We start from the raw sequence: 129,368 nt of genomic DNA, 5'->3' as shown, positions 1-129,368 counted from the left end.
CGGGGTCAATCCTGAGTGGAGTAGCAACTAATATGGAGTAGTAAGGATTAACGCCGGCCCTCGGCCCTGCGGTTCCCGGGGTTAATCCTGAGTGGAGTAGCAACTAATATGGAGTAGTAAGGATTAACGCCGGCCCTGCGGTTCCCCGGGTTAACCCTGAGTGGAGTAGCAACTAATATGGAGTAGTAAGGATTAACGCCGGCCCTGGCGGGTTCTCGGGGTTAATCCTGAGTGGAGTAGCAACTAATATGGAGTAGTAAGGATTGACGCCGGCCCTGCGGTTCCCGGGGTTAATCCTGAGTGGAGTATCATCTGATATGGAGTAGTAGGGATTAACGCCGGCCCTGCGGTTCCCGGGTTAATCCTGAGTGAGTAGCAACTAATATGGAGTAGTAAGGCTTAACGCCGGCCCTGCGGTTCTCGGGGTTAATCCTGAGTGGAGTAGCAATTAATATGGAGTAGTAAGGCTTAACGCCGGCCCTGCGGTTTCCGGGGTTAATCCTGAGTGGAGTAGCAACTAATATGGAGTAGTAAGGATTAACGCCGGCCCTGCGGTTCCCGGGGTTAATCCTTTGTGGAGTAGCAACTAATATGGAGTAGTATGGATTAACGCCGGCCCTGCGGTTCCCGGGTTAATCCTGAGTGAGTAGCAACTAATATGGAGTAGTAAGGATTAACGCCGGCCCTGCGGTTCCCGGGGTTAATCCTGAGTGGAGTAGCAATTAATATGGAGTAGTAGGGATTAACGCCGGCCCTGCGAGTTCCCGGGGTTAATCCTGTGTGGAGTGTCAACTAATATAGAGTAGTATTCCTTAGAGTTACATCAACTAAGTCTGAGGAGTACTATGGTATTTGGGAGGAGGTTATTTTGGTGAGTTATATAATTTTACGGTTGAGGGAGGAGGCTATTTTAGTGAGTTATATAATTTTACGATTGAGGGAGGAGGCTATTTTGGTGAATTATATAATTTTATGATTGAGGGAGGAGGCTAATTTGGTGAGTTATATAATTTTATGATTGAGGGAGGAGGCTATTTTGGTGAGTTATATATTCTTTTACGATTGAGGGAGGAGACAAATTGGTGAACCAAATTATTTACAGTAGAGGAGACGAGTTTTACGTTATAGTAGAGGGAGGTGAGGATATTTTATATAGTAGAGGCATGTGACAAACTTTGATATACAAAATTTACCCCTTTATTTTCCTAAACTATATTTCAGGGCGGAGTTTATTTTTGTAAGTAAAGTGAAATGGGGTGATTTATTTTTTTTATATGTGTATATATTTTATTATGCTATGTGATGGTAGTGCACAGTCTGTTGGAATCATATTGTTTTATTATGTTGTAATTTTAAAATGGTGATGATACATAAAGATGCATACCGCAGGTGTGACATTTGAAATCCGGTCAGCACCTTTCGAGGGGAGCCATGCTGCCCAAATTTTCATTTGGCAAAAAGTAGTTGTGTTTTATATGATATTTGATAAATTTTATGATGATACCTTACCAATACATGCTTGCATGTCATTCGTAAGTGTCGTTACTATTAGCATGCGCTGAGCGGAGCCATGCTGCCCAAATTTTCATTTTGTGTTAAATAACTTGGGCCTTTTTCGTACGTCGGAAATGTGTAATCATATATTAACACTTTTTAACGTTCTTATACTTTCTTTCAACAATCTGATTCGAATTCACAGGTGAGGGAGGGTGCTAGCTGTGTAGTATTACAGAAACCATGCTAGGAGTGGGGGGTACCAGAGTATTGAATAGGGGTGTGACTGAATCCTGTATGTTGTAGTCTGGAAATAAGTAAATAAAGTAGGCCTACTGTTTAAGTTGAATTGGAACGACCTACTTGAAGAATTATTTAGATGCACTTCTGTTTGTAAAAGGTATCAAAGGTGGGGTTCTGCCCCCACGACTTGCCCACGTTTCAATACAAAACTTTCCGTGTTCCCATTTTGGGAACTGTGTCAACCCGGCCACCTGACATTCATTTACCAACTTACAGCTAACCAGGTAGGTATTCAAAAACACACTAGAGACCTTGCGGAATGAAGTTACTTTAACTTTAACTTTAACGTCTAGAGGATTATAGAGGATTATGTATTCAGAACCACTCTGCCATTAAAGCCGCTTGAAGTTAAAGTTAACGCGAGAATCTATAGTGTGCCGTAAATTATGATGAAATACGTCATACTTTAGAACAATAGTTTGCCTATTTCCTCATAGACTACATAATTACCACTTATGTATTATCTAGTTAATAGACCAATTATTGGAAATCTAATTTGGTTTGGGTAAAAAACATGCTACATGTTGCTGAAAATTACTGATTGAATTAAATCAAAATAAATTTTGTTCCAAACGTCACACTTGATACTTAATTTTGTGTGTGCTCATGACGTACACCAAAATCAGCTTGCGGAACCAAGTTTTTGGCTTGACTTCAACGCCAAGGGGATTAAGTTCCCGTAAAATGGTCTGGTTTTACTTGAGCCAGCAGTGTACGATACTTCTGGAAGAGTAAAGCAGGTGCATAACATTTTTATATATAACATGTCATAGGTTGTGCCTGGTAAGAGAGAGAGAGAGAGAGAGAGAGAGGGTAGGGAGGAGGAGAGAGAGGGCGTGGGAAGTGGACAGGGAGGCGCTTTGCTGGGAGCGAAGGGGGGGCTCCCCCGTGGGACATCTTCTCTTCCTTCTTGACCCTCCCTTTTGGATGCTGGCCGCCGTGATATTTTACGCTTTTAGGCCTTTTTCTGCCATTTTAAGCCCATTTTTGTAAAAACGTTTCCCTTTGAGAATCCGCCCACGCCCTCCTAACAGAAAAACCCTGACAAAATCACTGGGGAGGGGAAACAGGAGTGCAGTGGGTAATTATAGGAGGGTCAAGTTTGAGAGAGCGAGTACAGATAGAGGGGAGAAGGAGGGGAAAATAAGGAGAATGTAGGGAAGGAGAAACAGGAGGGGAAGGGGGAGAGAGATTCAGAAGGAGGGGAAAGAAATAAAGAATATGTATTTCATTAGGCTTTGCGAAGTAAATTGGAATATGGAATTGACAAAGCTGACGAGCCTTTATTAAATAATATTATATATATATAGGCCTATAACTATCGTAAGAATATTAATTGAAACGTATTCGCTACTTGCACGGTTCCGCCATTATGCACTATGTGCGGGGAGAGCCTCGAACTGGCAGCATACATGAAAGGAAGAATTATGTAACCTTACACAGAACGTTATGACTAGTTCAATTCCCATTCATGTATGCTGCCAGTTCGAGGCTCTCCCACATAGTGCATAATGGCGGAACCGTGCAAGTAGCGAATAGGGCCTAGCTAGTTTCAAAATAATATGATAAGGAGATTAACGCTGGGTCCCGACATAATCCATGTTGAGTGGTATCGCGAGTTCATTCATGTTTACTCAAACGAAGCTCTTAAGGTAGAGTCTTTTGTCTTGAAGTGGGGCTAATAACCATTTGACTAAACAAAAGAGAGACATTTGGATGTAGTTGGTAACAAGCTCTTACACATGCCCTTCTTTTGAACGCACATTGATACACATGTCCCGAGTTTAAGCAACAAGACGCTGTTGGTACAGAAACCAATCTGACGTTCGCGTTGAAGTGAATTTGAGCAAGAAATCCAATCAATATTTTTGAAGTTGCCGTTAAAGTTCCAGTAACTTCATTCCGCAAACTCTCTACTGATACACTCGTCACGGCCCTGCAAGGTGCTAACACTTCAAAGTGTTCATAGTTCTGGTCGCTAGGGTTCAAATCCCCGCACAGGCATGGAATCCTACGTAATATGTATCATAATCGCTTCCATCTAGCGATCAATAACCTGAATAACCATTGTGTAATTCATTTCAATTGACAAGCTCATACACATGTGGTTCTTTGATGTCAATCGCATACAATATAACCCGTGATCAATAATTAACGCTGGTCAAAAGACGAGCTTAAGGCTGGTTCAAAGTGAATATTCGAAGGCGAATATTCGGCTTCGAATACGTTTTGGGCGTCAAAATATATGCGGCTTCGAATATAAAACTATGAACCGGAGAAAGATATATTTCTACAATTCATAGCGTTGCCCGACTGTTAACAAGTATTGCCCATTTACCAAGGTAAGCAAAATTTAGAGAATTTCTTTAACGAAGTTAATAAAATCATAATAGGTAAACTCCATTGAACTATTGTCATGATTTAATGTCTGTATAAATGGGTCTAAATAGGAAGAAGAGTCAAAAATTGGGAAGGGGAAAAGAGAAAAGAGGGAAGAAAAAGAGGAAGAGAAAGGGAAAGAAGAGAAAAATGGGAAGGAGAAGAGAAAAAGGAAAAAAGAGGGAAGAGAAAGGGGAAAAATGAAAAGAAAAGAGAGGGAAGAAAAGGGGAAGAGAGAAGAGAAAAGGGAAGGGACTCAAGGAGAAGAGAAAAGGAAAGAAAGAGAGAAGAAGATCTATAGGCCTACTACTTTCATTGTGAAATTTGTACTCTGAAACACTGATGCCAAAAACCAGGAGCTTCATGGCGCTCATCCCCCTTGACCCCCGCCTGGGCTTTGCCCCTGGACCCCACCGACTCCACCCGTTTAACACTTCGTGGCAAGCGAGCGTTCTTTCGAATATAAATACTAAAACTTTTGATCAGAAATTGGGAAATTTTTCAATCTTGCCCCCCCCGGAAGGTCAGGTCTGGTTACGCCCCTGACCTGAATAGGAGTCAACTAACTAACTAACTAACTAAATAAATAAATAAATAAATAAATAAATATATAAATATCATAAGATACGATTGAAGCGACGACAAATATGACAGCCCTCACAAGTGTTATATATGAGACCACCCACGGTGACCCACGAAATATATATCTGTCGAGTTCAACAAAATTCAACTCCCACAAATATATTTCCGGTGAATACTTTTTTCATTGGCTGATATCCACTTGAGATCGGTATCATCAAAGTAGTATTGCTCTCATTTCATGATTCATTGAGCAATCAATTTTGGCATTTGACCGAAATACGCGTCAAAAGATAAAAAGTCTCGTTCCGAACTTGTGTAGGCCTACATTGCTAGGGCCTAAGGGGTGGTGCAATAATTATGTGTACCCCGGGGGGGTGAATTCTCAAAATGGTCTGCCAAAAATCGCTTGCCCCCCCCCTTTGGCCGTGCCAAAAATCTTTGCCCCCCTTTCGACGTGCCAAAAACCTTTGCCCCCCCCTTTAGACGTGCCAAAAAATCTTTGCCCCCCCCTTACACATGCAAGATTTTGGGAACCCGAATTTAAAACCTTACATTGTCTTAACATATAATGCGAGCGCAGCGAGCAGGAAATTTTGCATATTTGAACGTGTTCGTAACATTTTCCTACGCCTTTTAGGGCGTAATATAGAAACAGTGCCCAAAATATCTGTGCCAAAATTGCTTGCCCCCCCTTTCGACTTGCCAAAAATCGCTTGACCCCCCCTTTCGACCTGCCAAAAATGCTTGCCCCCTTTTGGCCTGCCAAAAATCTTTGCCCCCTATAATTCACCCCGGGGTACACATAATTATTGCACCACCCCTAAGTGTGTTTTAATGCCTGATTCACAAATTATAGAAACTAGCGGGACACCCGCGCTTCGCGCGGGTCCCCGCTAGATGAGTAAATGGGAGCGTTCACTATAACAGGTAGAATCATTGAAAAGGGACATTTTATTTATCTAAATAAAATCTGTCTCTTCTTACATTTTCTTTTTAGTTTCTTCTGCTTAGCTTGTGATTTTCCGTTTCCGTGTTATTTATTTAACCCGTTCTCATTATTTTATAAATCTGTTCTTTCTTACATTTCCATTTTTTCTTTATTTGCTGCTTGTGATTTCCCGTTTCCATGTTATTTATTTAATTCTATTCTCATTATTTTAGCTTCTTTTTTGTTACATTTCCTGATTAGTTTCTTTCCGTCTTTGTTTCGTTATCATAATCCCGTGACCCGTCCATGTACCTTTTTATCCTTTATTTTTCCTTCATTCCGTATTGTCATGTCCACTGGTCTCTGGCTCGCAAGTCGTGTGGCTCTGCGCCGTTTACGCGCGAATTGGCGTAGTGCGCATTACGTACGCGGCGCCGACGCGCTGCAGGCCAGCTGCAGTGACGCGTAGGCTGGCAACAGATTTTCATAACAAAAACCCCGTTTTACCCATATTTTGACTGTTTTTGCAGCCAATTCTTGACCGTTTCCAACCAAATTTTCGCATTACCGTCTCGGTATATTCCTCGAATTCCTGTATGAATTTGGCGACATTTGGATCGAAACTGACGGAGCCTTTGATGGACTCAGATACAACATTCCCCTATTTATAGTAAGACTAGCGGGATACCCGCGCTTCGCGCGGGTCCCCGCTAGATGGGAGCGTTCACCATAGCAGGAATAATTACTGAACATGTAGAATCATTGAAAAGGTACATTTTATGTTTCTAAACCTGTCTCTTCTTACACTTTCTTTTTTAGTTTCTTTTGCTTAGCTTGTGATTTTCCGTTTCCATGTTATTTATTTATTTTTCTTTATAGTACCGCTTCATGTTGTTTATACAACAAACATCTTTTTCCCGTATTTATTACGTCCTCTCATAGCGTGTCTGCGGACGTGTTTACCCGTTATCATAATCAACATCTTTTTCCCGTATTTATTACGTCCTCTCATACCCGTTATCATAATCCCGTGACCCGTCCATGTACCTTTTTGTCCTTTATTTTTCCTTCTTTCCGTATTATCATGTCCACTGGTCTCTGGCTCGCAGTCGCGTGGCTCTGCGCCGTTTACGCGCGCATTGGCGTAATGCGCATTACGCACGCAGCGCCGACGCGCTGCCGGCCAGCTGCAGTGACGCGTAGGCTGAGCGATTTTCATAACAAAAACCCCGTTTTTACCCATATTTTCACTGTTTTTGCAGCCAATTCTTGACCATTTTCAACCAAATAAAGTTTAAACACGTCCCCGTATATTCATCGATCTCCCGTATGAATTTGGCGACATTTGGATCGAAACTGACGGAGCCTTTATAGGCATACATAGATAGATACATAGATACATAGATACATACAACATTTCCCTATTTATAGTAAGATAAACAAGAATTTATTTTAAAAGAACACGCAATGATAGGGTACCAACGCTCGTGGTTTTGGTTGTTCTGCATAATTTATGAAAAGATTCATTGCAAAGCGCTATATATCCATTCCTACATATTACTTATTTTGCCCTCTTAATTATTAATTATAATTATGAATTTGACTGATAACAACGCATTACATCTTTATTCGGCCCAAAATAACAAAAATGGGTGAACTTCCATGGCAAACGCATTTTTACATCAATAACCAATGATTTACCACCCCGGACCCTCACACGTCCTCTGCCAGGGACAGATGCATATGGGGACCTAGAACTGGGGCCAAACATTATTTATGTAAAACCGGGGTGGAGGCATAAATCTGAATTTGGAGTTAGACTTTTTTTCTGCATCAGTCGAATAGAGCTACGTTAATATGGAAACATTCACTTGTACATTTAGGTTATGTTTGTACCCTAAATATCATATTATTTGCATAAAACATTACTAATCATATAAAAATGGGTACTGTTGTACCGCACTAATAAGGGGGCACACCACTAAATCAATGCGCCATTTGTGTAACCCTAATGAGTTCCGGTAAAATACAGAAACTATTTGAGGTATTTTTGGCTGGTCTTTAGACTTATTAATCAAAAAGAGTGGCGAATTATAGCTTAAATAAAAGTGGAAAGCCTATACATAAATTTGAGTCACCAAAAAAGTAGCATTTTTTTATAATTATTGAGAAAATAGGTCCGCGAATTAAAAAATGGCAGAATCGGGTTTGCAGTCTTGAGAGCATGTCAAAAACAGTGAGGGCGCTGTTCGCGGCCTTGTAGCGGGAAAACGAGGTGGAAGGACCTCTATACATTGAAACATATGTTAAACTTTCATCGATTTACAATCGACTGGTCATCAGAAAAAAATTTAAACGAGCCCAAAAGGCCTCAAAATGAGCAAAGAAAACCGGTGTTTTTACACGTATTTCAATGGGAAGATTATTTAGTGGTGTGCGCCCAAAGCATTTTCTTTCAGTTCGTTATCAGCCATGTTGGAACTATCCAAGCGTATTTGACAACTGAGCGGTTAAGGGATGGGGTATGAACGTTTGGACAGTAGGTCTATTTATTGTGGGACATTGGAGCACATCAGAAATATCGAATAGGATTCTGAATACGAAGAATGTCCTTCTGATATCAAATAATTTTGATTTTTTGAAATTCGCAATGAAATACACATTTTATGGCAAATGATTAAAAATTGATATTTTTGATATTTAACAGTACTCAAATGAAACTTAATAAATCTGATGATTTATACTTATAGTGTATGTAGGTGGGATGAAAAGCTGACAATCAATTGACAAGTTTGACCTTTCGTATTGAAGATACGGATTTTTTTCCCCAAAACACCAAAAAAAATTAGGTCTTTTTGGAAAAAAATCCATATCTTCAATATGAAAGGGCAAAATTTTCAATTGATCGCCGACTTTTCCTCCCAGCTACATACACTTTAAGAAAATATCATTAGATTTATAATATTTACTTCGAGGACTGTTATATATCAATATGTGAAAAATATCACATTCTAATAATTTGTCATAAAATTTGTATTATATCGTGAATTTCAAAAAATGTAAATTATTTGATATCAGAAAGACATTCTTCGTATTCATAATGTAATTCGATATGTCTGATGTGCTCTCATGTCCCACAAAAATACTGTCGAAACGCTCAAAACGCTCATTCCAGATCCTTTAATTTTCATTGGGGATTTTTGAAATCATCGTTCATCGAACGATATTCAGGTGACCTCGAGCCTTTCATATAAATCAATAGTATCTCGCTATCAGTTGCGCGATATTTAATCCGATTCAACTCATATTTTATTCGTTGCCGTATATATTTTGACGTCACAAAAAGTATTCGAAGCCGAATATTCGTCTTCGAATATGCACTATGAACCGACCCTTACTGAAGTGAAAAAGTATGTACATGCAAATTCATCATTTATGCATATTGCCTTGAAAATCATAAAAAAAACAACTGCTTGATCAACCCAAATGATTTTATTAGCGTTATTTCTAAACCAAATTTCAAAACCACAAAGTGTTTTACCTGACTTTTGACCCAGAAATGTATGAATTTGATGAGAAATTATGATGAAAAATAATATTTTACAAATCAGATTCAGAAAGAGAAAATCTCATTACACACGTTAAGGGGGTACTACACCCCTCAATAAATTTGTGTCTATTTTTGCATTTTTCTCAAAAACTAATAACACACTGGTAACAAAATTTATGTATATTATAGGGGCAAGGAATCCAATTACTACACTGGAATTACAGTTACCCAAGGCAAGCGGTTCGTTATTTATGATAACAAATAAGGTACCGCTAAGATGTACCTCATTTCCTATCATATATACTGAACCTCTTGTCTTGAGTCACTGAAATTTCAGTGTAGTAATTGGATTCCTTGCCCCAATAATATACATAACTTTTGTTACCAGTGTGTTATTATTTTTTTGAGAAAAATGCAAAAATAGTCACAAATTTACCACAGGGTGTAGTACCCCTTAATTACATCACAATCCAAACATAGATGGTTAAGTTCATGGAGAATGTTACAAACTGTTGTATGTTTTGCCATCTTGTTTTCTATAGGGAATAATGCTTACTCGTTAAAATCGGACATGAAAACCTATCAAAAACACAACAAAAACGTGCATCGCTATTTGTATGCATGAAACAAATTATAAGAATTGTACAGAAGTGACCTAACACTTATGAAGGCTGTATATTGAGAACGCGCATGGTCTGGTGCTAGAATCTTGGCAAGGACACTCTGGTGAAATAAAGACAAATATATGTGATTGATTTTGTGTGACTTTTGAGCGTTAAATGTTTCAAAATTTAAAAATGAACAAAATGCGAGTAACTATGATGTCATCAACATGACCATTATATTTATGATAAATAATTATTGCGTCCTAAAAAAGAAATGGTTAACAAATGGTTTGAATACATCGCACGACCTTATAGTAACTGTATCTAGAAATGTGTGCAAGTTACTTGTCAATTTTCGCCAGAAACGAGCTTTTTCCTACGGTTAGCCTACTGCCCAGCTCATTAGCGCGATATGGGATATTCTTTGTCTCGAGTTTACTGCCCTCTGTTGACGACAGGGCTTCGAACTCTTATCAAGGCGATCTAAGAAGTGCAGGGCCGTGTCGTGCCCTCTTCTCAATCGGCCATCCCGCCACAACACAGATCATCTCCATGTATTTTAATCTTAAATAACTTTGCATGATGTGTGATTTGATTGTATGAACAGTAGTTGATTATTAAAGAGCAGGGGGCTGGTAGTTATTGTTTTTGTACCAGAGATGTAAGTTTTCGGGAAACCTCATGGGTTTGTTTTGGGTTGGTTCTTTTTCGAGCATTTTCATGCTTTTCACGGGAGTGGTTTTTTTTGTGGCTTACATCTCTGTCATGTGTCTTTTTCCCCCACCAGTCCCAAGTACAGGGAATAAAAAAAATAAAAAAACAACAACAAAAACCAGTTAATTCATTCAGATCTGGCCAATAAAATGGATCGTCATGCGCGCTTGAGAAGAAAGGGCCGACGATTTGTCGCTAGCGATATATCAATTAACATTTTTTTGTCGCATGATGGGTAGGATGACAATGAAATGTAAACGTTCAAATATGTCAAATATGTTACAAATTTATTTTGAAGAAGAATATAACATTTGCACGATAAACACACACACACACACACACCCCCACACACACAAAAAAAAAACATTAAATCAAACACTTCAACGGTATGTCGGTCAGCCTCTGGCTGCACAAAATCAAAAGAGGGCGTTAATCACTTGAGGAAATATTTCAGGTCCACGAACACACATATTGCGGCCATTCGTGTCCTCCCCTTTCATTGCCTTTTTAGACAGATACTGAGTATCGGAATTACTCATTTCTAGCCAAGCATGGTGAGTATTTACTTTGAAAAATTATTGGTAGTAATCTAAGGAAACCTTTTTTCTCGCGGTCCGCATATTTTTGTTGAAAATTGTATGATATGCTTGCAATGAATGCTGGACGGTTCGCACCCTTTCAATTTCGGACCCGTGCACTTTCGCCCCCTTTCTATTTCGCACCCGTGCACTTTCGCCCCCTTTTTATACCGCGGGTAGGCTATTGTGCTGCTGTTGATTGATGCACGATCGATTGCTTGAACTCGGCGGTGCCGTGCTTGGCGTAGTATGTTTTATAGTGCTGGGGCCGTCGGGCATGCACAAAGTCATGATAAACCGGGAAGGAAGGAAAGAAAGGATATTTTATAACAAAATAGAGGAACGATTTTTTTTTCTCAGTAATATGATGATAATAATAATAATATGATAATAATATTAATAATAATAATAATAACAATGTTAATAATATAAACAAAGTTTACTTAATAATATAATATAATGATAATAATATGATAATAATAATAAGAAGAAGAAGAATAACAATGATATGCGGATGAATGCAGATTATTTTATCATATTCATTTATTATAAATTTTTGTCTCTTAGTGAAATATTGTATTAGTCTATGTACATTTTTGCATTATAATTATCTTTTAACAAACTTTTATATTTTATATTTTAATAATGTTTTAATATCCCCACGGACATGTGGAAGATCAATATTGTATTGAACCTGTTTTACCGTGTTAAATAAAGTTATTATTATTATTATTATTATTATTATTATTATTATTATTATTATTATTATTATTATCCCTCACTTTTCTCAAAAAATTGAGATTTTTATACCACTGGAAACCTCTGGCTACATAATGTTTATGTCCAAAAATAATTCTTGCAGATTTAATTAGTCTAGCAAAAATATCGTCAATTTTGAATTACGTTCTGGTGTACCAGAACGAAATTACAACAGTGGCCTATGGAGCAGTGTAATACACATAGTCATGCATAACACGCATATAATGCAAAATCGGTATCAACTGAAATTTTGGGAATAAGATTTTTTCAAGCATATCTACCATGTCTACTAAAAAATGTCATAAAAAGATGATACTAGGATCACGAAATACTCCTTTAAGATAGATGTCATTTATGCGTCAGACCCCTATAGCCTGATCATGCAAACAAAAAAGAAAGAAAGGAAATAAAGAAAGAAAGGGAAAGAAAAACGAAATCCAAAGAAATTAAGATGAACTGAACAAATCTAATTGATAGAAATAAATTGATTGTTTAAAACTGTTTATTATGTGCAGCAACGTGCAACAAAACAGGGTTCAAAAGACAAAGCAGCTTTCTTGATTAAAAAAAAAGAAGAAAAAAGGCACTATAAAAAACGCGAAAAAAAAGGAAAAAGAAAAGAAAAATAAAGAAAGAAATTCATCTCCTTTACACGATCTTTATTATCTAAGAAATAGATGCTATATTACATTATTGACATCTTGAGTTCAAACATCCCGCCTTAAAATTGTCGGCATATTTAGCAGATTAAGATATAAGATGTGCCGTGGTGTTAATAAAGCGTCGTCATAATGAGTCCGTGATTGACAGGCCAGTAAACAAAATGAATCATGAACACATAAATGTCAATCATTTACAATGCAGAATTGGATAGCATTTTTTCCACAAATTTGTTTATTTACTTTATGTTATTTATTAAAACCATATTTATACAGGGCTACCTTTCAGATAAATCTGCTATTACAGGGGCTCTGTGTCATAAAAACAATATACATAACAATTTGTAGAATTATACATAAGCCCTATATATGTAAGAATTTTTTAAAAACATAAAAATGCATAAACATCAAAAAATCATACATCAAATATATCAAAATTCATTAAAAGTATTTACATTTCTTTGTTTTATACAATTTACGTAACACTTGTAGAAATATATATTAAATTAATTAAGAACACAGACAAAATACATCATTCATTAAAAGACATAAAAGTTAAAACATTTGGTTCATTATTTACATTTCTCATTAAAACGAACAGAAAACTTTCCTGATTAATAATATTTTACGATCGTACGTCAAGAGGCATATGGCACTTTTGCGTGTCTGTTTACGGTACCCTACCATTGATTGGACCCACACCATACCCGGCGCTTTTCGTAAGTCATTCATTACATAATGGGTTGAAGGAGTCACACTTTATACAATCACGCGGCCAAGTGGCCGGAGACTTGTCAAGCAATCGATCCGGTGCGGGTGTGTTCTGGGACGAATATATGCGTGCTACTGCCTAGTCTCCGTAGGCTACCATTGCATTGATTGAACCCATGTCACGCCCGGCGCTTTCGCGTACCAGTGGCAGCTAATACTCGCGGTGAAGAAAGGTGGTGAAAGTCGGCACAGCATTATCGCAAAGCTGCTGCAGGCATTTATTTTGCTTGTGCGCATTTGTCTTTGAGAAATTTGCTAATTATTTTTTTTTCCATTAGTGTCATGTCAAAGAAGATCAATTTCGGCAACATAAAGATGGGATAAAATTATAAATTATAAGCCATCATATTTTTGTCCATATCAATATTAGGCCCTATAAATTTTATACTTTATAGGCCATAAATAATTGAATACTAAATTATATAGCCTATTATAAAGTACTAATAAGATAACATAATTCTAATAACAATAATATAATAATAATTAATATAAAAATAATAATAATAATAATAATAATAATAATAATAATAATAATAATAATAATAATAATAATAATAATAATATAATAAAAATAATTAATAGGCTTAAAATAAAATAAAATAGAAATGAAATAAAATAAAATAGGCCTAAGTAAAACAAAATAACAAATCAAAAACATAATGAATACCAATCTTTAGTCGAAGCACATTTAATATATGAATCGTAATAAATTAATAATATAGGCCTATTAAATTCAATCGAACCGGAGAGTCCATCAACATACTATTTGCTTTTGTACACGCTGGACCCAGTACCGGTACTGCAAACACAGACAATCAACACTCAAAAGTCAACCAATACTATACACATACAACACCCCACTGTACCGCCGGAGTTGAAGCGATCGATTGTGCATCATCGATCAACAGCAGCACATTACCAGCGGTTTAAAAGAAGGGGCGAAAGTGCACGGTGCGAAATTGAAAGGGGCGAAAGTGCACGGGTCCGAAATTGAAAGGGTGCGAACCGTCCTGTTTCCCTTGCAATCAACCCCATAAAATACGCATAAATCATAATATCGGTCACATGACTCGCAGTGCAGTCGCAACTCGTACATCATTACATGCATCTATCTATAGAAGAAATATTAAATTCGTATATCGTGGAACATTCAACTATAATTGAAGACCGAATTAAAAAGACTAGCTTGCGTATGCCGTCCTGTCAACCAGACCAAAAATGCCATACTGCGCAGGTCAGCAACCAATCACGGCGCGCCTTTGTCATGACGTCAGACGCAAACTAGTATTTTTAATTCGGTATTTAATTATACGCTTGTTACTCCACGACTAATCATGCTAATACACGAGTGTATAGCACTACTCTATGTATGTGTCCATATTGCGAGGTTATCTGCGTACAACAGCTTACTGATTGGCATTCAAGTCCTACTATGACAGGTGAGGTATCGGCCAGGCAAACCTTAGTTAACACATTTGCTAGTCAGCCAAATTACGCCGACAATGTCAATGCATATTTACATAGAAATTTAAAACAACTGGCCGAAGAAGGAAACCTACTTCTACGAAAATACTCGTTGACGCCTGTTCAGCAACTAAACCTACATAAATAAGTTTTCTATACTTCACTTGACCCAAATATATGATTTTTTATGGTGATAAGACAATCGCACATGGAATTTTAGAGGGATTTTGATAGCAGTTCCATTAAAACAAGCTGCTATCATAATGAGACTAAGATCTAGAAACACCCCCGAAATGCCGTTTTGGGGAATTTTGCTAGCTGAATCTTTTTGATGAAAGTCAATCTTTGACAAGATGTAACTTGCTACGGAAAGTGCAATAAAAAAAAGGTTTTCAGTTTTGGCTTTGTTTACTCAAGGGCTTTAATTTGATATATAAAATGATGCAGTTTGATGGCAAATTTGAATTCACCTACTAGCATACCTACTACATGCCTATGGATGCCCAGCGAGGTCACGTCACACTCGGTGTGACGTGCCCTGAACTCCCAATAACTTTCGTAAGCGACAGACAAATTGCAGGAAAGCGTGCCAATTTAAGCTTCCTGTAATATCTATTGCACATAACGTCGAAGTCACAAACTTACAAACTTCAATATGCACTTCAAATACAGCAGACCAGCTGTTAATTATTACCGATCCTGTAGAATAATCTTCAATTTCATGGAATCCCGTTGCTCAGAATTGCAAATGTCATTTTTATCTGTCAAATCCGCTGTGTATGTGTTCAGAGATTTTATGATATGCTCCATAAATCACAGGTGTGAAACTGACTTTATACCACTCGCTTCGCTTTTAAAGCTAGCAGAAAAAGCGAAGCCTCCGGCTACCTCGTGGCATGACGTCATCATGGGCGTGTACAAAATTTCCGATGGGCGCCTTTATTTATTTGTAACCCGTTTTGTGATTGGTTGCAAACACCATTCATCGCAATCGTAAGCCCATCAATGAAGGCGATGGCCTTTTATGGTATGAATTAATGTGACCCGCCAGTAAAGTAGGCCTACGTCTAACCTGATTGGTTTACAAAAATAATTGGATATTTGCTAAGCCAGTCGGCGTGCTCGATGCTTAATAACCTGGTCGTAGAGGGGTTTTTTTTTTAATAGGCGAATTCACATGGTGATCCAGCGATCAAGTATAAATTCAGCATGACTTCTGCTTTAACAGGTGCAATAACAATACGTGGACACAATCAGTGACATTTACACAATGCAATAATGAATTATTTATGACATGCATGGGCTGGATTTTACGATCGAGGTAAGGTTTTTCGGCCTGTCCCTGCGTGAATATTGTTACTTTTCAGCATCAAAGATACTTGCGATGACCAGTTTTTTGCGGACACTTTGATAACAGGTAACTTTTATAGGTCATAGGGTAGAAACGATAGTTGTACAATTGTACGAAAATATACATTAAATTGTTATAGGCCTAAAATGTTTACAAAAATATATTGGTCCATACGTTGTGCATGTATTCAGTTGTTCGACGTATATTCAAGTCCCTGCTTCAAAAGTGCTATTTAATTCTGCAACTGCATGCATGAGGGACAGCGGCGGCGGTTGGTGCAGTATAGACAAGACAAGACCAATGACTACACACAGTCACGCAAAGAGTGTTCCACGATGTACACAAATTAAGTAATTTTTATTTATCAATCATCAGACATACATCATGTACATGTCGTAGACATACTCGTCATCGTACGTTCTAAGTAACCATGGACGAAAAAGATAAAAGACTGTGTACATGTAGTACAAGCAGTCAAAGTCTCAGCATCGCCCAATAATGAGGGCTGATTGCATGATTGTTATGTTCCATGAAATGCGACAGGCAAAACTGGTACGGTACCGGTACGCATGTTTAATATGTACGTACCGGTACCCCAAGTCCAGCTCATAATCGCAAAGGGGAGGCACACAATTAGAGAATAAACGATAGGAATTTTTATTTTGCCTATCCTCTACCGTGTGATAGACGACAGGCAGGTCCAATATTTTTGAGTAGTGGATGCCGCGGGCGCAGCCAGCCCTCGAATTAACCCACGGCACCGACGGCATATTGCCGTGGGTGCCCACCCCATGCCGTAATGCCCTCAAAATATGTCCTTTACCGACGGCAGTCACTTGCCGTGCCCTAAATGAAGTTGCCGTGGGTGCCCTAGCCGGCCGGCCCTGCCCCTTCATTATAAAATCGAAAACAAGTACTGGTTAAATCCCCGCAAAATTGTGGAAAATTAAATCGAAAATCTTGAACACGATCGCTATTTTGAGCATCGTAACCCAGCTATCAATATACACACTTGGGTGGATCCAACTAAGTGACAGGTGGAAAAATCATATGCTTATTCTTACATTTAAATGTTTAAGAAATCTAAGTCCTACATATTTATCATCTCAGTTTGAATTTGTTCATAATACTCATTCTCATGTAACCAGAAATCATTCTTCTAACACATTGATTGTTCCAAAATACAACACTAATTCTGGTTTGCGTATATTTCTTGTCAGAGCTGCTCATATTTGGAACAATTTATCACCAATGATAAGAACTGATATGGAAAATATGTCTTTGAGACAATTCAAAACAAATGTTCTCATTTCATGTTAAAGTATATTTTATGAATTCCTTGTTGTTATTGCATTTTTATCTCATACTGTATCACTTTTGTGTACTATTATACTAGGTTATACTGTATTATACTATGAATGTTATGTTTTGTATTGACTGAGGGCCTGCTTGGAAAGCAGTGCTGGTCACTGAAGTTGTTACCCTCAATAAAGAAAGAATAAACTAAACTAATAGTTTGTTGTGAATTAATATTCATTACCCCTACGTAAGCTTACATATTCAGCCTATCACATCGGCTTTTATACATTATCTGGTTGCTATTCATTTACTCGATTGGTCAGAGAAATACCTTCAACGTACTATCGACCATTCAGAAACGCTGTTAGTAACTAAAGCTTCCTCGACCTCGTGTCATGAACCACACCACTCCACGCCATAAATAAATTCTGCCAGTCACATTTCCCCAATATGAAATTTATTAAAAAGTAAAATTTTAATTTTAATTTTACTTCATTAAAGTTTGGCGGAGGCGGGTTCGAACTCACGGCGGCGGACTGCTTTGGACACTATGAACCCAGCGCCTTAGACCACTCGGCTACTTGTCTTGTTGGAACTCATTTGAAACTTATTTGTAGATATAATCGCAACTTGAACATAGGCCTACCACGTGACAAGCAAAGGCAGAAAACGTACCATATTTTGGAATTTTATTTGCCTAAAAACATTTATGTGTATTATTAGCGCTCAATTGTTGTTAACTACGTGTTTTATACAAAAAAATCCAACAAAAACATGATAACTGGGCGTCTATATGGACAATACATTATATCGATTTTGACACGTGCTTGTGTCTCAGTACATTTCCATGGTCAGTAAAATACTATAGAGGAAAACCTACCATTTTCTTGTATACACGTTCGATGTTTTGATCAAGTATGTGAATATTCGACATTAGACCCAAAATGTTTTTTCAGGAAATTAAAAGATTAGATTACCATAAAAACGAAACAGTAATCTTTTGCCGGGTCTAATGTTATTTATACATAGAATTTTCAACGTTTTTTCTATCCTTATTCTTGCTCAATTAAAAAAATATTTTGGCGTATATAAAATTGAAATAAAATTCTCTGCCCCATAAACGACATCAAACGTGCCACAATTGGATATCACGAATCGTTATATGGTCATTTTCACAGTAAAGGGTGTAACTTTTGATTTTTAGGGTCAAAATTTCAAACCACTTAAATATGTTTCTGTTGACTGTAATCATGCATAGAAGCAACTTAAATTCCAGTAAAATAGTGTTTCAAGGCTTAAACCTTTTGATTTCTGATAAAAATTTGACATTTCCATAACATTTTGGTTAAAATCTAAGAAAAAATGTATTTTACATAAGCTCAGAAAATTATGACATGAAAGCTGGAATACATGTGAAATCCCATTCCAAAGTAAGTCAACAGATATAAGTTAAATTTTATACCATGTTTTGCTATGTTTGTAATTGCAATTTTGAAAATTTTTAACATCAAGGGTCATTTGCAATGGAAATTTCCCAACCTTAAACATATTTTTTAAGTTTTAATTGGGTTCCTAAAATAATTTAAATGTCTAACTTCATGTACAAATACTACTTGATGAAAGGAACCTCCCAGCCAAGTTTCACAGAAATTGGAGTTATTTTTAGAATTGGCAATTCAAGCGATTTGTGTTTCGGAGGCTTCAGTTAACAACACAGGTGATCATAAAAGTAAAATATTTGGCTAACTACTACAAGTTGACATGAAAAATAGGTAAAAAATATCACAATTACCAATTTTCATGCTTTGCTTCTAAGTATTGAATTTCAGTTGTGACAAAAATTAAATTATCACAGCAAGTCATTTTTTTTGTTTGAGGCTTCATGTTTACAATGGTTAAACATGGCAGAAGTAGTTTTTTGAAAACAACACTGTTGGGATCATCTAAGCTGTTATTTTCTTGTGTGTATTGAATCAATGATTCTATCGGCAGATATTGCAGATTTATAACATGATAATTTTTTCACCCATTTGTTAAGTATGGTGTTATTTGCATGTGAAGCCTCCGAAACGGGCTTTCTTGGATATCAGTATATTTTTCAAGCATTAACCATAATATCAATTTTTTTTAAAATTTATGACATTCTGCACATATCATGCAACAATTACAATGCAGATATCAATATGGAACATACCAATTTAGATATGCATAGATGATAATTAAGTTTACTGTTGTTTCGGAGGCTTCATTTGTTTCGGAGGCTTCAATTGTTAACGGAAAGGTTGTATTGGGTCCCATTTTCAAACGGTGATATATATCTCCATGATTTAAAAACAAGTGACTTGAGGATCTACTTTGCTACATTTTGATAAATAGATTGGATGAACTCTTTTATTTATATTTGCCCAAGCTTGCTGAACAGTTTGTTTCGGAGGCTTCAAAAAAGTTAACGGAAAATCGGCTCTTTGAAGTCAAGATTTTATAAAAATTTTAAAAGCTTGCAAATCAACTAATTTTTGTTACCCATTTCAAGTTAAGATATCAACTGTTATGAATCAAGAAGAAGTGAAGAAATAACCAAGAATTATGAACCAAAGCTATACCCACAAAGTTTGTTAACAATTGTTAACGGAAAATGAAGCCTCGAAGCGACAAATATCAAGTCCGGTTCTCAAAAATACAGGGCTGTTCACAATTAAATCTAATGTGGCAGTGTTTACTGAACATATGACCGTACTTTCAGGATAAGAAAAATTATCCATGAACTAACTGAAGAAAACACAGGGTTTTACAAAAATGTTACTGTTTTTTACAGTTTTTCAAAATGGCAATATTAGGTACATTTAAGCCTGCTAAAACTGAACGCAGTAACTCCCGAAGATGATTATGCTACCCAAGGTAGCTGCTAACTAGATGACTTATGTGGCCAAAAATCATGGAATTCTGTGGCTTTATTAGAAAACTACGGATCAAAATGTTAAAAATCCAAAGTTACACCCTTTACCGTGAAAATGACCATATATGATGTGCAGTTAATATTCATATTTTCTTTTATACAGAGGATCAGGGTTGGACTTTTGACCGGTCAAAACCTGTTTTGTCCACAAAGCGGTTAAAACCAGGTTTAAACCGGACAAAAGTGGTCAAATCTGGTCAAAACCTGATTTGTATTCTACATTGTCGAGTTAAAAGGAGTTGTCAATGTATCATACTTATGTATCATTTAAACATAATACATATTACTCGGATAATAATAGAATAATATGATTTATTTATCAATTACTTTTAAAATAAATCATTAATTAAGAAAATATATAAATTTACGCACCCACCTGGCTAGGGTACGGATTTTGCCGGCAAAAACTCATAGTCAGTCAAATATTAAAAAGTAATACAGAAAGCTCATAAACAGTAACACACATGACACAACTTTCAATGAATCATTCAGCATATTTTTTGTCTCATTTAGTCCTTAAAATAAAAAAGTTTTGAATTTGACAAGCCGCATTTCAGAAAAATGCACTAGTGAGCAATGAAAACCCATGCCTTTTATAATTTCTTATGTTACTTGTAAAATTTTACAAAATCTGGCCTCTTGAAAGAAAGTATTTTTTAACTTATAATTTGTTTTGAGATGAAAAAAGTGATCTATTTATCACTTTTTTAAGTTTTTGCCATTTTTGCAGGCAAAAAACTGTTTTTGCCAAGTGGTTAAAACCATGCTTAAAACCATGGTATTTTCCACCTGTGGCAAAAACCTGCGAACCCTGGTACTATTACCGTCTATATCATTCATGGTACTCAAATTATTCAAGTTACCTACAAAAAGTAATGTTACGGCCTACAGTGATATCAATTTGTTTGTTGCACTTACAAGTATGATGGCAACATTTTTGAGAGTTTGTATTAAATTAAATGTCAAGTGAGGTAAATTTTCAAACTTTTTCCTTCATTTTATTTGATTTTGTAGCATAAAAATGGTTTTGACCAGTTTTGACCACTTTTTAGTGGTCAAAACTAGGCGGTTTAAACCTGGTTTTAACCGGTTTTAACCACAGGGTTTAAACCGGGGCGGTTTTAACCGGCCAACCCTGCAGAGGATGCTTCAGTTTTGACAGGAAAAATGTTTTCTTGAAAACCCTCTCACTCGGTTATTTCAAAACGGTAACCACGCTTCCCTAGAATGTGCAATAATTTAGCATTAACATTTTTCTTATTCTAACAGCAAGCGTTTCTAGAATGAATTATGGCGAAATGTGGTGTAGTCATGAACAAAATCTGAGCGCTGGGCAAATCAATTGTTCTCTCGATTATCAAACATTGACTTCCCATTGCAAACCGATGGCGATACCCTTCCGGTATCGTCTTATCATGTACATGTGAGCCCATCTCTGGATATGTTTTGCACGAAATAGTTTTTATCCCGCGAATTTGATCAATATTATTACCAAAGTTACAGCTGTTTCATCGCTGTTTCGAGTCAGTTTTGCAGCTCAGAACTAGGGATCGCAAAATTAAACTGTTGATTTTTTATTGCTTTTTATTATAAAGCAGGTTTTTTAATCAATCAGGTTAGTTTTAGTGTAAAGTTGAGAGTCGAATTTTACTTTGGTGTCGAATTCAGCTGACGGTAATGCATCTATTCGCTTTTGAAAAATTGCCTTGGTGCCCTTCTCAAATTTTCAACAGTTGCCTTGATGCCCTTTTGAAATATTACAAATTGCCGTGCTGCCTTGCCTTTTCAGTAAAAATCCACGGCAATTATCAACTTGCCGTAAAAAAGTTGCCGTGCCCCTTCAGATCCTTAATTCGAGGGCTGGGCGCAGCGTGCAGCCGGCATCATCCACTACGTAGCCTAGGTATGCCAGGTGAATTCAAATTTGCCATCAAACTACATCATTTTAAATATCAAATTAAAGCCCTTTCAAGAGTAAAGAAAGCCAAAACTGAAAACCTTTTTGTCATAGCACTTTCCGTGTCGCAAAGTTACATCTTGTCAAAGATCGACTTTCATCAAAAAGATTCTGTAGCAAAATTCTCCAAAACAGCATATCGGGGGTGTTTCTAGATCTTAGTCACATGATGATAGCAGCTTTTTTTAATGGAACTGCCATCAAAATCCCTCTAAAATTCCATGTGCGAGTATCTTATCACCATAAAAAATCATATATTTGGGTCAAGTGAAGTACGGTATATAGACAACATATAGGTTTCCTTGAGCTAGCAGTTCTTTTATATTTGTATGTAAATATGTATTGCCGGTTTTGGCCATTTTGGCTGACTAGCAAATGTGTTAACTGAGCTTTCCCTCTCATACCTACACTACGATGAAAATATTGGACCTGCCTGTCGTCTATCATAGGTAGAGGCTAGGCAAAATAAAAATACCTGTCATTTATTCTCAGTCAGTTCAATATTATTTTAATAAAGTTATTTTAAAGCAAAAATTAAGTTACCGTCATAAAAAATCCCCTTTTTCTAAAATGAACGAAACTTGTTTACAACTTCACATCTTTTTGTACTGCTATGCGTGCGAGAATTCCGCACTGCGTCTATGCATACGACGCGATACATACGCGCACCTCTATTAGCGTGTTACGTGTTAACAACATTCATGATGACGTGGGGTTGTCTACAGCCTGATAGACGACAAGAGCAAAAATACCAGTTTCTAAACTATCGTACATTGTCAGCAAGTTTGCATTCACGTAATTTGTTACTGACAATAATATTTACAAAAATCTTTAAAATCTCATCAGGAATCTGAAAGGAAATAGTCAAATATTTGTATCAAACTGCGATGTAATCATGGTAATCAGGCCATGCCGTTTGAGGCGAGTGATCGCTCTCGCTCGCCACCGCTCGCCCAAACTCAATTTCTAGCGATCGATTTTAAACTCGCCAAGACACTAAATATCGCTCGCTGAGAATCGCCCAAAATTGAATCCAACATCAATTTACATGTAAGTTTCAGCACTTCAGTGTATCCTGTATCCGATCTACCGTAATAAGTTGGCCTTAAACCCTGGATACGAAAGAAAGGTTGTGAAGCTTTGTGAACAGTGTGTAATATTGTTTCATTAGTATATGAATAATTTTTCAGACCTAGCAAGTGATTCGAAAAATGTAGAGAGTGATTCGACCACTCACCTAGCATCATGCTAGCGAGTGATTAAACACTCGCCTTTAAAATCTAGACGACAAGGCCTGGCAATGCGATGCAATACCCATGATACCGGCAATCGGGGGCTTTGTAGAATTGTATTCCCTGTTGCCCAACACATTAAAAAAAAAAGCAAGGGAATGATTGGATACAGGATATGATCTGAAAAGTGTTACAATTAATATACCTCGACTGCTTTACATTAGACCCAGTTTTAACCACCGTTTATCAGTGGGAGCTGGTAGCCTAATGGATAAGGCGTCCGTCTAGAGATCGGAAGGTCACGGGTTCAATTCCCATGCCGGCACATTCCCTTGCTTTTTATTCAAGTTGGGTTGTGTGCCGGTTGGGATTTGTATTTATTTGTTGTCATGTTTAATTGTAACACTTTGGGTTGGTAAACAGTTCATTCTTTCCTATTATTGTTATTCTTGTTTACCATTGTAACTTCCATTGCCTTTTTTTTCTTTTTTGAAATTAGATTTTATCACTTTAGGATCATTTCCTGGGGATTAGTGGTATGATTTGGTAAAATAAATAATTACTCTAATTAAAATTAAATAATTCAGCAGTAAGATATGCTTTAAATAAAATCTAAAATACACAAATGAAATGGAATTTGGTATACTTATCAAATTGCTAAAGTGTGTGCAGAACAGCTAGTTTACTTTGAAATAAGTTACGAGATCTCCTGGTTTAACCTGGTTTTAACCGCTTTGTGGACAAAACAGGTTTTGACCGCCTTACTTAACAACCCTCTGGTTGATGAGCATTTTAAGCCTAATTTTATATTCTTTCAGTGTGAACAATGCAGTTTTCAATATAAAAACCACAATGTTCAAGTGAAAAATGTCGGGGGTGGAGGAGCAGGTGGATGCAGTAATGGTGCCTTTGGCAATGTTTTTAAGGATTTCGTCACAACTATTATGGTATTGGGCTGGTTTATAAGTATGATATCTATATACCGTACTGACGCGAGTATAGTCCCACCTTCGAGTAAAGTCCCACCCCCAAATTTTCGAAAAATTTCAGAAATTAAAAAAAAAAAAAAAAAATGTTTTTTTTTTTTAAAAAAAAAAAAAAAAAAAAAAAAAAAATAAAAAATTCCAAATAAAAAAAAAAAAAAAAAAAAAAAAAAAGTGAGAAAAAAAAAAAAAAAAAAAAAAAAAAAAATTCAAGATGTTTTGTATTTTTAATATGAAAATTGATACTTGGTATTCATGTCTTACTCTATTACTGATTTCAAAATGCATTCAAATTCAATGCATTTTGAAATCATTAATAGACTATGACATGAATACAAATTATCAATTTACATATTAAAAATACAAAATATCTTGAATTTTTTTTTTTTTTTTTTTTTTTTTTTAGGTCAACCATGAATGATCTAGCATTTAGGTCTAGGTCTAGGGAGACTACTAAAACCAAAAAAATAAAAACTTAAAATTGTTTGTTTTGTTTTTTTTTGTTGAAATTCGAGTATAGTCCCACCCCCAATTTTGAAAAATGTTCACCCAAAAGCGGGGTGGGACTATACTCGCCAGCATACTGTAATAATACGCATCGCCTGTGTGTGTGTCTGCCTGTCCGCCTATTTTCTCGGAGACTGGGGGTCGCCCATTCCTCAAACTTGGTGGGTGGGTGCAGCTTGGTATGAGGAAGAACAAGTTTATATTTTTAAGGTCAAAGGTCAAGGATGGGGTCAAGTTCAATTGAAGTAAATTTTAAACACTTTAAATGGCAAATCTAGCCATGCCATTGCGTTGACCTTGGACTATCAAACAAAAGTTTCCACAGTGACCTTTTTGTCAGACCAACGGTTAATAAGAGGTCAAAGGTCAAGAAAGGTAAAAATTTCAAATTGCTCCTATGGAGCTCAAACTTGGTTGGTGGGTGGACCTTATACCAAGAAACAAAAGTTTCCACGCTGATCTTTTCCTCAGACCTACAGTTAAGAGGTCATAGGTCAAGAAAGGTCAAAATTTCAAATTGCCCCTATGGATCCCAAACTTGGTGGGTGGATGGACCTTGGACTTACAAACAAAAGTTTCCACGGCGAACTTTTTGTCAGACCTATGGTTGAGAGGTCATAGGTAAAACAAATTGCTCATGGAGCTCAAACTTGGTGAGTGGGTGTATCTTTGGCCAAGGAAGCTCAGATTTGCGTTTGTTAGGGCGATCATCCATGGTCAAAGGTCAGGTAAAATTTCAAATTGAGAGCGAAAGTCAGGTCAAATTGCAAAAAGCTACAATTGAGCTCAGCTGTGAGGACAGTGATCCCAGCCAAAGGACACGCCATGATTTTGACATCTGCAAAAGCCAATAACCATGACAGCCGAGAACCGCGAAATACGGGTAACCGCCTAGTGGTCAATATTATACCTGGGTGTAATTTGGGAACAAAAAACAATTTCGAACATGGTTCGGTCATGTATTTTGGCACCGTTTGTCAAGGTATTCTAGGATTTGAAGGTTTGGGTGTGTTAATTCAAAAAGCTGGGTGTGTAAATTAAAATTTGTGTACATAGGCCATGTGGGCAAAAACTGGGTGTGTATTTACAAATTTAGGTGTGTAAAACACTCCCTATACAGTTGGCTGCATAAGCCCTTGCAAGTTGTACACTTTAATATGCATCTGATTGTATTTTGAGCCAAAGTTATACAAATGTATACCATTAAAACGTAAAATAATGACCCAACCACAAGCTAGAGAGTTTAGGGCCAGTCCATGCCAAATCACCTGATTTTAAGGAAATATCCCACCCTCTAGTCACAGAATTTGCTCATTTTTGGATATTAGGTGGAGATTTATGTCAACCCAACAGTCCCTACGGTTTTTCCGTGCGGCTCTTCAAAATTGACAAAATGGCCACCAAGTCCATTTTTCTTAAATTGTTATTTATTGTTTCCCATGTTGGCAAACTTTCACATTTTTTCTTTTTCAGTTTTTATTTTTTTCAAAGTTGGTCCCAACGTGGTATGTTGGACTGTTACGTAATTATGACGATAAAGAAAAATAAAAAATACATAAGAATTGTTATATTTTACATCAATCATATTTAATAAGGGCAAATACCCATCATGTATTGGAAAATGTACGGTCCACCTTATGACATGCGACTTTTTTTATTTTTTAGTCCAAATTTTTTCAGACCACGTACCGATGACAATTTAAAAATAAATAAAAAATAGATCAAAATATCTACATGTAGGGCCCATTTTTTTTTTTTTTTTTTTTTTGACCAACTTCACTAAAAATATTTGAAATGTGGACAAAAATCAGGCTTGTTAAAATTGAGCATTTTTTGACCATTTTTGGTGCAAGTTTCTCAAAGTTGGTCAAAATTCAAAAAATTAAAAACTGGTCCGAGATATTTTCTTGTTTCATGGTCTGATAAATATGAAAATAAAATAGCTTTGAAACTTCTAACAATTTTTTTTTCTTTCCTTTGTTTCATTGATCAGAGTTTCCTTGGGTTCGGCAGTAGTGCCGAGATTGACATTGTCCTAGATGATGCAGCCACAAGAAAACAAGCAGAAATCAAGACAGAAGATGGCAAGAAAGAAAAACTCTTTCTATTTTATGATGGGGAATCCATTACAGGAAGGGTAAGTCAGTCAGAAGGGAAAACTCTAAAAGTTCTATTTTAACAATCCCGATTATTATCAAGTTTTCTAAACCTGCATTGTGTAACTAGCGCTATGTGCAATTTAGCAGTTAGCACCTTTTGAACATGTTGACGTAATTTCAGATCAACTTTAAAGTCAGCATTGCAAAGTAACTTGGCCAAACTTTGGTCTCACCTGCCCTCCAGATGGATATCTGGAGGTACATACCACTATAATAGTATTTGGGTTGCGACAAATAAGTCAGGCAAAATTGGGTTGGTAATAAAAAAAGTTACGGAATCGCTGCATTACAGGAAGGATAAGTTAGAAAGAAAAGAAAACTGAAAATGTTCCTTTCAAGCATTCATGCAAAAAGAGCATTTTTGTAATCTTGTTATAAATTCTACCATCAAAGTCAAGTATAGGTAAAATTCAGTAAAATTATACTTTAAATAATATTTGCATTGAATGGTTTTGAGTATGATACAAAAATATTTTTCTATTAAGTGCAATATATTGTATCACATGAAAATATGCCATTGAATATTATTCATTCAGACTGAAATTAACTTTGACTGATATGACCTCTGTGTGAGTGTATAGCCGATATGCAAAATGTACGCGTATGCATACATCATTTGCGAATACAAAATTCTTTTAAATATTGTAGTTATCCGGGTACTTTGAAAACACACAGCAATGTAAACACAGATTTATTGTATGACTTAGTAATAGTAGGCTGATATGAATAATATTAAATGACAATGTTGTGTTATTATTAAGTAGGTTAATAAAAAAAAACACTGTTGGGAATTTGCGAAATATACCAGAAATAAATGGATACACTGCAGTGATTTTGTAAATTTACTTCTGGGTGTGGTGGTTTGACCAATCGGAAGGTGGGGTGCCAACATTTTGCATTCCTGTTATTTTTCATGCTGTCATTACTTTGATGAAGCTGTATTTCGGAAAATTTTCATTTTTTGTGTCCGTTTTTCCTTATTTCCATCTGGGGTTAATTAGCTGACTATAATTGAGAATAAATGATTGAGGATAGGCAGATCCAATATTTTATCACTACTCAAAAATATTGGACCTGCCTATCCTCTTATCACATGATAGAGGATAGTTTATTTGATTCATGTGAGTGACCAACTAAAATACAGCTTCTATAGTCCTCTCTCAGCTGTACACCTGATTCTCATCTGATATTGCTGATTGGCTCAATAAATCATAGCCTTCTTGTAGCCAATCGGCAGATAGTATTCATGGGTTTATACTAATTTTTGTACTTACAGGTAAATGTCACATTGAAAGGGAAGAAAATGGAGCATCAAGGCATAAGAATTGAATTTGTAGGACAGATAGGTAAGTCTTGCTTAATTTCATATAGAGCCCCTGATTGGTTGATAATCATCTGATGAGAACCAAACAATAGAGCTTTTAGATCTCACTGCAGCCCTATTGACTATTTTTACCATGTCTCTGATTGGTCCAATACACTGATGAATACCTCTCTTTGTAACCAATCAAAATACATGTAGTTCTTAGAAGCATATAATTTGTAGGACAGAACTAGGCAAGTCTTGCTTTGCTACAACATAACTCAAGAACAACAGGACCAACAAAAGTATGTCTGTGATATTTGAATCCTTTTACATGCTCGCTATGAAATGATCAATGTAATTTACCAAAGCTAGGATGGTGGGAATGACCAAATCGCAACAGTTGAAAGTAGTTACTACTAACCTAAATTATTAAAACACATCTAATCACTGTACTTTCTAATATGAATTTGATATAAAATTATCAAAATATTTCTTAGAGGTGGACAATTATACTTATATTAATTTCTGTTCTTTCCTTACAGAACTATATTATGACAGAGGTAACCACCATGAATTCACATCACTGGTCAAAGAGTTAGCGAGGCCAGGAGAACTCTCACAGTCCACAAGTTATCCCTTTGAATTTCTAAATGTTGAGAAACCATATGAGTCATATACTGGAGCCAATGTCAGGTTAAGGTAGGTTAACAAGTCAAATAAATATAAACTATACATAGTAGGGCAGTAGGGCATGGTGGCCCAGTAGTGTGGGCTCTGACTCATAGTAGGCAAATGTAAACTATACATACATAGTAGGGCATGGTGGGCCAGCAATATGGGTTCTGACTCACAAGGCTCCCGCTGGACGCGAATTCAGACGCATTTTTGTATTGATGGACGCAATGTTCAACAAATTTCATCAACCTGTTGCTTCCAGTCGGACGCAAGTTGATTCAGCCCAAAAATGAGTGATTATAAGCTTACCAAATTGGTGTTTGCAATGATCCTATTTCGTAACTTCATCATCATAAAAATCACAAAAATTACGTTGACTGATCACTCCTAATTCTCCTAATAAAGCTTAATTAATATTCATTACCAATGGACCAATCAGTAAACGAGTTATTGACCTTTCATATTTAACCACTCCCATTTTGCAACACTTCCGGGTCAACCAGACTGAATGAAACATGTCATGTGGACAACTAAGCTTTCACTCAAACACGAAAGCAAAAATACAACTTTCTAAACTATCGTACATAGTCAGCAAGTTTGCATTCACATAATTTGTTATTGACAATAATATTTACATAAATCTTTTAAATCTCATCAGGAATCTGAAAGGAAATAGTCAAATATTTGCATCAAACTGCGATGTAATGTGATGCAATACCGGCTTTGTACAATTGTATTCCCTGTTGCCCAACACATTAACATGTACGGACGCACAAACATTTTGTGGGACGCGCAATTCCTGACCAGGTTTTACACTTGTGCGTCCGATCGGACGCAGAGTTTTTGAAGGCTAGCGGGAGCCTTGCTGACTCATAGTCAGAGGGCTACGGGTTTATGACCCTGGCGTGGTGCTATCGTGTGGTGCCATTAGAGTCTCTGTCTCTCTCCACCCAGGTATATAATTGAGTACCAGCATAAAGTGCAGGGAAGGTAAAACAAACTTGTGTGGGAGGAGTGCCTCCCTGGAAATTGCTCTTGATACACAACTGACTTAACCTTAATCTCAAATGTAGTCACCCATTAAGGTAACCCCAGTTAAAATTCACACTCCCTGTGTGGAAAATTAAGATCATTTCTTCCATATGGGGTGTATGGATTTCAACTGAAATAGCACATTGTATATCCTCTAACCTGAAACTGACCTATTAATCGCAGGTATTTTCTTCGAGTGACAGTAACAAAGCGTCTGACAGACTCCGTGAAGGAGATGGACATTCTTGTACACACACTGTCATCATACCCAGAAGTGAATTCATCTATTAAAATGGAAGTAGGAATTGAAGACTGTCTGCATATAGAGTTTGAATATAACAAATCAAAGTGAGTATACACATAATTGATTCCTCCACATGCATTTTCAAAGATCTTGTGATGTTTTCACAAAGATCTTGTGATCATATTGTGAAATTCTTGTAGTAAAATGTGCATTTTGTGATTTTAGCATCTTCTTCTTAGGCGTGTGAAAGTAGATTCCGAGTTTATCGTCCCCCGCCCGCGTCACTTTTTGGAAACCAAAAATGCCAAAATAATTCATTATTTTCAAAGTATCAGTGTTTTCACCAGTTTTAGCAATTGGAAACATATATTTTTGTTTGTAAAACATATAAATTCATAACTTGGAAGCAACACCAGGCTCTTTTCTAACTTTTCTAGTCCCTACCCATATAAAAACATGTTTATAAATAACATGTATGAGTATGGCTTTAAATCAACACGCATTTTAGGTCAATAATGAAATCTGATGAAATAATGAAAATGAAAAATGAAAAAGTCACCTCACCAACCTGGGAAAAAAAAGGGACGATAAACTCGGAATTAACTTTCATGGGCCTTATGGTATGGTTCAATAGATACATGTATCCATGAAAAAAATCTTATATTCAAAATTTCAGTTGATTTGGACATTGAATTTCGGACTTTCGCTTAATTGCATGTATCACATTGCCCCATAGGACAGCCATGAAAATACAAATTGTATGATATCTTTGTCAAAGTACTGAATCTGTAAGAAAGGTTATGCACAGGATCATTATGCACACAAACATTATGTACTCCTAGGTTATGCACAGGATCATTATGCACACAAACATTATGTACTCCTAGGTTATGCACAGGATCATTATACACCAAACATTATGTACTCCTGGTTTCTGATGGTATGAAAATCTCAACTTTTTTGGAATATGCAGGAGGATGAGGCTGTGGGTCAGTCACTTCCCTGACACCTTGGCATGCAAGCCCTTCATGTGCTAAGATGACACACCAACATGCTACATTTTAATGTTTTGAAAATATCTTTCAGGGGTCTACTTTTAATAGACACATGAATTGCTGAACATTAATGGCAAGTTTATAATCTATGGCCAATACAATTTACCTACTCAACGTTTTCCTGATGCGTATTTTTTTGATAAAGTTGCGATCAACATCTCTTACTACAATGTATGTAATACACCCTGGGTTTAACATCCGTCACTATTTAATACACCCTGGGTTTAACATCCGTCACTATGTAATACACCCTGGGTTTAACATCCGTCACTATTTAATACACCCTGGGTTTAACATCCATCACTATGTAATACACCCTGGGTTTAACATCCGTCACTATTTAATACACCCTGGGTTTAACATCCGTCACTATGTAATACACCCTGGGTTTAACATCCGTCACTATTTAATACACCCTGGGTTTAACATCCTTCACTATGTAATACACCCTGGGTTTAACATCCGTCACTATTTAATACACCCTGGGTTTAACATCCGTCACTATTTAATACACCCTGGGTTTAACATCTGTCACTATTTAATACACCCTGGGTTTAACATCCGTCACTATGTAATGCACCCGATGAAATATCTGCCCAACATGATTCTTCTCTGATGGTTGTAATATCAACATATCAAAAGTGGAGAATGAAAAACAAGGTTCCCTGCTTAATGTCCATACAAACAGATCTATAGCAAATAAACTGTGATTTTTTTTCTTCAGATATCATCTCAAAGATGTGATTGTAGGGAAAATCTACTTCTTGCTAGTGCGTATCAAGATCAAACACATGGAGCTTGCCATTATCAAAAGAGAAACAACAGGATCAGGTGAGTCTTTCTTACAGTGCTGCTGATTAGTTGGTTGATAACATGATATAAGGTAAAGTAAAGGTAAAGGATTGAACCTGCATTTTACAGGACGGAGTGCCCATCTCTCTTTCGTTAGCGATTAGGCCAGACTCCACCGTGAAATGTTGCTGTGGGGGGATCGCCACACCTCCTCCACAGCGAGTCTGTTACCTTCCCAGCATTTAAGAATACCGGTACCCATTTATACACCTGGGTGGAGAAATCAAGAAAAGTGCCTTACTCAAAGGCACAACACAATGGTGTCGCCGGTGCTCGAACCCGCAACCTTACGATTATGAGTAGGAGCCCGTTCCGCTTGGCCAATGTGCTCCCTAAACATGATATAATCACTGAGTAACAAATCAAATTTGAGCTTTTAAGTCTTTTTTTAAAGCTAAATGCGATTTTTAAGCTTAGTTCTGGCGTAATCTTGCTATATGTGGTTTGGTCTCTTTTTTTGTCTTTTTATAAAATGCTAGAGTGAACAGTAGCCCATGAGGAGTGACACAGGTCAAGAACTTATATAGACACCCACGCACTACAAAATACAACCACATGGGCCAATAAGTGGTTCACAGCAGCTTAGGAACAACAAGAGTGAAGGGGTACAGTAAAGCATCAGAAACAAGTAATAATCTGCTTATGCACTCTGCTCTTGAAGGATCGTGCGCTGTTGTCAGATATGTCTCTTGACTACTAATCTGGTAGGCTATTCCAAACGTGAACTGCAGTGTGGATGAAGGTCCTGCCAGTAGATATGGTTTTAGAAACTGGTACTGCGAGGGCATGGGGAGGCATGGACTAGCTGGAGCGGGTATCTCCGGGGATCTTCTGAATACAAAATGGTTTGGTAGCAGTGCCTTCAGATCTGGTGTGCATTTTGTAGAGGACTCTTGCTGCAGGCACTTGACATCTTTGATGGAGAGATGTGATGTTCAGCTCTGTGCTTGCTTCCTCCTCACTTACGCCTATGATTTGAAGGTCCTTCCTCTGATAGAGTCTTGTAATCCTAGAGTGGTGGTGCTGGCACTCATCCAAGACAGTGAGGTGTATTCCTTCATTACACTGCAAACTAAAGCCTTGTAAATGGTTGCTCTTCCTCTGACATCAAGTTTATTAATATTTACAACTCTCATCAGAGCACCCAGCTTCTTGCCTGCTCTGGATGAGACATTAGAAATGTGCTTTGTCCAGGTCAGCTTGCTGTCGACAGTGACTCCCAGGATATCTAGCTTCTCCTTCTTAGTCAGTTTGGTGGAACCAAACAGAAGATCTACAATCCTGTGCGAAATGCTTGGGACAGTTTGTTTATTTTACGCATCCCCGCTCCCCTTATTCAATGTTGAATGCTGAAAAATAGTAAAAAGTGGTTGCGCTCAATGTCTGCTCAAACATTGTTTCCAGGGGGAGGGGAGGGGAAGCAATCAAGTACATAACGTGAGCTATGAGTATGAAACGTATCGTGTATTTTCAGCCTTATGTTCAATTCACAGGAATTTGATCTATAAAACATCATCTGTCCCAACGATTTTCGCACAAGATTGTAGCTTGGTTGGTTTCCTCTTTCTGTAATTACACTTTACATTGTTCATTTTACTTATTTTCTCTTAGGTCCAAACACATTCAACGAAAATGAAACGATTGCCAAATATGAGATTATGGATGGAGCACCAGTCAGAGGTAAGTACATGTATATTTTGTTGTTTGTTATTGTTGTTTTGTTTTTGCTCCTCAAAACTTCCTGCTGAAAAGAAAGCAATTTTGTAACATTTCCATAAAAAATGGATTTCCCCCACAAAATGTTGTCACTATCACATATGTGACATCCCATGTCAAAAGCAGACACGGGCAGGTGATCAATTTTGAGGTTTTTACATATCTTATATATAGAGATATTTTGCTCCACAACACCGTTTTCCCCAATGAAATCGGACATTCCTTAGCGAAGATATTGAGTTCGTAAGTTATGGTATTATCAAATTGGAAATTGAGATATCGTCCTTTAAGGGGGTACTACACCCCTGGCCAATTTTTTTTGCCTATTTTTGCATTTTTCTCAAAAATTATAGCAGATTGGTGACAAGTAAGATATGACATATTATAGGGCAAGGACTACAACTACTGTACTGAAAATTCAGCAACTCAAAGCAAGTAGTTATTGATTTATTGATCAAATATGGGTTTTCCTCATTTTTGACTGTAACTCAACAACTGTTGTCTGTGCTGAAATAAAATTTCCAGTGCAGTAGTTGTAGTCCTTGCCCCTATAATATGCATATCTTACTTGTCCCCAATACGCTATAATTTTTGAGAAAAATGCAAAAATAGGCACAAAATTGGGCAGGGTTGTAGTACCCCTTAAAAATATTGACAACGTTGAGAGTAGGAATTACCTTGAAAAAAGTCTCAAAAAATACTACATGCCAGTTATATTCCGATCTGAAACTATCAGATAATATTATAAACATTAATAACATCACAAATTCGCAACAAACCCAAATTGTGAAAAAAACACCCTGGGCAGATTTTTGGCTATTTCTCCATTTACGATCCTGCTCAAAGATGTCTGCTTTTGACATGGGACGTCACATATGTGCCTTTTTAAATTTTGAGCCGAACAAATGAGGTAAAACATGGAAAATTTCAGAATAAATGATAGGAATTTTAGTTTTACTATCCTCTACCATGTGATAGACGACAGGCAGGTCCAATATTTTTGAGTAGTGGATGCCGGGGCAGCTAGTATCCACTACGATACATTGCGGCAGTATAATTTGATCAATACTTCAACCAGGAATATCGTAACCACTCGAACTTGGTATTTTTTAACATTCCTTTTGATAATATTAGTGCAGAAAGGTAGTTTTGAGTGGACTTGTCTTACTTAAGAACCCTTTTTAGTCTGTAATTCTAGGATAATTCTTCTGTCTGATGCAATTGCATTCCTATCTAAAGGGAAACCAATCTTTTTAACGGTGGGTAAAACACCCACTACCTTAAAACCACCCAATTTGGTATGTTTGATTGAATACTTCCATTCTTTCAAGAATCGCATGTGATTCATCCCAAGCTTGAATTGTCTATTGGACAAGTGACAACAACCCTCTCCTCCCTTCTTCAACAAATTACTAATAGTTTTCAGTTTTTACGTCAAAATGCTTCATATACAGTATGTGGAATTTACTTTTGATGCGTAACTCCTAATTTTTGTTTGATTTTAAGGTGAATCGATTCCTATCCGTCTCTTCCTGTCTGGCTATGAGCTGACACCATCAATGCGTGATGTCAACAAGAAATTCTCTGTGCGTTATTATCTTAACCTTGTACTTGTAGATGAAGAAGAAAGGAGGTACTTCAAGCAACAGGTAATGTAGATAGAGCTGGAGCTGGTAGGGCCGATAAAAGACCTAAATTAATATGGGCAAACTTAAGAACTTAACAATTGAATTTTTTAAAAGAGCATGGTCTAATCTTTTAAAATTGTTGGCATTGGAAAAGCGCCTTTCACATATATGAAAGCAGTTTACATTTATTCTGCTGTCCTTAGAATATATGCCAGCTACCAAGGAATGCCCTAGGCATGAGCAACTCTCCCCATTTCACCCCCTGGGTAGAGACAGGCAAAGTGGCACAACAAGATGACACCAATGGGCTCAAACTTGCAATCCTCGGATTGTGAGGCAGAGCCCGTACCACTGTGCCACAATGGCCTCATGTTTGTTTTCTGTTTTCTTCTACTTTGAGGCCTACTTTTAAAATAATATGTTTCTAAATTTTGAGTTGAATTGCTCCAGCAGTTCTGATATGGGAAGCAAAAATGTGTATATCATTGCCCTGTAAAGTAATATTCAGATTTCCTTTTACAAATTAAGCATACTGCTAGCCGTCCAGCGCGTATTATTTTGCACAAGGTCCAATGCACGCGTTTGGCGTCGCGCGCGTATACGCGATGGTTATGCTGTCAAAGGAAATCTGAATATTACTTTAGTATAGGACAAACACATCCGGTACCCAGGGGTGTAGCAAGAGCCTCAGGGGCCCATGGACAAGAAACAGTGCAGGGCCCTTTAAGCATGGCCAGATTTACCATTGGACCAGGGGGGCCTCCAAAATTGCCCTGTGCATGTTCCTTTTAGCTCGACAACACGGTAACACCATGTTTTGGACCAAAATATGGTAAAATTGCACAATTTGGCGCGCTTTATGCATATCATACTAGCTCTTCACAAAGCAAAATTCACCTTCATTTTGGGCTAAAATTGTCTGGAATTGAACATTTATTTCGCGCGCAAATGTCCTAGTCAGATCGGAACAATATGCTTATCTCACTCTAATTTGCAATGCTTCTGCCACCACTGTCGATCTTATAGTAGGCCCCAATTTGTAAACCAAACTTGGCCTCTTGAGTACACATGCCTTCCTCACGGTGAGTTTGGGGCCTCCCAAATTTTGGCCTGGACCAGGTAAATTCGGCCCTGCCTTTTCTCAGGAACTCCTTAAAGGAATCAGTGCTTATTTCATTTTATTTTTGCTTGGGGCCCCTGAACCTTTGGGCCCCATGGACTTCGGCCACCCTGTCCCCCTGCTTGCTACGCCCCTGCCGGTACCACAATATATTTCACACCATTTAAACGAAACATCTCTCAGGCATTCAATTTTTCTGGGTAATGAGAAAAATATGAGCTTTTTTGTGATTCCAAAATCTCAGTTTGATGAAGAAAAATTGGGGATGAGGCTGTCGATCGGGTTACACCCCTTTAATATTGCATTGTTGGTAAATTAATTACTGTATACTTTCCAAAAAGATATTAATTTCCATTCTCTTGTCATTTGTGTTACAGGAAATAACTCTATGGCGAAAACATGAGAAGACCAAATCGAAGCCCACACTCCAAGCACAGAAATTAGGGGATTAATTAATTGCTTAATTACCCATAGCTAGCTGTGCAAGTAATTTAGCCTAGGAATATTCCATATTGTCTATAAATGTCTTTGTTTTCGTCATGTCTTTATATTGTGCCTCGTCACAGTCAACTCATTCCATACATACTGTACAGCGGCAGATTTTAATGAGGTCAGAATCACAAATTAAAAGCCTGCAGAAATATTTTGCAAGCATAGGTTTGAATGTGATGTTTGAACCGCAAGTAAAAGACACCACAAAACTGCTCAGAACATGAAATGGTGTAAATTAATACCACTCAAATATCCTGCTGTACAGTAACCCTTGGCTTTCAGTTTGTGCAGCTGACCTAATGTTTGAGGGATAATGGCAACATTTTTGTGTTACAACTCTGAAAATTTTATTAGTGATCCGTTAATTTATAAAAATGGAAAGAAAGTGAAACCAAATATCATGATTAATAACATTTGCGAGATGTTCACAGATTGGGTTATTCCAGTTGAAATCTATACACCCTTATGGAAAACACAACCTTAATCTCCTCCAGAGGAAGTGTGAATGTCAAATGGGGTTACCTGAATAGGTGATACTCTGGCCTTGTCTTTTGAAAATTGGTGGCGAGTAACAAATCACTCTCCTCAAAACTTGTCAGGTGAGCTGTAGGCGAGTGATTTTAATCACTTGTATTAGTATTACACCAAATGTAGGCGAGTGATAAAAAGCTCTCCTCAGCTTCATTTTAGGCGAGTGATGGCAAGTGATCACTCTCACTCGCCTCAAAAGACAAGGCCTGGATACTATTTGAAATTCACATTACCTGTATGGGAGATTAAGGTATTTTTTCCACAGGGGTCTATGGATTTCAACTGGAATAGCCCATTTGACAGAAAGATAAAATAACCTTTTGTCACTGGGCAGGAAGAACCCATTGAGACATTCTGTATTGTATATAGAATGATATGCCCAACCTCTGAGCCTCATGCATACCTTTCTTACAGTGTAATTGATTGGTTAATTACATGATATAATCATCTGAGTAACCAATCAACAAAGAGAGGTTTGTATTTATGCAATTTGTGATCAATTTCGTTTAAGGTGTCAGTTTGAAGAAATAACTTGTGCTCTGATACTTCCTGTTTAATTTAAAATGGCCTATCTTGTGATTTGTCTTTTGGCAGGATGGTTTGATTTTGGAGATAAGTTTTGATTTTGGAGATAAAACACACATAGTAGGGGTTTTATTCCTGCCCAGCAGAAAGTGGTTTTTTTTCTGATATGAATACTTACCTTTAATCATGTATAACTATGTAAATCATGAAATCTGACTCAATTCTTTTGTAAATGAGTTAATTGTTAGGTCATTGAATTTGAGTGATAGAAATAACAGTATGGAAAACTTGACAAAAGACAGGCTGTATAAAAGATGTGATGAATTCAAGCAAAACAACAGTTTTTGAGTATTGATGATATAGCTATGTAAGTCCCAGGGTGTTTAAAAAGAGCCATTTCAGTTGAAATCCATACATGCCCTATGGAAGACATGACTTTAATCTTCCACACAGGGAGTGTGAATTCAAATGTGGTTACCTGAATGGGTGACTCCATTAGAAATGTACACTCCCTCTGAGAGAGGTAAAGGACATGTCTTCTATAGGATGTATGGATTTAACAGGAATAGCCCATAGAAAGTGCACTTCTTGAAAAGACTACATGCCCTGCTCAAGACTAAAAGATGGCAGCACTGCAATCATTTTTTGTTTTTTGTATTTTTAAACACCCCATGTTTGATAATGTTCATATAATATAAACATTGGTTGTGTATAAGTTCCTAATTCTTCAGAGTCCCAAGTACACAATGGTGATCATCGAGTGCATAGACAAAGTGAAAGTCTCCTTCTATGTGATCAATGACAAATGGATCAACCGTTTGGTTGTCATTATTGTTGCGCAGCCAAATCGGTATGATTGTTTATCATTTCTGTGTTTACACTCGATGCATGGCACATAACTCTGAACAGTTAGGAAATTTAGGTTGTGTCATACTAACAGATCGGGTCAGGTCAGGTCATGTCATCTAACAGATATTGAAAGACAAATTGCTGGTGATCAAATATTGACAGGATTGTACATATGCTACCAGCAAATCAGTCATTGCATTTGACTTCGTTTGTGTCACTGCGGAGTTGACCAGTGTTTGTTTAGGCCCTGTATCCATAGGCTGTTCCCTTGTGGCGTGTGCCCTTGTTCCGTGTTTACTTGTTCCCATGTGACCTGCCACACAGACAACGAACCTTTGTTTTGCTTAGTGGCCGTATCCATAGTATCACCTATGATACAGGGGTACACATAATAAACATATAATAAAATAAATGTGTGGCAGGTCACATCGGAACAAGTGAACACGGAACAAGGGCACACGCCACAAGGGAACAGCCTATGGATACAGGGCCTTAGGGGTACCGAGGGTGCACACGCACCCGGGGTTTTTCTGAAGATCATGCAAAATCAGCCTATTTGGGGCACATCTCAGCCCCCGGGTGCAGTCAGAGACCCCTTGGAGTAGTCGGATTCTGGATACACCCCTGTTGTTCTGCTGCTTGTGCCTCAGATGCTGGTATGTCAGTGACTGTTGCTTGATATATTGGGCTATTCCAGTTGAAATCCAGATCTTCTCTATGGAAGACATGACCTTAATCTCCCACATGGGATGTAGATTTCAAATGTAGTCTCCAGCCCATTTGAAATTCTTCCTCCTTGTGTGGAAGATTAAGGAATTACCTTCCATAGGGGTGTATGGATTTCAACTGGAATAGTCTATCGTTTAATCATGATGGTGTGATCAGATATAACCCCATCAAAATCTCTAAGCAACTAACTGGTTAGTATGATATGAGCATGGAAGGAGCTCCCCATGCATGTCTTATTAGATGATAATGTGCATTAATAGTCATTCAATATTATTTTTATTGTTTTCCCTTCTCCAATTTGAATTCAATGTTAAGTTAAACATGAACGAAAATGTCAGTGAAAAATGGTAAGAGGGCATTTTGTTTGTTAGTGACATCAGTCCTTTTACATGGTTGCACCTCAAGCTTGCTGGTAAACCGCCTTGTACAGATACATCTGCTCTACGGGATGCACGTTTTCAGGCATTCAACTTGAAACTTCTTGTTGAAAAGAATATGAAATGCCAATTTCCAGGCAATTTTAAAGCAGTTTCAGGCATTATTGTTAGTGTTTGCTTTCATCTCTGGTATAAGATTTGATCCTATCAACAGCACTACCAAACTTGAGATGAACCAAAGTACATGTATATAAAGTCTGCACAAAAAGTAACTCAGCTGTTATAAATAAGCCTATAGATTCAGAACTAATAATTGTTTTCACAATATTTCAACATAGTGAGAAGGATGATTTATTTACACACATTTTGATACCCCATTCGTCAAATGTCGTTCAATATTAACAACACAGTAGTGCTTTTACAGAAAAATACCCAAATTTAAAAGTTGCGCTTACTTCAAATCAATACAAATAACTGCAACTTTTAAGTTGGGGTATTTTTCTTTCAAAACACTGCTGTATTGTCAATATTGAACAAAATTGACAAATGGGGTATCAAAATGCCAGAATAAATCATCCTTCTTTTTATGTGGAAATATTGTGAAAACAATTATTAGTTCTGAATCTATAGGCGTATTTATAACAGCTGAGTTACTTTTTGTGCAGACTTTAGTTAATATAAGTGTTTGGCAATACCTGAACTCATACACATGATTTGTCACCTTTGATTACATAGGACATTTCATTTCTGATGATGAGCACTGATTAGATGCAAACCATAGAATAATAATATAAGCAGATTGTTCACTATGTGGCTAAGTCCAGTGTCATTGCATGCAAAGCACAGGGACTCTGGTCTGTTGGTGCGCTATCTGTACCTCTACTAAACCATAGAACCTGATACTCTACCATCATGAATTCATGATGTGTGCATTTGAACATTAGGGGGAAAGTTTTGTTTTTAGGGAGTTAAAGGGTTTGTTTTCAGGGAGAGAGCATAGCTCAGTGGTTAGAATACTCGCTGTTTTCAATAACCGTATTTCCAGCGATGCACCCCATGGTGCATTTGGAGTTGGGAAATGAAGGCATTTTTTTTTCATTGAGATAAAAAAATAATTGGTTTGAAATGCAACTAAAACCTGTTCACTTTGTAAACTAGTGTGGCTATCAATCTAGTTAACTTATATGTTGTGTTAAAGAGGGGAGCTCCTTCATACAATAGACCAAATCTTGTACTGAATAAAAATGTAATATAATATACATATATATATTAATTAAGATAAGAACATTGCAATTATACTTTCTACTCATATGTATATATACATGTTTATTGTGAAACTGTTGAAATCTTTGTATTAAATAAGGGCCTGAAAAGGAAATTAATTGTATGTCACAAGGTAAACAAAATCAAAGGTTTGGCCAGAAGGCCCTGTCTGCAATAGCTGTCTGGTGTTATTTTGTTGGTTTTAGCATATTGGGCACTTGATAAAAACTTGAGTAACAAAAGGCAGCTAGCTATTTCAGATGGGTCCTTCTATCCTAAAAGCCCTTGAAATGTTTGAATTTTATTTTTATGTATTTCATTTAACAGCCAGATTACTTGTGTATATGAACTCTGCTCCTACATAATGAGATATAATGAGGTGAAATTGAGACAATACAATCACATCAACTGATGCAATGGAGCAAAGCAAAGCCATTTTGTTACATTTACATTTAACATTAATATGCTGAGAATAATTACATACAATTTGGAATTGAATTTTTTTCAGATATCTCAAATATGAGTATTTGGCACAACTTTAATTTTGTAAATCTTGCCAAGTGTTGCTATGTTGATGAATATAAAATACAAAAGAATGTGAACAATCTCAAAATGTGTTGAAGATGTCTCATTCTGATAGATCATGTCACATGCATATTACCTTCAAGTTCAATATCATTTCAGAAATATTAAAATCTAATTATGAATGTCTCATTCTGTGGAAGCAGATCTCATAGAATGTGTTGTGTTTATTATAAGCTGTATATTTCCATAGACTGTTGCTATGTACTATATTTGCAACCATATTGGTTGATTACCCTTTATGCCTGCTTTGTCTTTGGGCTATTCCAGTTGAAATCTGACATACCTGTCTAAGAGTAAGAAAAGTTTTATACAGAGGGAGTATGTTTTCAGTTGGAATTAGATAACTAGATTAATTATTTTGAAATCCATACTCCCCTTGTGAAAGAATGTAGCAAAATATTCCACAGGTGGAGTGTGGATTTCAAATGGAATAGCCCATTTTTCATGACACTCATTCCCAATGGCATAGTTCAAGAACTCTATTTAATAATCATTGCTCAAAATTTGATCTCAAAATATGATGTATGAGGTTTTGTACATTCAAGAGGTCATTCTGTACCTGTACAAGCATGTATGGATTGGAGAATTGTCTGATAGGATGAGGATCTTCCTAGTGTGATCATATCTGACTGACATTATGCAGCATGTTTCTACTGAGCATTGTGTTCCATGTAATAGCGTACCATGCCAGTAGTAAGCCCAGTATAAAGGTAGTATTGAGGTAGATCATGCTGGGTAAATTGTGCCGTTCTGTGTGTTGAGCGCAATCGAAACAAAACAAGGTGTGTGCTTGGTTGGTAGCTAAGGCATTGGGTTACCTCTTTCTTAAAAATTCATTGAATTGCTATATATATCACACCAGCTTGTGTCCTGGCAACTCACTTGAAGTGATATGAACATGACTTTCGTTTTGTTTTGTTTTTTTCTTATTTTCTTCAAGTTCGTTTTGTATTCATGATTATGACCAGACCCATATTACTGTTCAAATACTGCAATGTAGGTTGACATGGATGAACAAATTAATTCAATTTTGCTTAGATTTTTAAATTTAAGTGATAAATATTGCACACACTGAAACCTATCGCACAATGTGCAGTTTTTTTTTTCTCAGTAGAAACAAGCTGGGAATGTTGGATTTTAAGTACCCAGAAAGTAATGGGCATAAAATAATAAGTATTGCTACATGCTCAGTATAAACATGCTGATAGACAGATGGGTAATAAATGAGGTATCCAATGACACTTTCTGTACATCCATGGGTTAGGTAACCTGTTTCTATTATTTACAGTGAGGTCAATCCAAAGAGTACCGGCACCTCCATGTTTGCCTGTCGCTCACGGAGGGCAAATAGTGTACCTCTAGATAATTTTGCTACGCTACTGGCAAAGTTTGATTCAAAGTGTGTTGTTTGCATTCTGAATGTAACATGTCGTGCCAAAATGTGTGCTAAGTGCATGCACCAACCTTTGTAACACTGAAGCGTAAAGATGCATATTATCATTTGATTTTAGGCTCTTGCCAAAAAACACATGAGGTACATACACTATTTGGTCTCCATGAGTGGATTTATCATAGCTTTACATACAAGTTGATACTCTTTGGTATAATTTCTTTGGTTATTTATTAGGTTTTCAAAGCTTGGTTTCTCATGCAAAACATGGGTACCTGGTGGTATTGTCATAACGTGGGTAGCTGGTGGCATGGTCATATAAAGCTTGGGTACCTGGTGGTATTGTCATGTAAAACATGAGTACCTGGAGGTATTGTCATATAAAACATGGTTACCTAGTGGTATTGTCATGTAAAACATGGATACCTGGTGGCATGGTCATATAAAAACATGGGCACCTGGTGGCATGGTCATATAAAACATGGGTACCTGGTGGCATTGTCATGTAAAACATGGATACCTGGTGGTATTGTGCCTGGAGGTATTGTCATATAAAACATGGTTACCAAGTGGCATTGTCATATAAAACATGGGTACCTGGTGGCATGGTTATATAAAACATGGGTACCTGGTGGCATTGTCATAAAACATGGGCACCTGGTGGCATGGTTATATAAAACATGGTTACCTAGTGGTATTGTCATATGGGTACCTGGTGGCATTGCCATATAAAACATGGGTACCTGGTGGTATTGTCATATAAAAACATGGGTACCTGGTGGCATTGTCATGTAATACATGAGTACCTGGTGGCATTGTCATGTAAAACATGGGTACCTGGTGGCGTTGTCATGTAAAACATGGGTACCTGGTGGCATTGTCATGTAATACATGGGTATCTGGTGGCATTGTCATGTAATACATGGGTACCTGGTGGCATTGTCATGTAAAACATGGGTACCTGGTGCATTGACAAAAGAGACAGGAACAGATAAGTAAACTTTACTAATGGTGTACAGAAATCTACAATAACCATATGCTTTGCATACTGATACATAATGAAGCAGAACCATACAAGGATGGAATCTGTTTCACCTTGTAAACTGCCAGAAAATTATGTAAAAAACTTCTAATTGAAAATTGCCGACATGTGACTCATTCCCCTTGATCATGTCACATATTACATTATGTTGGGTGCTTCTGTGAAATAGTCAGGCATGGTCACATGAATAGGTGATAATGGCAATAATTCTTCTTCCATGGTTACTAAAACTGTAGACCTGGACCATGCATGCATATTGAGTTCCTTATAGGGCTGTATAATGCCAACAGTCTGTTTTTATTATATTTGTTATAAATGTATCAATTGGCATTGGCTAAGTCATAGTTGTTTTAACGTCATGGGAACTACTAGCCAACATTATCAATGGACCATTGTGATTGGTTACAAAGAGGACTATGACATAATGAGTCGGGATAGCTGAAGGGGATTAAGAAAACCTCTATTTTGATTGGTTACTTGGATTATTATATCATGTAATTAATCAATCAGAGGTTGTGTAAGAAAGGAAGTATTGCCCGTGGGGTTAAAACTGACAGTGATAATGTGAATAAAACAGAACTACAAAAATTAAGTGCAACATTGAGTTAACTTGAATCTGTTGTCAAATCAAAGTCCCTTGCAAAATAACCAACTTTATGGCAAATGGTACTGAAGGGTTTCTAGTTAGCCATTTAAAGCCATATTGTAACATTTGCCGAGGAGGACGTCCTCAATATTTTTCAAAATTCTATTTGTTACATGATTGTAATGTACTTTATTAAACTAAGATTCCCTGCAAAATTTAAGACTTTATTCAAGATATTGAATACAAGCCAGAAACTGTTAATTATTATGATGGAAATAGTAGTCAAACACATACGCGATGTTCATAATACAGTACATACACGGGGTGCAGGAAACATCAAAGGTCCATGCCGTAACACAATTGCCATAGTGACACACATCGGCACTGGTAGTAAATTCTGATTTTCTTTGCTTTACTTCAGTTGTTCGGCTCAAAATTAAAAGGGGACATATCTGACAGGAAAAGCTAACGTTTTCTGGAAAAGAAATACTAATCTATTTTTATGGAAATGTTACAATATGGATTTAACTAAAACACTGCAATGTACTTTTATGTTGATACATTGATCTTACAGGAAATGAGACCCTGGAAATAGTCTATGGTCAAGGAAGCCAATAATCACATTTATATAGGTCTTACAATTCTTGAGATAATGGCCGATGTATCAACATGAAGTTTTGGGCATTTTCCCCCCTAAGAAAAAATTGTGCACATGGAGTGGAAATGACACCCCATATATCAAACGTGTGATCTCCTTTATAAAACTTATGCCATTCCTCTAGTGTGTCACACAGCTCTATGTGTCTGAATGCAAACACCACTGGATTATGCTCCCCTCCAACCCACCATAAAAGTTGAAATTACACCTAAACATTGTTCACAAACACAAACTGTAGGCAGCTCATGGAAACATGCTTTTTGTGTATGCGTTCAGTTTAAAATACAGGGTGTCCCTGAAAGAAATGTATCGTCGGAAACTTATTTGTTTGGATATTTTAATGCCACAACTAAACATAAGTAACCACACTATCACATACTTTTTGAATTTTGACAATTTACCATGCCGTTCTTGAAATATAAGAATTTTACAAAACTCCCTCATTTTCAAGCCATAATTGAACAGACAGTAGTATATTATTCTGAGTGCTAAGGCCATCTTGGTTTTATAATTCGTAAACCCGCGCGCATTAGTATAAAATCGCCTGTTTTACTCGGAAAGGGCTTTGAGACGAACTATTATCAAGATGGTCTAATCACTGCGCATCATCAGCGCATGCATGCGTCTGCTGACAGATATTCCCTCAGTGGAAAGGCTTGAAAATGAGGGAGTATCGTAAAATACTTTTATTTCAAAAACGGAGCGGTCAATTGTCAAAAAGTATGTGATAGCTAAAATGTTCCTCAACATCATCAGTTATTTAATTACGTTTGGTTTATGCGTTAAAGTACCCAACAAATTCAGTTACCAACAATAAAGTTTTTTCAGTGACGCCCTGTATTGCTATTTGAGAGATAATTAATTGTACCTGTGTTGTCCCCTGAAGTCAGCTTAATAATTAATCAAAAATTACCTAAAGAACTGTGTGTATGCTAAGGGACGCACCATTAGATATTATCAGGGGGCTAGGGAGTTTTTGGAAAAAAATTGCCTCACTGATGAGTAAAAAAAAAAAAATGCCTCACTGATGAGTAAAAAAATTGCCTCAAAAAAAAAAAAATTGCCTCCAAAGGCAGCAAAAAAAAAATTCAGCCTGACCCAAACTTTCTAGCCCCCCCCCCCTGATAATGTCTAATGGTGCGTCCCTAAGAATTTCTGATTTATCAAATTTATCCACCAAGTATTTGATTTGTTTGATAAATTGTTGCATGAAGGGTTTTTTTCTCTTGGGAAAACCAGTTATATAATGACTTGTTGTCACGGTAATCAATGTTGTGCATGTTTATGATTAAATCATACACTACTACTAGGATCAGATTCTGACAATGATCCTGATTTTGCATTCTTTCTTTTCTGTTCTCATGATGCTGACCAAACTGGTTTCCAGTGTCATGGGTCTTCAGAAGAGCTTCTTCAGTACTAAGTTCATGATATATATAGCGAACCTTAGAGATAGCGAACCTTCAATAGATTAGTGATAGCGGACCTTATTCAAAATTAGTGATATCGAACCTTAGAACTAGCGAACCTTATTCCAAATTAGCGATATCGAACCTTAGAAGTAGCGGACCTTTCTGGTATAGCGAACCCTTTTCTCTTAGAGATAGCGGGATTCTGATCTCCATAGACTTTACACGTTAGTGATAGCGGACCTTAGTGATAGCGAACCTTAGAGATAGCGAAGCTTAGAGATAGCGGTGCTTAGAGATAGCGGGATGTCACGTAAATAAGTTGGTTAGATATACACCAGGCACAAAAAGAAACTCGTCAGTTATATTCATCCTTGCTGTTCAATAACTTGATCATTTTGGATCATTCTGAAATATACATTGTGTTAATTAGACTTTTCTTTCTCATTTGACACCCTGTTCGTGAACATTGAGCAAGAATTGACCAAGATATGCGCCTCCAAACTCTCAAACCCCAAAATGAAAAGTTGCAATTTTAACGATTCAATTGTGCCTGTTACACTGTGTGCTTTATTGATTGGCCCGTGGTGCTTGTGTGCAATACAACGATGCGTTCCCATTGAAAATCGTTGAAAATGCAACTTTTGATTTTGGGGTTTGAGGGTTTGGAGGCGCATATCTTGGTCAATTCTTGTTTGTTTTTCACGAACAGGGTGTCAAATGAGAAAGAAAAGTCCAATTAACAAAATGTATATTTCAGAATAATCCAAAATTATCAAGTTATTGAACAGCAAGGATGAATATAACTGACTTTTTGTGCCTGGTGTAATAGGCTGGTAGTAGTGGTATCAGCCCCGGGTATCAGCCTATTATAATATTAATCAGCAAAAATAATATAGAAGTTCCTGTTAAATGTGAAAGTGATTCACTTTTCCTTCTAATAATCTATGATCAGTTTTGATTATGTCAGTGGACATGTACATGCATTATATTGTGTGCTAAAACTCAAACGTTTACTTTCTTAATCACAAATATATTTTACAGAGCTTCGAGACTCGTTGGGTTTAAGGTGCTTTAAATTATAAGCATCTGTTTTTGTTGTTGCCGTTGTTAATTCAAGTTCAAGTAATACATAATTGACGGATGAAGGGCAACAGATGGAATGTTTATATGAGCATATGTTATGACCATGGATTCTACGACGAGAGGATTTTGGATTCGCTTAGCAGTGGCTGTACTGCAACTTTCAGCAATCCGTGAGTAGTAATAACCGGGAGTAATAATTTAGATATTAGGCGACGAAAAAAAGAAACCCTGTTCTACGGGTTGACGGACCTTTCAACTAGGGTCGGTCGGTCGGTCGGAAATGACCCAAAAAATCACCAAAATCTGTAAATAATTTGCAATTTGAGAAAATACAAAAAAAAAAAAAAAAATTGGTTCCTGAAATTTGGGTCGGCATTCATTTGTACAGGAATTCCCCCCAATTTGTTCAAAATCTGGGTCGGTCGGGCCCGTAGAACAGGGTTTTCTTTTTCGTCGCCTTATGGGCAATTGTACGATCATCATCAATTTGATCCTCGGGACCTTCGGATTACCGGACCGAAGCTCTGCAAACTCAGCTAAAATTGTTATTAATTTTTCTTCTTGATACAATAATTTATCTAGGTATATAATATTACTGATGTCTAGTAAGTTGTCAATACCTCCCTCATACAGGGTGTCCCCCCAAAAAAGAGAACCCTCATTGCGCCCTCTTTTTCTCCTATTTCTTAAAAATTGATCAAATACCGGGTGTCCCAAAAAAAGGTTACATGTAGATTTTTGAAAATAATCTAAGTCAATGTTGACAAATATAAATATCCTTTTCATGACATAATCTATGTACCCTCTACTAGTACCCCTGTGAATGTCAAGTTCACAACCTACGTACTTAGTCTGCATTCCACGCATTCCTGAGCAAGCTCTTTACATGACATAATGCAACACGCGGTTCATTTACCGTCACAGCCTACGTGCATTTGGCGGGGCACTTGAGTAGGCTCAGCCATAGCATGGCAGATGCAGTATTTTATTCTGATAAAAAAAGAATAAAACTTGTTCAGTTTTATTTCAAGAGTTCAGGCAGAAATGTAAAACAAAAAGAGCAGCGATTTCAAGTCAACAAAATCCAAACAAGGACTAAATGCAAAAGATTGTTATTCATTTCACTATGATGACAGGAGTTACAGCGTGCAGAACTTCTTTCACCAAAAACGTGTTCTTCTCTAATGACCATCTTCTTTTATTTGTTACCACCAAGAGTCCAAGAAGTTATAAAACTGATTTATTTTTAGTGTACAATATTTAATTGTTCAATATCTTTCTTTTGTGCAATAAGTTCAACAATGAAAAATAAGAAAAACATAAAAGTAATAAAGAAAAAAATCTGAAAACAAAGATGCGTGTGTGTTCAACTATTGTTGTGCGATATTTTGATGGTTAGCCACTCTTGACACCCCTGTCATCTTGCGCTCATAGGTTAAGTTGCTTTTAAGGTACGGAATTGAAACTTAGCAAACAGTTACAAGAAGTATCAATAAATCATATCTGAAAAAATGACATTGTTTTGTTGTACCATCACAAAATGCGGTTCATTCTCTACATGTAACCTTTTTATGGGACACCTTGTATATACTGCGCCAATAAAGTATCCTTACAGTTGGAAAAATAATCACAATTTTAAAACTGAACAATATTGGGGTAAATTTGTTTTTTAATAGATGCACTATCTAATCCTGCACATTATGACACCACATTGAATCCAATGTGACCTCAAGAAGTAAAGTTACAAGCATTTGAATAGACGAAGGTCCAGTTTTAAAAGTGACAAACTGGCCTATACAAGGCGCAAAAAGATTCCAACAAGCGAAACAAAGAGACAACACAGTTTCTTCAATGAAGCGTTATTTAAAGCAGTTTTATTTCAGTTTTTACTTCTCTGTACTTTTCAAAGCTTTCATTTTATTTGTCAGTTCTTTTGTTTCAATTTTCTTTTGTTCCTTTTGTTTTAAATTAAAGCCAAACGCATAAATTAGCCATTTACCACTCTCAAACCAGATGTCTAGTCTGTGGAGTTTTGAATAGGCTAGTTTGTCACTTTTAAAACTGGACCTTCGTCTAATCAAATGCTTGTAAATTTGCTTCTTGAAGTCACATTGGATTCAATGGGGTGTCATAATGTGCAGGTTTAGCTAGTGCATCTATTAAAAAAACAAATTTACCCCAATATTGTTCAGTTCGGAAATTGTGATTATTTTTCCAAGTGTAAGGATACTTTATTGGCGCAGTATATTTTGGTAGGTAAAGAAACCTTTAATCGTTAGCTTTAATAAACCAAAACAATTATTTCAATCGGCTCACAACCTTTGAAGATATGTCCTTTTAAAGAAAAGTACACGTTTTCACTCTGTCCATGGATGGCAAACAGATTGGTTGAGTTGGCTCATGCTGTACGTGGAGTGGCCTGAACGATCACCAGACCTCACACTACTTGATTTCCTTCTTTGTGACAAAATCCAAGATCTTCGCAAACGTATTAGGCCTACTGCTGCATTCGCAAGTATCCGGTGCACAAGGATGGTATGCAACGCAATTGAAGACCAGGACTGAAACCTGTATTCCCCAATGAGGCAACCAGGTAGAGGGCAGAGATTACAGTGAGTTTACACAGTAATATCACTTCAGAAGAACCAAAGACAAACCAAACAGCCCATTTCAGGGCTACCCTTTATCCTAAAAAGAGAAATGACTTAAATGTTGTAAATAGAAAGAAAGCAAGAAACAACAAAGTAAAAAAGTAAGAAACATAATAAAACAAAAAGGCATAAATAGCCAAGAACAAAATAAGTAATTGCAAGTATAGCAAAAGAAGTCCCATTCCGCATCCATTTTACCTACAAATTAATGACACTAAACAAAATCTATAGCCCATAAACCCACCGGTAAAGCACATTCCCTAAATACAAGTTATTTCATAAAGTTATCATTGCGGAATGCTTGAAAATCATGCACGGTACGTCTACTCCTTTTAAATCTTGAAATAACCAAACCTCCTCCGTGGACAGAGTGAAAAACGGATCCATTTCTTTAAAAGATCATATCTTCAAAAGTTGTAAGCCGATTGAAATAATTGTTTTGGTTTTTTAATGCTAACGATTAAAATATACCAAAATACATTTGATCAACTTTTCAGAAATAGGAGAAAAAGAGGGCGCAATGAGGGTTCTCTTTGGGGGGAGGCACCCTGTATATCGCTATTCGACTTTGTTTATACGTCTCAGCAGCCTGCGTGAAGCTCCGCGCAATAGCAATCGGCGACCAAATAGACGCAATGATGCCGTGAGAATGAAACAGCCATTTTCTTCGATTTACTTCATTTGTTCGGCTAGAATTAATAATGATAATAATAATCATCATTAATAAACTCGGAAAACGTGTCAGTAAAACAAAATTCGTTGGGTGATGATGCATTTGTATGATTGCATTCTTGCAATGATAATCATACACCAAGTTACGCTGCACATTAACCTCATTTGTTTCAATCTTAGCAATTAAATTCCAAAAATGAGCAAAAACAGCCTAATACATTATCCAGGGTCCAAAATATCATGTACTTTAATAATTACTGTATATAATGGGTGTAAGGTGTAAGATATGATCCTTCTGAACAGAATGGAGGCTTTTCAGAATTACCATTGCAACTTCCACACCATAACATTAAGCATTTGATTCAATCAAAAGGAAGATGATGTTTTCTGCTTTGCGGCACTGCGGTATCCCAGAGAGTATCGTAACACAATACGTGTATTGTATATCAATTCACAAAGCGCCGTAATGCTACATGGCAACATCTCGAATCACATTACTGGAGTTATGCAGGGGGATGTTTTAGTTCAATTAAATCCTATTCACTGTTCTCATCGACTACCTGATGTGAAGGTGGCTGCCGAGGGGACTGACAGTGGTGTTGAACGCATCCGCGTCGGTCCCGGCGGCGACCCGCCAATGTTTTGAACTATTTGGATTTCGCTGACGATATTGCTTGCAGATCTTTCATTCCACGAGACGGGCACAGGGACAGATGACCGGAACAGCGGATGCAGCAGAAAGCCTGGGTCTTAAAATTGAGAACATGACCCCGGGACATGACCATCAACTGCAATCCAAAGTTTCCATTCCTATGAAGTACCCATCAAATTTGTCACCAATTTTAAATATCTTGGTTCCATGAACAGCGGCTGCAGTGGTTCTCATCATCAGTGTTCCATAAACTGAGAACATGACCATCAACTGCAATCCACAGTCCCTACTCCAACTATGTGGAGAACCCATCAAGTATTAAATATCTCGGTTCCATGATGGGCTCTATCACCAGTGTTGGAGGACTCGGGACTCGGACTCGGACTCGAGTCCGGACTCGAGTCCTTTTTTCAAGGACTCGGACTCGGACTTGGACTCGGGAGCTAAGGACTCGGACTCGGACTTGGACTCGGACCCCAAGGACTCGGGGACTCGGCTCCGAGTCCTCCTCGAGTCCGGCAAAATAGGGTCTTTTTATGTCTTTTATTTTCGTTCATTGAAAACTTCCTCTTATGCTTGATGATCAATGATCACAACACGTGATTTGCATGCAAATGAATTAAGTTTGTAAATAAAAGTACAACCAAAAAGCAAGATTGCTTTCAGTTACATCTTTAATTGGTTAAATGGATTTTAATCATGAATAATAATACTCTGGGGCATTAAAGTTAAATTTTGGTAGGGGTGCGGTGCTGAACTTTGGGAACTAAGAACTGATTTGGGGGCAAAATAGGGGCTTAATGAACTGAATTTTCAACATTTTTGTGGAGGTCTGTGAACTAAAAATTGGGCGAATTATAGGCTTTGGAGCTAACATATTAAAAATGTTTCCAAATTTGAGCTAAAGAGCTACAATTTTCAGAGTGTTCAGCTTAAGGGGGTACTACACCCCTGGCCAATTTTGTGCCTATTTTTGCATTTTTCTCAAAAATTTTAGCGCATTGGTGACAAGTAAGATATGTATATTATAGGGGCAAGGGCTACAACTACTGCACTGAAAATTCAGCAACTCAAGGCAAGTAGTTATTGATTTATTGATCAAATATTGGGTTTCCCTCATTTTTGACTGTAACTCCACAACTGTTGTCTGTGCTGAAATAAAATTTCCAGTGCAGTAGTTGTTGTCCTTGCCCCTATAATATAAATATCTTACTTGTCACCAATGCTTTATAATTTTTGAGAAAAATGCAAAAATAGGCACAAAATTGGGCAGGGGTGTAGTACCCCCTTAATGAACTGGAGCATGATGCAAATGTGGGTCTTAAGGAACAGTCGGAGAGCCTGAAAAAGGGACCCTTGACCGCCGCACATACTCGTACCACCTTTACATGTGAGTGACCCCTCCCCCACCCCCGGAATAATACTGCATAGGCCTACAGATCCAACACCCCTTCGTTTGGCACCTGCAGTTTGGTGAGTGACATCATATTTTGATTGTCATATTGCATCTTTTGCCTCTTTAAAACATAAGCCTAAGTTACTGTGAGTCTGTGATTATACTCTGTTTCAAGGCCCGGGGGGAGGAGCACTCCCATAAACGTCATGTACCCGTGAAATGACCCCATTATTTTTGGCAAACCCTACACCCAATGACACCGTTTTTTTCAGTAGCCTACACTGAATGACCTCTTTTTTGAACAATTAGTCCTCTAAATTGAAACCCCCCGGTTTAAAGGTATGCTACCTAAGGGGCTTTAGAAGCAAGAATTATAAGCATTGGGGGGTGGGGAAGGAATTTTTTGGCCGATCGAAAGGGAGGGTGGAAGCAATTTTGGCAAACCGAGAGGGGGAACAAGCAATTTTGGCACATATGGAGCACCTTTCAAATAAAATGCTCTAAAAGGCTTTAGAAAACAGTACGGAAACGCTTACATATGCAAATTACCCTATATGTATCTAAATTGGGATCCCAAAAATGGCATGTGCAGAGGGGGTGCAAAGATTTTTGGCAGGCCGGGAAGGGGGGGGGGCGATTTTTGGCAGGCCGAGAGGGGATAAGCATTTTTTGCAATTTCACCCAGTCCCAAAACAATACTGGGAATGCTAGGGGGGACTAGCAAATTATGTATTTACAAGAAAAAATTATAGAACTAAAATTTTGGTTAAGTATAGGCCTACGTTGATAAAGTATTGGTGAAAACCCCGGGGCTTGAATATGATACTTAAGGACTCGGACTCGGACTCGGACTCGAACATTGAGGACTCGGACTCGGACTCGGACTCGGACATCAGAAATTGGCAGGGACTCGGACTCGGACTTGGACTCGGACACCAAGGACTCGGACTCGGACTCGGACTCGGATGACGAGGACTCGACTACAACACTGTCTATCACCAATGACCTTTCCCGAAGGAAGTTGCTTGCATGGTATGCAAGCGGGCTCTATCACCAATGACCTTTCCCGAAGGAAGTTGCTGTGGTATGCAAGCGGGCTCTATCACCAATGACCTTTCCCGAAGGAAGTTGCTTGCATGGTATGCAAGCGGGTTCTATCACCAATGACCTTTCCCGAAGGAAGTTGCTTGCATGGTATGCAATCGGGCTCTATCACCAATGACCTTTCCCGAAGGAAGTTGCTTGCATGGTATATGCATTTTGGAAATTGGAGCATGTCTGTGGAGAAGTCCAATAATCTCCACTGCAACCATTGCAACAATTTTTATTACAATCTCTATTGCATTTTCAAGCTTTTTTACACCACTTGTGTTACAATATTGCTCTATGGCCATGATGGCTGTGTGTTCTGGGTGATATCTACTGACATGGAAAATAAGATCAACGTTTTTGCTACATCATGTTACAGAATGATGCTGAACATCAAGCGCACTGACCAATTTGTAGTCGCCTTTGCAGCCGAATGAAATGAATGACTGACTTCAAACAAAATCCCAGTTTCCTATTTTGCCCGAGTGATCATTTTCCCCGACATTGTCTCCTTAAATGACCAAATCTACCATTCCCTCGACTGGACATTTCCCTCGAATGACAAAATTGGGGGCCGCCTCCCCCCTGCGCACGCCACTATAGTGCATAGCGCACTATAAATCACTGTTTACTTTGTTATCATATGTTACAGGAGCTTTATACCATGACGTGTCTATTACAGTTGGGGACAAGACAACGTTGGTTTGTGATATTAGCCCTCGGGTTAGTAGCAATAAACCAGGTGATCCGAGAGATGTGTATTGGATGCACGGGCAAGATGAACAAGGTGAAGTTATCTTCAACAACGTTACAAAATTCACACCACATGAGAAATATAGTAATTTTAAAGTTGCTACTGATTCCAAGAGCTACTGGAATCTGACTGTTGAGAACGCTGATGTGTGTGATGATGGTGTCTATAGATGTTACTTTGATGAAAAAACAATTGAGAGTTACCGGCTAACCGTGAACGGTGAGTACCTTCTATACGACTAGCTCTGATCGGGTCTATCTAACCCAAGCCTATAAGTCCAAAAGTGAATATTGCCAGTGGTACATGGCAGATGTCAGGCGGGTGCAGGACTTTGATGACCACACAAATCAATGCATGCTTAATTGTCCCCATTTGAATTAACATTATTATACTATATATGATTCTCTTTAAGCACCACCACAATATGTTCATATCTCTTCTGAACATTACAATGGATCCAAGTATCTGACCATAGCAGAAAACGAACTGCTGAACATTTCATGTCAAGTCGCCAACACCAAACCAGCAACAGAACTGCAATGGATTTCATCAATTACTTTACTCACGTCGACAGTCAAGATATTTCCCCGCAACGAAAAGAGCGGAGAATCGTGCTCTACATTCTCTACAAGAATAACTGCTTCGTGTCCAGTATCAAGATATCACCAACAGCAGCAAATCACTTGTCAAATTCCTGGAACGATGATAAATGATTCAGTGATACTTCGAGTATTTTGTAAGTCGGAAAAATTGAAGACCACTTTACAAAATCCACTTAGTCCACCACCACTACATGTATGTTCACTAGTTGGGAGCTTCTATTTGAAATAGGAGGATCAGAGGGTCTACGGGCTTCAAATAGATTATTGTGCAACTTCCCGATGATTTGAAATACTCACCTTAGTTGACGATATAGGTATTAAGCCATCTACAAGGGGCATGTGTTGCAAAAGAATTATACAGCACTAGCCAATTCCATTTGAAAAACATACTCACTGTGTGAAGACTTGTCTTAAATCTTCCACACGTGTATGACAGATTTCAAATCGAACAGCCAATTGCAGTCGCTAGTTTGCCACGAGTAAACTGTAAGTGTTATGTTGCTTGATTTTGTCTCCCTTTTGACACTTGCACACTGGTATTTATGGGTGATGGAATAAATAAGGAAAACATTCTTAATCGTATCGTAGTAATAGTAAATAGTAAATCAAAGCCTTAAAATGTTATAACAAATCGTTATGCCGAAAATGTCTCTGAAATTATTGAAAACGGTCCTATTTATAAAAAATGAATTAACTTTTCGCTTCCCGTCAGATGCACCATCACCGGTTTCCAATATGTCCTTCAACGTGCCTGGAGAAGACAACATCAATGATACTATACGACTATATTGCGCATGTGCAGCCAATCCAGCACCAGACATGCAGTGGTTTAAGACAAGCAGCTTAAACCCGATGGAATACGGTACTAGAATATGGTTTACCACTGAACCAAACTATGATGATCAAGACGTTATGGCGTCATATTTGGTGATACATAACATCAGTACGACTGATGCAGGCGGCTACAAATGTGTGTGTTCTAATAAACTAGGAAATACGACACTTACGTATCATATATCAATCGATCTATTTACAAGTGAAATATTGTCAACGGATCCATATAGCAAAGGTAAAATAACAAAAGTTACTGTTGCCCTTTCACTTTAATTTATAAATTTATTTATATTAGAAAGCATGATTATACTTCTACGCTACTCAAATTTGACCCACACACCGGAGCCCTTTTAACCGGGTCAACCGGCGTCGTCAGCGGATTTTATTGCTCTGAAGATTGTTGTTGCTAGTGATGCCTCGACCTAGACCAACCTGAAGTTGAACAAATGACCAAGCTTTACTTCCCCACATAGGACCAGGATCCTGTGACCAATCTAACCTCTAATAGAACTTGCACACATCAAGATGTTCCAGCAGTGCTGCCCTGCAGATCCATGACAAAGGGTTTGCTTGGTATACTAAGGGGTGATGGCTTGGCACGTTGGTTTCAACACCTTATACCGGAACAAAGCGCTCGACCCACCACCGCCCGTCCCAAGTCGGGGGCGGTGCAGCAGAATGTTAGATTGATGGAACAGGATTTATAATATGTCTACCTGGGCTTGATACAGCAAACAACAACTTGCTTCATCTGTACACGTCCTTAAAATAAACGTCGATTGCAGCTCAAGCCAGGAAGCAGCCACTCCACGGCAATGAACTTTCACTCCGTACTTGGACACCTGCGATGACGTCACAGATGTTAATGACGTCAAACTTGAAGATGTTTTGTCGCCCCCTTGGTTCCGGGGGTCAGGAGGTTGTCCCAGACAGGGTCGATGTCTCGATGTCTTACCCTTTGTCACGGTTCAGTCTGGGTCTTTTTAGTTCTAATATGGATTGCTTCCAATTATATCACCTTCTGCAGACCCTGCGAGGGAAGTCCGTGGATTCCGTCTCTAACACTTTTACGTTCTCCCAGTCAATCTGGTGTCCCTTGCTCCTGTCGATGTGTTTCTTGATCGCTGACTTGGAACTGGCCGCTTTGGATTTATGTTCTGTTAGCCTCTATTCGAGCTTGCGTCCAGACTCACCAATGTATAGGGAGTCACAGTCTTTGCTAGGGATGCTGTACACGACACCGGGTTGCTTTTCTTGTTCAGTGTTGTTCTTTGGGGAGACAAGAGATCTGCGCAGAGTATTCTGAGGTTTGAAAGCAGTGCTAACACATGCAGAGTTGAAAGCAGTTCCGAAAATCCTTCCACGTAAGGCAAGGTGACAAAAATGCCCTTCTTATTGCTATCTTCATCGCTGTCCTTATTTTGTTCTTTCTGTTTTGGACGATCCCTGAGCTATGTCCAGTCTTGATAGCCGCTCTCGTATAGCACCTCCTTTACATGTCTTATCTCCTTAGATCTGTCGTCAGGATCAGTAACAACCGTCTCCGCTCTATATAAGAGGGTTCTCACAACACTCAGTTTGTGTTCCAGCGGATGGTGCGAGCTAAAGTTCAAATACTGATCCGTGGGAGTAGGCTTACCTACTTACTTGGATTTTCACCGATCCGATCTGTGTTCGTGAGATTAGCGTATCGAGGAAAGGGAGTTGCCCGTCTCCCTCTTCTTCGCGCGTGAATTTGATATTGGACTGTTTATGTGATTTGTGAACTCTTCCACATGCGCCGATTTAATTACGCAGAAGGTATCATGCACATAACGATACCACGTACGCGGTGGGTGAGGAGCAGACGTTAGAGCAATACGTTTAAAGTGCTACATGTACGCATTCGCTGCCAAGGGCTGCCCATCGCACACCCATCATTTTGCTGGTAATTTTGTTATTAGTTATTGGTTCTCTTACCCAGCTCTGTCAGAAGACAGGAGCTCCGTTTAAGAATGAGCTGCGCAAATTGAACCTTTCACAATTTTATACCTCTAACGTTAAAAGCAATGCCCTAATGGGTTGCGATTTGTTTTTTCAGTTTTTTAACCGAATTTGTAAAATATAATAACCGCCTATAATAGTCGTCAGGAATCCAAACATGAGAATAATATTTGATAACGCTATATGAAAAATAAAAGGTTAATAATAATTATTATGCCTGTAAATTGACATTGTTTCAAATCTATAGATGATTATACCCTTCCCACTACTACACCATTCGTCTCCCAGCAACAAGAAATGGATGCAGAAACATTTCTCCCACCACTGGCAACCATGGTAACGAATTGCCCCAGCAATGCAACACAGATCACCTACAATGTTAATGGGCGCAAGCTGTCTCGCCGCATCTTATTCGTAGCCGTGATCTGTGTTAGTTTTTCAATATTCACCGTACTCTGTGTTGCTTGGAAATTCCATTCAAAGAAGAGATCGAACGAAAATGAAAGTATGTAAGTATCCGTTGATCAACGGGCTATTCCATTCGAAATCCATACACCCCCTAATATACATGATCTTAATCTTCCACACAGGGAGTGTGAATTAGTATGCCCGTGCCTAAATGTCTATACGAAAATACTTGTCTACATATAGTGTAAATATTAACGGAAGTGTTAGAAAAATAATTATAAAGCACGAATCACATGGTTTTATTTAAAACAAATTCATATTGACCATAAAAACGAATAAAAACAATCGGCTCTCAACACACGACATTCAAAATTCCCGCGCCGAAATTGTCTAGGGTTATTTGTACTCAATTATTGTGTCAGCCTTCATTGCATTACTGGGACGTCTCAACATTTTGTTCTTGACAATTCATTCAAGTTTTATAAATATGATTAAGTTTCTTTATCGTGACGTCACCCAGCATGCATTTGTTTTTTGTGTGAAGTTGAAAAAAAAATCGCATAATGCCCAAATGCTATATGCTACTCTCTTTTAAATAATACAACATAAACGCCGCCGCGGTACTTTTACTACTAACAATGCAGTTATGAGCAAGAGACGGCCAATGTGACTTCGGAGACCCAATTTGGGGCCGGACCTTTCAGCTACATGACTTTTATTCCTTCTAGCAACGCTGGATCCTCTTCAGGTAAATATACAGACCAAAGGTGCATCGGTTCACACCAAATATATATTGAGCCAATCCATGTCAACTCCAGGGATGTGCACCGCAGCACCTCTTCAATTTTTTTCTTTTTCTGTGTGGTGCTAGATATTGGTGAGAAAGTAAAATCCTGAAAATTTGAGCTTTATACTCTATTTCGTTTTCCCGTGGCAGCAAGTTGAAATTTAGGGGGTTCGGCGTAAAAAATGTGTTTGGAGGGCCATAAATGTATAAAGGGAGCCCATACAACTTTGACATGGATTGGCTCTATTATGTTTATTAATTGTTTACCACGATTTATTAATTTGGCGTCTATTTACATTGTATTATGTTATACAAAACAATATGGCTTATACACAGTGTCATGCACAGCAATCTTCAGGTGACTGATTACCAAGCATACATTACTGATGGCTTGTTACCATGCCTTCATTTGATGAGCTCACTTTTCTATTTAACAGGTTCTTTAATTCCTTTGATAGGTTTTTTACCCAATATAATAAATTTAACAACTGATTTTAAGCATTTCCCTTTTAAGGGGCAACTGTCCTTTTTCCTGCAGTTACACATTTTCTTTTGTGTTTTGCTCGCATTGCGTTTATTAATGCGCGCATTGTGGGATGTTATAACGCTGCGCATAATGCAACAGCAGCAGACATGTCATGTTATTATTCAACTTGGTGCCTTTAGGGAAACGATTTTTAATCAAGTTTATAAAAATTTCCCCTACATTGGTTTTGACATTCACACTTTACGGAGAGTTGAACCATATCACTTTTGTTATGATTGTTTCTTTGTGTTGTTTCGATCCCATTTGCTGAACTTGATTGTTTCTGTATATCCGCAAGATTTCAGAACGTCTTTGTATATATTTATCAGCTGCTGCATTGAATAATTATATCCTTTTGAAGACAAGTTGGAATCTCTTTTTCCAATGGCTGCCGGTATATTCTTGGTTATTATAGGGGTGGTTGGATTTGGTGTTGATGTAAACTGGTGGGTTGTTAGGTTTGTGATATGGCTTATGGCTCCCATCCATGAGATCTAGGTGGGCATCTGGAAAGTTTAGGTTAGTTTCTACTGTTATTTTAAGTCCGAATTGTTGAAATTGCTTGGTGATTTGCTTTCTTATTCTGGCTGCATTGATTCCGGAGCACCTTCATAATGCCGCAAGGCCGTCATCTCGGTATAATCCGACACTTTCCATGTCCTGGTTGGTTTTTAGTTCGTGGAGTATTAATAAACCTACGAGCTCGCATACTTCTGCTCAATAAAACGCGCCCATAATCGAATGCGTTGTTGGTTTCCTGTTTCATCCACACTCTGCCGTGGTTGTCTAAGAGCAGGGTCTTCCTAGCATGCATAAGGGGCTGTGCAATAATTATGAGCCCTGGGGGGAGGGTAAAATTGGGGGGCAAGAATTTTTGGCGAGACGAAAGGGGGGCAAGCAATTTTTGGCAAGCCGAGAGGGGGGGCAAGTGATTTTGGCACGCATTCACGGGGCGCCTTTTTAATAAAATGCTTTAAAAAGGCTTAGGAAAACGGTACGGAAACGCTTAAATATGCAAATTTTCCTGCTCGCTGCGCTCGCAACATACATCTAGACCATTTAAAGTTTGGAATTTGGGATCCCAAAAATTTGGCATGTTCAAGGGGGGGGGCAAAGAATTTTTGGCGGGCTGAGAGGGGGGGCAAGCGATTTTTGGGGGGCTGAGAGGGGGGCAAGCGATTTTTGGCGAGCCGTTAGGAAATTTTACCCCCCCGGGGGGGCTGATAATTATTGCACAGCCCCTAATACTCCAGTTCTGTTATTTTCGTGAACCTTTTGGCCCATTCTAGTGTCTTCTTGAGGAGGTTCTCGGATTGACGAATAGTAGTCTACAATGTCAAACGTGATGAAGGTTTGCGTACTCTTTTTGGTAGATTCATGAACCAGTCTAGGACAGCATCTGTGTTCCTCCATTGTTTCACTTTTGTTTTTTGTCTAATCTCATTGTTGATACGGTCCAACATTATCTTGCTTGCTCTGCCAATTTCGCTCTTTGCTGATAAGTCTGCACTTAGTATTGTTCTCAAAATTGTCCTTATGATCTTTCAAAGTGATGAATGCATCTCCTTTCGGATAAGTCTCGGGATAAGTTCAGGTTCCTAGCAATTTCATTAAATTCCTTGTCTATTTTATTATCAGTGTTCTCGTCAGCTAGTTTATAGTTTTTTGTTATGCTGTCTGTCAGGAGTTTGTTGTATTCATTGCTATCCATCTTGTAAATGTTTCGGGATTTGTAAGCGTTCACGAAAATCTTGACAGATGAGTTGATACTGCGCACGTCCCGTTTAAGCTTGGTTTGAAAACTGTCGTTTACTTCTTTAAATTGTATTTTATCTATCATCTCGAACATGTCCCTTTTTTTTTTGAATCCAAAGTTCCCATATAAAGTTCTCATTATCCGTCTCACTATCACTACTTACGGAAGTGGTATCACTATCATTTTCATCTTGAGGATTATACAGAAACAATCAAGTTCAGCAGAAGGGAAACAACACAAAGAAATAATTATAAAAAAACAGAAAGAGAAAAGTACCAGTGATATGGTTCAACTCTCCGTATAGTATGAATGTCAAAACCAATGTAAGGGAAACCTTTATAAAACTGATTTAAATCATTTCCCTAAAGGCACCAAGTTGAATAATAACATGACATGTCTCTTACTGTTGCATTATGCGCAGCGTTATAACATCCCACAATGCGCGCATTAATAAACGCAATGCGAGCAAAACACAAAAGAAAATGTGTAACTGCCGGAAAAAGGACAGTTGCCCCTTAAAAGGGAAACCTTTAAGTAAATCAGTTGTTTCTGTGAAATATCCAAATGTAACAAAAGACTGTTATAGGCCTTACAGGAAACACTTTTAAGATAAGGATAATGAACTGAGTGCAATGCATTCGTCAAGATAATCGCACGCGCCGTGGAGTTATTGCATTTAGCTTGAGAGCCGATAGGCTCGAAAGCTAAATGCAATAACTCCATGGCAAGTGCAATTATCTTGACGAATGCATTTGCACGAGTACATTATCCGTCATACACTTTGAGTGTAGGCCTATTAAAACAATAGGCAATATTAATTGCTGCATTCATTATATTAGTTTTAATATTAGGGAAAATATCTTACATTTTAAAAACACCGTCAGGACATTGACCAGCTACGTAGCATTTAACTGGTAAAGAAAATCAATCCCTGTAATCAATGGTATCGATTGCGCCATACGTCATACTTAGGTAACTTATTCACGCATGGTTTAATTGACTTGACTTTATGTTGTGATCATTTAATATCGTGGTTTCGAACACAGAGAGCACTGAACCAGTTGGAAACGATCGATTTAGATGTCAGACTAGTACTACGGTGAATATCAACTGGACTTTATAGCTCTATAATTTGAACTACTTATATTAAAACACACGACATTGGGATTTAACAATTTGTTCAGTATTATCATAGGCCTTCAAACACATGTGTTTGAAGGCCTATGGTATTATAAAGCATGATCATGATATTATGCGCTAGTGTGTGTTTCCTGGCCCGGCTATGTTATTTTAGATATAGGCCTACATGTATTTCATTTGTAAAATGCTGAATATTTTGCAATGGTGTCATCTTGTATAAGTATGATCCCCCTGTTTTGGCCCTTTTTAATTAATAGAAGCTCGATTATTCTCATTTGATGTTTGATTTATTTGAGGTCATTAATCATAATTTATGACAATGATATTTGCAAGGGTGCAACTCTACTAATCTTATTACAAGACTGCCCTATCCCAACCCTAAACCCTAATCGTAAACTCGGTAAACGAGGACTGGACTCAAGTCTAGCGAGTTGCACCTTATTCGGTAATTGTACACTATTATAGAACACCGTTTGTAACTATACCATTTTAACACCACAGAATGTATATTCGTACTTTTTTGTTGGTATATATATCGAACAGACAATTATATAGTTATGTGATCTCTGTGTCTAAAGCGCCACCTAACTCTACTTTATGGTTATGTGAAAGTAGTATTTCTAGTATTTGAGCGTGCACGTATTATCTAGAATCTATTGTTTAGCGTGCAGGTTTTAGATAATGCATTGTTTAGCGTGCAGGTTTATATAATTTGGGCTGTGAAGGGTAGTTCGCGAAAATAATGCACGGGAGAAGAATACATAACGATGAATAGAAACGGGCACTAGAAGTGTATGGAAAGGTATAACAACCACTCAAAGTCATCCAGATCAGATAACGTGTTGTGACACTGGGTGTATAAACCATTATTATTTTGTATTAGTACCCACCTGTGGGTATCGAGCACTTTAAAACTGCAGTGTTAGTGATACCTTTTACATAATGTATGTTTATGATTACATTGTATTATGTTATGTTTTCTAATAATTTATTTGTCTTCTTATTTCTTTATTTAGTCTTTTAGTACATTTGATTAAGGTATAGGTGGTGCAATTTAAAGGTTAATCTCCTTCAGCCTACCGCCTAAACGAAACATATTCCAGGCCTAAACTTGGCACCGCCGCCCATAAGAAAAACACGTGCTATCATCTGATACCAAAAACTGTATTTTGACGCGTAAGTCATGAAAGTGGTGGGGTGTATGATGAGGCTGTCAGTGTAAAGGGCAATTCCAGTTGAAATTTGTGCACCCCTGCGGAAGACATAACCTTAATCTCCCACAGGGGGTGTATAATTTCCAATGGAGTCACCTGGAAATGGAGTCACCCTATTAGAAATTCACACTCCCTATATGAGGGAGATTAAGGTCATAGAACGTGCAATTTAACTGAAGGCTTATTCCTGGGACTTATACAGTGATCCCATCCCAGCGGCTTTCGTTGTAGCCACTAGCAGGCTTATTAGCGCATCCCAACATCTACGGTATGACACTATCAAAGGTGTCAAAATCTGAATTTTGATGAGTTTTACGATCGCCCGGATGAGCAAATCACTGAATAGGCCTTTAACTGGAATAGCCCAATACGCATGATTTTTTTTAATTCAAAAGGTGATTCGGATACGATAAAAAACAAGAATCGGCTGAGCCAGCAAATATACCACAATGTCTCCAGAAACATGGATTTTCCTAGCGAAGGAATACAGTACATTAGTCATCTCGGGCAAGGAGCATACGGTCAAGTTTTTCTAGGCGAGGCGACAGGAATTATTGATGAAGGGGTGACAACGCTAGTAGCAGTTAAAACAGTCAAAGGTAAATCAGACTAACATCAGATAATGATGATATGGGTATAAAATAGTGTACAATTAATTGCAATTGAAAAAACAAACAAATGTGTGTAAACTTTCCCTTCAAATAGTATGAAACTGAAAACTTTGACATGCGCTGCGCACGCAGATATCCCACTATAACATTGAGCCGAAATTAATTCACATTAATTTGCATCATTTCAACATAATGTTCATGACTTATACTATTAAATTTGTAAAGAATAAGAAATTGCATGACTATTGACTAATGACGAATTTGACGAATGACGAAATAAAACCGGAGATCTCGGCCGTGTTTATTATAAACCCTTTAGGCCTATTGTCGTTTTACTGTAATTAAAGCACTTCAAGCTTAGTCTTTCACATGGTGGTAGGCCTATACCATTAGGCATTAGGCCTACATTCATGAAAAAAGTAGAACAATTGAGGACATCGCTGTGGAGCAAATCACACGTTGGCTTTAACTGTATTAACGCGCGTTTTCAACAAAAATACATTTTTAACGATGAATGCATAATATTGAGATATATTTTGAATTGGCTCAATACTAAATTCTTATGATATGAATCGTATATTTTTTATGTATCTTTATAGAAAATTCGTGCAATCCTGAAGTAATGGATAACTTGAGGCGAGAAATCAATATCATGCGGGACATGAAGCCTCATCCCAATGTCGTAACTTTGCTGGGATTCAGTACCGATGTACAAACAGGTCAGTCCAAATTGGGCCAAAAATAAGATGTTTGGTTCTCCTTAACCGACCGAACCTAATCTGGCATATCTGGAAAAAGAGTTTAGGCCTACTGTACAAAAGAATACCGACCCTAATTTTGGAAATTAAGAGAATTTTTTTTATTTTCTTTCAGAAATTTTGCCATCCGGAAAAGTTATTTAAACAGTTTCTTTTACACTTCTAAACAGAGTATTATGAAAGATCTCAAGTTGGTCTTTATTTATTAAGATAAATTTGTCTATTAACTATTTTAAAAAAAAGTCCGACTGACCGACCACGTCTTCCACATGCAGGTGGTCGAGGACAAACAAACAACTTTTTTTCTTGGCCTTATCGCTAGATTGTGACTACCAAACTCGGAAAAAGCGTTACTTTATGTTTTTTATCTTTCTAATTAGCATTTTTAATTATAATGTTATAAGGCTTACCATCTTTTAACTATCATTTTATGAATAAACTCAATGAAGACAATTTCAAAAGAAATACAAATTTATTTTTATGGAATTGTTACAATATGGTATAGGAAGGAAAAAATCGGCAAACATGTTTTAGAGCTGACAATCTAATAAAGGGGTTTAGTCTAGTTCGCCGCTATTGTTCCCCATACGCCCAGATGCATTTTTCTAACCTATACTTCTTCGTAATTCTTAAAATCCCTAGTACACAAATTTTGTTGTTCTCAAAATAAATTATTGTCCCATGGATGGGTGGGGGAAAGGTCATTAAACTTTACATGGGGTCAAATATCAAACTTCATCAAATTGTGTCAAAAACATTACTAATGTATTCCTCTGGTCATAAGGATTCAGAAAATGTATAATTTTACTATACCGGTATCTAAGATGTACCGTTCTTGAGTTATTACCAAAATGTCAAAGGTCAAGCGTTGACCTCTAAAAGGTCAAAATTTTAAACTTGCTCCGATCTTGATGAAAATGGTGTCAAAATCTTCGTTTTGATCAATGATCTTAAACAGTGCTAGTTAGCAATATGTAGGATGTTTCATAACCTTAGCCTAGATTTCTTCAACATCTACGCATGCCGATTTTGTTCGAGATAGGACTATGACTCTTTTCATTAAATGGAATGGAAATATAGACGTGATCTAGCGCTTGATGGTGCGTTTACATTTCCAAGTGATTCCGTCTGTACAAATGTAATTATTGACCTGATGGTGACGCTGTGCCACGTAGACGTTTATTTTTAGTTTATTCTCAATTTTCACTTCGTCCAACTTTATTTGGCCCAATCCCAATTTGGTCCAATTTCGTACAGTTCCCACTTGGTCCAATTCCCATTTGGTCCAATTGCCACTTGGTCGGGGGGGGGGGCTGCTGCAACTTAGTCCAAGCGCCACTTTGCCATTTCGTTCAATTGTAATCGATTTATTGCCTCCTCCTTTTGACAGGTCCGTTGTTGATAATGGAGTATGCTTCTCGTGGTAATTTGAAGGATTATTTAATGGACACACGATGTCGTGACGACACATGCTATTCCAACATGCCATGCCATACTCGCATACCCACGTGGACAAAGTTACTTCAATTCTCTCATCAAATAGCGAGTGGAATGGCGTACATTTCATCACACGAGGTAAAAGCGCACGTCAATGTTTTGCGTGCTTTCCATAGGCTTTTTATAATATGTCCACGTTTTGAGATATTTTCTCAAAATATCACCATTCACCAAGAACGGCCATTGAATCACTTGGCTTGTTTTATAATGCATTTTCATCATGCTGATTCCAATGGTCATGAAAACACAACAGAATGCCGAATAGTCTTTAGCTCTGGGTTTTAGTTGTAGAAGCCCTTAGGGGGAGGTCACGACCCGGGGGGCATATCTGGTATCAGTTCTGCTTTTGCGCGAGAAGCGAGCAAAAAATTGCCAATTTCAGACTATTTAAGCCCAAAATGAGGTTGAATTTTGGTACTTGATGGACCAGTGCGATCAAAGCGTGCAACATTTTGCAATTTTACCCAATGCCACACTACGGCGAATACGTGATCACGACGATTAATCAGGCATACATATCTAGGCCTAGTCAGTATGGTGCCCAGGAATTTTAACTGTGGCTTATAGTGCATGGCTATAAAATCAAGTTGCAGAACAGCATATCCTGTAAACCTTAGGTGAATTATTATAATGTAATTTTACCTGTAATGTCAATGTTTCTAGTACATCCACAGAGATCTGGCAGCTCGGAATATTTTGTTGACGGAGGATTTCGTTTGTAAAGTATCTGATTTTGGATTGGCCCGTGATGTTATGAATATCAAAACGTATCAGAGAACCAACCAGGTAAACTAAGGGGCTGTGCAATAATTATGAGCCCCCCCGGGGGGGTAACATTTCGAAACAACTCGCCAAACATCGCTTGCCCCCCCTCTCGGCCTGCCAAAAATCGCTTGCCCACCCCCTCTCGGCCCGCCAAAATTCTTTGCCCCCCCTTGCGCATGCCAAATTTTTGGGATCCCAATTTACAAACCTTAAATGGTCTATATACCTGTTGCGAGCGCAGCGAGCAGGAAAATTTGCATATTTAAGCGTTTCCGTACTGTTTTCCTAAGCCTTTTTAGAGCGTTTTATTAAAAGGCGCCCCATGAATGTGTGCCAAAAATCGCTTGCCCCCCCTCTCAGCTTGCCAAAATTGCTTGCCCCCCTTTTGGCTCGCAAAAATTTCTTGCCCCCCCCAATTTTACCCTCCCCAGGGCTCATAATTATTGCACAGCCCCTAAGTCAATGCTTTGATTGTTATTATGGTTATTTATTTGTTCTGGGTTTTTTTAAACTAGACAAGTCCTTCTAGTCCTGCAGAAGCGTGAAAGTACGTGCATTTTTTCGGAAAAGCACCAAAAGCTTTTGACGTGTTTAAAACAAATGTGGAGTAAGGGCTAAAATTATGTCTTTCCAAGATGGCCGTCAAATTAAATATGGCCGCCACTGAGTAAACTTTGTACATCTTCTTGGTAGGAATTCTATTCTGCTAATTTCTCACCTTTTACGTAATAAGGCAAACTTTGATGATTCGACCTTTTTTAACCTTAAAATCCAAAATGGCCGCCAATTATCAGCTCACAAAAGTCAAATTTTCAAATTCGTCGTAGACCTATATCTTTCATAATAGGCTCTAATCAAAGCTATGATCATATTGAGTTGAGTGTTGAACAGTAAAACTATAAGTAATAATGATTTGACCTATTTTGACCTTCAAGTTCAAAATGGCTGCCGATTTTCAGCTCGGAAATGTCAAAAGTCGCCGTAGAGCCTTTAACTTGACTTGCCCAGTAATCACAAAATGTTTTACAGAAAACATTTTATTGTCGGGTTATATAAAGGGTATAAAACGTTTTAATAACGTTCTCTGTAGTTATCGGGTTCGTCACTATCAGGAATGACGTCTACATGCAACACAAAACAGCCTACAGGTGATAAAAGATTAACATAACGAACAGAAAATCGATAATAAGCATATGGGCGGATTTCTTAAAATCCATACACACCATATGGAGGATAATCTCCCACCCAGGGGTATATCCACTCAGGTAACCCATTTTTGGAAGATAGGTGTGTGGATTTCAACTGGATTTAGCATAATGAAGGTGTGTTTGATATCAACATAGCCTACTGCAGTCTGTTGGTTTATTCACAGTTGTGTGCAACAGAAATGTCCTGAAAGCTCCATTGCCAAATCGGTATGGGTTTGAAGTCGACTAGCATATAGAATCCAAGCCTTCCAAGGTGAGCGAAGACCGTGCCCTTGTCTTGATGGTTTGTTTTATCAATTCATATGGTAGTCCTGATATAAGAATGGGGCACATTATATGGCTTCAACTCCCGCTTCAACTATGGCTTCATTTTTTTCGGAGGCGTCCAATTCCCGAGGCCGAGGGGCCCGCCGAGGGGCCAATTTGAAACGCGTACATGCCCTGCCCTTAGTGTTATCAGTGTTTTCTTTGTTGCTGTGATCCAGGCTCACCTTCCCATACGATGGATGGCACCTGAGTCTCTTTTGGATGATATCTACACAACTAAGAGTGACGTCTGGTCTTTTGCTGTCCTTCTTTGGGAGATAGTAACACTTGGTAAGTAGGCTACCGTAGTACAGCATTGGCCAGGGCTATTCCCGGCAGTACACCAGTCCGGGGGAGGGGCTTGAGTTTAATATTATAGTCGTAACCAAAATAGTTTAAAAAAATTAAGCACATTTTAAGCTGTAAATCGCCTATGATAAAGGTTTTGCAAAAAAAAAATCAGAAAAAAAAGTCTGGGGTCGAGCCTATTTTTAGGGTCGGTCGGGTTACGCCAATCAAACAATTTTAGGCCTTAGTCGACACTGTTTACGAAGTCCAAACTAGTCTACTTTAGTAGACCATTTTAATTTATCATCCCTCTAATCCTTCCCTCTGACCATAGAAAGGCCACCAATCCTATTCTGAGCAGAGCGGTCACTGGGGATGTGCTGTGTTTTATGCATGGAATGGAATGAATTGTTTATCAAAAAGGGAATGCAAAGCAGCCTAAGTTCAAAGCTCTATTTCATTTGGTAAAACAATCCTAAAAATTGGTGCTGTAGTTTTCTGAAATTGAAACCCCATAAAACTTGCTCATTCAAATCAACGTGTTTTGATATGAAACCGGAAACCTATTTTTAATTATTTTAGTTTCGATTCACGCACAAAATGAATGTGGGTTGTGATCAGTATTATTCCATATTGTTTCAGTTTTGAAATTCAACAATGATGGTTCGTGTTAAATTCTTATAAAAATGTCAATGAAGGATATTTATATCACTTTATGTCCATTTCCCTAAATTCTAACAATTTCCTTAACATTAGATTTTCACACAAAATGTGCTCACAATCATGTATGCACTTTAATTATGAGCAAAGCAAATAAGGTAAAACCACAAAAATTTAATTCTGTGGGTAAAACCAAAAATAATGGCGCGGACCTGAGACCATAAAAACGCTTAAAATATCACAAACCAAACAAGTATGTTAATAAATAATATTAATACAAGCTTAAACCGTTGGGGTTCTATAATGCATTGCATGGATAGCTAAATACCCCCAGGGTAATAATTAGTAAAACGAGGCTCAAAAAACGAGGCCTGAACCAAACAAGCTTTTAACGCAGTCAAAACACACGCCTCACACATTCCCCACACCCACCCCAACCCGCGGGACACCCCCACCCCCACATCCACAAAGTCACAACAACATTCAATAGATACTATGGATTAAAAATGAAATAATGGTCGGGCCTCGTTTTTCGAGCCTCGTTTTACTAATAGTAAAACGAGGCTCAAAAAACGAGGCCTGAACCAAACAAGCTTTTAACGCAGTCAAAACACAAGCACACACACCCACAAGCCTCACACACTCCCCACACCCCTTCCAAACCTGCGGGACACCCACACACAATCCCACAAACCCCAAACACACCCCGACACAACATTCAATAGATAGGCCTACTATGGATTAAAAATGCAATAATGGTCGAGCCTCGTTTTTCGGGCCTCGTTTTTCTAATTTTCGAGCCTCAGTTTTCGATCCTCGGTTTTCGAGCCTCGTTTTACTAAACATCCCGCCGTATTGGTAATAGGCTCCGATTTTACAGTGTGCAAATTGAACGGCGCGTACCAGTCATCGGCGGCGGAACCGGAGGGGCAGGGGACCAGTGGCTCCTCTACTTTTTCGGCCTGGGGCCTGCCCCCCCCCCCCCCCCTTAATCAAACCAATAATGTGATGTGTGTCACATAAATAATATAATCAAATCTCTATTCTAGACCCTGAAAAAGTTTAAAAATGATGCACCAAATGGCTTCAATTGGACTTTCATTTTGCAAAAATTTTCAACCCCCTGTAAATGGATAAACAAATCCTATTTTTGCTTCTGCTTTGGATATCCAAGACTATAATGTTTAAAGCAATAATTTATAGTGAAAACATGTCCACGAATGGCGATTGGCTTAAATTTGGACCTTCATTTAACCCATTTTCGGATTTTCCAAACATAACGAACGTTCGAAAATGGTCCACCAAATGGCTTCAATTGGGCATTCATAGAGCAAAAGTTTCTCATTTAGGGTGCATCAGATGCCCCTCATGTCAATGGATTCATCTGTCCCTAGTCTTAAAATGTTCCTATTGTCACAAAACTAACATGTGCCAAGTTTGAATTAATTTGGAGGTCGTCCTGGGGGGCCACCGAGAGCCTAAAGTTACAATGTGTGTTCCTATGTAGTAAAGTTCGTTGACCCCTGTACAATTCCAATTAGAAGCCGATCGAACAATTTAAAGTAGCTGCCATATCAAAACCGTTTGGATTTAGAAGTTCAAAACTTGGGAGCTAAGCGTCCTGATAATCATCTTTGAATCTGTGATGAAAATCCATCTCCAAAGAAATGACTGTGTGTTTTATTGTCAAAAGCGCCCCCACAGTCCATATTCTTGGGAAAATCTATAATTTCTGTCTTAACCAAGTGCTATAATACTTTATTTCAAACTGAAAGTTGTTAATATGTATTATATATTGATCTAAAGTTCAGAAAATCTGCTTTGTAAAAGTGTAATGACAACCAGGACATCAACATTTGTAAAATTTGAGGTAAAAATTACCACAAAATGCCTATTTCACTGAAATTTTGTATCGAGGGCGCTTGTGCCAATTCCACACATGCTCATTGTGTTGGTGATTAATTTTTATCACCGATTCGAAGATGATTATCAGTACTATAAGCGCAAAAGATTTGAGCTTCTAAGTCCTAACGGTTTTGATATGGCAGCTACTTTAAATTGTTCGATCGGCTTCTAATTGGAATTGTACAGGGGTCAACGAACTTTACTACATAGGAACACACATTGTAACTTTAGGCTCTCGGTGGCCCCCCAGGACGACCTCCGAATTAATTCAAACTTGGCACATGTTAGTTTTGTGACAATAGGAACATTTTAAGACTAGGGACAGATGAATCCATTGACATGAGGGGCATCTGATGCACCCTACAAGTTGAAGGGGACACCCCAAATGCACCCCCTGCGTTCACCCTTTGCTTTACTCGACACTTTAATGTTTAAAGTAATAATTCATATAATTGAATTAATAATATTGAGAAGTTGTCCACGAATGGCTTTAATTCGGCCTTCATTTTGTTATGGATTGAAACTCACCCGAGATCCATCAATTATTTATTCTGTTGAAAGATATAATTTCACACCATAATAGATGACCGATGGATCTCCAAGTATCACGGGGAAAGACTCGCTGAATACACGAAGAGAAAAGCTGGATTACAAAATATAACAAAATCTTTAATTCCGCATCATCAAATCAACAAAGTATCACAACATAATATAGATTACGGATTGAGTACGCTTGCGGTCTGTCTCCTTCTATAACTGGCTATCGACTACCCAAGATCGTAGGCGAGCGTGATTGATGAGAGAAAGACCGCGGAGCGAAATGATTGAAAGAAAGAAAATAGCGCTATAACAGTTTCACCAATTTTCGGCATTTTCAAACTAAAGTTGTACACAATAATACACTACTCTAAGAAATTAGAGGAAGAAGGTTATGTAATAACTTGAACTGGGTATTGCATCAACAGAAAGCATCAAGGACATGTCATTTGTATACCAGGTGTAGCCTATTGTAATCTTAGCAATACTGGACAGCCAAAATGTGAAATCATGCATGTCTTCAAGGACTTACGGCCTTGGACATCCATGTGTTCACTCAAAGCACTGATTTTGTGTAAAGCAGACTCCATAAGCTTTTCTCAAATTTCTTCATTCCAACATGTTAATCCAATTTCTACTGGTACCGCTCAGTCTTCTGAGCATGTGGGATGTTGTTAATGGCGAATTGACCGCGGTTGAGGTTGCTAGGGTTGTCCAGATGCTTGCAGAAGGTCACACACAGCGTTATGCAGCTGAGCAGCTAGGGGTATCCCCCAGTGTCATTAATCGTGCATATCATCGCTACCTGGAAGATGGTCTGTATGGCAGAAGCCCCGGCCAAGGCTGCAGACGTATCACAACCCCCGGCAAGACCGTTATCTCCAGTTGCTTGCTCGTCGTAACCGCCAGAGTACAGCAAGATCCATAAATATGGACTTCCGCAGAGGGGCTGGTGTGCGTATGAGCAATGAAACAGTAAGGAGACGTTTGCATGAAGACGGAATGAACGCTAGAAGACCTGCAACAGGTCCCATTTTGATCCCACGGCACCGCAGAGCCAGATTGGACTTTGCCAGAAATCACCAACATTGGCAAGATGGTGATTGGACACCTGTACTGTTCACAAATGAGAGCAGATTCACTGTTTCCACCAATAGGCGTGTGAGGGTATGGATACGTCAAGAAGAACGATATGCTAACTGTAACATTGTTGAAGTTGATCATTTTGGAGGTGGGTCCGTCATGGTCTGGGCAGGGATCTTTTTGAACAGACGTACGGACCTTATTGTGATAGACAGAGGCTCACTGACGGGTGTAAGATACAGAGATGAGGTACTGAGACCTGTTGTTGTCCCCATTGCTCGTGCAATTGGTCAACATTTCATTCTTATGCAGGATAACGCCCGTCCACATATCGCTCGTGTTGTGATGAACTTCCTGGACAATGAGGGAATTGAGACTCTGGACTGCCCTGCAAGGTCACCTGACCTGAATCCAATTGAACATGCTTGGGACATGCTTGGTAGACGGCTAAGACAACGGCAACAAGTTCCAGACAATGTCCAGTTACTAAGAGATGCTCTGATTGAAGAGTGTATGAACATTCCTCAGGACTCTCTCCGCACCCTGATCCAGAGCATGCCTCGACTTTGATGAAAACATGAAATATAGGTTTGTTCCTCTAATTTCTTAGAGTAGTACCAAAATTGTCCACCAAATAGCTTAAATTGAGCGGGCAATTGAGCCTTCATTTTGCAAAAGTTTCTCACTTCCGAGGACACATCCCCCTCACACCCCTGCGTTTTTTCCATTGACTGCCCCCTCCCACTTTCAAAATCGTTCCACCGCCGCTGGTACCAGTGATCCCCGAGCAGCTGCCAAATTCGTTCCCACGGTCAGTGGCGTTACTAGAACCCTACTTTCGTGGGGGGGGGGGGGGGCAAATTTCCCAATTTCTGATCAAAAGTTGTAGTATTAAATGCGCGAGCGGCTTGCCGTGAATTGTTAAACGGGTGGTGTCCAGGGCTCGCCTTAGGGCCGCTGGTGGGGTCCAGGGGCAAAGCCAGGGTTTATAAGCTCCTGGTTTATGGCATATTAGAAGCTAAAAATCAGTGTTTCAGAGTAAATTTCACACTGAATAAAAGTAGTATAGATTTGTTTGAAGCTGCGGTTGTTAATATTATAAAGACTCTGTCCAGGTTCGAAAATACTGATGACCTGTAATGTATTATCTGTTTTATCGTAGGTTCTAGTCCCTATCCAGGCTGTAGCCCAAAGGAAGTGATACGAAAAGTACAACATGGCTGCAAAATGCCCAAGCCAAAAGGCTGCAAATCGGAGGTGTAAGTACCTGTTGTTTTAGAGGGATGCACTTCCATTAGGCACTGTTAAGTGACTGATAATGTGCCTATAATACACCCTACAAAAGTAGAGGCCTTTAGTAAAATATCATACAAAACCTGAACAAAATATGGGCGTGAAGTGGTAGAAGACTGTAAAACTGGAGGGGCATAAAATACATTTCAATGAAAAATTGAAAATTCTGAAAAAAAGGGGAAAAATCACGGCAATTGGTCAAAACGGGCTAAAAAGAAATAAAAATGCATAAATTTGGGAAAAAAGAAAAAATTCTCAAGGATACAAACAAATTTAAGATAGGATACAAACAAATTGTGCAGCACTTTGCACCTATTCAAACCACTGTGTGACCACTTGCTGACTAGTGAAGACTTTGGCCATTCCAGTAGAAGTCCATACCCCTTTTGAAGACACGACTTAATCTTTTTGAATAAGTTCATCAGGATTGTTAGATATCAATTATTGGTAAATTATGCTTTACAAATCCACTTGATTACTCATGTTTTTAGACGTTTCATCTTCCTACGGAAGACTTCATCAGTAATGTGATGAACCAGCAACACTCCTACTCTCATCTCCAGAGGGTGTAGTTCTTTGTAATAGCTGGTCATATACATGATTGAGTGAGTATGTCCCTTCATCAACGTTGGCCAGCTATTACAAAGAACTACACCCTCTGGAGATGAGAGTAGGAGTGTTGCTGGTTCATCACATTACTGATGAAGTCTTCCGTAGGAAGATGAAACGTCTAAAAACGTGAGTAATCAAGTGGATTTGTAAAGCATAATTTACCAATAAACGACTTAATCTTCCACACAGGAAGTGTGAATTTCAAATTGGGTAATGGGCGACTCCGGGGGTGACTCCATTTGAAATCTACACCCCATCTGTGGGAGATTAAGGTCATGTCTTCCACAGGGGGTGTATAGATTTTAACTGGAATAGCCCATTGGTAACACCCATAGGTTAATCTCCCATGGTACATTTGCAGTTGGACAGATGGATCGTGAAATAATGTAGTCCTTTGGAGGGGATTTTGGGCCGTAGATCCATTTTAAAAATCATAATTTGATGTCAGCTAGTATCATTTCTTTAGATCAAGTGTTACTTCAGAAACAAAATAATTATGATTTCATGACAATATATATTCTTCAATTCAGGTATGAAATCATGACCAATTGCTGGCAGAAAGACCCAAGAAAGCGGCCATCTTTTGACATTCTGTGCATCCAGATTGATGGAATCTTGGCTGATCAAAGTGTAAGTAAAGATGAAAGTATCAAATTTGAAATATTTCTACAAAACGATCGTCATCATCATTAATTGTTACCATCATTAATTATCATCTTCATTCATTATCATCGTAAAGCGTAAGCAACAATACTATTGTTAATATTTATTATATTAGTAGTAGTAGTAGTAGTAGTAGTAGTAGTTAGTAGTAGTAGTAGTAGTAGTAGTAGTAGTAGTAGTAGTAGTAGTAGTAGTAGTAGTAGTAGTAGTAGTAGCAGCAGCAGTAGCAGCAGTAGCAGCAGCAGCAATAGGCCCATTCTCCAATAAAGTGTTCAAGTTTGGTCTCAGGAATGACAAAATGCCAACCACAAAGAATTCATGAAATTCATTCAGAATCGTAAACGTTAATAGTTTAAGAACACAAAACAGTGCATGGGTGATTTTTCAACAGCACTTCATTTTTGAGCAATATTACTTGTACGTATTGGGGGTAACGTATCTGTGGTAACGTATCTGTGAAGCCCTTTCCCACCTTTGTCTTAATCATGCAAGTGTAAAAACTTACCGACTTAATACCCATACTGAACAGTCATCACCCAATGTACTAATGTCTGGTATGGTATTTGGCTTCATTTATCACAGCGTTTTTTCCGACGGGAATAGAATTTAAATAACGTATCTGTGACGACATGAACGTAACGTCAGGACTTTTTGCCAGTTATAGACCTGATATTTTTACTTTGAAATCATTGTGTTATGTTCCATATATATAATATAACTATGGAGCCTGCTTGATCCATCACATATGAGAACATTCATCTAGCAAATTATTTTCACAGATTGTTATCCATTAGAAATATGGTAACGTATCTGTGAACAATATTGGCGACATGGTCTCAAAGACCTGTTGAAAAAAAATTTAATAACCTGTTTTGTGATATAATGATGTATATTCATACGTAGCGGTAAACGTAAATAGAAAGCAAATTTATACTTCTCGCTACTCAAATTTGGTACACTCACGGGCGCTTTCACGGGTCAACTTGGCGTCTTCAGCGGATGTTATTGCTCTGAAGATTGTTGTTGCTAGTGATGTAGTACTAGGACACCTCCGATGACGTCACAGATGTTGATGACGTCAAACTTGAAGATGTTTGATATCAGAACTAAAAGACCCAGACTGAACCGTGACAAAGGGTTGGACATCGACCCTGTCTGGGACAACCTCCTGACCCCCCGGAACCAAGGGGGCGGCACAACATCTTCAAGTTTGACGTCATCAACATCTGTGACGTCGTCAGAGGTGTCCTAGTACTACATCACTAGCAACAACAATCTTCAGAGCAATAACATCCGCTGAAGACGCCGGTTGACCCGGTGAAAGCGCTCCGGTGAGTGTACCAAATTTGAGTAGCGTAGAAGTATAAATTTGCTTTCTATTTACTGTTTTGTGATGTTTTATACTTTATAATTAGGGCATGATACCAGCTAATGAAAACTACCTATAATCCATAATATGCGCGCATGTTTAGTGAGCAGAGACACATTATACGGAACGCATCTTGGCTGGCGACATGGAGGAAAACAATGGACACCCATAATCAGCTTTATTGTTTTATATTTTCTAGGCATGTTACAACCTCTAGCCTCACACATTTTAGAAAGCAACTCCTAAGTATAAGTTATATTAATAAAAGTTATTTCTTTCTGGCGAAACAAGTCTGAATACGACTTGAAACTATGGGCAACATAGATTTGGCATTTTGAACGCTTTATCGGAGAATGGGCCAATAGTAGTATAATCATTATTATTCTATATTATTATTCTTATTTCAGGGGTATTTGCTGTTAGAGCCGACAAAAGAAGACATAATAGCAGAGTGGGAATGCATGGAGATGCAGGTATTTTGTCAAACTTCAAGTTCCCTGGTGGTCTAACAATCCACATGATCAAAGGCCCTGAGCAATTGGGACCAGCCTGAATATGCATAAAATGGTTTCACAACATTATAAACAGTAAGCCAAAAAATTAAGGTACCAGTTGTGTTCTCCCCTGTATATCCTAAATAAAGAAAAATCATCAAAAAATTAAAACAAGCAGCTAAAACTTGCACTCTTTAGCTCTGATTTAAGACCTCATTTGTTGAAATTGGTTGAGAATTAAAGAAACGGTGGTCTAAAACCTAATAAAGAAACGAAATCAAAAGTTGCACTTTTGTGCTCTAATCAACGAAAGCATGACCCTAGTTTTAACGTGTTAATCAATGGAAGCACGGTGCTGGTTCTCTTGTTCGTGAGTGCATTGTGTGCAAATCAATAGGGCATGCAATGGAGCAAACTGCAACTTTTAACCTGGCATCTTCCTTGGGTTTTTGTATCTTCATATCTTTATTTCTTTAACAATTTCAACAAACGAGGTCTTAAATTCGAGCTAAAAGATGCAGCTATTGGCTGCTGGTTCCAATTATGACATATCTGTCTTTGTTTAGGATATACAAGAGGTGAACATAACTGGTACCTTAATTTTTTTGGCTTACTGTATAACACAAATTAAAATTATTTACACCAAATTGTTGAGGTTACTTATAACACAAAATCAAAATGCTTGTATCAGTGATTTCTGTCAAGGTTTGTTGAGCATACCAATAAGATTTTTGATGATAAAGAGTACATACAAAGTCAAAAATTTAAAATGAATTGGTTACCACAAAAAGTCAAACAATTTTTCGTAAATTTAGCAATTTGTACAATGTGTATCAAAATGATTGTACCATCGATTGTACCCATCAGTTGTCAGTAATTATGGACATGACTGCCACATCAAAATACAACATAGGATCTATTATAATTTGTTGATTTAATGTCATACACAGTACTCACATAACAATAAATTATGGTCATTTCAAGAAGACCATGTGTTGCATTTGGAAGAAGCAGGCTTTTCAGTAAACACTAAAACTGATTGGTATCAATCATTCTGTAACAGCCTGTATGTGATATATCTTTGCAGAGCTGCTTAATCATTATTTGGGGTTTGACGTCGCAGCAGAATAACCTGTATCACAATTTTACACACTATTTTGAAAAGGCATATTTTGAGGTGCAAAATGTGATGCGATAGGGCTTAATTACAGGTATGGTAAAATCAGATTAGCTTCACGTTTTGACCTGGAAATAGATAGATGCTTACAACAAGAACTGCACATGTTCTGAAGGAGAAAACTCATTTCTCCAATTTTTTTTTATTAGATGTTGCTTAGATATAATTTATAATATCACACAGATAATTATCTTGCACAATTTACAAAGCATTAATAAATACACATTTAAAATATGATATAGATAGCACACACACAATACAGCTGTAAATATTGGGCTGTTCCAGTTGAAATCCATACACCCCTCTATTGATGATGTGACCTTAGTCATCCACACAGGGGTGTGTATTTTAAATAGGGTTACCTGAACCGGTGAATCCACTTGAAATCTACATCCACTGTGTGGAAGATTAAGATCATGTCTTCCACAGGGGGTGTATGGATTTCACCTGGAATAGCTCACTGAAGCACCTTTTGGTAATTATATAACAAAATTGCAGGAAAAGCAGAAGTGAAAACAGGACTTGAGTGTACGATTGCCCTATCTGCAATAGCTGCCAGAAGTGAAAACAGGACTTAAGTGTACAATTGCCCTATCTGCAATAACTGCCAGGTGTTATGTGTATATAGAATGCAGAAATTGTCAAATGTCAGTAGGGCAGCTATTGCAGGTAGGACCTTCTTCATGTGATAACATGATGCATAAGTCATATCAAATGGAACCTCGACCCCCTAATGTAATAACATGATGCATAAGTCATATCAAATGGAACCTCAACCCCCTAATGTGATAACATGATGCATAAGTCATATCAAATGGAACCTCGACCCCCTAATGTAATAACATGATGCATAAGTCATATCAAATGGAACCTCGACCCCCTGTGATGACATGATGCATAAGTCATATCAAATGGAACCTCGACCCCCTAATGTGATAACATGATGCATAAGTCATATCAAATGGAACCTCGCCCCCTAATGTGATAACATGATGCATAAGTCATATCAAATGGAACCTTGACCCCCTGTGATAACATGATGCATAAGTCATATCAAATGGAACCTCGACCCCCTATTGTGATAACATGATGCATAAGTCATATCAAATGGAACCTCGACCCCCTATTGTGATAACATGATGCATAAGTCATATCAAATGGAACCTCAACCCCCTAATGTGATAACATGATGCATAAGTCATATCAAATGGAACCTTGACCCCCTAATGTGATAACATGATGCATAAGTCATATCAAATGGAACCTTGACCCCCTAATGTGATAACATGATGCATAAGTCATATCAAATGGAACCTCGACCCCCTAATGTGATAACATGATGCATAAGTCATATCAAATGGAACCTCGACCCCCTAATGTGATAACATGATGCATAAGTCATATCAAATGGAACCTCGACCCCCTAATGTGATAACATGATGCATAAGTCATATCAAATGGAACCTCGACCCCCTAATGTGATAACATGATGCATAAGTCATATCAAATGGAACCTCGACCCCCTAATGTGATAACATGCATAAGTCATATCAAATGGAACCTTTTGCCTCTTGAAATAATTGAGAACAATGTTATCTCAAATCTTTTGAAAATACATGGAAAATATAAGGTTTTTTTTTGTTCTTTTCAATTTTCATTAATAGTTAGCTAGAAAGATCCCAAATTTGGTACAATTGTACACTTTTTGATAGAAGCATGAGTTTTTACACATGGTGTATCCATCGAGATAAACTGTACCTGTTTACACTAGACCAGATACTGAATTGATTACAAAGAAGTTCAAATCCAGCTTTTCTCTAGTGTAAACAGGGTCCTATAGTTCCATACTTTGGCTGATTGGCCTTTTGCAGATCCCCTATTCACTAAAAACAAATTTGGTCAAGAGACCAGGCGAGAACCCAATCAAGTTTGTTCACCTTACAATTGGTGAAAAAATGAGACTCATAACATTGTGTATATAGTTGATACAGAATGGCGCGCACGCATTTGGGTGCAGCACTTGCACTAGTTCCGCATTGCATAATGCATGGCTGGTGCGCGCATAGGTGAATTAACGCGAGCATAAGTTCAGACTTTATTGGTGCGGGAAGTTTATAATTTTCGCCACTTGTAAACCAAACAAACTTAAGTGCCTGTGCACCGTTAAAGGGTGGCCTTAAAGTATAGTAGGAAACACCATCCCGTAACTTGACTGACTCCATTGATAAGTCTATAAGCAGTGTGAATTACAAACATTGAATACGGGTAAATATGGAGCAGGTTACAAGAATTATCATTTATAATTAAGTACTTTATATAGTTCAGGTGCAAAACTTGATACATACATCCAATGGGGCCGCCAAGTGCAACCTTTCAATCAATAATGTTAATATCATTTTGTCTTTGCATCTGTAAGCTACAAAGGTTTGCGCTACTCGGCGGTTATCGCAAATTTTTGGCACAACATGTTACATGCAGAACGCAAACAACACACTTTAATCAAGGTTTGCCAGGCGCACAGCAAAATTATCCGATGGTACTCTATTTGCCCTCCATGAGCAACACACAAACATGGAGGAGTTGGTATTCTTTTGGTTCTACCTCATTTCTAGTACCCCAAAAGCTACACTTCAAGATTCCTAATGAGGCATATAAAGTACCTACACAGTACCAATGCTGCTACTGCACAGGACTCACCAGCAGTGGTACTGCACTGGTAATTACTACACTGGTACTCCCCTGGTACTGTACAGGTTGTGTACCTGGTGCCCCAATAGGAATCTTGAAGTGTATCTCATAAGACACAGCTCATACCATAACAATGTTAACACACACAAGGCAGCCTTTGTATATATCAAATTTGACATCTGCAGTCTTTGGGTATTTATATGGAAAGACACAAAAAGCAATTCCCAGGAAAAGTGAACTTTGGCAGGACACATTGGTATTCTTTTCTAACAACTTTATAATAAGCATAGACTGTACTTAATGCAATACCTCAAGAATCTATAGTAGATACCTAACTACCTCAAATTAAGCTGCTGTCAAAATCCTTTAGTAATAAATTGGTGGCTTGATATGCATCATGCCAGTTTGAAGCCATCAAAAAGCCATGCATCCAAGACATCCGATATCCTTAAGGTGATAAGAATATCTTCATAAGTCAGACAACTGACAATAACCTCAAAACACAGAAGAAAATAGCCTTGTAAGTCACACTCAAGGCTGACATTATTTTGTTTGCACACAATTTACCTAACTGCTAACTGAAGGTAAGGATGAATATTGAATACATACGGGACTTTCCTTTCATTCCTAAAATGTGACCATCCACAATGGGCCTCTCTTGTAAAGTTGGGACTCCACTCACTTTTGTTTGATTTCATATTTAGAAAGTACATGTACAATGTCGTAAGCTTCAAAATGATTCATTTGACTTCATACGATATCCAGAAGCAAAGTTATGTTTGGTTGAACATTGCACTTTGACATAGTGAAATAGAGAAGTTCAGAACAACCAAGTTAGTGTTAATTATAACTCTTATTTCATACTTTGGGATATTTTTATTTTAGGCTGTCTTTATGTTTCAATGTACTAAAGGATTCTGGCAGCATTCATTAAGTTGACAGTTACTTGTACATATGTAAGTCTACACTTTGAAGGATTATGTAGACTAGAGAAGTCTTATCTATGACTTCATGCATATTACCTGATAACAAGATTACATATTTAGTTAAAACATGATCAATATATATAGCATCCCCTTGAAGGCACAATATTATGGACTTCTCTTCCTACAGCAAAAATATTAAAACATTTGGTATCAACATTGTCTCAGAATCATATTAGGTCACACACAATTCAGGGTTGTAGCTATGGTGGGTGACAGCAGGCAGTGCAGCCTGGCACTGACTAATGCCACCCACCACTAAGCAGTGATTTTAGTGTTGCCACCCATCACTTGAATTCTCAAACATGTTTACAGCACTAAAGTATTAAAAGTGCAATATAAAAAACAAGTTTTTAGCACTGATTCTCAAAAGTTCACTAGTTAAACCACTTAATGGTCAAATAATTCTAAACCCTTAGCTTCTAGAAATCATTGCTCAGCACACAAACTGCTGGCTACAACCCTGACAGTTTTATTTGTTTCATACTATTCCTCACATATCTTCATGATGCTGACAAAAATATGAACCTGGCATGATTTAAAATGATGGTAGGAGGAAGGATAAACTATGAATGTACTTTTTTGAGTTCAGAAATCATGGATATTATGAGCATTATTTAGCAGCCAGCACTGTAGACAGTAATTTACACTTACAGAGCAATATAATGCAATAAACATAAGATATGATGAACAAATTGGTCTATTTAAGATTGTTGTTGAGCAGGTTGACAAAAATATTTTGTACAGGAAAATATGTGATCACTTTAAAGAGTCAGTATAGAACACTATAATAATTATGTTTGACCTCATTGGTCACATGTAACTTAAAACATGGAATGACCCATGAATAACATGGAATAAATGTTAAATGTTGGTATTTATACAGCGCCTTTCACATGTGCACATATATCAAATCAGAGAAGCAAGTAAGGTAAAGAGCCTTGCTCAACAGCACAACACGATGGCACCACCGGGCTCAAACTCGCAATCCACAGATATAGCCCATACTGCTGCACCACCGTACCCCTACACATAGAATGCCCATGAATAGCATGGAATGCCCATTAATAACATGGAAATCTAATGAATAGCATGGAATGCCCATGAATAACATCTGATGACCCACTTATGTGACATACTATAATTTGTTTAGCTCATAATAAGCAAGACGCATGACTGATGGATAGATATAAAATGCGCAAATGTTGCTATGCAAACTATGCTTTGAGTATTGTGTGACTGACATGGACTTTGAGAATTCATTCAGGCTGAAGTTGGACTTAATTGACAGCAACAAATGATTTTTGCTTATTGTCAGTTGAACAAATAGCTTAGGCAGTATGTATATGTACCATTGTAATTTAATGAAGGTTTCTGTTGTAAATTTCCCAGGATGTATCAATAGTAACATTCCTTTATGAAACTGAATCCTTCATAACTTACAAGGCCTTTCAGTTTCAATGTCTATAGTCCGTATACCTTCCTCGAGTCAGTTAAGTAAACATTTTGAGATTTTTGCAGGAATCTGTTATGCTAGTTGAATTCCTTGCATCATTTCCTTTGTGAAAATTTATACTTTTATATACTTCTCATCATTACATTTAGAGATACAATAAAAACCAATATCTAAATTACTGACTCGAGAAAGGTATACAGACTATTATACCCCCGCTAAAGCAAAATGATGTGACGACAAATCATATTTTCAGGTTACTGCACTCACCCTAATTAGCACCACAGCAGATTTTTTTACCTTCTCCTGTTTAAGGACTCCTTAGTCAAAGATATTAGACTCGAAGAGTAACCAATCAAAAATTGCAGTGCTATGGTAAATTTTGGTTTGTCACTCCTGTAAGGAAAATGTGTACTTAGTCTTTTATCTGCTGAAGCCTGAAATAGAATGATAATTGACGTCTTTAAGTTTGAGCATTACAAAGATTTGCACATCTAGCACTTGGTGTGTGACCGTGGCACAACGCATTGCACACAGAATGCAAACAACAATGTACTCTGAATTGAAGTTTGCTGGTAGCATAGAGAATAATCGAGGTACACTATGACCTCCATGAGCGACACGCAAACATGGCAGAGTCGGTATTCTTTGGTTCAACCTCACTGCCCTTAGTGCACTTTCAATATGCAATTGGGTACAAATTAAAATGAGATTCATATCATACTGTAGCTAATATAATGAAATGCTTTATACCACAATGCCAAATTTACAAACTACGTCTGTATGTAGTCATTTTGCTGCACACTGCAGCTAATCAAAATGCTTTTTGCACAAGTGCCAAATTCTTGAAATCCATACTAATTCTGCTCTTATTATGCTAGGCCAAGCCACAGATTGTAAATAATAAATGCAATTAATTTTAGTTTTCAAGCAGGCTTTATAGCCTCCTGTGGAAGATTTAAGAAAAGTCTTCTACAGAGGGAGTACATTTTTCAAAAGGAATTGGCTAGGGTTAATTATGTTAAAATCCATGCTTCCTCTGTATATGGCTTTACCAATATCTTCCTCAGCTGGAGTGAGTATTTTAAATGGAAGTTACCCAATTGTCTATTCTATTTGAAACCTATACTCCATCTGTGGAAGATTGTAAATCTTCCACAGAGGTTTAACATATTTCAATTGGAATAGCTCATTGGATCTAAATTAAAATGTGTATAAAAGCCCATTTCAAATGAGAAATATATTTTGCAAAACAATTTTTAGCCTACTTCAAAAAACAAATAGGTTACACACACACACACATATATATGTATTCTATATATTGACTTTTAAATACATAATGAAATAAATTACATAGGAATGACTGTTAGTTTAAGTACTGTTCATGCATTTCTGCAAAGTACATGTCAAATATAAATGGTAAATTGAATGAATACAAGAATAACACAATTTGGGATTTTAGTGCAAGGCCCCATCTGCAATAGCTGCCAGGTGTCATTATGTTTATATGTGTACAATATAGAATGTCAAATATCTATAGGGCAGCTATTGTAGATAGGCCTCAAAACACCTCAATATCAAGGATTCAGTGTAAGATTGCCCTATCTGCAATAGCTGCCATGTATCAGATGTGTACAATATAGAATACAGAAATTGTCAAATGTCTTTAGGGCAGCTATTCCTTCTGCAGATACAGCTCTCTTGCATTAATACCTTGAGCTTTTCCCTGTAAAATTCACAGATGGTTCATTCCATGAAGTTAGTACATGTACACATATTTTCAGATTTGTAAAAATACTTGCTTCATTTAATTGAGTTATCATAATCATTCATAACATTTGTTTTGGTTAGGCATTGTTCCATTTGATAAATTTGGCCAATTGAGGTTAAAGATGCAACAGTGACATCAACCTCTATCACAGCTCTACAGATCCTCTTTTGAATAATGTAAGACTTTTTGTACAAATTTACCTTGTATTAAATAATGTGCACAATATAAACCTGTAATAAATTTTGTGAAGGTATGATCTTTCTTTTCATATATATACATACAGCAAAAAAAAACCAGTATTAATTTAATAGCAAGATGAATGAGTCACATGTAAATATCACACATGAGGATGCCATAAAATGTGACAGCAGCTGAATTTCTTTTACTGTACGTCTTGGTGGTAACAAATTTAAAAAAAGTCTGACTAAGTTAGCATTCATACATGTGTCAAACTAAACGCCAAACATGATATAACAGGGAAAACAAACTTCATGGAATGACCCAGGTGGGTGATGAGGGCAAGTTATTTAAAACAATAATAAATAAATTAGAATGTTTATTAGTACTGACAGGTGCATTTCTGACCTAGTACATACATGTTAAATAAAATGAATTGAGTTTATAAGAAAGAAAATACTGTAGAGTGTAATAATAATGTCCCCACAAAAACAAGATTAGTAAACAAAGGCTGATCCATTGAAAGTCAACACTCCCCCTGTGGACAATTTTGGAAATATCTTCCACACCAGAAGTATGAATTTCAAATGGAATTAACACATTAACCATTTCTATTTGAAACTCACCCTCTCTCTGTGGGAGTTCAAGTTAGCTCTTTTCAGAGGGTGTATACATTTCAAATAGAGCTAGCTATAACGTGTTTATTTGAAATTCATACTCCCTGTAGAAGATATGTCGAAAATCTTCCACAGAAAGAGTGTGAATTTTAAATGGAATAGCCAAATGGGGACATGTTTAATGGAATGAATGTTAAGTACTGTTTATACATTTCTAGCAGGCTGCTTGTACATGTCAAATAAAGTGAATACAAAGCAATACCAGCATGTTTTATGATTCTTATTTCTCACAACATTTGATTGCTTACCCAGAGGGCAAGCTTTCATCCATAATATAATAACAGCATCTTGAATTTGCTTTATATAATTAAGAAAACAAAGTTGGGGTCATTGCACATGCTAATAAACAGGCAACAGCTCCAAGACATAGGCCTACAGGTTGGTCCATTGATGGACATGACGGCTCAGTACAAAACTGGCTAATCTTAACTAGGCACCTAATCTTAATTAGCTACCTAATCATGTGTCTTGATCCCATATCCACATGGTTTAATATTAAGCAGCATCCTAACATATATGTTTCGTTCATAATAAAAATTACCAATGATTCCCTGATGGCTCGGCATGCTTGAAACAAGCGATTGTGACTTTACTTCTTAAGAAGCAATCTCTCAACACTGAAACTGGCCCAGCCGGTTTGTGACTCAGTCTCTGGCCCAGCTGGTTTGTGACTCAGTCTCTGGCCCAGCCGGTTTGTGACTCAGTCTCTGGCCCAGCTGGTTTGTGACTCAAGTCTCTGGGCCAGCCGGCTTGCGACTCATTCTCTGGCCCAGCCGGTTTGTGACTCAAGTCTCTGGGCCAGCCGGCTTGTGACTCATTCTCTGGCCCAGCCGGTTTGTGACTCAGTCTCTGGGCCAGCCGGCTTGTGACTCATAGTCTCTGGCCCAGCCGGCTTGCGACTCATAGTCTCTGGTCCAGCCGGCTTGCAACTCATAGTCTCTGGCCTAGCCCTTCACTAAATAAATGTCAGGCAACACTCGTGAAATAATGATCGCTGATTGGTAAATGAATTTCCAATGACTCTTTCTGGATATAAAAATGTTTTCAATTGGCATAAATTATTTGCACTTCATAACTTGGAAGTTACATTCCATTTTGATGTGCGCTCCATAAAATTGAGGATTAAAAATGCAACAATCAGAGACCTCGTACTCCAGGTATATTTAGTGATGGAGGAGCACAATCTGGCTATAATCAAGACTACAAAGCCATTTCTTGGGGTGAAGCTGAAAAATCAAAATAATAATAACTAGACAATACAAATTGAAAATAAGTTGGCTGGGACCAAGACTATGTTATAAATAGCATAAAAATCCATTTCTTAACGAAGTTTAAATTCAGCACACGTCAAAATAAATAATAACTTATACAATACAAATTGAAAATAAGCTGGCTGGGACTGATGCTATGTGTTATAAATGGCATAAAAATCCATTATTTTGTGAAGTTTAAAAACTTAGCACACGTCAAAATAAATAATAACTATACAATATAAATTGAAAATCAAGGTGATAAATAATTGCAATATTTAAAATATAATAAAAAGGCAAAATGATAAATATGTCTCACAAACCAAGGCTAAATAAAACATGTAATGAAACTTGTATAGCAACAATAATAGCAAAATGTAAAGCTTCCAATTCAGACACCAGTTGGTTATAGCCCACAAGATAATCAAGGATGTCTGATCAACAACCTAATATCACTTTCTCCATCAAAATAGGGATTTTAGGATCAGCAGAAAGCTAATATTTTTCACATTGACCTTGCAAAGTATTTCATCTGTTTTATTTAGATTTAAAGCCAAATTGTGTGTCAAGTGAATCAACCTACTTATTGCTCACACAGTATTCTATGAAGCTTTAAATGTACATATCAAAGGGGATAAAATACCCACATGATATTCCATATAGGTGGACAGTGAAGGTCATTCAACTATTAAGGGAATAGCATGTGTTGAAATCAGACCATCCTCATTTAAGTAAGAACTGTTTACAGACAAAACTGAATACTTCATGTTCAAATTAACAAAAAAAACAAGATGAGTTTCTGAATATTTCCACTCACCTGGTAGAGATGGCTTCAAAACCAAACCACCGGCTGACTGCCAGCACCCTGGCAGAACAGGTATGTGTTCCATTGTTGTGAACAATAGAAACCCACAACATATTTCTGATAAAGTGCTGGCAGTCAACCAGTAGCTGGGTTTTGAAACCATTCCTTACATAATAATAAAATAATGCTAAAATATGGTGGTCAAGCTCATCCTTTGTTCCTGTTCTTCTTTCCACTAAAGACAAAAACTCTCATGGTGCATATTTTATTGCCATTTCATCCATTGCATGCAGGCTGGTAAATGGTTTACATCATTCCATGTAAATGTCTTCAGTTGGGTTGGTAAAATCTAAGAACTCACTGTAAAATCGTCTGAAGGCAGCCCTGAAAATGAAAAAACAAAACGCCAAATAATATGAATGCATTGCATTACATAATAATATATTGTGAATACCACAGTTTTACAATTCCAACACACAATCTATAGACTACGATATTTTTCACCCTGATGGCTGTGATGGCACGCATCTATGCAGAGTCTTTAAGCGTGTGCGTGCGTACACCAGCGATTTGAGCATCTGCTAGCTACTTCAAGCTGCACCTAATGAAATGTGCATTGATCTCACTGCTGCATCAGGGTGAAAATGGTATAATACTATTACTAGTAATAGGCAGAGTAACGTTAACAAGATAAAGACATGATGTGGACACTACCACATTCCTTAAGAGTGTCCATGATTGGTTAATTACATGATATAATCATCCGAGTAACCAATCAAAATCAAGCTTTGGTAAAATCTAAAAGTTAACTAAATCTTCTGAAGGCAGCCTTGAAAAGCAACAAATGAATCAATATTGTAAATGTATTAAATATAACTGGTTGCTAAGACACAAATTAGTATTCACCCTTTGCTCATATCCGCAATCTTGCTACCAAAACGAGCTCCTCCCTGCACACGTATGCACAAAAAGTGCATTTGTGTTTCTCACGCTTTTCTAGCAACGTGCCAGAAGGTTTTTGCAAAGTGTATGTGGCAAATGAAGCATGCGTTTGACAAGCATATGCACATGCAACGCAAACTTTGCGGGTAGAATCTCGTTTTGATATGACCGTGCGATTGGCAAATAGGCAGTCATGACTAGGTGGGATCACCCAAGTACCATCTGTGAACTTGGGTAGTGTAGGGGTATAACATCTGGACGAGTAGTTGTGTGACCTGTGGGTTCAAACCCTGCTAAGTCCTTATTATATGTCAGTTTGCCCGAGTCCTCATAAAGTCATTCAAATCATAATTTCTTGGGCTTGCATCATTTATTTCTGATCCTCACATATATAATTTGTCTCATATTGCCTTACACCCTGCTAGAGTGAAGCATATCAGCCACTTCAGTCTTCATCATTCTGTATTAAATTAAATGACCTTTGTGAATACCATTGCCTTGCAATTTCATGTCTAGAAAACTTTAATGGCAGGGCATCAAAATTATCCTTTGCGCATATTCATGAGGCCCGATCAATCTATCACCTGTCTCATGCGCATTCTCATTTACACAAAAGATTTCAAGAATGTGAATTTAAAAATACATGGTACAAGCAAAGAGTGCCAGGTATAGCATTTTCCTCTCCCACACTTCTTGGAACTCTTGGCCCTCATTAAGAGATAATACTGAACTTTGCCAGTTGGTGTATTATTATTAGTTTACTGATTCCTATATTAACTTACCCCATAGCTTCAACTATTGGTTTAGCCGATTCCCCTGTGATTCCTATATTAACTTACCCCATAGCTTCAACTATTGGTTTAGCTGATTCCCCTGTGATTCCTTTATTAACTTACCCCATAGCTTCAACTATTGGTTTAGCCGATTCCCCTATGATTCCTATATTAACTTACCCCATAGCTTCAACTATTGGTTTAGCCGATTCCCCTGTGATTCCTTTATTTACTTACCCCATAGCTTCAACTATTGGTTTAGCCGATTCCCTTGTGGTTCCTTTTATTTACTTACCCCATAGCTTCAACTATTGGTTTAGCCGATTCCCCTGTGATTCCTTTATTAACTTACCCCATAGCTTCAACTATTGGTTTAGCCGATTCCCCTGTGATTCCTATATTAACTTACCCCATAGCTTCAACTATTGGTTTAGCCGATTCCCCTGTGATTCCTATATTAACTTACCCCATAGCTTCAACTATTGGTTTAGCCGATTCCCCTGTGATTCCTTTATTAACTTACCCCATAGCTTCAACTATTGGTTTAGCCGATTCCCCTGTGATTCCTATATTAACTTACCCCATAGCTTCAACTATTGGTTTAGCCGATTCCCCTGTGATTCCTATATTAACTTACCCCATAGCTTCAACTATTGGTTTAGCCGATTCCCCTGTGATTCCTTTATTTACTTACCCCATAGCTTCAACTATTGGTTTAGCCGATTCCCCTGTGATTCCTTTATTTACTTACCCCATAGCTTCAACTATTGGTTTAGCCGATTCCCCTATGATTCCTATATTAACTTACCCCATAGCTTCAACTATTGGTTTAGCCGATTCCCCTGTGATTCCTTTATTAACTTACCCCATAGCTTCAACTATTGGTTCAGCCGATTCCCCTGTGATTCCTTTATTAACTTACCCCATAGCTTCAACTATTGGTTTAGCCGATTCCCCTGTGATTCCTTTATTTACTTACCCCATAGCTTCAACTATTGGTTTAGCCGATTCCCCTGTGATTCCTTTATTAACTTACCCCATAGCTTCAACTATTGGTTTATCCGATTCCCCTGTGATTCCTTTATTAACTTACCCCATAGCTTCAACTATTGGTTTAGCCGATTCCCCTGTGATTCCTATATTAACTTACCCCATAGCTTCAACTATTGGTTTAGCCGATTCCCCTGTGATTCCTTTATTTACTTACCCCATAGCTTCAACTATTGGTTTAGCTGATTCCCTGTGATTCCTTTATTTACTTACCCCTATAGCTTCAACTATTATTGGTTTAGCTGATTCCCCTGTGATTCCTATATTAACTTACCCCATAGCTTCAACTATTGGTTTAGCTGATTCCCCTGTGATTCCTTTATTTACTTACCCCATAGCTTCAACTATTGGTTTAGCTGATTCCCCTGTGATTCCTTTTATTTACTTACCCCATAGCTTCAACTATTGGTTTAGCCGATTCCCCTGTGATTCCTTTATTAACTTACCCCATAGCTTCAACTATTGGTTTAGCCGATTCCCCTGTGATTCCTATATTAACTTACTCCATAGCTTCAACTATTGGTTTAGCTGATTCCCCTGTGATTCCTTTATTTACTTACCCCATAGCTTCAACTATTGGTTTAGCCGATTCCCCTGTGATTCCTTTATTAACTTACCCCATAGCTTCAACTATTGGTTTAGCCGATTCCCCTGTGATTCCTTTATTTACTTACCCCATAGCTTCAACTATTGGTTTAGCCGATTCCCCTGTGATTCCTATATTAACTTACCCCATAGCTTCAACTATTGGTTTAGCCGATTCCCCTGTGATTCCTTTATTAACTTACCCCATAGCTTCAACTATTGGTTTAGCCGATTCCCCTGTGATTCCTTTATTAACTTACCCCATAGCTTCAACTATTGGTTTAGCCGATTCCCCTGTGATTCCTTTATTAACTTACCCCATAGCTTCAACTATTGGTTTAGCCGATTCCCCTGTGATTCCTTTATTAACTTACCCCATAGCTTCAACTATTGGTTTAGCCGATTCCCTTCAACTATGTGATTCCTTTTTTATTAACTTACCCCATAGCTTCAACTATTGGTTTAGCTGATTCCCCTGTTCCTTTATTAACTTACTTTCAACTATTGGTTTACTTATTCCCTGTGATTCCTTTATTTACTTACCCCATAGCTTCAACTATTGGTTTAGCCGATTCCCCTGTGATTCCTTTATTAACTTACCCCATAGCTTCAACTATTGGTTTAGCCGATTCCCCTGTGATTCCTTTATTAACTTACCCCATAGCTTCAACTATTGGTTTAGCCGATTCCCCTGTGATTCCTTTATTTACTTACCCCATAGCTTCAACTATTGGTTTAGCCGATTCCCCTGTGATTCCTTTATTTACTTACCCCATAGCTTCAACTATTGGTTTAGCCGATTCCCCTGTGATTCCTTTATTAACTTACCCCATAGCTTCAACTATTGGTTTAGCCGATTCCCCAGTGATTCCTTTATTTACTTACCCCATAGCTTCAACTATTGGTTTAGCTGATTCCCCTGTGATTCCTTTATTTACTTACCCCATAGCTTCAACTATTGGTTTAGCCGATTCCCCTGTGATTCCTATATTAACTTACTCCATAGCTTCAACTATTGGTTTAGCTGATTCCCCTGTGATTCCTATATTAACTTACCCCATAGCTTCAACTATTGGTTTAGCCGATTCCCCTGTGATTCCTTTATTAACTTACCCCATAGCTTCAACTATTGGTTTAGCCGATTCCCCTGTGATTCCTTTATTTACTTACCCCATAGCTTCAACCATTGGTTTAGCCGTTTCCCCTGTGATTCCTTTATTTACTTACCCCATAGCTTCAACTATTGGTTTAGCCGATTCCCCTCTGATGCCTTTATTGACTTACCCCATAGCTTCAACTATTGGTTTAGCTGATTCCCTGTGATTCCTTTATTTACTTACCCCGTAGCTACCGCTATTGGTTTAGCCGCTTCCCCTGTGATTCCTTTATTAACTTACCCCATAGCTTCAACTATTGGTTTAGCCGATTCCCCTGTGATTCCTTTATTAACTTACCCCATAGCTTCAACTATTGGTTTAGCCGATTCCCCTGTGATTCCTATATTAACTTACCCCATAGCTTCAACTATTGGTTTAGCCGATTCCCCTGTGATTCCTTTATTTACTTACCCCATAGCTTCAACTATTGGTTTAGCCGATTCCCCTGTGATTCCTTTATTTACTTACCCCATAGCTTCAACTATTGGTTTAGCCGATTCCCCTGTGATTCCTTTATTTACTTACCCCATAGCTTCAACTATTGGTTTAGCTGATTCCCTGTGATTCCTTTATTTACTTACCCCATAGCTTCAACTATTGGTTTAGCCGATTCCCCTGTGATTCCTTTATTAACTTACCCCATAGCTTCAACTATTGGTTTAGCCGATTCCCCTGTGATTCCTATATCAACTTACCCCATAGCTTCAACTATTGGTTTAGCCGATTCCCCTGTGATTCCTTTATTAACTTACCCCATAGCTTCAACTATTGGTTTAGCCGATTCCCCTGTGATTCCTTTATTTACTTACCCCATAGCTTCAACCATTGGTTTAGCCGATTCCCCTGTGATTCCTTTATTTACTTACCCCATAGCTTCAACTATTGATTCCTTTATTTACTTACCCCATAGCTTCAACTATTGGTTTAGCCGATTCCCCTGTGATTCCTTTATTAACTTACCCCATAGCTTCAACTATTGGTTTAGCCGATTCCCCTGTGATTCCTTTATTTACTTACCCCATAGCTTCAACTATTGGTTTAGCCGATTCCCCTGTGATTCCTTTATTAACTTACCCCATAGCTTCAACTATTGGTTTAGCCGATTCCCCTGTGATTCCTTTATTAACTTACCCCATAGCTTCAACTATTGGTTTAGCCGATTCCCCTGTGATTCCTATATTAACTTACCCCATAGCTTCAACTATTGGTTTAGCCGATTCCCCTGTGATTCCTATATTAACTTACCCCATAGCTTCAACTATTGGTTTAGCCGATTCCCCTGTGATTCCTATATTAACTTACCCCATAGCTTCAACTATTGGTTTAGCCGATTCCCCTGTGATTCCTATATTAACTTACCCCATAGCTTCAACTATTGGTTTAGCCGATTCCCCTGTGATTCCTATATTAACTTACCCCATAGCTTCAACTATTGGTTTAGCCGATTCCCCTGTGATTCCTTTATTTACTTACCCCATAGCTTCAACCATTGGTTTAGCTGATTCCCCTGCTTCGGTTACAAAAACATGACAGGCAAAACGTCTGTCTGTAGGATGTTTGGTTATGAAGGCAAAATACCTGCAATAAGAGAAACCATCACAAAAAACAACATGAATAAGTTAATGGACTGTTCCACTTGAAATCCATACACCCCTATGGAAGACATGACCATAATCTTTCACACAAGGGGTGTAGATCTCAAATGGAATCATCTATTCAGGTAACTCCATTTGAAATTCACACTCCCATGGAAGATTAAGGACATGTCTTTATAGGGGGTGTATGGGGTTTTGACTGGAATCGCCCACTATTTCTGTCACACAACTTAGTGTATCACCTCTTTTTACTGCACTTTCAGCAACATGACCCATTTATAATGTGTATATAAAGTCAAAACTGCTTACGGTGGCAACCATCTCAATCTCCTTGAACACATTATTCCGATCACCAAGTTCAACTTTATTACAAAAATTCACATTTCATAGAACAAAAATCTCCAGGAGACTATGACTATGTTTTAGAACTGTGTCTGTCTTACAGAGCCCCTAACTGATTAATTATTCATCAGAGTAACCAATCAAAATAGTTCTTTTAGATCTTTATAATTTTAGGATTAAACCCTTTCTGACTATTCTTACCACATCTCTGATTGGCTCAATACATGACACAGCCCACCTTTGTAACCACTCAAAATAGTTCTTAAAGGTGAACCTCATTGAAAATAAAGTTATATATCAATGGAAAGCTTATGATGCCAGGAAGCAGAAAAGAATATTTTTTATTTGCCTAACGCACCAGGATAGACATAATCTCCATGCAAAGATTGGATATTGGTACCCCCCTAAATTACAAAACGAAATCGCTCAAATTGGGCGCTCTCGATGATGACGTCAGCACGGCGACACACAGTTACTTCCGGGTTTGATTGTAAACACAATGTCCATGCATTACTGTACGTGGCATGCATCGGGTCAATGCACGAACTCAGTCATTTCCAACTTACTTTACATGAAAAATATCTTCAATAAAATAAGAATAACATGAAGGAAACATCATGATCAAATCAAGAATGAAGTTCCTGAATAAAGTGTGTGGATCAAAAAATGGGAAAAGTGCTGGCCGGGGTGATTTGGGATAGGCCAAGACATCCACGATATGCATAGAATATTACAGTAAAGCACGAAGAGCGAAGATTCGCCGAAGAACCGGAATGAAAAAGAAAAAAAAAAAAATAACTGCTAGTGCTACCAGTTCAGATCGTCACACCAAGTTGAGATGAACTTATCACAATGAGAAAATGAAGGAATAGAATAAAGTACATGTAATGGAATTTAAATTATTTTTAACTTTACAACCGGTCATGTATGATAGGCGAACTCAGTAGATACATACGGGCGGGTGAACTCACTCAGTCGCCGAGTGTTCCGTATCCGCGACTGTAATGTACTGTACTTGCAGACAAAATGACCGATTTGATATTCACATTCTGATATTACCAACTTATTGCTACTTCATCAGCAAAATTTATTCCTGTAGATGTTCCAAATATATTAAGGGAACGATTGATCAAATCTGCTGAAACACGGCGCAACTTGAACTTGTGCTACTGGAGAGACGAAGCGAGTCGCTGTGTTTGCCCACCTTGATCATGCTGCCTGTAATTTCTTCAGCATAATAGCAGCAATTTACGATCGTGTTCGGTAATCCATAAAACATGAATGTTTCACTTTTTCAGTACACTGATGGTAGTATCATTAAAAGAATCGTGACACAAGTGACAATATTTTAATTTTATTCAGATTTCAGATTTCCATCAAATAACGTCTACTAGGCCTAAATTGTATTTATTTTATAATAAAGTATCTGTTTCTTTCAATCGTGATTGTGTGTGGAAAGAATGTACCGGAGAATGTATTACATTAATGCGCTATAATATGAAAACCTTTATGGGCTGGATTTGATGAAATCGGCGGTTTTTTAAATTAATTTTTTGATTACTACAAGACGATATTTTTAAAAATCAGATATTTTTAAATGAATCAAGAATAGGGAATGTCACAAACAAGTTATTTAATTTGTTATTCGATCATGTTTATTCAGTCCATGACATGAACGGTATACGGTAGGGAGCCGTCATTTGCGCATGGAATTGATCCCAGCACGAAATTCAAACTCAATTACCCAGTTATACCCAGCCAGTTATGACTGATTTTGTCAAAAATTTACGGAACATTTTCGTGTTGACAATAATTCTATTATTTCTAATATATATAGAAGGAATCAGCAACTTGAAGATTCTTCTCATTTCAAGCTTTATTGTGAAAATCAGACTTGCCGGGCAGCTTGCAAAGTACAGGAAGCAAGTCTTGTTTACATGTTTCCGAGTAGGATCACGTGATCATGAACCCTGAGCTTACGCCACGAGCATTCTCAAGGTCAAAGACGATTGATTTGGGTGCTTTTGGGCGCCTTAAAAAGACCAAAAATTCATTCATTTTTTAATTTTTCAGCTTTATTGGCCATCAAAAAAATCGGAAAAAATTATTTTTAATATCCTGATATCATAAGCTTTCCATTGATATATAACTTTATTTTCAATGAGGTTCACCTTTAATTAGAGGCTGATAATTCTGCCAGTAATACTCATCTGGTTAACCTCCTTTTAGTCATCTATAAACAAGTCATGGCAACAGTTATTGTGACAGCCACAACATTAAGCTGACAGTCAAGTACAATGTAATATGTTATGGTATTTTTATAATTAATATGCAAGACATAGCGAGGAGGTGCCTACAGTCAGTCTACTCTGAAGTACAAAGTACCGACGCGGACGCACATGTTGTGTCGACTTTGAACGCACACATACCTCAGCAGAGACACAGCACTGCGCACTGTTTAGGCGCTGTATATGCGAGCGTCGTCACTTTGTACTTCAGAGTGGACAAACTGTAGGGGGTATATAGGCATACTCCTCACATCTAATGTGAAAATGCAAAGATCTTGGCCTTAATGCATAGTGTCTTGTTTATCCTCGTTTTGCACTATGTGTAAATCTCACTTTGTATGCGTGACCGGGTAGGGGTGTACTCATCTACACATGGCACCTATAGATGATGATACACTCACCTGCTACTAGCTGGATGGAATCCACAAAATGAGACATTTTTAAGTGAAAAGTAATAATTATGTCCTTTATTATGTCGCCCACTGAGTAACTTCTCCACCTTTTTCATCATGGAATCCTTTTTCTGAAAAGAAACACATACAGCTTGTTACAGAGTGCTACTACCAATGATAAAGTTCAGACAACTGATTTTAGGTTACATATCCTTGTCTCTGGATACATGTAGATGACAACATAAATTATTAATCGCTTTTTACCATGCTTACAAGCATATAGGCCAAGTAATGGATACTTCACTCAATATACTGTAGAACTACTCAATTTTGTGGGTAATAAGCGATGTCGGAATTACTCACTTCCTGTTTAGGTCATAGGTCAGCTGTACCAAAAACTTGTCACACAAAATATTGTATTCACAAAAACAGTCCCCACAATGCAACACAATCTCATAACTCCATCAGTGTTTATTCATTTTGACCAACCACTACCATTTTCCCAAGGATTAAATATGGCAAATCCAGAACCTTTTGGCTTAAACTGCAACTGCTGAATATGCTGGTATTTATTTAAATTGCTCTTAAAAATGTTAAGGAATTTAAATAGCTTGCCTAAATTAAGCAGTTTTATCATATATCACCATGTGAGCGCAAGTGAGTCATATGTGCAATGACAGCCTGCTTCATAATTGTGACCCATTCTGACAAAACCAGGAACAAGTCACATTTTTGACATTTCATGATTTGAATAAAAATGTAAGCACAGAACAATAAGCTTCAAAATGATACCAACATTATATACATAGCATGAATACTCTTCAAGATATGGATAATTTTGTAAATGATACTTTGATATTTCTGCCGAATTGCTAATCTGTGTAATGCGCTAATTAGTTTCCTGCTTTACACAGGATTCAATAGGGATTATCATAATTCAACTGTCAAATATTGATTAAATAAACCTCTTTAAGTACTTTCAAGGATTTGAAAGTCCACTCTGCCCCAAGGTCAAATACCATGAAATTAAGAACTCCAAAATTTGATTTGTTTTTAATGGGATTGTCATCTTTAAAGGCCTATAACTCAAATACATGCCTGGCGACTTGTTCTGGGTTTTGTTGGAGCTGGTCACAATTATTAGATTTTGAAATTGCACTTGCACAGGAATCCACAAACTCATTAGGGCATTGAGTTTTAGATTACTCATCAGGTGATTAAAGTTGCTCCTGGAAGCATCTCAAGTCCCACTACTCTCAGATTTGATATGATCTCATTAGGGCATTGAGTTTTAGATTACTCATCAGGTGATTAAAGTTGCTCCTGGAAGCATCTCAAGTCCCACTACTCTCAGATTTGATATGATCTCATTAGGGCATTGAGTTTTAGATTACTCATCAGGTGATTAAAGTTGCTCCTGGAAGCATCTCAAGTCCCACTACTCTCAGATTTGATATGATCTCATTAGGGCATTGAGTTTTAGATTACTCATCAGGTGATTAAAGTTGCTCCTGGAAGCATCTCAAGTCCCACTACTCTCAGATTTGATATGATCTCATTAGGGCATTGAGTTTTAGATTACTCATCAGGTGATTAAAGTTGCTCCTGGAAGCATCTCAAGTCCCACTACTCTCAGATTTGATATGATCTCATTAGGGCATTGAGTTTTAGATTACTCATCAGGTGATTAAAGTTGCTCCTGGAAGCATCTCAAGTCCCACTACTCTCAGATTTGATATGATCTCATTAGGGCATTGAGTTTTAGATTACTCATCAGGTGATTAAAGTTGCTCCTGGAAGCATCTCAAGTCCCACTACTCTCAGATTTGATATGATCTCATTAGGGCATTGAGTTTTAGATTACTCATCAGGTGATTAAAGTTGCTCCTGGAAGCATCTCAAGTCCCACTACTCTCAGATTTGATATGATCTCATTAGGGCATTGAGTTTTAGATTACTCATCAGGTGATTAAAGTTGCTCCTGGAAGCATCTCAAGTCCCACTACTCTCAGATTTGATATGATCTCATTAGGGCATTGAGTTTTAGATTACTCATCAGGTGATTAAAGTTGCTCCTGGAAGCATCTCAAGTCCCACTACTCTCAGATTTGATATGATCTCATTAGGGCATTGAGTTTTAGATTACTCATCAGGTGATTAAAGTTGCTCCTGGAAGCATCTCAAGTCCCACTACTCTCAGATTTGATATGATCTCATTAGGGCATTGAGTTTTAGATTACTCATCAGGTGATTAAAGTTGCTCCTGGAAGCATCTCAAGTCCCACTACTCTCAGATTTGATATGATCTCATTAGGGCATTGAGTTTTAGATTACTCATCAGGTGATTAAAGTTGCTCCTGGAAGCATCTCAAGTCCCACTACCCTCAGATTTGACACCAAACAGTGCAATTCATTTTAAATGAAATTGCACACATTACTTTCTCACATAGTGATAGGGTTAGGTTTGTGAGTTAACATTATGTAACTTGTATCATACTAGCAGGCACAATGATTGAGAGAGATTAACATCACAGGGTGATCCAATTGTAGGCCTACCAATTTGTACAAATGCGAGAGCAACCATTATCACGCAGATCAGTCATGGTTAGCAATTGTGATCACTGGAATTCAAGTCACAAGGTACGTGTATGTAACTGCTGCATATCAATGGTTTAATACCATATTATACCTAATAAGCAGCACATGTGCTTAAGTCAGTTAAAATTACAAAATGAAAGTTGAATTGAAAAGGGGCACGAATTAGGGAAAGGGCACCTATTAGATCAATATGGTAATCGATAGCATGAAGGCAACAAACCTGTGATTATAAATAGCTCACTATCAAAGATATGATATATGACCATTACATTTTGGTAAATGGGCAATCCAAGCACATCATTCTGCAATGTGAAGTTTGCATATGAATTTATTTTTGATGCAGCAGCCAAACATGTAGATGAATAGCATAATGGAAACTATTTTTGGTAAGTCAACTTTTCCAAACCACCCTCATTTTCAGTAATTTCCATATGCAAACTTCGCATTACAGAATGATGCTTGGAATTGCCCAAATGCAGAATCAATTCAATTATTCAAAATGGTATGCAGAAAATGAATACAAACTATGTATATAATGAAAAAATGTAAAACCACAACAAGTTATTATGATAGATAAAATACTCTCCCTCACATAAGAAAAGTAATCTATATTACATTCTTATTCAATGGGTGCGTCTTGTAAAGAATTCACGTAATTTGATTGGTTTTCTGGTGTATAATATCTCACAATAGTTGATAGTGATATTAGTCAGGCGCGTGTCGCCATCGCAGAACGGCGGCACACTTGTTGCTCCTCAATGATCGTGTGATAATGCGTTCGCGTAATACATGTGCGAGAATTAAAACGAGATTCGGCGGCATAGATGTTCGTAATGGTTTCGTTCATTTAAAACAACAGGGATGTCCTCACAAAAGTAACTTTATTTTTTTCTGAAAAAAAGGCAGTTTTTCTCACAAAAATTACATTAAAACTGAATAAGAATGAGAATAAAAGATAGGATTTTGTCTTTTGCCTGTCCAATATCGTGTCATAATGGATGGGCTGGCCAATATTTTTATCATAGTGGATACCGGCGCTTTATTCTCTAATTAAGCAATAATGTCATTGTTTTTATTATGGGAACCAATTTGGCAATTTGTTAATACTGTATTATAACATTCAACACCTATTATCTCGGACTCATGTTTTGTTAAAATGTGAAGGGCTTTTTCATGCTGATTCCAAATATGAACAATGTAAATGAAAATGTAAAATTCTGAAATTTGAATTTATAAAGAAAAATTGAAACTTGTTGTCTGCAGTTGACACCCCGCCTGGAGAGGGTTAATGTTTTGTGCAATGGCCATAGGGTTCAATATAAAAAGAGTGCAACATAAATTAAAATAGTAAGAGGAAAAGCTTGACAGTACTCTGGTATAACTTACACGTCAACATGTTCAACTCAACAAGATAATAACTGCTGCATCCACCATCACAAATAGCTGCTTTGTGATGCTGCTAAAATCAATGGCTGCCTTGAGTGAAAAGTGATCATGAAGTGTGCTGAGTGAATGGAAAATATGGTGCAACCATGCAAAATAAATGGTTAAAGATAAAAAGCAAATGATATATAACAAAATTGAGCAAATGAAAAGCTGGCAACAAAAATAAAACCAAAACACCAATCAAGCAACCAGCCTCAGTGTTCAAAGGGGGCAATATCATGCATTATTATGTTTTGATGGATCCAAGTTGTGATAATATTGGATCCAAAACATAATAATGATAAAATTGGATGCTTTACACCCAATATTTATTGGTCTTGCTATGAGTTTTAAAATATTGGACTCGACTCACGCCTCGCCCAATATTTTAGAACTCATAGCTCGACCAAATAAATATGGGCTCAACCGATCCAATTTTATATCACACTGAATTTGTCCCGTGTTTGAGGGGAAAGAGCATCCATAGAGGGTTAATTAAACATAATTTTCATATTTTATGGTCCAAGTTTTGAGACATTTTTTCAAAATATCAAGAGCTATCTCAAGAACCACTGAGCCTATACTAGTCTACTTTGTACTCATTGTAATGCATTATTCAAGCTGATTCCAAATTGATAAGTACATTTTTTTTATTATTAAAGAAAATTTGTTACTGCATCTGCAGTCGACACCTGTGGGAGAGGTTAACGTTAAGTGTGACATTGCATGAATATTATTACAGAAATGCACTTCACACAGCAAGTAATGGGTTATATTATTGTTAACCTTAACACCAAAAAAATCACACAGCACAAAGCCACTGCAAGCGCAAGCATCCCACGTGATTTTACTGCGCAATCATCGAAACAGACATATAGGCCCTACACCCAGGGCAACTCTCATGGCATGCTAAGCAGTACTATCCCTGGTCTTGTCAGCAGTACCTGAGCCAAGTCAACCATCATGGCATGCTAAGCAGTACTATCCCTGGTCTTGTTAGCAGTACCCAATCTAAGTCAACCCTCATCCCCAGTCTTGTCAGTAGCACCCCAAGGCTCAGTGATTCTTAACCACACTAGAGATAACAACTTGACTCTTCTGCTTTCTTTCTTTCTTCCTTCTTTCTTTCCCCTCCCTCCCTCCAACAATAACAGAAGCAGTGTTAGGGTTAATTAACCTCTTTTTTTCCTTCATTGGTAATCTTGCTTTAATATAAAGATGCAAAGTGTGAGGATTTAGGGTATGCAATTGAAGGGATTAATCTTCTTAATGAGTGATGAAGGATGTTTTCCTGGCTAAGTTAATATTCCATCACCAGATATTTTGTGCAAGGGCTGTGGGAGTGCGCATGATAAGGTTAATGATGATGTATTATAGTTATTCTGTAGACTGACGCTCTCATTCCTCAACATACTGGTTTGATGATTGAGAAACTTTGTGTGTTAAAAAACTGTCACCAGAATCTTGTGGCCTGAGACTGTACAGATCTGTCAAAGATTGCAAAGGTTGTGTTCAAATAAACCTTTTGACCATGTTTATTTTGGAACACATCTTTTTAGAACAGCAGAGAGTGATCCTATGACAATGGCGTGGTAGGACATGCACCGATAAGAAGCTATAATGGTGCACGACGATAGTCACATGGCAAAGGCGTGGCAGGACATGCACCAATAAGAAGCTATAATGGTGCACGACCATAGTCACATGACAATGGCGTGGTAGGACATGCACCAATAAGAAGCTATAATGGTGCACGACCATAGTCACATGGCAATGGCGTGGTAGGACATACACCGATAAGAAGCTATAATGGTGCACGACCATAGTCACATGGGAATATTCTCACAAATCAGGCACAATATGATTGTTAAGTTTTTCAGTTGTCACTACAAGCATAACACAAATGACATGTGCGGTTGTAGATGACGAAGGATTCAGTCTAGTCATTCTGTACTTGTGACCTCATCAGGCAAAAGACAATTTTGGGGTTCAGGACAAGAAGGCCCTATCTGCAATAACTGAGATTGTGCAAAATGAAGAATGCAGAAATTGTCAAATGTCTTTAGGGCAGTTATTGCAAATTGGACCTTCTGGTTCAAATCCTAATGCTCTTTGTTTGAGATGGCAATATGATAAACACTGGACATATTTTTAACATTTCAGCTCATATTATATGATAAAATATATAATGCCACAAATTGTATATATAGTCATTTAGATGTGGTTTACCTTTTAACAGAATTAACAGAACTGAAAAATGCATAATAAAAATTTGACTGCTTACTGGTGATATTTTTGGTGGCTTAGTTTTGTCCACCATTTTCACACCATTATCGCTTATCTCCAGTATACATGGTGTAGGCGGGTGGAGTTCTAAAGTCATTCGGCGGCCGTCACCACCTGTCAAAAAATTGGGAAAATATGCAAATTAGATGACAATTATCAAAGCTGTATTCAACATTTATTTATAAATGCGTTAAATGGTTAATAAATGCGTGTCACTTATTGAGAGTGAAATTGTACAAAATAATGCACACATACTGAGATTTAGCTGCATCTAATGCATGATCCCCGAAGGGGTGAGTGCATTAGATGCATCAACATCTTGTCCGTACACATGAGAAAAAAATTCTGTGATTTTGCAATTTCTATCTAATTGGCACTAAAAATGTTGGAAAATGCAAGCAAATATAAATGCATCAACCCGCAAGAAAAAATGAACGCGTCCAAAAGCACTGCACAGAGTGACCGCCCTATACAATATTTATGCACACCTCGTATTCTATCTCAAGAACAAAAAGTATGTTCCAGTATTTCGAGCTGTTTTACAATCCATCTGGAACATTTTGTATTAAACAATAGAAATGTTGTTTGCATTGTTTGTGTGTACTTAGCAGCAGTTCATGGTCAGAGAAAATTGATGAATGGCCAGTGAATTTACTACACAGATTCACTGAACAAAATTGTATTGGAAACATTCATATGCTGATGTGTATGAATGCACATTACTTACTTTTTGCATGGCTCTGCATAGAATATCACTGTCTTTAATATGGAATGGCACTTCTAGAACCAAGGAATTTCACATGATATCTATTGATGTGGTTTGGTGCACATTACTTACTTTTTGCATGGCTCTGCATAGAATATCATTGCCTTTATGGCATGGCACTTCTATAGAACCAAGGAATTTCACATGATATCTATTGATGTGGTTTAGTGCACATTACTTACTTTTTGCATGGCTCTGCATAGAATATCATTGCCTTTATGGAATGGCACTTCTACAGAACCAAGGAATTTCACATGATATCTATTGATGTGGTTTAGTGCACATTACTTACTTTTTGCATGGCTCTGCATAGAATATCATTGCCTTTATGGAATGGCACTTCTATAGAACCTAGGAATTTCACATGATATCTATTGATGTGGTTTAGTGCACATTACTTACTTTTTGCATGGCTCTGCATAGAATATCATTGCCTTTATGGAATGGCACTTCTATAGAACCTAGGAATTTCACATGATATCTATTGATGTGTATTCTTCTACCCTTTAACCCTGCAATAGAATAGAACCATAGTGTAAGCATGCTATCAATTCTGACTTGCATAACATATCTATCCATGCTTGATGAACCAATGAAGCCGTCTGCTCATTGCAGATTTGTAGTAACCAAGCTGTTGCTATAAAAACACCAATTTGCAGTACTGGCAGATTGATTGATTGATTGATTTTATTTGATTAAAATTCAACATAAAATTACAGCAAAAACAGAATATACAATATAACTTTAAATTACAAATACAATGTATCAAACAATGCTGAATTAAAATCTTGGATTACCCAAGAAAGCCTCCAAAAGGGGGCTTATTTCCATTGGGGTCCAATTGCAAAAACATATAAAATATATTAAGAAAAGCACACTAAATTCAATACAGAATCAAGAAAAATCTATATACATAATTAAAGAGAAGTTGAAAAACAAGCATATATAAAAACACCAAAAATACCATGAAATTAAGAGTTGATTTCACTTAGATAGGTCTTTATTGCACTTTTAAAACATTTCTGATTTTTGATGGATTTGATATGATTTGGGAGTGAATTCCAGTCTTGGATAGAGGTCAAATAAAAAGCTTCATCATCATTTGGTGTCTTTTCTTGGCAACAGGTTCATTTATCAGCCATAGACTATTCCAGTTGCAATCCATTATACACCACTATGGAAGATATGACCTTAATCTTCCTTTAGTACAGGGAGTGTGAATTCCAAATTCAGGGTTACCTGAATGAGTGACTCAATTTGATGTCCACACCCTTGTGTGGGAAATTAAAGTCATGTCTTCCACAGGGGGTGTATGAATATCAAGTGGAATAGCCTATTCTAAATTGCAAGCTATATCCAAGTCAAATTTACCATTATTGCTTTACCAATTTCATCCACATTCTAACAGTCATCAAGATACCCAGGCATGAGACTGCACTTTCCTAAAAAAAACTGAAAAAACTGAAAATGCGCGTGAAATTGGGCAAAAAGTACCAAAAACAGGCTGAAATTAAATAAAGTTGCGGAAATTTTGACTATAAAAAAAACTGAATTCAGTTTTTAAACTGAAAATTCTCATGCCTGGATACCGTATTTCGTCAAATAGTCACCCCCCCTCAAATAAACGCCCCCACCACTTTTTTCAACCAAGATGTTTCAAAAATGCCGATATTTCCATGCTATCTTGTGTAGTAAGCTTACCAAGTTACGCACATGGTCCATAATAGCGTCAATAGTTGGCGAAAATCTGGATCAGAAACCCGGAAGTGAGCCAGACGTCCGTTTTTCTAGTTCATAGTTCGTCATTTTAGCGTGTGTTTTAGTTTACCTAATGATTTTAACGGAATTATCGTTCTAAATTGACCTTGAATAAACGCCCCCCCCCCCTTGGGAAAATGTAATGCCCCCGGGGGCGTTTATTTGACGAAATACGGTAGTTGCAATCATGACGATTTGAACTTAACCATTAGACAACAAATAAGAAGCTCAAGTTATACAACCTATGGGCTATTTTTAAATCCATACACCTGCTGTGAAAGATCTAACCAAAGTCTTCCACAGAGGGAGGATGGGTTTCAAATAAAATACAAAATTGGGCAACTTCCATTTGAAATACTCACTCCAGTTGTGGAAGATGTGAAGCCACACACAGGTGGAGTATTTGTTGAAAATAATTAACCCAAAATAATTAAAGCCAATTCCAATTGAAAAAATATACCCCCTCTGTGGAAGACTTCCACAAGGAAAGAACAGATTTCAAATGGAATCTTTCTTCCATCCCAAATCACTTGCCAAAGCCTTGCTTAGATACACATATTAAACCTACTCACCAAATGGAGCCTCCGAGTCACCCGTGTATTCAGTCACATACTGGGCAGGAAAACATCCTTCATCACCCGTCTTAAGATTGATCCCTTCATACCATAAATCCTCACACTTTGTGTCTACATAAATAGGATCACCAACTTCTAGTTTCATTTCGTCTTCATGGCGTGGAAAAAAGGAGTAAATGACTTTGTGTGACTGTTGTTTTAATACACCATTGAAGACCAGAGTTGCAGGATGGAAGCCCGTTTTTTCTTCATCTGTCATAAAAAAAACAAGTTATTTAATAACTACACACTATTTCATTTAGCGAAACTTGATAACATTTAAGTTGAGCGTACATACCATCACATTCACATATTAAGCTATATACGATGCGCAACATATGTGGCCCCCGGCAAATGTGTTCCACCACAATGCAGCTACTATCCTTTACCGTGTCATAGACGAAACCCAGGAATCAATTATGAAATTGGCACTATGTGCACCCCCTAAGGAAGACATGACCTTAATCTTTCACCATTCAGGTAACCCCATTTGAAATTCACACTCACTGTGCTATGCTGTATTCTATAGCGGATGTATGAATTTCAACTGGAATAGCCCATTTAGTGCTTACAATTAACCCCCTGGACACTACTGGTCATCTAACAGCATTTCTAATTGGTTGATAACTTGAAATACTCATTTCAATTGCCAGTTATGACTAGGCTTTAAACTATTTATGATCAAACTTGCATTTGTAGATGATCTTATTAATACCCATATGATTGGTTCAAAATTGGACACAATTATTCATTTTGGCCAATCGGCAGGAAGTTCTCATGGGGTTAAGCTGCAAACCCACTCAGAGAAGATATCTTACCCTTCCTTTCCAACATAATATATCACCTCATTGCATCATATGACACTCCCATTACTTTGTACAGGTTCCCTTTGTAATATGATGCATCACCTCATTGCATCATATGACACTCCCATTACTTTCTACAGGTTCCCTTTGTAACATGATGCATCACCTCATTGCATCATATGACACTCCCATTACTTTGTACAGGTTCCCTTTGTAACATGATGCATCACCTCATTGCATCATATGACACTCCCATTACTTTCTACAGGTTCCCTTTGTAACATAATACATCACCTCATTGCATCATATGACACTCCCATTACTTTCTACAGGTTCCCTTTGTAATATGATGCATCACCTCATTGCATCATATGACACTCCCATTACTTTCTACAGGTTCCCTTTGTAACATGATGCATCACCTCATTGCATCATATGACACTCCCATTACTTTGTACAGGTTCCCTTTGTAACATAATACATCACCTCATTGCATCATATGACACTCCCATTACTTTCTACAGGTTCCCTTTGTAATATGATGCATCACCTCATTGCATCATATGACACTCCCATTACTTTCTACAGGTTCCCTTTGTAACATGATACATCACCTCATTGCATCATATGACACTCCCATTACTTTCTACAGGTTCCCTTTGTAACATGATGCATCACCTCATTGCATCATATGACACTCCCATTACTTTCTACAGGTTCCCTTTGTAACATAATACATCACCTCATTGCATCATATGACACTCCCATTACTTTCTACAGGTTCCCTTTGTAACATGATACATCACCTCATTGCATCATATGACACTCCCATTACTTTCTACAGGTTCCCTTTGTAACATGATGCATCGCCTCATTGCATCATATGACACTCCCATTACTTTCTACAGGTTCCCTTTGTAACATGATGCATCACCTCATTGCATCATATGACACTCCCATTACTTTCTACAGGTTCCTTTGTAACATGATGCATCGCCTCATTGCATCATATGACACTCCCATTACTTTCTACAGGTTCCCTTTGTAACATGATACATCACCTCATTGCATCATATGACACTCCCATTACTTTCTACAGGTTCCCTTTGTAACATGATACATCACCTCATTGCATCATATGACACTCCCATTACTTTCTACAGGTTCCCTTTGTAACATGATGCATCGCCTCATTGCATCATATGACAATCCCATTACTTTCTACAGGTTCCCTTTGTAACATGATACATCACCTCATTGCATCATATGACACTCCCATTACTTTCTACAGGTTCCCTTTGTAACATGATACATCACCTCATTGCATCATATGACACTCCCATTACTTTGTACAGGTTCCTTTCCAACATGATACATCACCTCATTGCATCATATGACACTCCCATTACTTTCTACAGGTTCCCTTTGTAACATGATACATCACCTCATTGCATCATATGACACTCCCATTACTTTCTACAGGTTCCCTTTGTAACATGATGCATCGCCTCATTGCATCATATGACACTCCCATTACTTTCTACAGGTTCCCTTTGTAACATGATACATCACCTCATTGCATCATATGACACTCCCATTACTTTCTACAGGTTCCCTTTGTAACATGATACATCACCTCATTGCATCATATGACACTCCCATTACTTTGTACAGGTTCCCTTTCCAACATGATACATCACCTCATTGCATCATATGACACTCCCATTACTTTCTACAGGTTCCCTTTGTAACATGATACATCACCTCATTGCATCATATGACACTCCCATTACTTTCTACAGGTTCCCTTTGTAACATGATGCATCGCCTCATTGCATCATATGACACTCCCATTAATTTCTACAGGTTCCCTTTGTAACATGATGCATCGCCTCATTGCATCATATGACACTCCCATTACTTTGTACAGGTTCCCTTTGTAACATGATGCATCACCTCATTGCATCATCATATGACACTCCCATTACTTTCTACAGGTTCCCTTTGTAACATGATGCATCACCTCATTGCATCATATGACACTCCCATTACTTTCTACAGGTTCCCTTTGTAACATGATACATCACCTCATTGCATCATATGACACTCCCATTACTTTGTACAGGTTCCCTTTGTTTTCAGTTTGAGAATAAACTGGTTAAACATGGGTTGATAATCAAGAAACACATTTTGCAAGATCCGGATGTGCTCTGTTCATTTAGGTACATTTTGCCACTATCGACCCATGTTGCAGAAGATAGCAAATCAATACACGAAATTAAAATGGGAGAAATGCATTGTAAGAATGTGTAATGCTTAATAGCGAGTGTGAAATCTGACATCAAAATCTACATCTCTTACTTCGGTATTTGCCTTACCGCGTGAGTGAGGCTGTATAATTTGGCATGGTACGACCGTATGCTAGTAAAGTTTGCTCGGTTTATATAAGGCGGAAAAAATAAGACTCATAACACCGTGTATTGATATAGAATGGTGTACATACTGTTAGGCGCATTGCTTACGCTAGTTGTGTGTTGCATAATGCGTGACTAGCGCACGCTTATGGAAATGTATGAAATTAATTGCAATTATTGATAGATTGATGAATGGATTATTCCAGTTGAAAACCATACACACCATATGGAAGACATGACTTTTTAACTTCTCTCACTGGGAGTATAAATTTTAAATGGGGTTACCTGAATGGGTGACTCCATTTGAAATCTAACCTCCCCCAATGTAAAGATAAAAGTCATTTCTTCGATAGAAGGTGTATAAATTTCAACTGGAATAACCCAATACCTACCTGAGCTATCAGCAGTTTCTTTCTGCTTTCTATTCATACTTCTATGTCTACTCGGAGGGAATCTTCTAGAGGGTTTCTCATCAGCACCTACCTGAGCTATCAGCAGTTTCTTTCTGCTTTCTATACATACTTCTTTGTCTTCTCGGTGGGAATCTTCTAGAGCGTTTCTCATCAGGACCTACCTGATTTCTGCTTTCTATTCATACTTCTATGTCTACTCGGAGGGAATCTTCTAGAGGGTTTCTCATCAGCACCTACCTGAGCTATCAGCAGTTTCTTTCTGCTTTCTATTCATACTTCTATGTCTACTCGGTGGGAATCTTCTAGAGGGTTTCTCATCAGCACCTACCTGAGCTATCAGCCGTTTCTTTCTGCTTTCTATTCATACTTCTATGTCTACTCGGTGGGAATCTTCTAGAGGGTTTCTCATCAGCACCTACCTGAGCTATCAGCAGTTTCTTTCTGCTTTCTATTCATACTTCTATGTCTACTCGGTGGGAATCTTCTAGAGGGTTTCTCATCAGGACTAGAATATACCTACCTGAGCTATCAGCAGTTTCTTTCTGCTTTCTATTCATACTTCTATGTCTACTCGGTGGGAATCTTCTAGAGGGTTTCTCATCAGGACCTACCTGAGCTATCAGCAGTTTCTTTCTGCTTTCTATTCATACTTCTATGTCTCTACTCGGTGGGAATCTTCTAGAGGGTTTCTCATCAGCACCTACCTGAGCTATCAGCCGTTTCTTTTCTGCTTTCTATTCATACTTCTATGTCTACTCGGTGGGAATCTTCTAGAGGGTTTCTCATCAGCACCTACCTGAGCTATCAGCAGTTTCTTTCTGCTTTCTATTCATACTTCTATGTCTACTCGGTGGGAATCTTCTAGAGGGTTTCTCATCAGGACCTACCTGAGCTATCAGCAGTTTCTTTCTGCTTTCTATTCATACTTCTATGTCTACTCGGTGGGAATCTTCTAGAGGGTTTCTCATCAGCACCTACCTGAGCTATCAGCCGTTTCTTTCTGCTTTCTATTCATACTTCTATGTCTACTCGGTGGGAATCTTCTAGAGGGTTTCTCATCAGCACCTACCTGAGCTATCAGCCGTTTCTTTCTGCTTTCTATTCATACTTCTATGTCTACTCGGTGGGAATCTTCTAGAGGGTTTCTCATCAGCACCTACCTGAGCTATCAGCAGTTTCTTTCTGCTTTCTATTCATACTTCTATGTCTACTCGGAGGGAATCTTCTAGAGGGTTTCTCATCAGGACCTACCTGAGCTATCAGCAGTTTCTTTCTGCTTTCTATTCATACTTCTATGTCTACTCGGTGGGAATCTTCTAGAGGGTTTCTCATCAGCACCTACCTGAGCTATCAGCAGTTTCTTTCTGCTTTCTATTCATACTTCTATGTCTACTCGGTGGGAATCTTCTAGAGGGTTTCTCATCAGCACCTACCTGAGCTATCAGCAGTTTCTTTCTGCTTTCTATTCATACTTCTATGTCTACTCGGAGGGAATCTTCTAGAGGGTTTCTCATCAGGACTAGAATCTTCCATGAGTAACATATTCGTATTGGATAAGAATGGCGTATAATGTGTACTTGTGGCGTTAAATTCTATCCCAGTCGTCTCAGATGCTATATGTGATTCTGCACTGTCAGACGGAGATTCAGGAATGTTAGAGTTGTCGGATGTAGTCGGGGTATCCGGAGGGGGTGTTGAGATGTTATTTTCATCTGGGGAGGGGACATCTATGTTGCCATTCAGTTCGCTAGGTTTTAAAAGGCTGTTTTCTTGCTCTGTTTCTTTTTCCTTGGATGGTTCCTGTAGGTCATTTTCTTCTGATGGTAGATTTCCAGCTGAGTAGAAGAAACAGATAAATTGAAAGGTACAAAAAATGTAGTTACAATTCGTCATCTGCTTCACATACTGTTGTATCTCAAAAGGCTGCCTTGTGTGATTTTTTTTATTATTGTCATCTAGTTATGTAAAGATACACTGTAGATCTACTTTATACATTAATATATTAATTTTGAGGTATTATCACAAGATTATTACAATCCCAAGTCCATTCACAAAAAAAAAGCATGCTGAAATATAATATAACAATGATAATAAAAATCCTTTTCAGATACGGCAGTATGAGAAGCAGATGCCAAATTACCGCAAGAATTTGAATCAGTCCAAGCTTTCTATCAGTCAGGGTCATTACCCCATGAGATGAGAACTACCGGTACTGTCTTTCTTGTAAAGTGTGCTGAGGCTTGTGGTTTTATGCCTGTGTGTAGTGCAGTGATTTATAGTACAGAGCCCTGAATTGGTTAATTGCATGATATCATCATCCAAGTAGCAATTAAAACAGAACTAACAATTTTAAGCATATATAATCCTAGTCAGCCCTAGCATACCGACTATTCTTGCTGCATCTCTGATTGGCCCAATACATAATATTATATAGCCCTCTTTATAACAATCAGAATAGTTCTAGACTTAGAGGCCAATAATTCTGTCAGTCAGCCTCATATTTGTCCTACTTCATCATCTCGATTGCATTATAAATTAACAGATGTCTAATTTTGAAAGTGCTGAGTTTTTTTACACTTATCAATTCTATCCTACCTGAAAGGGCACTATCAATTGACAAGTGTGAACTTCTGGTACAGTATCTGTTCATGAATATGTCTCTATGTGTAAATAACCTTGTTGTGTTCATGAATGCATGTCCTGAGCACGGTGTACACACACAACACGGCTGTATATGACTTATAAGAAGCCCTGTTGTGTTCATGAATGCATGTCCTGAGCACGGTGTACACACACAACACGGCTGTATATGACTCATAAGAAGCCCTGTTGTGTTCATGAATGTATGTCCTGAGCACGGTGTACACACACAACACGGCTGTATATGACTTATAAGAAGCCCTGTTGTGTTCATGAATGCATGTCCTGAGCACGGTGTACACACACAACACGGCTGTATATGACTCATAAGAAGCCTTGTTGTGTTCATGAATGCATGTCCTGAGCACGATGTACACACACAACACGGCTGTATATGACTCATAAGAAGCCTTGTTGTGTTCATGAATGCATGTCCTGAGCACGATGTACACACACAACACGGCTGTATATGACTCATAAGAAGCCTTGTTGTGTTCATGAATGCATGTCCTGAGCACGATGTACACACACAACACGGCTGTATATGACTCATAAGAAGCCGGGGTGTGTTCATGAATGTGCCCCCAAGCAGGCCCATCGCAGCTTTACTTGACTCATAAGAAACCCTGTTGCAAATGCAAAGGTTAAAAAAAAGTTGCAGACTTCTCGCTTGTTGCACAGCAAATAGACAAGTCTAAAATTTCAATACTGAAATATCACAATGTGTATGTCCTCACTAGCCTGTGTAAAAACAATGTCCATGGTTGCTGGTGAATACAAGTAGGGGTGAGTGTGTACATAGGGGGGAGGGTGTGTGCGTATAAGACCCCCCCGTACCTGATGAGGAGTTACAATTTGCAGACCTGCTCTTCATTTTTCTCACCTGGTTTTGAGGCTGGCATGTGTGGTAATTTCCGCCCAGTAATAATGGGGTGGGGTGAGGGGTGGGTGTGTATGTAGAGTGGGGATGGGGTCTTCATTTTTCTCACCTGGTTTTGAGGTTGGCATCTGTGGTAATTTTCTCCCAGTTCTCCTCCTTTTGGGCCTTTTTTCCTTGTGTGACCTTTGACCTCTTTCAGATCCCTTTGCATTCTGTGGTAAAAATAAATACCACCAAGGAAAAGTTGGGAACAATGAACAATGGGTTATTCCAGTTGCAATCCATACATGTACACCCTGTATGAAAGACATGACCTTAATCTTCCACATAGGGAGTGTGAATTTCAAATGGGGTTACCTGAATGGGTGACTCCATTTGAAATCTATCTCCCTGTGTGGGATATGAAGGTGATGTCTTCCATATTAGCCCAATTAACATAGAATTGAGTACCAGCAACAATATTGCAGCCAAACCTCAATCAAACATGTGGAAAATGTTTGCCCCCTCCCTTCGGTATTTCACCGAATAAAGGAAAGAAAAAAGAAGATTCCACTGAATCTGCAGTAGATTCAGGAAAGGGGCATCTACTTCAAACTCTTTTCAGAGCCACCACCTCTGAAGTAGATAATAAGGGACAATCCATTAACTCACCACTGAAGTAAGTAAGGATTAGAACTCATTAGTTTAATAAGTCAGTATTATATATAATCCTGACAAAAGCTTGAGTTTTATACTTTTAGGCAAACCTGTTGAAACCCTCAATCTGCAGCATGAATACAATACCCATTGTAAAAGCCTATCAAGCAATAAATTGGCTATTCCAGTTGATATCCATACACCCCTATGGAAAACATGACCTTAATCTCCCACACAGGGTGTCGGCTTCAAATGGAGTCACCCATTCAAATATTCCCATTTGAAATTCACACTTCCTGTGTGGGAGATCAAGGTCAAGTTTTCCATAGGGGGTGTATGGATTTCAACTAGAATAGCCTAATATGAGAACTACTGCCTTTCTTACAGCAGTTCTGATTGGTTAATTATGTGATATATATTCATCTAAGTGACCAATTAAAATACATATAATTCAAGCTCAATCCTTGCCAGCCAAAGCACTATTCTTACCATGTTGCTGATTGGCTCAATAAATGATAAAAGCCTTCTTGCAACGAATTTGCAGTTAAGACTCATGTGGCCAGGCCTGTAGCCATAATTGTTTTTTATTCTTTCTTGGGGGGGTGAAGGGTGCAGATTTTCCAAATGCAGACATTTTCAAGAGAAATCTTCATTCTGGCCAAAGGTAGATCTTTATCCCTCTACAATTGATTTTTGGAGCTTATATTTTGGGCAACTTTCAGAGAAAGTCCATGATTTGGAGTATATTTAATTTTTGCTATATTCTGACTAATATAGAAAGCAGAACCTTTGCAAATTTACAGGAGGTATGTCACAACCCAGCACTCCCAGGCTATTCCCTACATGTGGTTAATGATTGAAGACAAACCAATGCCGCACCTTGGAGCTTTTGTGCGTAGGTGCTTTCTTCTCTTCTTCCAATATATTGAGTAAATAAGATGCGGAATCTTGTGTCTTTCTGACAATATCTTCTTTGTTGATGACATTGGTCTCTGTTGTCAGGTCCAGCTCCAATTCTATCATATCTTCCTCAAGTCTATCCACATCTCTCACCTGCTTGCATTTGGTTGGTGTTTTGTCAACATCTAGAAAATGATAAACATAGTAGGATATTATTTTAAGTGGTCATTTTAGAGTACAGCTATTTAGAGTGAGAGAAACATGTGTTATCTGTAGTGAGTGGTGATGTGTCTAATAAGGGACACACCATTAGCCTTCAAGGGAGGGGGGAGGAAGTTTTTGAAAAAAAACTTCCCCCACTACATGAGCAAAAAAAACTTTCCCCACCAACACTAACACCAACTTCCTCCACCCTCCCTTGAAGTCTAATGGTGAGTCCCTAATACTGACTGCTCACCTGTGTTATCTGTAGTGAGTGGTGATGAGTCCTTATGATTAACTGAGTTGTCTAGGTTGTTCCCCTCTGAGTCCTGATGCCAAGCATGTTGTGAATCATGATGTGAATCATGATGTGGGTCATGATGTGGGTCATGATGTGGGTCATGATGTGAGTCATGATAAGAGGCATGCTGTGAGTCATGATGTGAGCCATTATCAAACAAGTCTGCACTTTTGAAGCTATCAAGGCTGATATCGTGAGTTAGTCTGTAACTGTAACTGAGTAAACAACAACAAAATTCTATCATCAATGGCAAATACAGGAAACAGGTCAAATCAAGCATTGTAACTAGCTACAACACAAAAGTAAAGTGGCCTGCTCTGCAAATAAAGGATGATGATGACAACAAACAAGAGTATGCATGGCTACAAGATGTCAACAATTTGATGAGTATTAATCACACATATTAATGTATAGCCTAGATCACCAGACTTAAATTTGAGAAATAAAGGGTAATGCATTATCCTTTACTCCCAAATAATGCATCTGAGGGAGTAAAAATGTAAATAATTATATAAACATATATTATATATTATACTACCAAGGACACATTAGGTGGGTAACTGTAAAGGATAATGCTGCACCATTCATTTCTATTCTATTATACTCTGATCAGCTCTTAATCGGCGGGACTCATAACATCGTGGATACAGAATGGCGTACACACAGCTAGGCGCAGCACCTACACGAACTGCGCTTTGCATGAATGACGCTTGCTTTTGTGAATCTACGCGTGCGTAAGTTGGAACTTTATTGACTCGCACAGTAACAAAAACCGAATAATTCCTGCCTATTAAGAGCTGATCATAGTATACCACAAAATAGTGAAATTTAAAGAGAAAATAAATTATCACCTTTTCCCCTCAGTAGTTAACTTTAAGGTGGTGCATGTATTCAAAGCCTAAGTGAACAGCGTGTTCTGCTTTAAATATTGTGTTACGGCACTTCGCATTTCTCTATGCCCTGTTGTGTGAGAAGAACATGAAGTTCATTGCCTGGCCACTTTACTGTAATTTAAGGTCTTTCACAGGATGCGTTTCAACAAATCAGGCCAAAAAAAACCAACATGTTTGTTTCCTGTAGCAGGTCTAAAAAGTCAAATGCGAAATGCGTTTTTTTATTTTAATATCTGTGTCTTGAAATGAAAATCTTGCAAAATGGTAATTTACAGTGGGTTTCTCCCCAACCACACACACACGCAAATGGCAAAAGGGCCTAACTAACAAATTGATCTTTTGAGATAATTGATTCAACCATGCTCAGTCTGCATTAACTTGTACATTAACCCATCCTAATTTAGCTATTGTGCTTGCAGGTTAAACTTATAAAAATGTTAGTTAGGCCCCTGTAGGCCTACTGTTCTTTTCTTCGCTTACTCTCTTTCTTCTCTTGCTCACTGCTTGCTTCACTGTTAAAGGCGTCAAGTCTTGGAAGTTTAACTTAATATAAAAACAAGGCTTCATTGCATCGCAAATAAAAATACAAATCTCTTAACTTGATACTTTCAGTGTATTTTGTCTTTGTGTGTGACTTCAGGGTAAACTATGTGACTTTTAATACTTTGTAAATAGGCCTATGTCAACAACTGGGATTGGGTCGCAATCTACATCTGATCTATGTTGTGCAAAAAATTTTTTTTTTAAATTGAAGAAAAAAAAATCAGCCAAAAAAAACCTAAAATTTTTCATGACAACAGTGTCGTTCAGGAAAACATTAAAACTTCGCCAATTTCTTGCTGTGTTGCTACTATTTTACACCCACTACCTAATAATCAGTCCCAGAACAATATTCATTTACTGACATGATCATGTTCATTCAGGGTCTGAACTGTTTGCATTCAAAATCTTGATGTCAAACTCTGGACAATAGAAGCACATGGTACCACTTCACAGCTTTTTAATCCCCTATTCATGATGTGTGAATCACTCTATTGTGAACCATCCTTATACACTATGGTTTGTTATGAAACACACATCTCACACCGACATCGCCTGGCTAATAATTATTTGGTGCAGCAGAGACATTAAAATGAATACACAGGATCCATACACGTGAATTGCTATGCACGATTTTGATATCAGACGAAAATCTTCGGATACTGGGTTACAAAATGATGAATATCTCCCGTAAATGAATTTTTCTCAAGAAACCAGATGTGGTCTCATACACTTGAAAATACGTGTTGAACAGATATTATAGTCGTTAGCATGCGCTTTGAAAATTGGCTGTGCGCTTTGAACTCAAAATTTGACCAAAACTCTCAATTTTATATTGCGTTGGTCCTATATGGACTACAGCGCGCAGCAGGCTATAGCGGCACTCACTCAAGTGGAGAGAGTATAACCATTGACCGCAATGTCGTATACAAGCTTGCTCACAGATCGAGAAATCAATTACCCCGTCTATTCAGTAGCCTTAGTCAGGTCACTTCGCTAATATTATGCATCTCATAAGGTCCGAATAAAATGGTCATGGGTGGCTGTGGATTCAACCTACCATGGTGATTTCTACTACACGTATGAAGATATCGGGGCGATGTCACTGTGCATCTCAGTTACCAAGATACAGTAAACAAAAAAATATAGGGCTAAAATGATTTTCTAAAATGGTTTAAAACCACTTTGTATGTAGAGATATTTTATAAGTTCAGGACATGAGATGATGAACATATTTATACTTTATAAATTTGCAACAAAAAAAAGAAGATGGGTACTGATGAAAATCAGGGTACGTATTATATCGCCTTAAGTTATTGCCAATAATTTTATAGCCCGCCAGATATGCCAGATGACTTCATGAAATATACTGTAAAACCACTTAATTTCACTAGGGAGTTAATTTCGCTAATTTCGCTGAAGCCTTAATCCGCGAAATTAAATACCCGCAAATTACAAAGTTTTACATTGAATTGTACACATAAATTGCTAGATTAACGAAATTAAATACCCACAAAAATGGTGGTCATTGGCAATTAGCGAAATTAGGCCTACTAGCGAAATTAAATAGCTTTCCCGGTACCCCAGGTCAACATAAAAAGTGGTAACCATGTGTGTTCTAAATTTCGCGGAAAAGGGGTATTTTGTTGACTGAAATCGCGGACCGCTAAATCGCGAAAAAAGGGGGTATTCTGAGCATTGTCTCCGCGAAATTTAAAAAAAAAAAGGGGTATTTCACAGGTTCGTTCGATCGATGTCTTCAGCCTCCATCCTCTGGCATTTCATTGATTCCGCCCTCAATCGTCACAGCGAGAGCGTCAGAAGGCAGCTTTTTTACTATTGGCACGGCGGTTGCCGATATAGTACAGGATCATCTGGGAGTACAACAGACACAAAGTAATGTTCATACTTGCACATTTTGTACTTAATATATTAAAATATTTGGAGTCATTGAAAAGGGGTGTCTGGAAATCTTCTCATTGAAAACCTTGAAAAGGGGTATTTTTTTACCCTGATTTTGTCAGTGATTTGGCAAAAAAAGGGGGGTAAAATCAATGAAAAATCAGTGAAAAGGGGGGTTTTGAAAAAAGGAAGAACACACATGGTTACCACTTTTTATGTTGACCTGGGGTACCCATACCGGGATAGCTTTACAGTAATCTTTTTTGTAAATGGTACTCTGTGGATCGGTGGAGAAAAATAGGAAAACACTCGGTACCATGGTTGGGCGGGCAAAATAGAAAGCCAATATGCCATTATGTTGATAGACTAAAAATAGCTTAAAATCAATACAGATTTGGTAAGCTTACATTCAGCGAACAGGTGTTCAGCAATTACGTATCCTTTTACATTACACTGACATCCTGCACTAAACTCTTGTAATATAGTATATCAATATGGACCAAATAAAAGGATGTAGTAATGTCAGCCTAGTGTAGTCACTTACGCATAGAAAACAACCATCTGCTGTTCCCATCCCATACCGCCTCAAAATAGACCCCGATTTATACATAAAAACGACTTAAATCCAACAGTACAACAAACAATTCGTAATCTGAAATGATAAATAAATGTAATTTACCTATGACTATCTGTAATTGATGTGTAACCTTGCCGTCGCCAAGACGCGATTTCAGAGTTGTCATCGCTACTCTCACTGTCTTCTGGTGGACTGTCAGCCATTTCTGTGAATGAACTTTAATATTCGTCACTCCCACGCCACAGTTCATTTCTCACGCCTGTTGCCATGCAATCAAATAAATTCATTTGCAACAGGTAAAATAAATAAATAAATAAATAAATAAATAAATAAATAAATAAATAAATAAATAAATAAATAAATAAATAAATAAATAAATAAATAAATAAATAAATAAATAAATAAATAAATAAATAAATAAATAAATAAATAAATAAATAAATAAATAAAGAAAGAAAGAAAGAAAGAAATAAAGAAATAAAGAAATAAAGAAATAAAGAAATAAAGAAATAAAGAAAGAAAGAAAGAAAGAAATAAATAAATAAATAAATAAATAAATAAATAAATAAATAAATAAATAAATAAATAAATAAATAAATAAATAATAAACCTGCGCTCTTTACGAATCGAGCACTTTGGCTACCGGCAAGTCAGCTTTATTCAAATAAATAAATAAATTAGTTTATTAAATTATTAATTGATTGAATGAATGAATGAATGAATGAATGAATTAATTAATTAGTTAATGAATGAATGAATGAATGAATGAATGAATATTAATCAAAGGAGTATTTCGTGATCCTAGCATCCTCTATTTATGTTATTTTTCATTAGATATCCACGAAAAAAACCTATTCCCAAAATTTCAGTTGATTCCGATTTTGCGTTCGCGAGTTATGCATGATTATGTGTATTACACTGCTCCATATAGACAATTTCGTTCTGGTGCACCAGAACGAAATTCAAATTTCACGATATCTTTGCTAAACGAATTAATCTGCAAGAAATATTTTGTACATAAACATTATGTAGCCAGAGGTTTCCAGTGATATAAAAATCTCAACTTTTTTGAGAACGGTGGGGGATGAGGCTGTGGATCACCAAATGCCCTTTTAATTCATTCATTCATTCATTCATTGCAATAATTATAAGCCCCCCCCCCCCTATTATTCAAATTGCTCGCCAAAATCGCTCGCCCCCCTCTCAGCCCGCCACAAATTGGTCACCCTCTCGGGCCGCAAAAAATCTTTGTCACCCTCCCATTTGCCCATGCCAAATTTTTGGGTTCCCAATTTGCGAACTAAATGGTCTAGATAACAGTATATAGGTGGCAGGAAATTTTGCATATTTTAACGTTTCTATTGTGTTTTCCTAAGCCTGTAAGGTGGCCCGTAAATGTGTGCCAAAAATTGCTTCCCCTCTCTCAATCTACCAAAAATTGTTTGTCCCCCCCCCCCTCTCTTTGAAAGTGAGTAGTTGCTACTTTTTCTTAAATCAAACTACATTATAACGTCTATGCGGAAAAACTTCAATCACGCACGAACATTAATTTATTTACTCTACGAAATAAACACTAAAGCTCTCGTCACACGGTCAATCTTTACATCAAACTTGGCTTCAAATTTCGTTTTGACAGATATTTGATGATCCTAACCAAACCCAGTCACACTATCAAATATTTGCATCAAATGTTTTTGAAATATTGTGGTATTAGCAGGGCCACTGTATTAAGAGAAAGGGACACTCTTAATAGTCCACATGTTGTATTATGTCTTTATATACTCATACTGTTGATTTTGCCTTTATGTCTTGTTCTGTAAAATTAAATTAATATCACAGGCCTATTAGATTAAAAAATAAACATGCTAAAATAAAACATTTAACAAACTTTGAAACTGTATAGGCCTACTATTAAAATATACAGTTTCCTTTCTGTTAAAAATCTAACTATTAAAGTAGAGGGGCCTATACAAAAAAAAATATATTAGTATTAGGCTTTACATTGTTTTTCATACAGATGTTTACACATAGCCCTTAGCACAATGCTATACCATTAAATTAGGCCTACACTTTAGAAATAAAAATGTGTGGACCCTGAGGAGGATCTTTTTATTTTTGATCAAAAGATAAGCGTAAATACCCATATAGGTGATATAGGCCTATGAATTGAACATAAACATATAGCCTGAGTTTAAGGAGGAGGCCTTTTTGTTATATTGTTCTGATAGGCAAGCCTCATCTAATGATTAAGACCCTTCCAGAAGTGTTTCTTGGCTATATAGAAAGTATCTTTATCTTAATATAATCCTCACTTTGATGTTCCAAAGAACCTCCTCCTCTCAAGTAGGTTACAGGTAGTGTTTAATGTTTTACCTCTAGACATGATGATACTAGTTGCTATGCACAAACATTGAGCAACTTACCATGCAGCAAAACAAAATTCTGTACTCTTTCTATAGATACTGATACATGGATACTGATATTATATTGACTATGTCAAAATTTTCTGTGAAAATCCCTCAATCTACCCACATTCTTGTTCTATAATTGGCTCATGATTCCCTAGGTAATGTAAAATTTGAAGGAAAAATAGAACATGTTGTATTTTCTTGCAAACTATTTTGACATTCCTGTAACCCCAAATTGTGTAAAGATTGACCAAACAGTGGCAGTCACACGGTCAAATTTGTCTTCAAACTGCTATGAACCAGGTGCAGGCAATTTATCATTGCCATTCCCTATGGAAGTATGTTGGCAAAGATTGACCGTGTGACGAGAGCTTAAGAAAACCAGCAAGTATAGATGACTTTGTATGGGTCTTTGCTTGCTTACTTGCTTGCTTAAGATGAGTGGTGTCCTCGAACTACAACAGCACGCCAAACCCTTCTGTCCTGCATGGCCGTTCCCAAATCCATAACATCCAGTCCAGTGTCCTGTTTCAATACATCCACGTATGTTAGAGGGGGTCTACCAGGTTTTCTGTTTCCATGCTTTGGTGTCCAATGGATCAGCTTAGCTACAGGTTCATTTTTGCTTCTGTATGCGTGCCCAGCGAAACGTGTCCTCCTCTCTCTGATCTTCTGTGAAAGTTTCGGTAGGTCACCATATAGCTCTTTGTTCGTGATGTGCTGCTTCCAATTGATGTTGTATACTGATCTAAGCATTCTTGTGTAGCAACCATCAAGTTCTTTACATAGTCTGGGAGACATAGTCCACGCTTCACATCCATAGGTTAGAACGGATTCGACGGTAGCAGCAAATAAACGGCTCTTGAATTTCTTTGGGAGAGTTGACCTCCAGATTTTGTTGAGGCTGTTACATGCTCTCCATGCAGCTGCTTTGCGTGTTTTTACATCTTTTTCCGTACTAGCCATCCATGCACCATCCATGGGTCTTTAGAAACTTTCATAAATGGAACCAAGTTTAGAAAAGGTGAAAAGCCACACAGGAAAGATCTTTTAAACTTTGGTCCCTTTTTTACGTTTTGGGGAAGAGTTGGATATCCATATTTCGCGGTTAGTGGTTCTTTGTAGCCCTGCGGGGTAAACTAGTTGGATATCCATATTTCGCGGTTAAAGTGATAAATGGAACCAAAAAGGGTGAAAAGCTACACAGGAAAGATTTTTGTTCACGCCAGTGAACGTTAATACCATTTGCACCCACATCTCATATGCACAGTTTATCCCTTACATACCCTGTGTCTCGAATAGCTATTGTAACCCACCATCCCTGTGGTTAAGAGGCTAGGAGATAATTCCTAATATCTCATACCCTCGTTTGTGTGCCTTTATCTAATCCTGCTACCCATGTCAATTACTATTTAGCACATTTAATCCTGAGTGAGACTGCTTAGTGTAGGAATTTTTTATCCTTTTTAATAAACATGTTTGCAATTGGCTTACAGTCATCACATGCTGATAATACACGTAACTGATTAGCTCTGATTGGTCAGTATAATTAGCTATAATTTATTTACTTGGTGATTAGGCATATCTGTATAGAAACCTATTCATAGGCGATTTACTTCAGAAAATAACTACACTGCACAAAATTAAGTCCATTCTCTATAGTTAATTGAATGTTTATTGACTCTCGTAATAACCAAGCAATGTGTGTATAAACACATGTATATTATCTTTTACAAACTAATTAAATTGGTGTTCATAAAGCTGGGATATGAGACAAATATCCGTGACAAAATCTAGCAAGACCACAATGTATTGTAATTTGTTTACTTTAGTGATAAGGCGTCTAGCATCTGTATAGAAAACTATTCAACAAAATAATTGACATGCAGTGTTCCTGAAACACATTAGGCGATTTGCTTCAAAATAAAACTTCTTTTAAAAAGGAATGGGGCATCCAACGTGAAATAGCATTTGATGCATGATGGGCTGATACAGTAGACATTTCCATTTAATTTTCTTCGCATAACAGCCACATTTTTTTCTTTCTTTTTGCTTAAAAACCTAAATGCAAAATTAGTTTTTCTGAAAATTATTTTCCAGAGTCAAGATGCAAGTATCATTTATACCTCAAATCACTTATTTATTGTCAAATCAGTGCAGAGTAGGTTAGTATATGAATATTGAAAGTTAGACCAAAGTAGCTCAAAGTACTATACACCTAGCCTGTTCCGTGAACTTTGTCTTTTTAAAGACAAATTCTTGTTTAAACTTTGGCTCCTTTTTTACGTTTGAAACGGTTTTGGTAGATATTGATGCTTTTTTGAGATGGATATCCATATTGCGCGGTTAGTGGTTCTTTGTAGCCCTGCGGGGCAAACTAGTTGGATATCCATATTTCGCGGCTAGTGATTCTTTGTAGTCCTGCGGGGTAAACTAGTTGGATATCCATATTTCGCGGCTAGTGATTCTTTGTAGCTATACGGGGCAAACTAGTTGGATATCCATATTTCGCAGTTAGTGGTTCTTTGAAGCCCTGCGGGGTAAACTAGTTTGATATCCTCATTTCGCGGTTAGTGGTTTTAACGACCCGTAACCACCCCAACCAACTGCATACCTCATCCAGCTATTTTACTAATCAAAATAGACCTACTACTGTCTGTTCAATTAGCTTAGATTCTTGTATTTTTAAGATATTTGAAAAACAAATTGTGGTCAAAGTTATCAAAGAAAAGTGTTAGCACAGCCTTAGACCCAACGTGATTTATACTTTTCAAATTCCAAAGTTCAATCTGAAACCCCATTTCTTTTCAATTTTGGTCTTTTCCCGCGATATTTTTATAACAAGCCGAAGAACGTCGGGTACCATAAACATTTTTTAATCCATTTAGTGCAATGGGGACGACCGACGATTGTCATTAATAATTAGATGCGCTGAGATTCGACCATCCGCATCAGGAATTAGTCTTGTCCAGCAAAATAGCTATAGCCCTATTTGCCAGTAATTCGTGTCAACATTACGTCATTATAAAACATACAGGATGTCCCAAAAAAACCCTGCCAAAAAAGAGGCCCCTCATTGCGCCCTCTTTTTCTCCTATTTCTCCACTCTCTCCCAAATTGATTCTCTGACTCCTCTTTCGAACCCGCCCTCTCCTCTATATCAAGGATGACTGCTTCTTCAGGATTAAAGAGAGTGGAAGAGCCCGCCATTAACAAGAAAGGGGGACTCCGTTTTCAGTTGTCACACGCATGGGATGGGACCCGGCGTTACGAGACATTCCTCGCCATCTGACGTCACAACACCTGACGTCATCACAACATCATCAATCAGATGCATGACCAGGGCCCTGTGCATGACGAAGTCCGAAGTTTTCGGACGCAACGTAGCCTATAGCAAAGTTAGTTGCAAATTTTAGTTTCAGTCAGGCCCGTACGCAGGGAGGGGGGCGGGAGTGGTGGTGCGGGGGTACAAAAGTATACCAAAATTCCCAAAAATCACAATTTGCGAGCGTAGCGAGCCAAAAAATCAGGTTTTCACGCTTTTTGGTCAAAAAAGTCCAAATTTGGGGGAAAAGTCCACTTTTCACAAAATCGCACCCTCCTTGGGGAAAAAAGTCCCGAAAAAAGTCCACTTTTTCAAAATTAGCCACCACCACCCCCAAAAAAAATCCTGCGTACGGGCCTGGTTCCAGTATTAGATTTAATTTACAAAATAATGTTTTGAACTACTGGATGAATTATACAGAACATCATTCACAAACTTTCACACTTCTCGGACCTAAAGATTATAAGTAAAGGGATTGAATGATGTTGTTCATACCTGCAACTACCGCGCGCGCCGCACACCGACATCGCCTGGCTAATAATTACTTGGTACAGCAGAGATACTAAAATGAATGCCCGGGATCGATACAGGTGAATGTGCTATGCACGATTTGATATTCACATGATAAATCTTTGGATACCGGGGTAGAAAATGATGAATATCTCCCGTAATTGATTTCGGCTAAAGAAGCCAGATTTGGTTCCTTGCACTTGAATATATCTGTTCAACGGATATCAATCAATCAATCAATCAATCAATCAATCAATCAATCAATCAATCTTTATTTCATTCAAAATACAACAATACAATAACAGCAAAACATACACATTTGAATGAGGAGATGCTCAGAAGGCCAAAAAGGCCTGAACAAACACCCCCCCTTAACCTAATAGCCTAAGTTTCATAATTTATCTAATAAAAAACAATTACATACATACAAACACCCCCACCACCCTCTTTCATACCATTCATGTAGAACTAAGCAGTAGTGTAGGAGTAGCGGCTGGATATAAAATCAAGCCAAAATATTGACACTTAAAAGGTCAAAAATACCCTAATTCCAAAAATCGGTTTAAACCTTTTTTTAAACGTTTCTTCTTTTTACTTCCCGCAATATTGTTCTTAAACCTAAAACGGGGTAAAAAAAACCTTGCACTAACATGGGTTTATAGGATTGGGAAGACCTTGTGGGGTAGGCCAGTTTAAGATATGGTTTTGCATTTTAGCTGAGGGGCCAGGGTTGTTTCTGTAAAAGTCAAAACAATATATAGTTGAAATTCTACATGATTACACACAAGAATATTAGTTTCTTTTTGAAATGTATTTTTTAATTCAGTAAACTGAAGAGTTAAATCCGTGTGAATAAGAAGAACATAATGTTTTTCCCCATAGTGCCGCACGCGTAATTTCTTTCTGCAACCATAATGGGCCGCAATGCGATAACATAATAGTACATACATGTAATTATAGGCCTATGAGGCTAGATATAACACGAGTTTATTACCATTATTATTTCCTCTTACTAAATAAAATAAAAAGAAATCAATAGAATTAAAATTCTACAACGGTTTACCTGGGGTTCGAACCCACAATCTATGTACCCATAGTCAAATGCCTACACGACTGTGCTATGATTCGTTGTACCAGAAAGGTGTTTGTTTATGATACTTATTGATTACGGAATAAAGTGCATACACACAATCCCGGCACACAATATACTATTACTAGTATATTACTATTAGTACTAATAAATACGAATAAAATCCTAACCCTAACCCTAATCCTAATCCCTAACCCTTACCCTTACCCTAATACTAGGCCCCTAACCCTAAACCCTAAACCCTAACCCTAACCTAAAGCCAAGAATTTTCTGCTTTACAAATGCTAAATTCCGCTTTTCTCCGCTTTGTAATTTTATCACATTTCTGACATAATAAAATTTCACAAGAATTGGGTATCATGGCTGCAATGGGAGGTAGGACAGGCGTTGTACGGTAAATCTATGACGGATTTTACTTTATTTTGATGAATTTTGAAGACCCATTTCATTTAGTATTTTATTTATTTCTTTTCAATTGTATTGTTTT

General features: G+C 37.8%; 3 protein-coding genes and 1 long non-coding RNA gene across 5 annotated transcripts; 2 read left to right on the top strand and 2 right to left on the bottom strand.

The window, feature by feature from the left end:
* Positions 1-11,010: 11,010 nt before the first annotated feature.
* Positions 11,011-37,725, top strand: LOC140166606 (vacuolar protein sorting-associated protein 26B-A-like). 2 transcript variants are annotated; one of them, XM_072190106.1, is made up of 9 exons: positions 11,011-11,109; positions 27,065-27,208; positions 28,507-28,576; positions 29,079-29,235; positions 30,427-30,591; positions 32,267-32,373; positions 34,006-34,074; positions 35,617-35,759; positions 37,236-37,725. In XM_072190106.1, exons 1-9 carry the CDS (start codon positions 11,107-11,109, stop codon positions 37,308-37,310), a joined length of 933 nt encoding a protein of 310 aa, XP_072046207.1. In that variant the 5' UTR covers positions 11,011-11,106; the 3' UTR covers positions 37,311-37,725. The 2 variants fall into 2 exon arrangements, with proteins under 2 accessions (XP_072046207.1, XP_072046208.1); XM_072190107.1 differs by lacking the exons at positions 11,011-11,109; positions 27,065-27,208 and adding an exon at positions 27,521-27,527.
* Positions 37,726-44,064: 6,339 nt separating this feature from the next.
* Positions 44,065-44,656, bottom strand: LOC140166605 (uncharacterized). The gene is made up of 3 exons (XR_011860892.1): positions 44,530-44,656; positions 44,228-44,374; positions 44,065-44,196 (listed from the first exon to the last, which is right to left on the bottom strand). It is a non-coding gene; the product is annotated as an uncharacterized lncRNA (long non-coding RNA).
* Positions 44,657-48,483: 3,827 nt separating this feature from the next.
* On the top strand, positions 48,484-79,538 carry LOC140167048 (fibroblast growth factor receptor 4-like). Its single transcript, XM_072190527.1, has 14 exons — positions 48,484-48,550; positions 55,493-55,813; positions 56,007-56,330; positions 56,909-57,265; positions 59,261-59,522; positions 60,066-60,169; positions 65,240-65,443; positions 66,055-66,174; positions 67,604-67,788; positions 68,374-68,496; positions 70,169-70,280; positions 75,625-75,721; positions 76,898-76,997; positions 78,807-79,538. Exons 1-14 carry the CDS (start codon positions 48,484-48,486, stop codon positions 78,906-78,908), a joined length of 2,478 nt encoding a protein of 825 aa, XP_072046628.1. The 3' UTR covers positions 78,909-79,538.
* Positions 79,539-88,930: 9,392 nt separating this feature from the next.
* On the bottom strand, positions 88,931-121,770 carry LOC140166604 (uncharacterized). The gene is made up of 12 exons (XM_072190105.1): positions 121,651-121,770; positions 117,592-117,845; positions 117,114-117,319; positions 115,708-115,810; positions 113,512-113,913; positions 109,025-109,027; positions 108,404-108,658; positions 106,472-106,585; positions 105,306-105,421; positions 99,008-99,129; positions 95,855-95,959; positions 88,931-90,258 (listed from the first exon to the last, which is right to left on the bottom strand). The coding sequence occupies exons 1-12, from the start codon at positions 121,749-121,751 to the stop codon at positions 90,186-90,188; spliced, it is 1,854 nt and encodes a 617-aa protein (XP_072046206.1). The 5' UTR covers positions 121,752-121,770; the 3' UTR covers positions 88,931-90,185.
* Between the last annotated feature and the right edge of the window lie 7,598 nt (positions 121,771-129,368).

This window comes from Amphiura filiformis, chromosome 12 (genome assembly GCF_039555335.1).
Source record: "Amphiura filiformis chromosome 12, Afil_fr2py, whole genome shotgun sequence".
NCBI lineage: Eukaryota > Metazoa > Echinodermata > Ophiuroidea > Amphilepidida > Amphiuridae > Amphiura > Amphiura filiformis.
This window is presented reverse-complemented; position numbering and strand designations above follow the sequence as displayed.

Excerpts from the sequence above, each read along its gene's own strand:
- LOC140166606 (XM_072190106.1), top strand. Across the intron at positions 29,236-30,426 it reads GGAGCCAATGTCAGGTTAAG|GTATTTTCTTCGAGTGACAG; the intron begins GTAGGTTAACAA and ends TATTAATCGCAG. Across the intron at positions 32,374-34,005 it reads AAGAGAAACAACAGGATCAG|GTCCAAACACATTCAACGAA; the intron begins GTGAGTCTTTCT and ends ATTTTCTCTTAG.
- LOC140167048 (XM_072190527.1), top strand. The coding sequence starts at position 48,484 with ATGGATTCTACGACGAGAGGATTTTGGATTCGCTTAGCAGTGGCTGTA. Across the intron at positions 60,170-65,239 it reads CAACGCTGGATCCTCTTCAG|GTGATTCGGATACGATAAAA; the intron begins GTAAATATACAG and ends TTAATTCAAAAG. Across the intron at positions 68,497-70,168 it reads CGTATCAGAGAACCAACCAG|GCTCACCTTCCCATACGATG; the intron begins GTAAACTAAGGG and ends GCTGTGATCCAG.
- LOC140166604 (XM_072190105.1), bottom strand. The coding sequence starts at position 121,751 with ATGGCTGACAGTCCACCAGAAGACAGTGAGAGTAGCGATGACAACTCT. Across the intron at positions 117,846-121,650 it reads TCAATTACAGATAGTCATAG|TTACAGACTAACTCACGATA; the intron begins GTAAATTACATT and ends ACTCAGTTACAG. Across the intron at positions 113,914-115,707 it reads GATGCCAACCTCAAAACCAG|CTGGAAATCTACCATCAGAA; the intron begins GTGAGAAAAATG and ends TCTTCTACTCAG.